Source organism: Epinephelus fuscoguttatus, linkage group LG18 (genome assembly GCF_011397635.1).
Source record: "Epinephelus fuscoguttatus linkage group LG18, E.fuscoguttatus.final_Chr_v1".
Lineage (NCBI taxonomy): Eukaryota > Metazoa > Chordata > Actinopteri > Perciformes > Serranidae > Epinephelus > Epinephelus fuscoguttatus.
Genome location: NC_064769.1, coordinates 22,252,900 through 22,397,078, shown reverse-complemented (window position 1 = coordinate 22,397,078; position 144,179 = coordinate 22,252,900). Strand labels below are relative to the sequence as shown.

Sequence of the window (144,179 nt, the reverse complement as noted above, 5' to 3'; positions counted from 1 at the left end):
AAAGAAAGGCACCTAAAGAAAATGTAGAAATGCATTTGTATTAAACAGTATTTCCAGAGAGAAGTGCTCAAATTAATTTCAGTGCTGACAATTAGATGAAATGCATCTGGCATTTTCATATTGCCTTCAGTGGCTTTTAGAGAAACCTAAACCATTCACATTGCCTGGAATATATGAAAAATGTTTTACGAATATGTAGAATTCTCTCTGCTGTGAAAGAAACATTATTATTATTATTAAAAGACAAAACTGACAATAAATCACCTCTGTCTTCTGTTATACAGGTTCGAACACCACCGCCGCAGACAGCATCAGCCCCTGTCGTGAAGGCTTGACGGAGTGCCTGTTTGAAAGAGTGGTCAGCCTGGACTACATGGTCTATTTCAATTTCTTCGGCTGTGTGTTGGTGCCCCTGTTGGCCATGCTGGTCATCTATGCCCACATCTTCATGGCTGCTCGGCGCCAGCTCCGAATGATAGGGCTTAAAGTTGCGCACTTACCTGCTCCTGGAGCGATAACCACATCGTCAAGCTCATCTCGTTCCACCCTGCAGAAGGAAGTCCATGCTGCCAAATCGCTGGCCATCATCGTTGGGTTGTTTGCTCTGTGTTGGCTTCCACTGCACATCATCAACTGCTTCAACCACCTGTGTCAGGATTGTGAGCGCGCACATATCTGGGTGATGAACATCGCCATCATCCTCTCCCATGCCAACTCTGTCGTGAATCCCTTCATCTATGCTTACCGCATTCGGGAGTTCAGACAGACCTTTCGGAGGATCCTGTACCAGCACATCCTCGGGCAGAGGAATGGACATGGGTTTGGTGATGGCAGAGGTGTTAGGAGCAGCAGTATCATGCGGACTTCCTCCCGTGCCAGTAGAGAGGGTTCGTCATGTGGCACAGTAGTGATTAGTTACGTCCTGAACCCCAGTCCTGACCGAACTCCACCGAAAGCTGCTCACGAAGCCTCTTGCTGTTGGACATCAAACTTAGATGCAGCACCAAGCAGCTACATACCCAACGGACGCCAAATAAAGGGCAACACCCTTTCAGCAAAGCAGCAGCAGCCGTGCGTCATGGGATTTGCTCAGGATGGAGCCCAGTTGGTCACATACCCTGGGGGGGCAACAGATGTTTTGGAGGTGAAAGACAGTGAAAGTTGCATTACTTTTGTGAATGTTCACGCTCTCTCCCTAAAACAGACGGACTGTGTCCACTCAACAGAGCTTACAGAAGTCTCATGACAAAGATATTAAGGTGTTTAGAAAGATATTCAGGTATTTAAAGTATATTTCTATTGCCATAAAACAAATGACAATGTGTGAACATGACAATATGAACACGGGTTAATGAAACCTCAGCAAATCAATAGCTATCTGAAGTCACTTAAACTGGTTGCCAGGGAACATCTTGGCCTGATTTATCACTTTTTCTCATCAACCATGTCTGAGTTGGATCGCATCTACAAGCATACAACATGTGGATGTTAAAAATGGGCTCATGCTTACACTTTTTTGACATACAATGACATCTTTTTCAGTGTGTTCTGTCTCCCAGATAAATGTTCTTTTTTTAGTTTGCATGCCTTTTAAATTATGTGCATTTTAATGTGCAGGAAACAATGCTTTATCAACTGTACTGTATTGTGCAATGCACAATAAACATTTAAATTCTTGAACTGCTTTTTTATAACGTTGCATCAGGTCACCTTTTGTAGCCCAATGGCCATCTGCACTGTTTTTATTTACTGGAGAAATAAAAGTCTTAAATACTTATTGGTTTGCTGTTTTCTTTAGATTACCCAGAAAACCACGTAAAATCCTTAAGTCTACCTTGAGTGTAACTTTTAGAACTTGTTATGTGTCTCTGCTATGCAGTCCCTTGAACTGAAAAGCGGTGTGTGCAGATGTATTTGTCCTTTGTCAACATGCTGGGAACACCATCCCCACAGTGAAGCATGGTGGTCGCAGCGTCATGCTGTGGGGATGTTTTTCATTGGCAGGGACAGGGAAACTGGTCAGAATTGAAGGAAAGGTGGATGGCACAGAGAAATCCTTGAGGGAAACCTGTTTGAGTCTTCCAGAGATTTGAGACTGGGACAGAGGTTCACCTTCAGGATAAGGACCCTAAACACACTGGTAAAGCAACACTCCAGTGGTTTAAGGAGAAACCAGACCTCAATCCAATTGAGATTCTGTGGTACGACTTAATGATTGCTGCACACAAGTGGAATCCATCCAACTTGAAGGAGCTAGCGCAGTTTCGCCATGAGGAATCGACAAACATTCCAGTGGCTAGATGTGCCAAGCTCATAGAGACATACCCGAAGAGACTTGTAGCTGTAATTGCTGCAAAAGGTGGCTGTACGAAGAATTGACTTTGGCGTGGGTGAATAATTACGCATGCTCATGTTTTCTGTTCTTTGTTGTATTTCTTGTTTGTTTCAAAAAAATTTTTTTTTTTTGCATCTTCAAAGTGGTAGTTATGTTGTGTAGATCAAATGATACAACCCCCCCAAATTCCTTTTAAAATCCAGGTTGTAAGGCAACAAAATAGAGAGAATGCCAAGGGGGGTAAATACTTTTGCAAGCCAGTGTATTTCTATATAGAAAATACATTGCCTTGTAAAATTCTTGAGAAACTTTTGACCTTTAAGCATATCGAAAACCCCAACCTCACTCTGATAACATGTTCGGGTAATATAGGACAGCTGGTAAGGTAAAGTGGGACAGTCATGTTTGTTTTTTAAATGGTTAAATCCATTTACTAGTTCATTCATTAATTCATTAAATCATTAATGCTACCTGACTTTTTATCTAGAAAGATCACCCCATTTTTTTGCCATGCTTTCTCTTATGCTGCCTGTTTCCTTGGTGTCATATTGTCAATATACAAAATGGACACTCCTGTGCATGGGTGTAACAGTGATGACTAATTCTGGACTCACTGCACTAATATCTTTTAAGTGACAAAAATCCTAAAAATGTTTTTAATTAATAGGGAGCCCTAAAAACATAATGGTTTTATGTTAGAAAAATGTTCAATTTTTGCTTAATTTTTTGTCCCATTTTACCTGAATGCATTAAGAACTCACTCAAAACCCTTCCCTGTAAAACAGTAATTCCAAACTGGTCCAGCTACAGGATCCAGATTTCTCCTTAGTCAGTAGTTTAAGGTCCATGCATTTTAATATATTCAGCATCCTACTTGCATTTGGCCATGTCGTTGAGCCAGTTTGCTGTCTCTGTCAAGCAGCTGTCCATTAGTCACTCACTCTACAGCAGGAAACAGCACTTCCAGCTCTATGCTGGAAAATCACTATATTTCAAAATAAAGTGTCTTTTTACAAACTTGACACATACGCAGGTCACTTGTGATCCATTCAGAATGGACCCACTTTTGGACCCACCACATGGGAACCACTGCTGCAACAGTTAACAAAATTCAACATCCTCAAACCACTTTTGTTGTAATGGTATAACTACCCTTATTGTTGTGGGCTCTTTTTACCAAAAAGAGGAACAACATGTCACGTAGCTTATCATGCAATTACTGGGACCAGTGATTCTGTGAATATTTGTTCTGCTCATTCTAGTTATCTCAGACCGCCAAAATGATTGTTTCATGTAAATGACATTTCTAGATAAAAAGCAACATGTTTGGTGACTGGCTGTGGATATTTAAAGAGCCCAGGATGTAAAATCTTATTTGTCTCATTTTACCTGATGTCACAAATTGCCTGACTTCACCCGATACATACCACAGACTCCATACTGTTACAGATGAAGCACCCATGGACTGAAGTGTATCCTACAAGGAGTTGTGACTAATGGCCTGAATGAACCATAAAACATTTAGGGGAAATCAGTGACACTGAAGCACCATCTCTTGTGTAAAGATCAGTTAAAAAGTCATTTCTCAAAGTGCAGGATAGCTACAGAACATTAGATGTTGCTAGTTTGATGAGTGATTTGATAACTGCCAGGCAACACGTGTCCGTTGCTGGCTCAACAGCTATGTGACATATGCGTCAAAGGCACCCAATGTATACAGGTCAGTTACCAACCATCCAAAACAAAGAGCTTGTTTAATCTATCCAAATATCACTCCATATGTCTGTAGTGCGGCTACTTTCAGAGTCGAGCCTGTACAAATAGACACCATGAAAAACACAGGTACACTCACGTAGAGTACATACACATGGTCACAGACTACTCAGCAAGAGGTGTTTACAGAGTAGCCTGGCTGCTGACGCCAGTCAATGAGGCTAATGCAATGGAAATCAAATGAAGGTTCATTGGATGATGTCTTTTATTATGCCATTATGCTTTCTCGTTCCTCATTAAAAAGCCTTCTTACTGTGGGGAAGGCCTGCATTAAGCAACATTTACGTGCCTTAAAGCAATGCCACAGACATGTCTCCAGGAGTAAACATACATGGGTATGTACTTGGTGCATGTACTGTGTGTTTATTCAAAAATAATGCATATCGGTTGTTATACTTTGTGGTCATGCCCAGGGATATTAAAATGAATAAAGCCATTTCATTTTAATGCTTTGTTTTTTTTGCACCACGTTGACAAGCATGAGATAAGGGTTATAAAAATTATGTGATTAGGGGTGATTCATGTCTGAGTCATTTCAGCACAATAAATAAAAAAAATCCCAAATAAACAACAGACTGCTGAAGGTACGGACAATAACAGCCACCTAATCTACCTCACAGACCCCATCATCTGTCTTAAAAACCACACACAAGGCTCCGGCAGGGTATATGATGGTATGATGCCCCGACAGGAAACAATCCAGTGGTTGTCTTTATAGTGTGCTATTCAGTGATAAAATACTATATAGGAAGCATGACATTGGCATGCAAAATATATATGAGTCATCTGAGAAAGTACAAGCAAATTAGCAGAATAATTTAATAACACGTTTGTTTGTAGGCGATGTTTATTCTAGGATTCTATTTCTGTTCTCTCTCAGGCTGATGTGATGAAGACATGGACCCACATGATACAGGAAACATCTGGTGTATAGGCTTCGCTTCAGTGAGACACCACTCTGGGGACAAACGAAAAAGCAAATTTCCATTTGTACCTGTTTAAATTTCTAAAAGTCTAAATGTACAGCATGCGTGATGTTAGTGTATGTGTGCGGGAGGTTGTTGGTTTACATAGAATCTATATATCTATATCTCTGCTTCTAAACATGCTATTTTTGTGGAATTTATGTCTAAACGTTGGTTTTCCAGGATGTTCTTTCACATACAACCATCAGATATGAACTGTTCTCAGTGTATATGTGCACTTTGGCAGGTACAGACCCAAAAGGACCTTTTTTGAATCCAAACAAAGGTTAGGTTAGGTTATAAACCATATTATCACTGAATTTTCTGCACACACCAATTTCTATTTCCATGACAACCACGATGCGTATCCGCACTCACAGTGAGACCTTAAATGACACCAGCTGTGCTGGCATATTCATGCACATATCTCTGCACTCTGCACAGGCTATGGAGCAGTCAGGTTCTTTACAACATTGCCTGGGGCCAGTCCATCTAAGACTCTTAAGATGCCTACAGGGTGTCTCTTTTTGGCACATCATCAAGAGGCACAGCATTCCATATTGCTTCTAAATTTAAATGAAATGCTTTAAGTAAATGAAAAAAAGATAATGATAATATGAGTAAAATGCTCAAAGTTGCTTATAGAAGCAGTCAGCCCACACACACTCCATATCTCCACGTCAACCCTTCATCTCCCCCGTGCTACAATTCCCTACATAGGTGTCAAACCTACAACGAAAGATGATGACATTGTAGATACTAAACATATATATATAATATGTCTATACACAAGAATGTATACACATAATAGAAGTAGACGCAGCTATAGGAGCAGTGTGGCACAAACTGTAAGTGGAAAATGTGGTTAAAAAATTGGTTTTGGGTAGTAGTACCCCAAAATACAGGTATAATACATTCAAATTTCCTTTGAAGATGTGTTTTATTTAAAAGACTTACCACCAAAGCTTAGGAAAAGACACCAAATAACTTGGATAGGCACACACAGACCATCCAATATTAACACCATTTTACACAGACCATGACTGTAAGACACTGACACTTTGCTTTTGACCTTGAAAAAAAAAGTTCCACTAAATCCATGAAATTATACTTTTAATATATGATGCTGGAGGGTGCTAGGACCAGTAAAAAGTATCCTGGGTGTCCCTCTATTGAGTTAAGCCTGACTGAACTACATGTAAATCTATACAAAAACTTGCTGTGTGGTGACAGAGATGACCGAGGGTCAGGAAAACAGAGCGTCAGTCAAATTTTCATTGCCGTCATACACAAAATAAACAAACAAGCAGGTACACCACAAATGGGACAATGCAAAAAATACATACAAGACTCTAAAAAGTGTTGGTACAGACATAAAGACAGTATAACAGGACAATAAAAATAAGCAACAGATTTTAGTCAGAGGATGGGAAAAACGTTTCATAATGAGCAGTAAGTTTTGATACTTTTACTGTTTTCAATTAAATGTAAGGATTTCATAGTGTAATCAAATTCTAAGAGGCAGGATTTAAAATTGGGGCAAGATTTGGCAAATTTTTGTTTGTGAATGTAAAATTTAGCATGAAGGATTACAAAATTTAATAAAAACTCAAAATCTTTGTTATTTTTGTTATTGTAGTAGCAGATGATATCTCTTAATGTAAAGGAGTATTTGATATTGGCAGAGTTGAAAAAATGGAGATTAAGAGCTGACCAGAAAGCTTTTGTGATTCTACAATCAAAAAATAAATGTCAAATAGTTTCAACACATTGGTTACAAAAAGAACATAAATCATCTATTTCGGTAAATTTGGCGATAAAACAATTAACGGGGTAAATTTTATGTAAAATTTTAATGTGAATTTCTTTGATTTTGTTAGAGATGCAATATTTGTGGGGTAAAAGCCAGGTCCACAATCTGAGAACTCCAAAAGAACTTCCGTCTAGCTACAGCATTGTTCTTTCTCTGAAATATTTGACGAATATGCTTATTATTACACTTTTTGTCCTTCAGTTCTAGTCCATCCAACATCAAACAATAACCCCATAAACAAATCAGGGGTTTTCTCCTGGAGACGATATATTAGCTCAAAACACCAAATCCCACAATGCAACGCAAAGCACCACCGGAAGTAATTCTTTGAACCACTGTGGCATTGTGGGTAGGCGGAAAAGGCTCCAAAAGGTACGCGAAGAAAGCGACAAGCGCACGTTGCTTAGTCGGTAAGAAGAAACAACAAACGCTACCAGTTTCCAAGAAAAGATAAAGGTAACCGTCTTATTATGTTTTTAAAAATCGCGCTATCACGTAGTTTAGTCAACAGTGGTGTTTGTCTGCGTTGTTTCTAATAGTCCATTCATTCGGTGCTAACATGGTTCCGCCTGTTTGCAGAACCCAAAGTTTCTTCAGTAAAGAATCAAATGTTAATGTTAAATTGAGTTACGTATTTAAGTTGCATGAGGCTTTAGTTTGTAGTAATTCCTTTAAAATAATCTATGGAGGTCTGAACATTTATTAGATAACGATACCTTAAGAGTTTTGTAGTTGTAATTCATAGAAGTCTACCGTTAGCTAATGTAGCTAATATAGCTAGCGGCTAAGTTGATCTGCTTTAACAGAAAACCTGGTCATATTTACCAGGTCTGAGTTATAGTATTGAAGCATTGCATCCTACCAAAGGTATATAATTAATATGTAATAGTTTATTGTAATATCCCAAGCCATAGTTACGATTTACACTGATTAACGTTATGTGTACAGCCTCAGAGCTAAAGCAACATAGAGATGGCTAATGCAACTAACAGATTCACATAACACATTGATATTGACTCACCCGATTTGTGGTTTGTTTTCAGTTTGAATGAAATAAAACAGAAGTAATTTAATTGTCTTGAAGTAGAGGTAGATTGTAGGAAGATGTTGGTGACAGTGACTGCATTTTGTAACATTTCCTGCAATCCTTGTTTTTCAGGAACACAGCTGAAACATGTCCATCGGCGTCCCAATCAAAGTCCTGCACGAGGCAGAGGGACACATTGTGACCTGTGAGACCAACACTGGAGAGGTGTACAGGGGCAAGCTGATCGAGGCCGAGGACAACATGAACTGCCAGGTTTGTCCTTAATAATATATGGGCCGTCTGGTGACTCAGTGGATAGAGCAGGCGTCCCATACACAAAGTCATGTTGTTGCTGCAGCGGCCGCGGACTCCCTCCATCTCTCTCCCATCTTCACACTTAATCTATCATAATTATTGAAGGCTAAAAGCCAAAAAAACTTTAAAAAAGTTTTAACAATAATGTAGGATGAATAATAATCAGAAATGAAGGTCATCCTTACACCCTGACACCACACAGAGCGATGACCAGGGTTGGATATGAACTTTTGTGACTTGTGGCCACTGTGGCTGGTGGATTCCAAAATTTACCTTCCACTCTATAGATCACCTGCATTTTTTTTGGCTAGTTAGTGATGAAAATCTATCAGCCATTTACGTATTTTACCTGCATTTGGCTGGTAGCTCGTGCCAGTTTCAAACCCTGGTTATGACTCTTTTTGTCTTTTCACTGTCCCTTGAGTTTTGGCAACTGCATAGTTCAGACAACCTTGACTAGCTCGTGTGCTTGATTACCTGAACACACACAACTCATTTTGTGTTGCGAGTCCTCAAGTTTTGACTAATCCCATCATATGTGTTAAGTAAATGCCCATAAATGTGATGAGTAACAATATAGAAAGTCAAGTCACTTTTTATTTATATAGCACATTTCATGCTACAAGCACAAACTCAATGTGCTTAAGATGCATCATTCATGACAAACATAAGATATCATATGACAATGTATTACACAAATAAAAACAAGCAGGACATGATAAAAACAAACACAATAAGAGGGTACTATTATTATCATTACTCTTAAAAAGGGGGGCGATAACAGAAATAATACAAATTCCTAAAACAAATAAAAATACACTTAAAAACCGAACTAAAAGCTTTTGAAAAAAAGATATGTTTTTAGTTTACTTTTAAAAGAGTAAGAAAATACTCCTTAAGTGTGAGATTTAAGGAGAATTGACGGATTACCCTCTTCTTGTGTAACTTTTTTTAAGCTGATGCTGTTGTGTTGACAGTGTTTCCTACAAATCTACATTTGATTTTTTTTTTTTTAATTGGTTTCTCCTTGATACAAACTGTTCATTTGGATCAAAATAAATTATTCAACCTCCCACTATATTTTTTAGGTGCATGCATGCTGTTATATTTAAATGATCGTACATCTTTGTGTGGAGTAAGTGTTATTTCTGTGTGTTCCTCATCTGCTAACTTCCAAGATGACTCAGTTTGAAGCTACTTGTTAAATTTGTGAAGTTTGGTGACAATGATTGGGCCCATGCAACTAGACACAATAGACTGTGACTTCTAGTTAAACCAAGTTTTGCAATCTCCTCCATCTGGTGGTGTCTCATTTAACACAACAGTTATCAGCCCTGGTTCTCAAGTACTAGAGACCTGGCTCCTCATCCTGCTAGCTAGTCAACTGGAAAAAAAAAATCCTGGAAACCGAGTTGTAAATAATTGGTCCCTTATTAGATGGTAAGAAATGAAAGCAGTAGAGATGTTGTGTTGAAAGACCAAGATTCAGAACCACTGATTAACAGACCTATTGTTGCAGTGTGTAAACAGGTGGGCTTGCACTGTGATTTAAGCTGTAGTTTAGAATTGAAGTTCACTTTGGGGTGCATTTCCACTTTTAGCTCAAGAATTTCATTTTACATTTGCTGTAACATGAAAAAGATTTTTTTTCAACCTCGTGAGTCAACTTGACGAGTAGCTAAAATTCCACATCTCCTGTCCCCACAGATGTCCAACATAACAGTGACTTATCGTGATGGTCGGGTGGCACAGTTGGAGCAGGTCTATATCCGTGGCAGCAAGATTCGTTTCCTGATCTTACCGGACATGTTAAAGAACGCTCCCATGTTAAAGAGTATGAAGAACAAGAACCAGGGATCTGGCGCAGGAAGGGGCAAGGCCGCTATTCTCAAAGCACAAGGTGGGTGCAGAGTTTTTGGACCAGTATCTCGTCGGCCATTTCCATATGTTTACAGTAAATGTGACATAACTTCTCACATAAAAAAGACTTTCTCAGCTTCAGTTTTACAAAGGTAGCATTTAATACAGGGATATTTTCACTGCATAGTTTTGCATGTATGCTCATATTATCCACATTTAGCACATTTTCATTTTCTTCATATGTGGCAAACTTGTTGAACCAATAGATGCTTCTGTATCATTTTGTTAAAACTGTTCTTTTTCCCTGCTTTCATCTGCAGTGGCTGCGAGGGGTCGGGGCCGTGGTGGAATGGGAAGAGGCAACATCTTCCAGAAGAGGCGATAATTGCTCCAGCTGTGTCCAGATTGTTGCATTGTATAGTCTTTTGTTTCTTTTTTAATTTTGTTGTCTTTGGATTGGATCTCTTTGGTATATTTTGCAATCCTGTGCTTTGCAATTTAGCAACTTACTTTCATTTTTTATGGAAATAAACATATTTCAATTTGATGTGTCCTGTCCTCGTGAATTCAACTTAGATATTACTGGTGACAACCTTTTTTTTTTTTTTTGGGTCCTCTTTGAAGGCTACAAATGCTTGATTTTTGAATGTCTACTCTTCATTTGATCACCTTAGTTCTCAGCATCCTACATGCCTCAGTTGGATTTTGCATCACAGATATTTTGCAACAAATATTAGTCAAAGTTAAGAAATGTAATGTTTAGTATTTGGTGGGTGGCAAGATACATCAGTTACACCTCACATGTCTTGAGGTCAAATTTGACTATTGTCTAAAAATGTTTAAAAGAATGTCCTGGCCTCAGTCTTTGCTCAGGTTTGTGAAATTGTAAACCAATGAAGGCACGTTTGTCCGACTGTCTGACAGAGAACTTGATGGGTAGGTGGGCAGTCAAAGGGACAGCTCACCCCAAAATCAAGACAAGATATTTTTCCTTTCTCGTGTAGTGCTGTTCATCAGTCTAGACTGTTTTGGTGCGAATTGCAGAGTGTTGGAGGTATCGGGCTTCTCTGGAATATAATGGAATTAGATGGCTCTCGGCTTGTGGTTTTCTGTCTCTATCCAGTAATCAGGACTCAAATACTCAAGATGACTTACAGGTCTTGTGAGCGCTTTCATGTAGGAACTATTTGCTTTCTACCAAACTACACACACCAACATTGGCTCAAGGAAGTTAGGACGGGCCCCAGTGCACACTATGATGACAGCCCCTAGTGCAGGCTATTGTGTGTGTGTGTGTGTGTGTGTGTGTGTGTGTGTGTGTGTGTGTTGTCTCGACACAAATAGAGACTTTACATTGGACATCAACATACATAATACCCACAATCACTGCATATCTGCCAAAAAAAATCAAAGAAAGTAAGAAATGAATTGTTATATTGAATAGTTTTTATAGTTAATTTATAGATTTTATAGGTAGCTATACAGACTATTTAAAAATATAAAAACAAAAACCCTGATGTGGATGGCTTTGCCTTTTTGAGGGCATGGTTTTTGAATTACTATTATTCTTTTTATAATCATTACTCTTCAAACACAGGTATATTTCCAAGGTAGAAATCTGAATCACTTGCAAGGGCCCCCTCTCTACGGGCCCCTCCACCCCAGGGGCTTCAGTGCAATCCTACTGCCTGCAATGTCTATATTTACACCCCTGCCCACCAAACACATCACCATGCTGTCACACCACAAACTAAGTGCTATTTGGTTCCATTATATTTGAGAGATTGCTCCCACACTCAACAACTCACACCAAAACAATCTAGATTATCTAGGTTATCAATCTATTTTATTTATTTTGCACGTGTGTGTGACTAATTTATTTTTCTTCCATTTTTCTCATATTAATTCTCAGCCTTATGTTGCTGTGCAGGAAGGTTAAAAACCCGAAAGAAAAAAAAATGATTATGAACCATGAAATAAGAAATGGAATTAATGGAATTCATTTTTCTGTGACACCAAAATTACGATAACATACTTAAAAATTCAAACCTGTGCCATTACATAACTTGGTGTTATCCATTGCTATTTATCATTGTATGTCAATACAAGTTCTCACTTAATAATTTCACAGTGAGCAAGATCTATGAAATTATATCATGACAGTAAAAAGAATTTAAAAAATCTATCTAAACTGATAAATAGCACTATGTACAAGAGTAGAAGTATCTAAGCTTGATTTTGTGGTGAGCTGTCCCTTTAAAAAGCTAATCACTTGGTCACTGTAATGCTTGATAGGATATGTATTTACCGTGGAGTCTATACTATTTGTAGACCTGAATATTATGCTATTTAACCCATTTTTTAATTGTATTTTTGTTAGGATTAAATTAATATTAAAAACAGTGTAAAAACCATACTGCACAAAGCTGCTGAGCTCCAGGGTGCAACTCTCCCTCTCACCACAGGGGGGAGCCAGTCGGCCACAAAGTGCCTGGAGCAGAAATCCTCCAAGAGCCAAGTGTTTCATTTCGAGGTCGTGAGTGACACAAAAAGGGGAACAAACGGCAGCCCGCACCTCCTCCGCTCCTTGTGAGGCATGTTGCTGTAATTATTTCCTTGAAGCCACCACACTGCCCGTGTCCCCAACACTTCCTCTGTGTGAAACACGGGACCTGTGAGCTCAGCTGGATTGGTCCATCACAACATCGGCTATCAGTCTGTCTCCGCTCCTCTAACGGCTAGCTTAGCCGTCGTAGTACGGACGCTACTTTCACCGCAGCCGAAGAAGAAGCAGGAACCTCTTAATTCTGACTTAAAGGCCGAAATAACACGTTAAGGTAAGGGTTATTTTTTTAGAGATAGTGTTTGGTTTTGTCTGCCTTCTGTTGCGGTGTCACCGGACGTTACTCAGCCGCACTAGCATCCTTGACTCCTGCCCAACAACATCTGTATCTTGACAGATGAGGCAGCTGCTAACGTTAGCCGAGCTGTTGGGCTCTGGAGCTTAGAGCTCAGTTAGCTTGGTGGGACCTCTGTCGACGCTAACACTCGTTTCCCCCTGTGAAAATAAATAATAATAACGTGTTTACTCGTGTGAATGTTTACAGTGAATGTGACAGCTCTCAGTTGTGTGTGACAGATAGCCATTACTGCACTAGGGGAGCTAAATGGTTGTTGTTTGTATTTCTGAAACTGCAGAAGAATACGAGGTGATGAATATTGGTTTAAAGGTTTAATTGCATCGACGTTTAGTTCTCACCGATGCTCAAAGTAAGTTAATGCTGCTGTTGCTTGTACTGAAGCAGTTTTGCTTTCATTGCCACTATGTTTGGCTTTTTAAATTCCCAAAGTTGCATTTACATGTCCTCTTTGAATCTTATATTGGCCTGCAGGTCCTCTAATGCCACATCTCTTCCCTGATTCCCTTCTCTTTGCGTTTGGGGTGCTGTAAGACCACTCTTCAATTCATTACATGTGTTCAAACTGACTTCCTGATTAAGATTAATGCCCTTTTCTAAGGATACAGTGGCTTGGTTAATGATGACAGGCTGAAACACACTTAAAATGCACCATCTATTTCTGCTGCCGATTAAATGGGCTGTAAATCCTATTTTCTTGAGTTGGGAGAAATGAAAGCAGGTATGTCTTTTGTTGACAGATTTGGCTGCATTTTCCTATTCCGTAGATGTTCACTATTCTGTAAAAACCTACTGGAAAACGAGTGTTTAGATATTTAACTAAAGAAATGATCAGCTAGAGGTGAAATGACATGTCAGTTAATTGTTAAAGTCAAGCAAATTTGTCAAGCACATTTGAGGGATTACTGCTCAGTGTCTCTGTTGAACATCATTTTTATATATATTTAGGTTTTAGATTGTTAGTCAGACAAAGTAATACATTTCAAGACGTCACCTTGGGTTGATTCAGTCAATAACTCTGCAGTAGTATTTCACAACAATGACTAACCGTGGTGTATTTTGGAGTTACATATGGTGACTGCCAATTAGACATTTCAGATTGTTAGTGACATTCAGCTGTGGTCGTGTGATATTAACACTACTATGGTTAAGTTGGCCGAGGCCGCTCATCCCTCCATTTACAGGGGCTTATCTCTTGCACGGCTCCGCGGATCACTGACAGGGTTGTCCTGTTGATCTTTTAATGAAGCTGGGGATCCTCCTCTGCTCCAGATGGCCCTGTGTTGTACTTGTACGTCTGTGGGGCTGTGTATGTGTTGTTATTAATGTTGTACATGGCTCGGACCCCCAGCGAGCTCTGATAAGTCCTCTCTCCCCCTCCCCTTCCCTGTCCAGATAGTGAAGGTCAGGGTCATGTGACTTTAGTTACGATAAGAGGCACAGGACGGCATCTGGAGCGAGGAGGCATCTGTTGGTGTTTCACAAGGATCAAATTTAACTGCCTGGTCTTTGCGTAGTGTCTGCGATAACCAGGGAGCAGGGAAGTTTAGGGCTTTAGCTTGTAGTTTAGTTATCTATGATACAGAGCATCCTCGTCCAAGAACTACGGGGGCTTCGCTGTTTCGGCCCACCAAGGTCGGAGGCTTTCTTTTTTGTCCATGAATATCTAGCAAGGAGGAATCTGATATTTCACAGTTTTGCTGAAAGTTTGCTAATTTTTGGTGAGAGGTGGGTGACACAACTAAAACAGATTGGACTTGTGAGTTAGTTGTGTCACAGCAGCTCTCTCAGCTCCAAGGTAAAAGATTCTTATGACTTCGAGACTAACACAAGTTTGTACATTCAGAAACTCGCCTCCCAAATAGCGGCTGTTGATACAGAAACATCCTCAAAAACTGTGGCATTCAGCTCCCTTGATGCTACTGTAAATCCCGCCGGCCAGACAACGACTGCAGACATTACACCACTAAAAACAAAATGAACAACTATCTGACTGATATTCAGCTCTATTTCCCAAACCCTGCTGGGCTGAGAATGAGATCTGCAGAGGTATTGTGTGTCTTGCTTTAAGTGATGATATCACATAAAGACCTTTTCCCATCACCAATTCAGAAACGGCACAAAAACCTCTTGATGTGAATGGAAACAGTCCTTGATGTGAGTCTCACCATTTATCTGAGATCAAAGTAGGTCAGGCTCAGTAAGTTAGCTCCTCTCCTCTGGATATAAAAAGCCTACTGTAGCTGGTGCATTGCGAGTATCATCCAGGGTTATAGCTCTATATTTTTCTCCTGTCCGCTGAGGCCGACTGCACTTATCGGGGCATATTGTGTTGCTTTGGTGGCAGTGATACTGTGTGTTAAAAGTCAAAGTGGATTTCAAGAGCCTCTATTTTTAGCTGAATGAAATGAAGATCATTTTACCTGACCGGTAAATGCCACAAGAATATCTGCTTTTACGAACAGTTGGGGAAAACGTAGAGGTCATACAGGGCAAATATGTCAGTTAGACTGCTTTAAAGGGACAGTTCACCCTAAAATCAAACATACATATTTTTCCTCTTACCTGTAGTGCTAGTTATCAGTCCTGATTGTTTTGGTGTGAGTTTTCAAGTGTTGAAGTGTTGAGGTATCAGCTGTAGAGATGTCTGCCTTCTCCTGAAGGTAATGGAACAAGATGGCGCTCGGCATGTGGTGCTCAAAGCACCAAAAAAATACATCTGATAAACTGAACAGCAATGTCTCTTCCCAGAAATCATGACCCAGTTACTCAAGATAATCTACAGATCTTGTTTTAAGCAGTTTCACGTTAGAACTATTTTCTTTCTGCCAAACTACACCCACTAACTACGCCACCACGCAGAAGGATGCGCGCATCCACACATGGATGACAGGCTTGTTTTCGTAACAGCACCAGACAAAGCCTAAACATTAGCGTCCTCCTCAGCTGAGCTGTAACATTAGCTAGCTCAGTGGTGCTACGCGAGCTAGCAGTAGATACACACTTCCTTCTGCGCAGTGATGCGGTTGGATTTGTCAACCCTGTTTACCATTTGGCAAATTATGAATCATTTAAAGGGACAGTTCACCCCCAAATTAGAAATATATATTTTCTCTCTTACCTGTAGTGCTATTTATGAATCTTGATTGTTTTGGTGTGAGTTGCCGAGTGTATTGGCCGTAGAATTGTCTGCCTCTCTTCAATATAATATGGCATCTGCTTATGGTGCTCAAAGTGCCTGAAAAATACATGTGAAAAACTCAGCAGCAATGTCTCTTTGCAGAAATCGTGACCTGGTTAGTCAAGATAATCCACAGACCTTGTTGTGAGCAGTTTCATTTAGGAGCTACTTTCCCTCTCCTGAACTACACATGCGAAATGTATCACTGAGCAGAAGGAAGTGTGCATCTACTCATGGATGAGAGACTCGTGCTTGTGACAGCGTGAGATGTAAACGTAAGTGGCGTCCTTCTTGGCTGAGCTGTAACATGAGCTAGCTCAGTGGTGCTACGTGAGCTAGCAGTAGATGCACACTTTCTTCTGCGCAGTGATACAGTTAGCGGGTGAAGTTCGGCAGAAAGACAATAGCTCCTGAATAAAAATGCTCACATCAAGCTCTGTGGATTATCTTGAGTAACTGGGTCCTGATAATTGAGTTTTTCAAATATCCTTTTTATTGTGATCCAAACACCACGAGCTGAGTGCCATCGAGCTCCATTATATTCAAGAAAAGGCAGACATCTCTTAGGTTGATATCTCCAACACTCTGCAACTCACACCAAAACAATCTCAGTTAATAAATAGCACAACAGGATAGAGGGAAAGTTGAAATGACAACAGCTGGATAGTATTTAGTGTTTTTGAAGAAAATGTGACATTTCAGGATTGACCAAGCATCCATGATAGTGTAATGGAAATTTTACAGTATGTGGAGAGGGCCTGAGGTTACCAGAAGTACGTAAGTTCCTGCCCGTGAAACAGTGATGCTCAATATCAGTCTCTGTGTAACAGTGTGGTGATTCTTTCTTTTTGTGAGTTTACATTGCTATATATAGGCTGGCAATGGAGGTAGAGAGGCCACCTGGAGTGGGTGTCTCTTCCCACACATGGTCCTCATTCTGAACTTGGCTGGAGCTCCCACTGTCATGTTTTTCTTATGGCTTCCCTTTGTTTTCTTGTATCTATGAGATTTACTCAGCTCCCACACACTGACAGCAGCGCAATCCTGTCAGAACCATGACGGAAAATCAAGGATCTCTCTCTTTCTGTTTTTTTCCTCCCTGCTTTCCGTCTCTCTCCATCCCTCTCACAGATAATGAGCAGATAAGTAAGCTGAGTGGACTCTGAGATGGAAACGGCCCTCTTGAAATTATGCAAAAAAGGCTTTGGTTAGACGCGGTACATGTAATAATTAACCATGTTGTATAACTGACATCAAAAGCAGACGGTACTGTTACTTTTATAGACGCGTCAAATCTGTCCACTTAGAGCTGAAGTTTGTGATACGAGATGTGTTTGCGTGCATTAATTAGCACTTAACAGAATGTGTGGAAGAAGTCCAGACTCCACGGGCGCTTCATACGGAAAGAGCTGTGTCTACTTATGTTTCACAGCTAGTGAACAGCATCTCTGATTTGTTTCTTCCCACACCCGTTCATTACACCCACAACCTGGTTCATGCTGGCCCGTCAAACGCTGTGCTCCAGCTGTGTGCTAAGGTAATTATGTGCATATACATTTTCTCATACTTTGTTTGTCACAGGATTTATAACAACCCAGAATTATACTGTTTTTTGTTTTTTTTTTAACCTGAACTCCCACTTCACTGCTGCTTTAGGTCAGCTGCTGCATGGCCGCAGTTGTAAAACAGAAATTCACTGGGCAAGGGGAATATACTTCAGGTCGAACAGGCTTTTATTTATCAATGTTTGTTCTTTTCTACTTGAATAAGATACACAGTTTGTTTAGGACTCTCCCAGCAAAGTCCAATTTTGGTTGGAAAGTTGCTGTTTTATGTGTTGAGTGAAACAGCACTAAAGCTGCATGCTGGTTTTAGTTAAATTTGTTTTTCGTCCCTCTCCCTATAAACCCTGGTTCTGCAGCTTGCAAAATTATGGCAAACACTCAAAGCTAAATGAGAGAGCTTATCTCAAGGTGACAGTGCGATATACTCTGTCGGTAGAACGTGTAAACAGGAAACTGAAGCTCTTTTTAAACACAGCGTTGATGCTAGTGGCAGCTTGTATGTCATTAATTGATATTTGTTGTATTTGCAAACACAGTAGTTAGCATGTGTACATTTGTTACCTTGCAACTTCATCAGGATGATCAAAATAATAGTTTGATATGGGTTAGTAAACTGTGTGTACTATTAACTTTGAATTGGGAAGGTATGGAAACCAGTATTTCTCAACTTGAAATGGGTTTCCAGTCAGAGCCTCCTTAAACATTGTAGGGAATGTACACAAAGCCAATAAAGCATGAATCATGTGGTCTACTGCAGGCTTGGACGGAATAGGGCTTATTGATACTGAATATTTGAATCAGTTTCCATACTAATTTTCTGCAGGTGCACCTGTACCAGCCACGTTTTCTTGCTCTAGCTTATTGTTAATGTTTACTAGTTATTCTGTTGTTCTCTGCTGCTAACCAAGAAAAAAAAGTAATTATTGTCATATTATAGTGTTGTTATATTTGTCTTTTATTAGAAATTTTTAATTGTATGCCCTCAATGTCATTTTCCCTGTGGTATCAAAAATAGTATCGAGTATCAATATTTTTCGAGTTGTTGTATTGAATGTCAGAAACTCCAGTATTCTGACAGCACTATTCCAGAGGACAAATGTCATCCTGTATTCTCCAAGGTCCAGTTTTGCCTTCTGGCTCAGATTTCCTCTGGTTAAGAGCAACAGATACAAGCACTCCTTCATTCCTACTGCCATTTCTCTTTTGAATGCAGGGCAGTGAAGAGTCTGTGGCTACTATTTTGGCCGGTTGCTATGATCATGTGATGAATGATGGTGATGATGTTAATATTGGTGCTTGTTGTTGATGACCACTGATGTTCCACATCCCTATATTTGGCCCCCCCCCTCCCCCCGACTGTTGAGTATTTATAGGCTTATGCGTTCTCCCGTGTCTTTTTTTTATGCATGTTTTGTACTTGTTGTGCAACTAATTGCCCTATAGGGACAAACAAAGTTGAAGTTGAAGTTGAAGTGTCGTGACTGCTCGAAAGCATACATTTGGAGACCTCTTCCTCAGGAGGAGGGGGAATATACAAAAAATTGTGACGCACCCTTAACCAGAGGGGATACTCTGTGGTTGGGTAAATTGGCCACGGATGGCTGCCACCTTGTCAGGAAGGAAGGATGTGGAGTCTTCAGCTGTGATGACGGATACGGGGAGTTTTCATATTACTGTTACTACTAGAAGAAGTGTTGTACTCTTATTCAGGGTAGCAATTTAAGAAGGACACCATCCAAATGAAGCAGATTATATTCTTTCTGTCTGTTCATCAGTTTGGTCTGTCCCAGTACTTTGTACCCTTTAAGGGCTCCACCTGGTGTCTGAAAGGCCAGCAATTTCTTATTCTTCAATTTCCTCTTGTGTCTTAGGCACCAGTTCCCTCTGAGGCTGTCATCTGATGGAGCAGTGCTTATCAGTCTTTGTGAAGAGACACCATGTTTCCTTGTCACGTAACTCCCTGGCCCTCCGCTGAACCGCCGGCCTCCTGCGGTCATGCGCCGCCAGCACAGCCCTCACAGCCCTCACAGCCCCTGCCTGATCTGCTGTGCAGCTGTCCCGCTCCACCTTTGAACACCCACTCTGAGACGCCCTCGCCAGACCCCATGGAGTCCCTCATCGTGGTCACGGAGTACGAACCCAGCAGACCACCCGGAGAGGCTGGGGAGGAGGAGGTAAGATGAAACACACCCAGGTGACGCTGCATGTACCAGAGATGGATCCTAATCGGACGTTTGGGTTTCTACTGAATTAAAAGATTGTTTGACACATGATGATATATTTCCATTTTAGATTTATCAAATCACACTTTACAGTTATGATTTTGAGACCACGTAGGAAGTAAGTGTTCTCGATTTAACATGATATCCCCTGCAATGTCTCATACTGTATAAAGTTGATACAAGAACCTGCTACATATTGACTGTCATATAATACCCATACATAGACAACCTTACATATTTGGATATGCATTAAAGAGAATGAATAAAATTTAGTGTATCAAATTTTAGGTAGAAGAAATGGACAGTTCTGAGACGCCCGAGCCAGCTTCCTGTGTGGCGCCATCTTTCCGGACTTCCTCCTGCGACCTGCTGTCGCACACAGTCAGCCGCTCAGAGGCTCTGCTACCTGAAAGCCAAGAGCAAAGGGGAAGATTAAACCTGTCAGACCGGAAGCTGTCTCTGCAGGAGCGCTCACAAACTGCAACATCACCCTGCAACTCACCTGGACTCAACGGGCGCTATATTTACCCGTCGCTACCCTACTCTCCCATCACATCGCCCCACTCCTCTCCACGCTTGCCCCGCCGGCCCACTGTGGAGTCCCACAGTGTGTCCATCACAGACCTCCAGGTACGGTCAGGCCTACTGTGAAATTGATATTGCTGCTTAAAATGCCTTCCAGCCTGGAGCAATTAACGATACCGCTAACTCAAGATAAAGCTGTAATTATAATAAAACCAAGTCAATCAAGAAATCCCAGGACGTTAGCTAATATGTGGCCACAGCCAGCGTAATGATAATTGTGATTATATAACTTATGCTTTATGCACCATCTGACCAGTGTGTTCCCTTAAGGACTGTGCAATGCATGAAGAGTGACACACGAATGAACAAACTAGCTGTTGTACACACAGAGCCAGGCTCCTCTCAAACATCTGTTAGTTATCAAAATGTCAGCATCATATTTGTCTGAAAGTAAGCAGAACTACATGTACATTTGTCTTAAAAGGAGCAGCACACTGGTAAAGACTGCAAAGGTAAGGTCTCACTTGTCTAGATAATAATAATAGATGTAGATAATAGCTGTGATCCCTGTTACACGTAGATGCAGAACCTGTAAATGTCATGTACTGTAGGTAGAATCTCACGTAGGTGCTGCAGAGGTTGTCCTGTCCTTTTCTTTGCTCTCACATAATGACACGTAGAAAATACACATGAAGGTTAAATTAAGCTGCGTTTCCACCAAAAACTTAAGGTATAGTACCTTAAAAAAGTAAAAGTAACCCTACAGACATGTACCTCGATCCTAAATCTGTTACGTGTTCCCACCACTGACAGTACTCTTAAATGTGGGTAGGGTTGTTGTCACTCACTGCTCCGTCCAGCGCTCACTGTATTTCCTCTTCACTGGTGATACACAAGAACGTCTGCACCTTTTTTTTATCATCCACACAACGGGGTTGCAAGCCAACATTTATAGAACAAAAAAGAACAGGCTCTAGTCTCTCTTTTTTTAAACAAGGTATTTTTATTGGTAATTCAATAAACATGTACAGAGTATTAATAAACAAACACAGAACTAGTGAGGACAAAAAGACAACCCCAACCACCCATCAACCCAGGAACAAACAGAGAAAGCCAGACCAGTCAAAGACATGTATATTAAAGCAACACTTACCTTTCTGGAAATGTTATGCTTTTCTTTGTTTAGGTTAAAATACTATTAATAAGCTGATGGTACACTAAAATGTAAGTGAATTCCACCAGAGATACAAACTCATAATTGTACCATTCTCATATGGTTCTAAGAAAACTCCAACCTGCAACAATTGGCCGAGCTTCCCGACGTGGAGGCCTCCGACTGACGTAGCTGCTCGAGGAACATCACTGACTCCGGTTGAGTTTTAAAACTTCGGGGTTGCGTTTGACTGTCTTGGTTGTAACGTTACACTCGCTCTCCTCTTCCGTGTATCTAACGTTACCTTGCCAACGCCTACGTCTATCGTAGACATAATGAGGACGTAATGGAGGAGGGGGGAGTAGCCCTTTGGAGGGAGGTGGATTTGCAGGAGGAGAGGGATGGGACTTTGGAGGGAGGCGGGAGTTGTGGATGTTCAAATTTTTTCTAAGTGCTGTGTGACATGCAAGAACGGTAAGAGTAGCTTTCAAATAAAAAAATGAAAGAGGAAAAGATGACTACAAATTAGTTACCTTGTATGACTTAAGTAGGGGAGTACAGCATGTTTCATTACAATTTTTCAGCTTCTGTATTTGCCACGGAAGTTAGAAATGGTTGCCAGGTGGCAAAGAAGTGATCAGTTGATCTGGATTTTCTCCAGTTGTAAATAATACATAACATCCTTGATCCAATGTCTATATGTTGGAAATGAAGAGTCCACTTGGGCTGTACCTGTGAGAGTCTCTCTTTATGGGGTATTTAAAAATAGCAGGATTGTGCATTGAGTCCTTGTCAGGCAAGAGCAGGGGTGTAGTGCTGCCGGAGCGCACTGGAACGACTCTCTGCCATGTTTTTTTCTCCGAGTGAGGAAATAGATTTTGCGGTTTTCACAAACATCTTAAAGATCCAATCATCTCTAAAGCATATATCATTTTAGAGAGACAGTAAAAACAAATCAAATGGTCGAAGTTGTCACATTGACATTTAAGGTGTGTCGATTGATTCACGTCGTCAGTTCATGCTTTGAGTTGCATGCAAGAAAACATTCCACTTTAAAAGTTGCCGGTAGCTGCCAGCAGTAGCCTTTGAACTAAACATCATTTTTTCATTTTCATTTTTACTTAACTAATGTATATATATGAACAGTGATCACATAACCTTCAGAACCAACCACAGCTCAGCCCTAAGCAAGAGTGACTGTCCTCTATTGACTAATCAATGGACTGCAGTGTTTCTAGCTCCACATTTAATTATCGGATCAGTGTGCTACCTCAACAGAGGGGTGATGAAAAATGGGGACGATTCCATTGATACCATCCACAACCTTTTACAATGGAAATGGAAAAATAACCGTTTAAATGCGTACCGAACTGAACTGAACCGGACTGCCTGGTGGAAACGAGGCTTCTGGGGACATATTTTGAGTTATCCTCATATAATGGAGACTCTCTTGTGAATGATATCACTGAAAGTAAAGCATCACGTAGGTCATTGAATTCCTCTGAGTTCTATATTCATATCTTACCATCTTTCTTTGCTCTTCGGTCTTTTAATCAACTAGCGAAGAGACTAATAATCAGATGAATATTATTTTATAATAATAATATGATTTTATATTTTTATTGAAGAGCTGCTTAGTCAGTGCATCCATGAATCACTGCTTTTCACCTGAGTAGAATACACCTGTATTAGACTGCCTAGTTTCCTCTAAAGACTTCAAAGTACACCACAAAATTGTGACAGCTGAGCAACACATCCCACCTCTCAAATCTCAAACGCGGATTTGTAGAGGTTTCAATTCGAATGAATGGTAGAAAAATGACAAACTGAACTGGGACAGTGATTGCAGAGAGTCACACTGACACGCTGACAAGCACAGAGAATGTGTCTCCAGTTGGAAGACATCAGACACCCATGGGAACACTGATATGCAAAACACTGCACGCATGAGTTTCTGTTGAGAAGCGCAAGAAAGGAAAATAATTTGAAAGGAAATTTAACGGACAGGATTTTTATATGGCGTTTTTAGAAAAGCAGATTTTGTAAGAATGGTCGTGATGTATTCAACTGCTGAAATAGCTGATGGGATTTCATTTGAAGTCATTTCTCTTTTCTCTTACCTCTCTCTCTCTCTGTCTCCTTCTCTTAAAGGACTGTGTTCAGCTCAACCAGTACAAGCTGAAAGACGAGATTGGAAAGGTACCATCAGAGACAACTCACTGATTGCTCTCTTTCACTGACTCTCCCATTTCCTTCTCCCTTCCGCCTACTGCATGTCTGTCAAGTAGCACACATCATCAAGGACATGCAGTAACAGCCTCTGCTATCCTCTCTCCTGGCTGTCCTCATTTCCCAAACTCTGTGTAAACTCCCGGGCCATGGGAGAGTTGGAAGATGGGTGAGAGGCTGGTATAAATAGCGCTCTCTTAAGGGTTGTGCAAGGCTCAGTGGATAGAAGTGTGTGTATGTGTGTGTGTGTAGGCACGTTTTAGATTGTGGGTTTAATAAGACAGATTGTGCATGGCTGCTGTGAGTTTCTGCATGAAGGTAGACATGTTAATGTGTGTGGTTTTGTGTTCAGCTGAGACAATTAGAGCCTTTCAGGACTGTTGGAGAGGTTCCTGTTATCAGATCATCTCTGGGACTGTAGGACGAGCTCTGTGCTGCCTCTCCAATCTGCTCCCCCAGCAGGAACTGATCCTGCTCTTCCTCCCTCTTTTCCCTCTCTCTCTCTCTTTCTGTTTGTTTTTGGGCATGAATTTGTGTGCACAGGCTACTAATTGGGCCTATTTTTCATCCTGAATTTCCTGTGTGTGGGCAGGCGAGCTTGATATTGTAAACCAGATCCAGTTTCCTTAATTAGCCTGAAATCAAAAATAAAAGAGAGAGGGAGAGATGATTTGAATTTCTCTGTTCTCACTTTGAAGCAGCTGGTACTCTTTCAGTGTACACTGTCAGCCCACACACACCCCTTGTGTGTGTGTGTGTGTGTGTGTGTGTGTGTGTGTGTGTGTGAGTATTTGTATTTATTTAGATTGCTTTGCACAATGTGTGATTTTTTTTTTTTCCCCCACATGAAGAATGACAGCTGCTCAATCTCACTTCTCTTTTCCGGACCAGGGCTCCTATGGTGTTGTCAAGTTGGCTTACAATGAGGATGACAACACATACTATGTGAGTTTGTCATGCACACAGATGTGATTTATTCCCCCCAACTGCCGTCTCCATTTCTCTCACTTCCCTCTCATTCCTTATCACTTGTCACTCCCAGACATGCAGATAAAACCAATAACAATCAAACCCCCTCTTGTCACATTAACTGGTGTGATTTCATGTGAGTCTTCCACATAAGAGAGCGTCTCCAGTTAATTGTGCCTCGCTGAGCTCTGTAATAACACATCAGCTTGAGATTTTCTGTATGCTTTTCATGATTATTGCTACACTTCTCATTAAGCTGCATGATGTTGACAGGCGATGACATGGGGATTATTTTAATATTCCTCCCAAGTGACAAAGCCCACATGCTGCATTCAGTGATTATATCATTGCCATTATAACTGAGGGCACCGAGGCTCTTAAAAAAAAAAGTCTAATTTCCCAGAGAACAGGGAAAGTATCCAGCGAACAATGGAGCTGTCACACATTGCGCTCTTTGTTCAACACTGCCTTGATGGTTGTCAGCTACGGTAATTGTTCACGACTCATGTGCAGAGACAACTAAAGTTAAGACAGAGCAGTGAAATAACAGGGTGTTAGCAGGTGTTTAAAACGTCTCGAAAAGTGTTAAATACAAATGTATAAATAGCTAGCCATGTTAAAAAGTCTCAAATTTGAATTTGTGAGATTTTAGTTGCTGCAAACATTTTTTTTAATCTCAGAGAGCTGTAAGAATTGTGAATGAAACCTCATACAGTGAACCAAGACGCTTATTATTTATTAAACTAAAGACAACTAATCTGAAGTACTGAACTTTAGACCAGCACAAATTATGTACAGAGCAAAAACCAATTATTACCTGAAAGTATCCAGAAGTTGTTTCAAAAGAGTGAAAGTCAACATGCTGAGAGAGATGTCTTTATGTTCAAAAAACCACTGGTGAGGACCGATGCCAAACTCAGATGTATCTCAGTTAAAGGAGTGAGTTTATGGAAGAGTTGTAGTGAGGAACTGAAAACGTGTAGAACATTAAGTAGGTTTAAACAAAAAAATAAAGGTACTGATCAAATATGAGAATGGATGATCAGACTGTAATCATGACGTAGAAGAGCAGGGTACAGGAACTTAAAGTGTGTATGTTTTTTGTGTGTGTGTGTTGTATTTTGTCTTTGTTGCTATTTTGCCTGTTTTGGTTTATTTTATTGTTGACTGCTACATATGGTGTGCTGTTAAAATAATAGGTGTTATAAGCTGTAGCTTCAGCCTACACCTTTTTTGGACTGCAGAAATTACATTATTGTAATGTTTTGTCGTGTACTATTTAAGTTTCTGTCATTTTCTTTTTTTTTTTTTTAAAGATAATTTTTGGGCATATTTTGCCTTTAATGGACAGAACAGGTAAGTGTGAAGGGGGGAGAGAGAGAGAGAGAGAGGGGGGATGACATGCAGCAAAGGGCCACAGGCTGGAGTCGAACCCGGGCCGCTGCGGCAACAGCCTTGTACATGGGGCGTCTGCTCTACCACTAAGCCACCGATGCCCCAGTTTCTGTCATTTTCTGTGAGGCTGTGACTTTATTTACATGAATTTGTAGATTAATACATTTGCAGATGGAAATAAATTCTAAAAAAAAGGAAATAATTAATGTATCCCTCTATTAATTTATTTTTGTCAAAATGAGTCAAGGGCTTCAACTACAATTATTATTATCATTACTGAGTTATCTATTGACTATACACAATTAATCAATTAAAGGTTTAGTCTCCAAAAGGTAAAAAGAACTGAGTAAAAATTAGATTTTCATTGTCTTTAAATTGCTTCTTTTGTCCAACCAACAGTCCAAAGACCTGAAGACACTTCATTTACTATCATGAATGACAAAGAAAAGCAGCAATTCTCACATTTATGAAGCTAAAACCAGCAAATGTTTGACATTTTTGTTTGAAAAATGACTGAAGCAATTAATCAATTATCAAAATAGTTGGCGATTAATTTACCTTCGGTCAACTAAGTGGTTAATCAACAAATCGTTGCAGCACTATTTCTGATGTTACAAATCTTAAAGCCTACCTGTTGGCAAAATGTAGATTAACCTTACTTGAATAATAAATATAATAATAATAATAATAATAATAATAAATATATATATATATTTTGTAACTTTTTTCCACAGTTATTTTAAGAATATATATTTATTGATTTATTTATTTTGCCAAGTTTCTCATCACATTTTTTCCATGTTTTTGAAAGATATCAATGTGCTCAGGGTTCAAAGGTTTAAAAAACATTACATTCAAGTATCTGATACTCGTAGACACCTTGAATAAATGATCTGGGCAGTCAAAAATATGTTGTGGAATTAGATTTCTGATGGCATCTTTTATTTTCTGTCAGTCCCTGTTTTTCCACCTCTCTAATAATTTTAAAAAGAAAAACTGTGGAAAAATGCAGTTTTATTTAGCAACTACAGTCGCTTCAATTACAAGTGTCACAGTCCTGTCACAGACCAGGCAGTGTGGCAGAAATGCTAGTATCTTTAGCCCTGAAATGTATTTGACATGTATGTGTTGTGTATGTCAGGGTTAATTTTGCTTGTGTGTTTAATCTCTGATTTAAAAAATAAAACATATCAAGTCCATCAGTTTTATTTATGTAGGACAAAATTGCAAATTTGTCACAAAGTACTGTCTGTACAAAGTATTGTCTCAATTATATTTTATGACTTACAGCTAAACATTATTATCAGTGGGATTAGTTGACATTTTCTCATTCAAGATAAGGAATGGTGAGGTAATGTACATTACACGCATGTTTGCAGTCATCCTGCACCACAGTTCTTCCTTTGTAAAGTCTAGCTTTTATAATCTTTTGTGCTGACGATGCTGTCAGGGTCAGCAGTCACATATACAAGGTTGTTCAAGGAGAGGAGATACATTTATAGGCGCTGGGATGTTCATCTGTAGGTGTGTGAATGTGTGCACTGTCAGACCTGCATCGCCTCACTCTGCTTTGTCTCACTCTTCTTTTCTGTCTACCTTTCTCTTCATCTTTCCCCTGGATCTCTTGCCCACTTGGCTCTCCCACCCCCTCTGCCTTTTTCTCTCATCCTCCCCCCTTGTCCAAATCCATCTCCCGTTCTCTGCTGTAGGCGATGAAGGTGTTGTCCAAGAAGAGGCTGATGAGACAGGCGGGTTTCCCACGTAAGTCTGGAGCCAGGGGCAGATGGTTGAAACAGCAGAGAGCACAATGTTTTATAATGCTTCAGTAGTACATGAGCACTGCATACCAACACTGAAACCAACTTTGTCTTTTGTGCTCTCTTGTCCTTCTGTCATCTGTCACCCATGCCCACCCACATTGTCCCTCTCTCCTCTGTCTGTCAGGGAGACCTCCCCCTCGTGGAGCCAGAGCAGCCCCTGAGGGTCCCCCCCAGCCCAAAGGACCCCTGGAGCGGGTCTATCAAGAGATTGCCATCCTGAAAAAGCTAGACCATTCTAATGTGGTGAAACTGGTCGAGGTAAGTGCTGTTATAAAATGACTTTGACTCAATAATTTGCTAAACCTGTCAATATGTTCACACAGAAGTATATGAGATGGATCATCTTTGAAAAAATCATTTTCCTCTCTGCCTCCTCTTGGTGCTGTAATGGCATTACGTCACATGAACGAAAACAACTAAACAGGGCCAAGGAGCCCCTTAAGCCCAGTTCAGACCAAAGATTCGCGATGACATGAAACCGTTTTAGATGTCACAGAGAAAAGTTGCAGCGGTGTGAACTGGCCAGCTGAGCTCGACCCAAGCCAGCTGATGGCGTCACCTGCAACTCTGCTGGTCAAATCACTGGCAGCTGGTTTTAGAACATAAAGCTCGTCACCTGTTTCAGCAGCCAGCTGGCTTGAAGTGAAGTCAGCTGGTCAAGTCAAAATGACCACAGATGGCGTGTTCGCTTGCTGTAGCAGGTGCTCTGTCACCAACAAGCCCTCTGTTTCCGTCCTCACAGTGTGCCGGTGTCATATAGTAGGTTGCTGCTGCTCGCTGTATGTGCTTATGCCGCCTCACATACATACCCTCTCATTATGAATACAGTCCATCTGATGCTGGTTTTGTTTCTGTTTTGCACCGTTTCATCACTACTACAAATGCAGCTGTAGCCAGTCTTTCACTATCACTATCCTCATTCATATTTTAAGAAGCTACAAATTATATTCAGCCACAAAATAAGGCTGAAAAGCTGGAAATCAGAACAGAAGTACAGAGAGTTGTTGCATAGAGATGATACACTGTCTTATCTAGTTGCATTGGTGTGAACTGGCAGGTTTTTAGAACGTTGCAGAAAGGTGCATTGCCTGTTTCAACTCGTCTCGTTGCAAACCTTTGGTCCGAACTGGGCATAACGTAGCTGTCAATCATGTCACTCACACCTCATGAACCATGGTCAAACTGTCAAACTACGCAGCGCCGATTAAGTTGATGTTCTTTTAAGGTATTGCCTATTTTTCACCTTAAATGTTTCCAGAAACATATTTTAGTGTACTGTTTAGCTGTTAAATGAGACAGTTTGCTCTGGTCATATTTCAACAGACTATCTGTCTCATGTAAGTTTGACACTAATTATTTTTATGAAAGTTATCAATGGTATCTTTAAGATACAAAAAAAAATACATCTAAAAACGATATTCGAGTGAGAAACACAATGAGGCCTACTTGTAATCAAACCATTTATAGTAAATCAGTCAGAGTCATTTGTCTGCACCTCTTCTCTCTCTCTCTGGGGTGGCAGTAGCTCAGTCCATAGGGACTTGGGTTGTGAACCGGAGGGTCGCCTGTGCGAGTCCCCGTCTGGACCAAAATATGGAGCGTGGACTGGTGGCTGGAGAGATGCCAGTTCACCTCCTGGGCGCTGCCGAGGTGTCCTTGAGCAAGGCACCGAACCCCCCAACTGCTCGGGGCGCCTCACCAAGGGCAGCCCCCTCACTCTGACTTTGTGCATGTATAGGTCCTGTTTGTGCATGTGGGTGTCTTTCGGACCTGTGTGTTAATGACAAGCAAGAGTGAAAACATTGAATTTCCCCTCAGGGGGATTAATAAAGTAAATAAACTTAAACTTAAACTTAAAGAGCAACAAAGGTATAACGCCACCTCGCTAATGGAACATTTTAGTAAAAAGCCTCAGAGTGTCACAGGAGGAAGAAAAAATAAGGATCAAAACAACAACCTCCATTATTTCAAATTGCATTGTTGAATATCACTTATTTTAGCACATTATAACAACGGGTAAGCAAAATAAAGGTAGAAAGTAGCAATGACTGAAACCTCCCAGCTTTTTAAAGGGGCTTAAATGCAGCAAAACTGTGCATGTGTATTTTTAACTGCATACAAAAGATGATCTATTGTGTGTGTGTTTGTGTGTGTTTGCACTCATTTCCATCTCTCTGTGATTTGGTGCCAGGTTTTGGATGACCCCAGCGAGGACCATCTGTACATGGGTACGTTGTGGCCAGACAGTCAGCCACCAGAACAACACATACACACACAAACACACACACACACATATTAAAGTCATACAGTGATGCATAAAGGAAGCATAAAAGAATGTTATTTGAGATTCATCTTAAAAGAACTTGTTTTTTAGTTTGTTTGCATCTTTGTAACTGAAACATTTTCATCTCTAACCTCATCTGTGTTTCTGTCACAGTGTTCGAGCTGGTCAAGCAAGGGTAAGCTAAAGCCTCTTTCATGGTAATGATTGTGTCGCTGGAATGAGCCCAATCTCATTAGTAATGATTGCTAATTGTGTTTGTGTGTTTATGCATTCAGGGCTGTGATGGAGGTGCCGACAGATAAACCTTTCAGCGAGGACCAGTCACGCTTTTACTTCCGAGATCTGCTCAGGGGAATCGAGTACTGTGAGTCTTCCAAACCTCTTTTTTTCCACTCAGTCTGTGGTAATGCCTTTTAGAGCATTAAGAATGGAAGTGATAAGGGTTGTGTATCTGTCCCATTCAGATGGTTTGTTACACATCCAGATATACTTTGATATCAAGCTGATATACATCAATACTGATCCAGCTGCTGTTTAATATAGATTCTTCTTCTTGACTTGCAGGAAACTTAATACTTTAAGACTAATACTCCAAGTTGTCAAAATTAGATTTTGAAAATGTCTTGCGCTATGCCTGGTACATTATTATTATCAGACAGACACTAATTTTTTTTACCAGTACAAATAATTAACTCCTCGAAATCAAACAGACTGTCGTGGTGAAGAGGGAGCTGAGCCAGAAGGCAAAGCTTTCGACTTGTCCATCTATGTCCCAACCCTCACCTTTGGTCATGAGTTCTGGGTAGTGACAAAGAATGAGATCACGGATACAAGCTGCCGAAATGAGTTTCCTCTGTGGGGGGTCTTGGCTCAGCCTTAGAGATAGGGTAAGGAGCTCGGACATCCGGAGTAGAGCTGCTGCTCCGAAAGATGTCAGATGAGGTGGTTCGGGCATCTGATCAGGATGCCTCCTGGGCGCCTCCCACTGGAGGTGTTTTGGACACGTCCCACTAGTAGGAGGCCCCAGGGTAGACCCAGAACACGCTGGAGGGATTACATATCTCATCTGGCCTGGGAACACCTTGGGGTCTGCTAGGAGGAGCTTGAAAGCATTGCTGGGGAGAGGGACGTCAGGGGTGCTTTGCTCGGCCGGCTGCTCCGCAACCTGGCCCTGGATAAGTGGATGAAAATGGATGGTTGGATGGATTTTTGAAAACAGATATTGCTCCCCTCTGTTCGGGAAATTCTATCCAAACAACCATCATTTGACAAAATATTTCCATCCACAAAAGAACACAAAACACAACTAAATGGTCCACCGTAGTCTCCCCTTCTACCTTCCCCTTTACCCTTTTCAAAACACCTACTGGAGGCCTCATCTGTGTTGATTCCACTTTCATTTAAGGACAAAGGAGCTCACTCAAATATATGACTGATGCTCTGGACATGCAAAATTTTCCTTCGAATCTAAAGCCATTATTTCTGGAGGACTTTAAACTGCCGAAGCTGTGGTGGACCAAATAACAGTGGGCATAGCAGACGGCTCCGTTCGTCCGTGAAGTGATGAAGTAGAATACTAACTTAAACTATAAAGCAGACACTAGATCAAGCAGCACTAACAAACCAGTACTCCACCTTGTTGTTGTTTTTGTTCTGTTTTCCCTATAGATATAAAGTTAATTATATACAGAGTTGTTAATATCTAAATTAGAAATCTAATCGTGGCATCAAGATGAAGCTCTTTTATATCTACATCTGCCCTCATGCTACAGTTCCTCCATGCCATTTACACAAGCCCTTCGCCTGTGCTGTTCTTGAGTCTAGCCACCCACAAGGCTCATTTCACATCACCTCGGTGGTTGTTAATGTATTTCAGCACAGGAGAAGAGGTTTCTCAAGAAGTGTCGTCTAGGAGACTAGTGCTGAGCAAAGGAGAGGGAGGGCTCTGCACCAGAGACACTGAGACTGTCAAGACCTTAATTCTCTCTCATTATAAGTTATCGTAACTGAACAAGGCTCGGTGGGTAGGTTAGAAAAAATTTTTTTGATGGCTGTTATGGCTGAAGTGTTTATCTACCCTCCTGCCTCAGTGCACTGCCAGAGTGTCGGAGATGCCTCCACATGGCTCTAAGCCATCTTTAATTTATTCCATCAAGCCAACATCTGATTTGATTACAATTTGAAATTAAAATACTGAGACGGTGAAAGTGTTATTTTAAGACCCCTCCGACCTGGATGCTCTGTAAGAGAATGTTCATCATCTCTTGACGTAGGCAGAATTTATCAGATGGGATCTTGTTGCTGTAATACATTTGTTAAATTAATTTCTCTATTAACAGTACATTACCAGAGGATCATCCACAGAGACGTTAAACCGTCCAACCTGCTGGTGGGAGAAGATGGACACATCAAGATCGCAGACTTCGGAGTCAGTAACCAGTTTGAGGGGGCCGATGCCCTCCTGACCAGCACGGTGGGAACACCTGCTTTCCTGGCACCTGAAGCGCTCTCGGAGACCAGAAAGAACTTCTCTGGGAAGGTGAAGTAACAGCTGGCTAACTAGTGCCCTCTGGTGGTGATGTACAGAAATGCATGAACCCTTGTGTTTTGGATTCTAATTTAATAGTATTCAGATAGAGTTTACTGTCCTAGTAGTCATAATTTTCTGGGAACTGAATACTTTTTGGTTGGATTTCAACTGAAGGAACAATTTCTGAACATCTTTGTTATATCTCTCTATCATGCAGGCGTTGGATGTTTGGGCCATGGGAGTGACACTTTACTGCTTCGTCTTTGGAGTGGTGAGTGTGTTCTGTGACAAAAATAGATACAGCGTAAATACTGTCGAGTTTTTTTTCGAAATGCCAATCTGCTGGTTTCCCATTGAAATCAAGACCTTTCTTTGATTCACAGTGTCCATTCATGGACGAGCGCATCCTTAGTCTTCATCAGAAAATCAAGACACAGCCTGTGGAGTTACCTGACCGGTCAGTTCTGCTCTGTTAAAAGGCTATCACTGCCCAGTTGTGGTTCATATGATTAAACAGCTGTTCTACGTCATCTTTTACTTTGTAAAATGTGATTTAAAATGTAACTCTAAACTGTAGCTGTCTCAACAGTGCTGACATCTCAGACGATCTCAAAGATTTGTTGCTGAAAATGCTGGACAAGAATCCAGAAACCAGGATATCAATCCCACAGATTAAGGTAAACACTCTTTCAGTGAAGATGCTGGTTTTATACTTTGCATTTTAGCACATTTGATATTATGTGGTAGAGCATTTATTTTCCACCTGAACCCTAACGCCGGGTTCACACTGGACACGGCAGTGCCCTGATTTGTTAAGTGTCGTGTAGCCACGCGTCAGCAGCTCACACCAGTAGCTGGTCGATTCTGCTCTCTGCTCTGTTTAAATCACATGTAGAGCTCTGTCTCCGTCTGCTTGTGTATATGTGTGTGTCTGTGTGCGAGTGTGTGTGGCTATGCTCGTCTCTCTCACTCTGTTTCAACCCAACTGACAAATATGTGGAAGTGTGTAATGCATATTCATTTATCATAGATCATTTATATCATATTTGATATATACTTTATATCATTTACAATACATTTTCAGTGTGTTTTCTTGCCAGATTGGCTAGTGGCTCACAGAAAAAATAGACCAGGTGCCGAAACTATCACTGCAGATTGTGAGCCGGACTTGGTGCCGTGCTGCGTCCAGTGTGAACAGCCCAATCGCTTAACATAGGCGCAGAAAGCAAGCAGGCAGCACTCCACAGAAAATCGGCATGCTTCACAGTCCTTCTGCATACAGTGTGAACCCGGTGCGACACAACTTGCCAACTTCAGGGTAGCTAGCCTGTTATTTCTCAAAGTTCTGTTGGGCTTGAATCGGGCTGAGTTGGCACCAGTTTCCCAGTGTTGACTGTATGGGGTGTGCATCCATCAAAATGAATGGCAATCTCAAGATTTAGAATTAGATTTAAAGTGACGAAACATTAGAATTAAGGAGCGCTCACATACTGTCCACAAACTCGAGTGCACTGCACAAGAAACACGTGAAACTGGCAGCCGTCATGTGTAAAATGGCAGGAGTTGCATTGAACTGGAGGGAAAACGAGAGAAGGTGAGGGTGAGAAAGGGGCTGCAAGGCGACTTAAGTTGGCAGTGCTTGCCTCTGCCTCCCCAGCAGTGGGAGAGTGCATGACATGAAGCGGAGAGTGCTAATCATCATCTGCACATCACATCGCCGTGGACCGCTGTGCACAACATGCACACTGGAAGACGGAGACACACCAAGGGGCGCAGCCTGCTCTGTCAAACCTGTCGTGCGCAAGACAGAGCTGAAGACAGACTCTTGAAATAACAGAAGGAGGAGGAGAAGGAGAGGTGGTGCAAGGACACATATCAGCCCTTAGCTTGTAATAAATGTTTATATATATAACCTATATTTTTTTACAGTGGAAATTCGGGTTTTTATTCAGGCTCAGGCCCAAAATGGCTGCCATCGTTCAGGTGCAAGTCAGGCTTGGACAGAAACTATGCAGGTTCATGTAGGGTCTGGCCTTATTTTATGGGCTCAATCAAAGCTCTCTTAAATAGAGTGCCACACACAACCAGACTCAGAACCTCAAAAAGAGATGAATTGTCTGTGTAAATGGGTTTAAATGAGGTGAGACGCCAGTGCATCTTACAGGAAGTCATTCTTTGATCTGCACATGAAGCTGTTCCACTAGTGATTGCGGTGCAGTAAAAACCCTTTGTGGTTGGTGGAAAAAAACAATTGTTAAAATGCTGTTTGTCAGCTTCAGATTTGGATGATGTTCTGTACCAGTCTGTCTAAACACAACATTCACAGAAGTCAGTCAGTAATGTGCGTGTCAACAGATTGTAACCTGTGTCCTGCATACTATAACATGATCCACTCCACGTGTTTGCATCCAGGTGCACCCATGGGTAACAAGGCATGGTACTGAGCCTCTTCCTCCAGAGGATGACAACTGTTGCATGCTGATTGAGGTGACGGAGGAGGAGGTGGAGAACTCTGTGAAGCACATCCCCAGCCTGGCTACAGTGGTGAGTTTATGAACTTGTTTTTGTCTCAGAAAAACTCAACTTAATGAATAGCACAGTCATGTCAGGTCTAATTTGTTTTTGAGGCTGGTGTCATTAAATCAAACATCATTAATGGGTACAATTTGTTTTCAGCGTAGCTACCCCGAGAGACGCATGCAAACTGCCACATGTCACCTATTAAAACATAACTGAGGATGAGCGCCACTCAGGAGCAAAATAATTGCTAATTCTTTGTACATTTGCATTTGTGTGAAGTATATTATTATTTTTTGAACCATGTTTCAGTCACATCACACCACCCCCACTGCATCAGCACCACCTACTTGATTGCCCTTTCATACCGCCCCTCTTGTGCCAAACAGACGTATGACTCACTTGGTCCTCTCAGTTTATTGTCATTTGTTACGTTGGTTCATACCACATGTTGTGAAAGACATGAACACTTGGGATGAATTTGAAGCATTCCAGAGCTTTTTTGTCTGAGCTTCTTTAACGAGCAATTAAATGCTTACGTTAAAAGGACGAACACGACATTAGTCATGAGTGCCGCCACCTGAACAAAATTAAAATGTAGAAATTCATCACATCTGTTGTTGTGCTGCAGTTCACTGTCACGTCACAACTATCTCTGCTGTGCAGGTGCATTATACACCAATGCACGTCCTATGATTTCAAGATGAGTGCTGTCTGTTACAGAGCATATAGCATCTAAGTAGTTTCGCACACTCTGGCTCCATATATTTCCTACTTTCAAGTCCACTGCCAGTGATCACCACGTCACCGCAACCCCTGGTGTACCTTACCTTTCTGTATTAGACTGCAGTTTACACACAATGATTTAGAAGATCTGTTGGTTATGTATGATGTTTATAACGTGTGTTGATGTTACCATAACCCCACAACCCCAAAACAACTGTTTTACAACAGGACATTTTTTAGAATTAAAGTTGTTTATAATGAAAGTGAATCTTCTCTTTTTCTCTACATTTCTGAGCATAATGTTTGGATCTGTGTATTAGGGGTGTGACTCAACAGAGGCCCCACGATGTGGTATTATCACTAGATGTAGTCACGAAACAAGATTGTGATGTTAAACATTTTTTCAAACACTTTTTTTTCAACTGCAGATTATGTTGTCAAAATTGTCAACATCTGTTTTTAACTCATAAGTTCAAGTTGTTAGTCTGTTCATCTCAGCAAAATATATTTAATAGACTGGAAAAGCATTAATTTTTTCTTTTTAGTAGGCTACCGCTAGTTTAATTTGTATTTACAATATTAATAATTAATACATCAAAAAAAGGGTGCTTGGTGTTAAGGGTGTGCCATATCATCTCGTTCATGATAATACTGGTATAATTCTTAATATCATATGAAAAATTCATATCCGGATACTCGCAGTATTTGGACTTGTTGTCATATTGATGTCATATCATTACCCACGGTGACAACAAGCATGGCTGAAAGCGAAATTATTACCGACTCCACGGTGGTTCCAAAAAGAGGAGCAGCTTCAGCAGTGTGGAATAAACTGTGGCGTCCTGAATGTTTTATGAACAGCCCCGGACTTCTCAGACTCTTTTAGTGAGTTACTGCTCAGAGGGAACTCATTCAGCGGCTCCTCTGGCAGCAGCACAGCATCTCTCCCTCTCCTCTCTCGCTGTATGCACACAGGAGTTTTTTTTTACTAATTTGTCATATCATCAGGAATATCTTTATTGCAAAAATACCCTGAAATATTGTGATATTATTTTAGGGCTATATCGCTTTTTTCCATCAGTATCATTTGTGTATCAATGTTCTTTATTACATTTCAGATCCTGGTGCGAACTATGCTGAGGAAGCGCTCCTTTGGAAACCCCTTCGATTGGGCCCGTAAAGAAGACCGCAGCAATTTGTGTGCTCCAGGGCAAATGCTCACGTAAGGATTGTTTACACACACACACACACACACACACACACACACACACACACACACACACTACAGACTGTAAACTCTGTCTCAAGCAAAGGTTTTGCGGTAGTTTTTAGAATCATAAGTGCTCGTAGCAGTGAGCTGTCTCTACCATATTCTCACTCAGAGCTGCTGGGTCCTCTTATACTCTTATAGTATAGCCAGCTAATGTTTGTCAAGTATCCTGTTATTATGTCTCTTCTCCCTCACCTGCCCTGCAGGAAAGGCAGAGCAGGCAATGTGAGATACTGCTACATTCATTGTAACCAGAGAAGGTAAATAACTTTAGGACAACTCCTGCCTGCTGTAGTGCTGTTTAAGTGCTATATAGTGTACTTGAAGACCCCTGGCATGATATAAGCAGCTGTAATTCTTTCTCAATATGGCTTTAATGGTCAAATACTCTTGTGCACTGAGTTTTTAAACTAGCCTGTGCTAGTTTAGGGGTGTTTGGACAAGCCATGTTTGGGAATGTTGTGCTGTGCTGTCGAGTCTGTAGTACCTTCAAGATGATTTTGGTGAAGCATGTGGTGTGTAGTGTAGAAAATCCCACTTCACCATATAACAAATGATAGCGATAACTGTTATGTGAAAAAGGCCAAGTGACCAGAGCTGTGGATAAATACAATATTAAAGGAATGGAAAAAAGGTTATTAAAGGAATACATCAACCCCCAAATGACAATTTGTATATCAGTTACTCACCCTGTGTTACGCTTTATCATTAAGTAATCTTTGTTTTTCTCACGTCTGTGGTGAACAAAGAAAATTCTTGATGAACTGAAGTCATAGGGGGCCACGTTTAACAAGAGCAAAACTAAAAACATCTGTTTCCAGCTGTCACACAACTTGAGCAGTGTAATCCACGTCTCATTTATCCAGTTGTACGCTCAGTACTTTCCAAACAGACAGCCGATGGGCAATTGAACAGAAAGTGAAGCCTCTCTTCAAAGCCAGACTCCGTTGACAAAAACAGTAATTTTACCTCACTGAACACAGGAGCTGCTGGTCTGCCATTGCCTCGATTGGCAGTTTTTTGTTCAGTTTTTTTTGTGTGTGTGTTATTGTTAAAACTTAGGTGAAACCAAGTTAACTTTTTAAATACCAAAGTCACACAATAACACAAATAAAAAAACTAACCAATCAAGGCAGTGGTAGACCAGCAGCTCCTGTGTTCAGCGAGGTAAAATTAATGGTTTTGTCAATGGAGTCTGGCTTTGAAGTAAGGTTTCACTTTACGTTCAGTTGCCCGTTGGCTGTCTGTTTGGGAAGTATTGAGCATATGGCTGGATAAATAAGACTTGAATTACACTGCATGAGTTGTGTGACAGTTTTTAAACAAATATTTTACTATAATTTCGCTGTAAATAAATGCTGGCGCCTATGACTTAAGTTTGTCAAAAGTTTTGGATTCATCATTCACCGGAGGCATGTGAGAAAAACAAAGTTTCTTCACAAATTATCCAAACGCCGGAGTAATTGATATACAGGATTAATCATTCTGATATACAGCATTAATTATTCCTTTAACAGCAGCACAATCTATTTTAATCCATTTTTAGTTGACACTGTGTCACAGAGGTGTTGATACAGCTTTGCAGTAATACTTTAGGCTGCAGTTGGTATTGTATTGATTGACATTGTATAATAAAGTGTCAATGTGTAATGCAGCTAAATGTAATAGTTCCACACTTACAAAACTTCAGAATTTACCAAAATACAGTTGAATCAATGCCTGTCTGACACATAAGCAATCGTAGTGCTTTTAAGTAGCATTCACTCATTCAAGCTTTTACTTATTCCTTTGCACGAATCACTCTCCACACTAATCAAAGGACCTGTTAATTAATAGCTCTTTGTGTTTCTCCTCAACATTAATGATGTTTCCCTTTATTTATTTTCTTGTCTCTACCCTTGTGGATGTAAACTTGCTTAACAGCGTTTCCTTAGCGCTCACTGCCTGGCGTTATGTAACAATTAAATGGTTGGTTTCAGTTCCTAAACATAGCTTAGCAGCATCTTATTCCTTTCTCCGCTCAGTGATATAGGTTTGACAGCAGGCCCACAGCAGCAGTATCTAACGCTGTGTTTCTGCTGTGTTACTCAGGAAACAGGAGAGCGGTGATGGCATGAGGAGTATGGAACTGCCCTACGTGGGAGAGGACGAGGCTCTTTCCTGATGCAGAGGGTTCATTATGCATGCTGGTATCTGCCTGCTTGCAACCACACAGCACAACACCCCTTTACTCACAGTTTTATACTGGCAGCCTACACCTGTGTACATTTCCCGGGAGTGTGGACGAGTGTGGTGGACGCTGGGAAAAAGAGAAATGAAGGATCTAAGAACAACAGTTTTAAATCTTATTTTGTCCTCTCCTCTTAAAAGGCTCAGTTTGGGGTTGTGGGACTGTCCCGTGGGAACCCTCCATGAGAGGATCCTCCTGAACCTCGTGCCTGTCGTCAGCCATTATTGCCCAACCCACTTTCCCCCTCTTATCCTGCATGCATTTATAGTCCTAGCATGCTTTTGTCTCAGGCTTCAACTGTACAGTTTTGTGTTTTATCGTAGTCTAGCCACTTGTGTTTCTCCTTGTCTTTACTTGACAATTCTTTCAGGTACACAGGGCGTGTGAACAGGTGACGGACGGCGACGGTTTGCGGGGACATTTCTCTCTCTTTAGTAGAACAGGCTTCTTGACAATGATTGTCTGGTTCACTCTGCTTCAGAGTAGCAGTGCCCAGTTTTGTAACATATTTCAGAGTGAAGAATCTGTACAGTTTTCCCAAAAATGTAAAAAGGGAGTGAAAAAATGTTTACTTCATTGAATGCATGTGTTTACGTTCCCAATGCAAACACTCTATAAGCTATCTATGAATATTTGCACGCTCATAGACCCACTTGTTTGACGCGATTTTATGTTTTAGTCTTATCTTGAGCCATCTTTACGAAGGCTCCCATTTATTACAATCAATAGAGAGCTTTAAAAACAGTTGATATAGTGCTTTGTGAACAATCAGATTCATCCTTACAGCGTACAAGATTAAATAGGAAAATAATTATTTTCTTCTTTTGCAAAGCTAGTGCTTTTTAGTGAGTCTTTTTTTAAGTGATATAATTTAAGGTGTTTGTTATAAATTTTTAAAATTAAGAGCTACAACAATGAGTAATGAAGATCTACCAAATGCATATGAGAAAAACAGAATGTGTTGGTGCAAAAATTATTCTGTAGCCATTGTCTGCAATGGTTCAGATAGAGGTTTTTTTTTATTGTTTTAATTACAAACCAGTTTTCTCCAATTGTTTGAACACACAAGGTTGAGTATGTGATACTTAGGAACAGGGCCGGCCCTACACATTAAGCTGTATGAGCAGCTGCTTAGGGCCCCCTGGTCTCTGTGGGCCCCCCTAGATTTGTTTTAATCAATAAGAGAGCATAACAACATAAAAAATTCAACTTCCTAAACATTTCATGCCATATTTATATATTTAAAAACTGAAAAACAATACGTTCAGAGACGGGCAAAAGGGACAATTTAGGTAGGCTAAAGGCCTTTGCACACTGACTCCTCATTTCCATTTACATATATGTATAGAGACAAGGCAAGCGGAAGTCCATTCATTCCTATGGGAATCTCCGTGATATCCGATGTACCTGCGAAACTCCTCCCCTCCGTAATATTTCGGACTGGACTTTGCTGCGAGTACGTTAAAAAAATTTAACTTTTGCGCTAGATTATGGAGAGACAGTATGACACTGTGCTAGCTTAGCTAACAGTTCACATGAACTCAAGTGAGTTCATGTGATTAAAAAGAACTTGTTTATCTAGTTTTAACCCATTGTGAATGTGTAACTTGACTCGTTCAGCCGTTCACATGCCTTTTTGATTAAATATTTCCTGTCACCCATCTGGCAGGTCCTGTTTTTGTCCTGGTAATATCCCAAGCGTGACTACTGGATGGTGAAAAAATGGACAAAATTAGCCTCTCTCATGGCTACAGGTAGTTTCTATTAGAGTTGCACCGATACCAGTATCGGAGATGCCTCCAATACTGCCTAAGATGCGGTATCGGGTATCGGTGAGTACAGCCTATGACCAATCCGATACCATGTAATGCCTCACTTCATTACGCATACACACGCTACAGGCAAACGAAACAGAAACAGCAGAGTTTAAAAAGCATTCTACTGTAACCTTTAAAAAAGTTTTATGGCATTCATTCTACTATTATGTATTTATTTCTTAATATTTTACATAGAGTTTTAGGAGTTGATACATAGAACAATTCATATCCCATCCATTTTTATTTTACACGCTGGTATCGGATCGGTACTCGGTGTAGGCAGATACCTAAGGTTCAGGGATCGGAATCGGTATCGGGAAGGAAAAAGTGGTATCGCTACATCTCTAGTTTGTATCAGGTTTCTATCCTTTTGCATTGAACACTAGAGGCATTAACTGTATATTTACAGATCTACGGACACCAGTTACATATGTTAGTGGAAACGAGGCGTAAGTTCGTCTGAAATTGTCACACGTCTAAAAATAAGACTTCACATTGCGTCACTCACATTTGCACACTCCGAAACTTTAGATTTAGGTTAGATTTTCCACGTCTTCTGCATCTGTCAGATCCTTAGAGATGTTTAACCAAGACTCAGTGATGAAAATGTGGCGGAGGGACACAACATCGACAAGACAGAGGAACTGGGCGCGCAGAATTACTTCATAACTCAGACAGCTCACTAGTCGGATAGTTATATTCAGGACAGGGAGGACAGCTCTGCCCATAAATGCAGTGGCGATGCCAAATGAAAGACAGGGAGGGAGTGATGACAGTCAGATAGGTAACTCTAGTGGAGAGGTAGATTGCGGTATCAGTGTGCAAGGTTTCTGTGAGGAACGATTTTTTTCAGATGACGGATTACAAAACACATCAGGAAAAAAAACAGACTCAGTGTGTAAAGGACTTAAGTATGTCATTTACTGTCCCCCACAAATCAGGCACTCTGGATTCTATGGTAAAGAAAAAAAATCACATGTTGTGGTTATATTTAATATGATAAATTGAACTAAATGAATGAACAAGACAAAATGTAACTTCACACAATATTCACAAGCTATTCTTAAAGTTTGCCAGCACTGCAGCCAGTGATTTAAGTTGAATAAATAACATTTGGAGTTAAGTTTTAGAGGACCATTCATAGGGTTTAGGGGTAATAAACAAATAGTGTATTTACTGTAGTCTATTTAAAGACAGTGATGCTGCTTATAGGTCTCACTTTAGTCTTTACATGCTTATTTGTATATTATTTATGCTTAAACAAATATTTGCAAGACACAAGTTGGCTCAGTGCCGTGTGAAGTGGCAACACATTACAACGAGGGGGACCCCCTGACCAAAATCCTGCTTGGGGCCCTCATAAGTCTAGGGCCGGCCCTGCTTAGGAAGAGAGTTTCACATGTTTCAACTGTGTCATGTTTTTGTGTCATTTCTCACAGAGGATGTTTGTATGAAAACAGAAAAATAATGACTATTGAACCTCAAGTTAAAATAGTGAATGTTTTATTTGTTTTGTATCGTAAGAGCTACTGGTGTTATTTTCAAACCGCACATTTTCAAGACACCAAAAACTTTAATTCTGTCTGACTTTGTAAAGTAACCTTTAAACTATTTGTTCTCCATTCATTGAACTTTCAGAGCTGGCTACTGAAGTACGTTTAGAGATGGAAGCATAGTGCAGCTGCAGACCTTTTGTACAAATCTATGCATGACGTATCTGTAGAGGTGTCATCTTCGGTCGGGGGAGTAGGCCACAAATATTTCAAATATTTCATTACGTATAAGAGTACTTTTCTATGTATTGATTTGTTTCACTTTAGATAATCCTGAAGCAGTGAATTAGCATTTCCCCCCACTTTTATTCCTTTTGTTGACCTTTCATTTCTTAAATATGTTTGTGTAAGTTTAGATAAAGTCATTTGATTTGTCTCCAACATAGAATATTGACACACTTAATTCTAACATTTAATGCTTCCACAGACTAATTACATCAGCACTTATGTGTTGATGAGAAAAGGGACTTTGGATTTTTTTTTTTTTTTTTTTTGTACTTACTACTTGCATGTCACTCTGAACTGTCTGTTTTCTAAGACTAGTACTATGCATATGATGTGTCTTTCTCTATATGGTGCAGTGGTACGCCCTGGCAGATTGTCACGTATGGCGGCTGGATGAGGAGGGCTGGATGTGGTTGACTGACTCTAATTAATTTTTGCTTACCCAATGTGTTTTCCAGAAAGATGTAATTAGGTTGTGCTCCTTCCTGAGGAGCACTGTGAATAGATCAGATTAGACATCCATAAAATTATTGTACTGTACATTTGAAGGGGAAACTCGACCGTGATCTTTTAATGCCCTGCAGAAAAGCCTCAATTTGCGTTAAACTGTGAAACATTAACCTTATTTAAACACACTTTTCCAGTGTTTATTAGATACTTTACATTCTGACATCCTGTAAGTTGCTATCATTATCTAAACCAGAAAGGTACTTCCCCTTTAGTGTGAATATTTTGCCCTCCATGACCAACGAGAATGAGCTGAAAGTGTTTGACTGCAGGGTGACAGTGCAAGCCACAGAACAGCTGTAAGATAAATATTTTATACATACAATATTTAAACTTGTAGTTTGTTTGGATACAGTCTTTGCCCGTTCTTGTCAGAGCGGCCAGTCTTTAGGTGATTATTAACCTTTATCGTTGACATGATTTTGCATTCTGTAGTGTAAATTGATTTCACTGAGAGCTTTGGGGGCTCTTTTCCCTCAGTGCATGCCAACATACTGAACACATACCACTGTATAATCATAGCATGAGAGGTCCTTGACAACAAAATGAGACCTTTAATGTCATTATTCTATACACACTGTATCTTGCTCATCTTTGAATAAAATATTAATGCCTTTCTGTAATGTTGTTGGTCTGAATGTTGTTAAGCTTTGTGTTGACAGTTGCAGGAGTACACCACTAGTCTGTGCTGTGCACCGTAACATTTCAGGAGCTACCCCCCCACCCCCCGAGAGCCTCAGCATCACACTTTGTTCCTTTCTGGTGTGTGGTGACAGCAGATTTTCTACATCCGCCATATTCTTCCAAATGTTTTAAATTTAGTGTATTTAAACATCCTCTGCTGTGCAGATTAATTGGGACATTTTATTTACAGGAGTTCCTAGTTAGTTTGTATATATTTATATTGTGTTTATGACTCATTATTTAGTCAAACAGTCCCCCCCAGGGCTGGCTCCAGAAGGGGATATTGGTGTCTCTATACCGGGGAAGGCACACACCAAATGTGCCGTTTTATCATGGTCCTTTTGAACTGCTCTTAGTCTGGCCCCTCCCCTGGGACCACTTTGCCTTGAGAGACCCTACCAGGGGCTATTAGTCCTGGACAACACAATTCCCAGGATCACAGGGACACGCCAACCTCTCCACCATGGTGGTGATTCTTGAAGGGGAGGTCTCAAATTGTCCATCCATCAATCAATCAATTTTATTTATAAAGCACAATATCACAAATCACAATTTGCCTCACAGGGCTTTACAGCATACAACATCCCTCTGTCCTTAGGACCCTCACAGCGGATAAGGAAAATCTCCCCAAAAAAACCTTTAACGGGGAAAAAACGGTAGAAACCTCAGGAAGAGCAACTGAGGAGGGATCCCTCTTCCAGGACGGACAGACGTGCAATAGATGTCGTACAGAACAGGTCAGCATAATAAATTAACAGTAATCTGTATGACACAGTGAGAGAGAGAGAGAGAGAGAGATGCAGGACAGACGGTAATGACAGTAGCTTACAACAACATTAATGAAAGTAATAATATTATAGTTCTGGCTACTGTGGTACAATACGTTGAAAGTATATATTAGTATCTGGCAGTATACATGTGTGATAATAATCATGTGTATAATAACAGTAGAAGTATGACTAATGACCAATGATGGCAGCAGCAGCAGGAGGCATCTGGCAGGACCACGGCCAATACATTTACGTTTTCTTTCATAGTGCTTCAATGTGAAAAGTGAATGATTTCATGTTCTTCAAGGACAGTTCACCCCAGAATCAAAAATACATGTTTTCTAATTACTTTTTATTGGAGTGATTGGCCTTCTCTTGAATGTAATCGAACTAGAGGCCACTTGGCTTGTGGGGTTTAAAGTGCAGAAAAATAAATAAATTGGAAAAACTCAACACCATGTCTCTTTCCAGAAATCATGACCTGGTTGCTAAAGATAATCTACAGACCTTGTTGTGAGCAGTTTCATTTAGGAACTATTTTTTTTCTAGTAATCTACACCCTCGCACAGAGTGAAGCATGCATCTACTGCTAGCTCACCCAGCACGACTGAGCTAGCCAACATTACAGCTCAGCTCAATAGGACGCGATCAGTGTTTATATCTCACGCTGCCACAAGCAGGAGCCTCTCATCCATGAGTAGATGCACACTTCCTTCTGACCAGTGACACAGTTGGCAGGTGTAGTTCAGGAGAAAGAAAGTAGATCCTACATAAAACTGCTCACAACAAGGTCTGTAGATTATCTTAAATAACTGGGTCACGATTTATGGGAAGAGACATTGTTGTTGAGTTATTCAAATGTATTTTTTTGGGCACTTTGAGCACCACGAGCAGAGCGCCATCTAGTTCCATTACATTGGAGAGAAGGCAGACATCTCTACAGCTGATATCTACAACACTCATCAACTCACACGAAAACAATCTAGATTGATAAATAGCACTACAGGTAAGAGGAAAAATATACAGTATATTTCTGATTTGGGGGTGAACTGTCCCTTTAACATATTTATAATGTGTTAAATGGTAACAAGAGTTGACAAATCCATAATAATGAAAACCTCCTATCAACTAGGTGATGCTTAAGTCATAGTTTTTCATGAGATTTTTCATAACTTACAGATACTCAGTGATATTTGCATTCAAGCTCCTCATCATGATGTTGATTTAATTAGTCCCTACATGCCTTAATTTCACTCTGCACTAGTCAGTTGTTGGTGTTATCAACATAAAATAATTTGACCTTCAGTCTCCACACTTCAGTGGAGTTTTCACACATCTTGGGAAACAAAGTGTGACGCTGACCTCTTGTGCTAATTTCATGGCATTACAGTTCATCTGCTCATGAAAATATTGTTCCTTTATAAATTAATTTTTTTTTGTCTTGGATTCAAGACTCAGACCCACCAAAAATTAAATGTTATACCAGAAAATACAGGGCAAAATTATTTCTGTGCATGGCAACGTTTGGAAAGCATCTTAAATGATACAAAAATCCAATCAGAGGCTGCTGTTTGATGCACACGGTAAGTCAGCGAGTTATAAATCTCATTATAAGTGTGAGGAGCTGCACAACAAATACTGAGCATCAGCCATACACACAGCCGTAAACATCAAAACATCAGCATAAAAAAATCCAAAGGGAAAGATTGAACGTCTCGGGGGCCGAAGCCCATCGCAAACAAAGCTCGCTGCACAACAATGTAACGTTCGTCACAGTGTAAATGCAGTGGAGAGGCCATTTTGGGTCTTGAACTGTGCTGTTATGCCCCCTGCTGGGGTACATGAGGGAGTCTAAAGCTCCACATCAGCAAATGAGAAGTGCTGATTGTGTCAGAATCTGAGCCTTCACTCCTCATGCTCAGTTAATTGTTTACCTGCTGCAGGCTGCCAGAGGTAAAGAGGAAAAAAGAACAAAAATGCACTCAAACAATACAACAAAAGGCTTGCTCAGCGTTCTGTGAAAAACTGCACGCTTAGCCCTACTTCTGCTGCTGAGATGTTTTAGTTCAGTGGTACTCATTTCTTCCATTACCCCCTCCTCTTCCTTTCTTCAGTGCATTGTATCTGTACTCTGTCCAATTAAAGCCGGCTGCAATCTCTGGCTCCCCCCAAAAAAGAAAGATCATAACATCAAAAGTTTAAGAAGTTAAAATAAGTAGAATGAGGAGTAAAAGAACCTTTCAATTAGCAGCAGAGTGAAACTGAATTAACTTCCTGTGAGTGCTGCACTCGCAAAGATTAAAGAACGATGTGAACAAAAAGCCTTTAAAGTGAGAGAGTGCTCAAATGAGGCACTTGACATCAGTCACAAAAATTAAAGATACGTTTATGCACAAAGAATCTGCGAGTAGCTGCTGAATAGAAATTAACAGTGTGAAGCACCATCTCTTAGTCAGACTTATTTCACTTCCCAATTTAATAATAAAGTAATTCTTAATGTAGCGTTTCTATAGCCAAACAAGATGTAGAGATCAACACGTGCCCTGTTTTTTTGTGTCTGCACTAGCGATAGCCATAGCCGGAGGCATTCTGTTTTCAGGTTGTCCATCTGTCTGTCCGTCCCATTCTCTTAAGAACAACTTGAGGGTTTTTCTTCAATTTTGGCAAAAACGTCTGCTTGGACTCAATGATGAACTGATTAGATTTTGGTCGCCATGGGTTTAAAGGTCAAGCTCACTGTGGCCTTGTTTGTCTAATTCTTGTGAACATTACCTCAACAATGCTTTGAGGGAATTGCTTCAAATTTGGCACAAACATCCACTTACACTCAGTGCCGAACTCATTAGAATTTGGGTGTCAAAGGTAAAAGGGATGGGGTTGGGAGAGAGTTGCCTCAAGCAACAGAGTTCAAGTATCTCAGGGTCTTGTTCGTTAGTGAGGGTAGAATGGAGTGTGAGATGGATCAGCAGTTTGGTACGGCGTCTGCAGTGATATGGGTGCTGCGCCAGACCACTGTGGTGAGGAGGGAGCTGAGGTGGAAGGCACAGCTTTTGATTTACTGGTCCATCTACGTCCCAACCCTCACCTATGGTCGGGAGCTCTGGGTAGTGACCGAAAGAATGAGATCGCGGATACAAGTGGCCGTGGAGTGGCTGGGATCAGCCTTAGAGATAGGGTGAGGAGCTCGGGGGAGTTCAGAGTAGAGCCGCTTTGCCGTCGCGTCAAAAGGGCCAGTTGAGGTAGTTCAGGCATCTGATCAGGATGGTTCCCGGGTGCCTCCCATTAGAGATGTTACACGCCAACACATTCACACTCTGACCTTGTCACATATTGACGTTTGGTCATGGACTTTCCACGTACACATACAACGTGAAAGGTACCCTGGGTGCGTTGGCTTGTTGACTTTCTGTCTGTTACACACACTGTCTTCTTTCAAGATACACTTCCATTTCACAGGAAATTTACCATTTACATACAGTCTCTTTCAAAATAAATGCACTACGTCGGTACAACACTGTGAATTGATTGAATTTTTATTCCTTCAACAACAAAGACACATGGTTGGGTTCAGATAAAAAGAACAAGGTTTGGCTTTAGAGTGTTACGGGACACGAATGCCATTCTCATGCATGAAAATTTGTTGGACCCATCCAGCACCCCTCCCGCTGCCCCAGTCGAACTTTCGGCACCTTAACTTCCATCCTTGTCCTGCGGTGTTTCCCCCGACTCCACTGGGCACTGTTAAACTACAACGGCAAAGGATGCCCTTTTTCGTTGGTTCCTGATGCCGCAAGTCACTGCCCAAGCACCAGATTTCGATAACTTCAGAGTGAGACCAGGCTCTACAGGCACATCCCACTGGTAGGAGGTCCCGGGGTAGACCCAGGACACGTTGGAGGGATTACATATCTCATCTGGCCTGGAGGAGCTGGAATGCGTTGCTGGGGAGAGGGATGTCTGGTGTGCTTTGCTTGGCCTGCTGCCCCCGCGACCTGACCCTGGATAAAATGGATGGATGGATGGCAAAAGTCACTGTGACCTCACAAAACACGTTTTTGGCCATAACTCAAGAATTCATTCGTTAATTATGACAACATTTCACACAAATGTCTATCAGGATATAATGATGAAGTGATGACATTTTAGATCCAAAAGGTCAAAGGTCAACCTTACTGTGAAGGGGAGATATTTTATCGGACACTGAATTGGTGACAGGAGCTGACATACAGTGCATTACATGCCTCATTTAGATCAGTATATACGCCAAATGTTATCTCAGTGACATTATTAAAAGGATGGAAAATGAATACTGGACAAACACAATTACGCTTTTCCAAAAAGTGAAAACAGAAGTGGAGGAATGTCTCACACACAGCTCAGTCTCAAATTACATACAGCAGGAGTTCACACTCATTATCCTTACTGAACATATTGTTAGCAGATGGCTTATTCTTCAGCCAATGTGCCTTAATCTGAGCCATATTTGAAATGCTAATCCATTTAAACATGAGGATGTGATATGGTACACAATCTTGATTATTCTGCAGCATCAGGGAAAAAGCCCCAGTGCTTAATTTGTGTACAGTGCCCTTTAATTCTGGCCAAATGTCAAATAATCCATATTTGAATTCAGACCATGTGCAGTTTTCTACATGGAATACAAAGATGGTGCACACTAAGATTGTTGCCTTTGGTATTCTGAAAAGATTAATACATTTTTAAGGAGACTGTAATTAAATGAAGCCTGCAGGGTATTTCACATAAACAACTTAACTTCACAGGCAATTAGTGCAAATAAATATGTACATTTTCTCAAGTGCAGTACATTTTTGAGGTACTGGTACTTCAAATTTATGCTATTTCACTTGTACTAACTCCACCTTAGATTGATAAGGTTCATACTGTCTTCTTATTTAGAATATTTTAAGGTTTTCTTATATTCAGACAGAACAGGATGTAAGGAGATGTGCAGGTAAAACACATCTCCTTACATCCTGTTCTGTATGAATATAAGAAAACCTTAAAATAACTCCACCTTGACCGACAATGTTGAAGTTACATGTTGAAGTAATCAGTAATGATGATCATAAACCATATCAAAAAATAACACTAATATTCTTCATAACGAGTACTTTTTCTTGTTTTAATGAACGCAGGATTTCTACTTTTTACTCCAGCAGCTACTTTATTTAAGTACGTCCCACAATTTTGAGATACTTGCTCTATACTTGAGTATTTCCATTTTCTACTAGGCCTACATTTTACTTCTGCACCACTACATTTACTGTATTTAGTTGAATTTAGTTTAGTTGAATTTAGTTGCACATGCATGTAAAGAAAATACAGGAAAAAGAAATTAAAAGTTAAAACATTGTGCAGGAGAGGTTAGAAGCCAAAAATGGCCAATGAAGATACCTCCCCTAAATTACAGCAATCATACATAAAAAGAAAAGGGTCAGGTCTCTGCACATTAGAGTCCTTTTCAGATGTTTTTTGAATAAAATAATAAAGACGATAAAAAGATGGGAGAAGGTTGTTCCAAAGAGATGATCCTCTGTATTTCACTGAATATTGATTAAAAGAAGTCTGACAATATGTAAGATAAAGGTCCTTTATCTTATATATCTTCCTTTATTAAAGGTCCTTTAATAACTTACAAATTACTTTGCATGTTCAGATTAATCATGCAAAACACACTCAACAAATAAATGATCATGTGACATTTTTAAAATAAGCTTAAGATAAGGGGGAATTAAAGAGCTACTTGGCAGATAAAGTAGTTAAAATGAGCCGCACCATAACATTAAAGTGATGTACACATTAATTCATAAATAAGATGAATCTAAATATATATATAACACATTATTCTGAAATGGGCCAAATGAGTACGCTTGATTATGAAGTTTCTACCTTTGTTTCCAACTTTATTTAGAATAATTCAGCATTTCACATCCTTGTAAGGATACTGATTATTGCATTCTTCCAAAGAATATAAACAAAATCAAAACAAGGCTATTAACAATAAATTAAATATTGAAAGAATGGGTTAATGCAGTGGTGAAACAGCATCTTATGAGTGAACGCTCAGTGGAATAAACGGATCAGCAGAAACAAGTATCTCCTTGGGACCGGTTATGGACTCAAAATGGAGGATAAACCTGCATAGTTATAAATCTGCTGTGTGACTATGTGACCCTGTAGAGTGATGTGTGAGGACATACGTGTGACATGTTTTTGTCTGTGAGTTTGTTTGCTTCTCTCTCCTCCTAAACGTATTTGTTAATTTTCCTTTATGTACTGGAGTCCATATTATAAAAAATGTGTGCCTTGTAATCTTGTAAAATAATATTTGCATGCCTTTCAAACCAATAAAAACAATAATGGGTGTGCTTGTTGAAAATAAATGTATTTAAGGAGATATATTTTAAGGGCCCTTCACCACTTCTCACAACCAAATGGTAGCAGAGCCAATTCAATTAATAAAGATTTGTTCTACTTTTACTTGAACTCATGACTTTAATTTCTAACAGAGGCCTTTTACACTGTCATGTTGATACTTTAACTGAAGTTAATAATCTGAATACTTCTTTCATCACTGGTGGCGATTCATTCACACTCCATATCCTCCTGGCTGCACTGTGCCACAAATCAAACGCACCCTTCGCAATTAAGCTTCAGCGTGTCAGCTGTTGCTGTAACTTTGCCCTGCAGGGAACAACACTGCTCACACGGCTACTTTATATGAAGTATAAACACCCATTAGCCACATTGTGTCACTCCAGGACGTCTTTAAGGATAAATAATATATTCCTCGCTGCTGCTGCTGTCTCACTGTGGATCAATTATCGGACACCTCAAGCTGCACGTGCAGCTCACAGCCCTGCTGAGGACAGCTGGAGACCTGCACACCTTCCTCAGAGCCAACTGACCTACTACCTTCACCAAGCTAAGTACCTGCTGCTTTCTCTAACATGTGAGGTGATGTAATGGCTCTCATCAGCTGTTTGTGTGTCTGCGCTGTCAGATCTGTGTCAGTGCTGGTTGGTCATGTCTGCACGTGCCGCTGTCACCTACCTCTGTAGTAGTTAGTGATCATTCATGTGCTGCAGTGGCTGAGCTCATGTTTGGCGTGGCTGCTTTCATGCTGCTGATTTACATTGTAAAAGATAATTAATATTCATGTTTGAGTTTCATTATTTTGTGGAGTGTTGCTGAGTGTTGTGTGCTGAGTTGGTCTCATGGCAACCTTGGGCTTTGATTTGAAGGATGTAGTGGGCCGCTCATGCCTGATGGGAAGCTCAGCAATGGTCACTGTCACACACACAGGCTGTAAGTGGTCACTTCACTCTGTCTTCATACTTTACTGCTCTTCATCTCATGATATCTAAAAAGCTGATGTGCTGTTTTGTGCTTGTTGCTGCTGCCACACTGAGCTGCACTCATTGCCTGATGCCGTGCACTGATGGTCACCTGTTGCTCATCACACTCATAAGAGATTGTCTGCTCCAACAAGCTGTGATTTTGTGTGTTTGTAAGTTAATTATCTGCTGCTAGGCTGACATGTCTGAGCCTGCTGCTGCATTTTAGGTGGAGTTTAAGATTCATGCATCTATAGTATTGAACATGCTTTGGTTTTGAGTCAGGAATCAGACATCAGACATACTTTATTGATCCTGAAGGGAACTTTAGATTCGTTACAGTTGCTCTGATGTAAAGAAAAGAGAGTTATAAGATTTTAGAATAAGAGTGTGAAATAAAAGTGTGTAAATATAAAGCAATAAAATTAAATAAGTAGAAATAAAATGTGTGTTATGCTATCATGTTTAACACTAGTAATTGATATATGAAAATTAAAATATTAAAATAAAATATTGTTGCTGTGCTGAGGCTGTAAGTGTGAACATTTAACTACAATATGTACATCAGCAGAATAAACAACAATAGAGCTAGAGTAGACATAAGAACTATGTACAGTTATGTGCATTGTATGTTGAATTAAAACATAAATTCAAGAGGTGAAAAATATTCCACAGTTGAATAATTGCACAGTATATTGCAGCAGTTGAATTCTTGCACCCAGCAGATGATTATGAATTATAAATGCAGAGCAGCTGACACTCTGAGGGAGGAGCTGTACAGGTTGATGGTAACCGGCAGGAATGACCTCCTGTGGCGCTCTGTGGTGAGTCTGGCACTGAATGTGTTCCTGTGTCTGACCGGCACATTGTGGAGTGGGAGTGAGTTGGAGATATTGTCTGAGATGACACGCATCTTAAACAGCGTCCCCACCAGAGAGTCCAGCTCCACCCCTACAATGAGCGCGTTTACATGCACATTAATAAACGGATCATTATCTGATTTCTGGAGTTACCTGATTATTCAAGTGGTCATGTAAACAGCATAATCCAATAGGCTTTATCAGATAAAAGCCATTATCTGATTATGAGAAATCAGATAAACACACTTAGCTTTTCCCCCAATAGTCAGATTATTCGGTGCATGTATACCCTTTAATCTGGTTTCTTTCGGGTTTTGCTGTTTTATACTCCCACTCCACTACATTTTAGAGGGAAATATTGTACTTTCTACCCCACTACATTAACCTGACAGCTTTTGTTTCCTTTCAGATAAAGATTTTACGTAAAATAATATATTTTTATATTCTCAGTGTTTAAATTGTCACTTTTATTTTATCTTACTTATATGTCATGCACTTTGTGTGACAAGTTTATATACAACACACTTGTATATTGCACTTTGCAGTACTTTTACTACGAATCTACCCAAAGTATGTAAAATTGGCTCCACACTGATTAACTACACATTAGAATGCTCTCACATGTATTTGTTAATGATAAAAACAAACAGTACTGTATAAGCTGTCAGCATGATGAGTGCTTTATTTTGCAAATATATGACTTGTGTACTTTTCAAGGTTTTTCAAGGATATGAGTACCTACTGTAACAGGAAGTTTGAGTTTTATGTCATGTACTTGGGGAGAAATCCAACTGAAGGACTGAATCATGTAAACCAGGTTTTTCTGATTATCAGATTATTGAAGTGCACGTAAACGCGTCAAATCAGATTATTACCATTACCTGATTATTCCCAGTTATCTGATTATTGTGCGCATGTAACCGTGCTCAACGTTACTGGCCTTGTGAATCAGTTTATTGAGTCTGTTGCAGTCGGTATGCATCTTTGTAGTTGCGAAGTGTCTCTTTGAGGTTGTTCTTTGTCGTTTTGGCCATTTTGTGTCTCTGTGTGGTTCTTCTGCCCCTCTTTGTTTTTATTTTGTGTCTCTTTACACTTCATTTGAATCTCTTTGGGGTAATTTTTTTGGTCATTTTGTGTCTCTGTGTGGTAATTATTTGTCTTTTTTTTGGTCATTTTGTGTCTCTTTGGGGTAATTTTTTGTCTTTTTTGGTCATTTGTGATTCTTTGAGGTACTACTTTGTCTTTTTGAGGTCATTTTTTGTTTCTTTGAGGTAGTTTTTTTTTTTTTTTTGTCTTTTTGGTCATTTTGTGTCTCTGTGGTTGTTCCGCCCCTTTTAGTTGTCATTGTGTGTCTATTTACATTTCCTCTGCATCTCTTTTCCCAGTCGGCACATATTTATTTGAGGGACATTTTGCAGGTGAAGGCCAGGGGGCCCCCTGACACTTTGGGCCCCTGGACCTGTGTCCATTAGGCCATTCAGTATTCATCCATCCATGAGCTATATGGACTTTTCTAAAACCCAGCTGAAATAATAGAAAAAAATCGGTGGTATTACTTAGTATTTGGAGAAAAAAACATGATAGTAACCAAGGGCAACCATAACAAATGTTGAGGATGACTAATTTTCACCCCTGCCACCCCAAGAGAGGAAAAAGCCCACTATTTTTAATTTACACAACATAGGCAGGGTAGGAATTTGGCAGAGTCCAGCTCCACCCCCATGATGTTACTGGCCCTACAAATCAGTTTATTGAGTCTGTTGGCGTCTGCTGCCCTCAACCTGCTGCCCCAGCACACAGCAGCAAACAGGATAGCACTGGCCACCACAGACTCATGAAACATCCTCAGCAGTGTCCGGCAGATGTTAAAGGATCTCAGCCTCCTCAGAAAATAGAGGCGGCTCTGGCCCTTCTTGTAGAGAGCATCAGTGTTCTTGGATGTCCACACTGACCCCATCGATGGCGCCTTTGCCCTCCTCAGATCCACAACCAGCTCCTTTGTCTTTGTCACATGAAGCTGTAGATGGTTCTGCTCTCACCATGTGATGCATCAGAATGGCCACAGAGCAGCTGCCAGCCCACATATCGTAGAGCTCACATGAAAGCTGGTGTCAGACTTTGCATCGCTTCAGTCTCTTCTGTGCTGAGCTTAACGTGTGCTTGTCAGACAAGGTTAAAGCCGAGGTACAACATATCAGCTGTATTATATGAACCCTCAGCTATAAAATATGCCTTCCCCCCCTTCCTGCTTCCCAGTAACCCCCCACTAGGAGTCCTGATTGCCCCAAATGCTGTAACATCTTTAGTCGATCGTCTGCTTTATGGAGATGATGAGAAACAATGAAGTGCTGTTTATGGCCCTCTTGAATGAGAGTATTGCTTCAGTAAATGCTCTTTTTATTTAGTTTCAAACTGCTTATTTACATTTTTTGTCTGCATGGCTTTGATTCAGAGATAAAATATGATGACCTACCTTATCGTTTTATCTTGAAAATGAAAATAGACTTTTTTTTGCTTTATCATTATGAAGTAAATTTTGAGTGCACATCATAATGGCTGTAGAATAATGACACCATCAGTATTCAGACTGGTTCCCTATAAGCCTCGCCTTCACTATGCAATTCTCTCTGCCACTGGGTACAATCTCCTAGGAAATGAGGGCTCAATTTATGGCACAAAGGGAGTGCGTCATCATTGCGCAACCAAAACAAACAGAGGATAGCATCATTTTTTCCCCAGTAGCCTGGTAATGCAGTAGGGTTGGAAAGTTTGCACCTTAAAGTAGGTGTGGGGGAAAAAAAAAAAAGATACAGCATAGCATTACAATATTTTTGTGTGGCAAATTCGTATTGTCACACAGACATGAAGTATTGATTTTTATTTTTTTATTACTCCGGCTTCCTCCCACAGTCCAAAGACATGCAGGTTAATTGGTGACTCTAAAATGTCCGTAGGTGTGAATGTAAGTGTGAATGGTTGTCTGTCTCTATGTGTCATCGCTGTGATAGTCTGGCGACCTGTCCAGGGTGTACCCTGCCTCTCGACCAGTGTCAGCTGGGATAGGCTCCCGCCACCCTACGACCCTCAACAGGATAAGCGGTTGTGGAAATTAATGAATATTTTATTGCAATACTCAGTGGCATATCACAACACATCTAAAATTGCAATAATACTGTATAGCGACCTATGTATCGTGATAATATCGTATCGTGGGGCCTCTTGTGATTCACACCCCAACCATAAAGTGTCTTGTCTGCCTTTATTATCAAGACTGAGAGTCACGCAAGCAGCACTGTGCAGCTGTAATTAGGCACAGAGGTGCTTTAAGCTAAATGCTAATAGGTATATTGTTAATCATCCACTCAATAATATTAGTTAAGTGTGTTGACATGCTGATGTTTGCTAATTGGCATTACACAAAAAGTATGGCTAAGGCATGACCATTCATTCATTCATTTTCCAGAACCACTTATCCTGTGGAGGTCACAGGGGGCTGGAGCCTATCCCAGCTGACGTTGGGTGAGAGGCGGGGTACACCCTGGACAGGTCTCCAGACTATCACAGGGCTGACACATAGAGACAGACAACCATTCACGCTCACATTCACACCTACAGACAATTTAGAGTCACCAATTAACCTGCATGTCTTTGGACTGTGGGAGGAAGCTGGAGTACCTGGAGAAAACCCACGCTGACACGGGGAGAACATGCAAACTCCGTTTTTTTACTTTTACTTTGATAAAAAATACTTCTACCGAAGTAAAGCATCTGAATCCTTCCTCCACCTCTGGTTAGTGCAGATACAAAGTCCAGTTTTATATGACCTGAAAACACACCTAGCACCAGATGTGCCCTCGCAGCATATTCATAAATATTAAACTGGGCATGGCCTCTTCATGCACTCTGCAGTTTATAGCCTCAGGAGGTGCAATGCAGAGATGCTTCTTGACCTTGGAGGGCTCAGGAGAGGGGCTTAAGATAACGGCGTCTTTGAGTAGTCCTCCTACTGTGGGACCGCTCGACTTCTGTAAGCTCTCTGTGTTAACACAAAGTTTTACTCTCGTCTCTTTACACACGATAATGCATTTTCACTCACAACTTTTTTAACTCTGTCGTGTTTGTGTCTGCCACACAGGAGAGACGTGAAAGAAAAGTTTGTGAAATTTGTTACTGGCATAGGGGAACTATGTAGACTTAAACCTTCTACTGTAGACAATTAGGACATACTGTGGACTGTGCTGAATGGATCGCAGCTGAATATTAAAACTGTGATGTTTGCAAACTCTTTTGCATATCAAGCTTGATGCTAATTCTAATGCGAGCGGAGAAAAGAAAAAGAGTCAGAGGTGGAAAAGCCGTGTGCACAAGGCAGAGTGCGTGAAAGGCAAGTGCATGGAGATTAGGGATCGAGGCGTTCCTGGGACAGGGAGATAAGGTCCCTAAAAACTCCTCTCTGTGTATCAGGACTGCCGTATCTGCCGTTTTTGCATACTAAGTTGCACCTAAGACAAAATAATTAAAAATACATGTTGTTTTTGTCTGCGTCTCTCTCTCTGTCTCCCTGTGCCTCTGATTCATTTCTGGCAGCGAGGCTGAACTGAAAGTTTTATTACGCACAGAAAGAAATCTGTGTTAAACCACCTTTTTACCACATGATAGGCTTTCTCCTCTCTGGTCTTCTGTATCCAGTGGCCTTCAGTCTGCTGCAGCTTTGAATGGATCAGTCTACAGCAGAGAAAGTGTATAGTGGTTTCCAAGCTTTTTATTTGACCTGTGCATTGACCTCTTATTGACCACAGTCCAATTTAAGTTGAAGTCTTAACACACAAAGGCATTCAGTCAGATGTTCTTGTATAGTCCTGCTTTGGTGTACAAATTTCTCTACAACTTAAAATGGAGGCTGTAGTGCAGAATAATGAACACATGCCTCTATGTGGGGAGTTTTTGGTTTCATCAGGTTGTTACAGCCAACGTGACTTCAATGAACTGTAGTATTTGAATGGGTAGGGGTCAGAGCCTTGTTCGGTTATGTAACCAAGAGGAGGGATGATAATTGAGTTTTATTAGTGTTCTTTTGGATAATTGGAGAAGTGAAAGTTGGTGAAATAGCTGAACAATTTTTTCCTCTGCAGTCCTAGAAAACTGCTGTATCTCTGTCTCTAATGTCTTTATGCTAAAATAGTTTGGATCTTTTGAAGTAGGGTTGTATGAGGTACTTATCCATAGTCAGTGTATTAGTCGGCACGCCCCCAGTTTGGAGAAGCAGGCAGGAGCACCGACACAGAAGCAAAGCAGTGCATTGATGTGGAGGGGTCAGCAACAAAATGTATTTTAGCCACCTAAAAACATCAATATCACTTTAAGTGTATGCTGTATTTTGAATATTTTCACAGCTTTACCTTGCTGTCAAGCAGCTATTTCGGATTGGGAACTGAATTAGTTTGAATGAAGGTATTAGCACATACAACTGTCTCAAATATCACTTGAGTCTTTGAACAGAAAATCCTGCACGTTGCTCTTGCTCAGCTTCACAATTTATTAGTAACACTAATGTTTCAGTCCTTCTGAACCTTCGTCAAGAGTGTTCAGCACTGTTTTTTTCCAACATTGAGCTTAACTAGAAACTGCTCCACCCATTTCACAGGTGTGGGAGGATTAATCAGCTGTGGATGTGTCTCTCAATAATTGACACCAGCCTTTGCCCCATATGTCACATATCCCACAATGAAAGAACAAGGGAACAAGAGAAAAATAGGAAAACCTAGAAAACCCAAGCTCCTTAGATAATAACGGCTATTTACAAGATTATTTACAAAACATGCTGATGTTATGAATGAACACACCAGCCTTGCTGCTTTTATAAATCATTAAAAAAGTTCAACATTGTATACTCTTGTGCCGTGTATCATAAATTGGCCAAGCAGGACCTTGACCGGTCCTAAATCTGTTCGGGAACCGCCCATTGTTCCGACATCCCATTGTTCCGACCATATTAAACCCATTGTTCCAAAGTCTGTTCCGAAATCATCATGATGCCCTGTGGTTAAGGTCTGGTTAGGTTTAGGCACAAAAACCACTTGGTTAGGGTCAGGAAAAGATCACGAAAAAGAAAGTGACAAACACATAAGCTGTGAACCTGCTTCGCCTCAAGCCTTTCCCAGCTGACCCAGAGCTGGTCGCGGCGCACCATCAAGGTAGAAATACACCAGCCAGGAGCCGTTCAGCACCGTGGACCGTCAGACTAATGGGCTGTCGGACCAATGACATGGACCCATCTGTTCAAGGTGGACCACTGTCTCCTTGGGAGGTTGGTGCCAGAGACTGGTTCAGTCGGGTCTGACACTAGATGTTTGTTTGGGATGTCTTTGGATTCCCATTCAGCCACACAGGCAGACAGGGCATCAAAGTCAGTGGGTGGGGGGGTCCTTCCAAATTGGACATCTAGATCGGAGACGAGCAAGTGGTGGGTTGAAGATGTCAGTGTGGATTGGTAAATGGAGGGAGTCTCTGACCTTTTGGAGCATCCTATAGGTGATGCTCCAAATCCATTATAGCATGACATGCCATGGTATCACATCATTTAATCCTTTGGGAGATGGTGTTTGCAGATTAAATATCAAGTACACTTCTCCTCTGCTAAGTATTTCTTCAATGTTGCCCCCTTTCTCTGGCAGAGTAACTTTTCAATGCCCTGGAACCTAAATTATGAGATATTATGTTGTGTATCTCATTGAAATCTGCAGCTAATCTCTATCATTCTCCTTATGGAGCTCTTGTGTTCACTTATTCTCTGTCTCAGTGCATGTGATGTTTTACCATATTGCGTAAGGAGCTTGATCTCACACCTGTGCATAGCTGTGAAATAGGTTTCTTTTCATAATAATAATAATGATAATACATTTTATTTATAGAGCGCTTTTCAAAGTACTCAAAGACGCTTTATATTGGTTAAAAATGATCACAAAATGGACTAAAATACACACAACATCTTTCACACTTTAAAAGCCGTTTTGAAAAAATTTGTTTTGAGTAGTGATTTGAAGCGGGACAGGTCACTGCAGTCTCGAATGTGTTTGGCTCTTTTGCCATAGGTTCGGTGCTTGGTCCTGAGTGGTGGAGTCAGGATGTTAGCAGCAGAGGAGTGAAGACTGCGGGAAGGAGCATGGCAGTGGAGCAGGTCAGTGAGGTAGGAGGTGGTCTGGTTATGGAGGGCTGTATGAGTGAGGAGGAGGACTTTGAATTGGATGTGTTGTGGGACAGGAAGCCAGTGGAGGTTTTGAATGACAGGGGTGATGTGATTGCGGCATCGGGAATGGGTGAGCAGACGGGCAGCAGAGTTCTGGATGTATAAGCTCAATGTTGGAAATAATGGTGTTGAACATTGAACGTAAGTGTAACTAATAAATTGTGAAGCTGAGTAAGAGCAGTGTGCGGGATTGGGAACTGAAGCCATTATGTTGCTCTCCTCAAAGCCAGACTCCATTGAGAAAAACAAGAATTTAACATTGCTGAACACAGGAGCTGCTGGTCTACCTCTACCTCGATCAGTTAGTTTGTTTATCATATTGTGAGGCTTTGGCATTTAAAGGGTTAGTTTGGATTCTCAGAAGTCCCACAATAACACAAATAAACTAAGTGATCGAGGCAGCGGTAGATCAGCAGCTCCTGTGTTCAACGAGCTAAAATGACTGTTTTTCTAAAAGGAGTCTGGTGGCTTTGACAAGAGTGTAGATGAGGAACTGAAGTTGTTAATGGCTTCCCTGTTGTAAAGGCTGGCTATTCTCAATATGGAGTACACCCCCATCCACAGCAGTACATTGCTTAGCGTCCTTGGTGGTACACCTGTCTGCTTCTCTAAACTGGAGGCATGCCAACTGACATCAACTGTAGGTAATATGCTGAATATGGATAAATTCTTCATATGAACCCACTTCAGAAGATCCAACCTATCCTGCAAGTCTGTTTTGCACACATTTTAATCAAACAAAAGGCCACATTAGCTTCGTTTTTGTTTTATTTTCCCAATATTTGAAATGAAATGAAAAGGCAAATAATACAACACAGATTGAGAGAGACAAATAGACACGTTTGCATCTTTAATTAGATTTCCAGTGATTTTTTTGTCTTTCTTTTTTTTTGCTGAAGAAGAAAACAAGAAAGCTCTCTCAAACTCCTGAGTCAGAGTGCTCTTCACATCACGTATAGCCCAATAAATTCAAACAGAAGACTAATAACCAGTAATTTCTTTACAGACTGGATATGACATTTATTCTGTTTTCTATGGCGTAAGAAAAACATTTACTGAATTGACTGAATCCAACACATTGCTGTTTTGCTTAAAATTAACCAGTGTCTCAGTTTCTAAAATGAAATTTATACCACGGTGTAAAGATCAGAAAAAAACAAAAAATTCCATTACACCCAGCAGCTGTTGAGGGCAACATCTTTGAGAAGTCGGCAGCTTAATGCTTCTGCTGGAATTAAAATGGCTCCATGATACGACAGGTTGTCTCTAAGTGTTGAATTTTAAATCTGGAGTGAAAACATGTACTGCGTGACTCAGGCTGAGAGAGCACTTGTCAGTGCCAGACAAACTGTAGGCCAGCACTGCAATGTCAGAGAGAGGGCAAAAGCAAATAAAAACCAGAGCTCTGCTAGTAGAGAGTTAGAGAGCACTCCAGTGAGACTGGTTGACTTTAACACAAAATAAAGCCTGCACATAATGCTCCAAATATTAACACATTCACACAAATAATGACAAATGGCAAAGTATTTACCATATAGAAGTAGAGTATCTTCACCTGTGTGTGTTTGTATATGTGCGTGTGTGTGTGTGTGTGTGTGTGTGTTATGCGGGGCTGGAGCCACTGAAATCTATTCATCATTTCCCTCATGCACTCTGTAAACTTCCCGCACACCGCTCACTTATGCGAACACTCAGCGACTGGTTTGGAGTCAAAGTGTTGCTCTACAGCGATGTTTCGCTGACATTCAGGGGCTTCCATCATTGTGGGACACCGCTGTGACTGGCCAAGGAGCGAGTCGTGGCGTGACTTGGCAATATCTTTTTGGATTGCGGCCATATTCATAGAATTATGGCTGACATGCTGGAGCATTTTGTTTAAAAAGGGACACACACAAAAGCGGAGATTGCAGCACTGTAGAGGCACAAAAACTCAATACTGTAGCCTCAGTTTATTTCTTAGGGTGACGCATTCAAATAGTTTCTGCCTTCATCAGGACCTTGGCGGAAACACACTTGGAGTAATTATTTGATCTGTGTTGTCAGGTTTATGTATTTCAGTCAGGCTATATTGAAAACGTCCATCCAATTGAGTCAAGCTGTTCTAACATAAATAAAAAAACATACCATCTATGTCATTAAATCAAATAAATCTGAGATAAGTAGACCATAAGAATTTAATTTACTGTAATAAATTTGATTTAATTACTGTTAAAAAAATCAGTGTATTTTGAACAAGTTGGTGAACATCCACATAGAATTTATTAACTTAATTACATAAACTTCACTAAAGTAAATAAGGTAAATGCTATCATCACAATTCTGTCGTCTCATCTCAGTTTTATTTGATTTGATAACATAAATGGTGCTTTTTTTTGCATATGTTAGAATTACTTGGGTCAGTTGGATGGACATTTTATATGTAGCTTAAATTCGGAAACTTGACAATAGATGAAATAATTTCCTTAAGTGCACGTCAACCTGAGAAATTGAACGGTAAACTGACACTAGAGTTCTGAAATTTTTCTGCTTCTATTTGGTCACCATTTTGTCAAATACTACCAATATTCAAAGTTTCAATGATACCCGATGGGACCACCTGAACCTGACTCTACGAGTGATGGGAAGAGAAGTCAGACTATTGCACGCAGTGTTTCTGTAACTTATTAATAACTCGGAAAGCCTGGGTTGGGCCGCATCACTACATGCAAAGCTTCAAAGCTTCAGTAGTAAGTACCCACGAATATTCAAAGCTTCAACAGGACGTGACAGGACCCTGGGTGATGGGGATCATATGCGCTAGGAAACCACCCAAACTCGAGACAAGTTTAGTAGGACGTGGTGCTTTCAGTAACTTATTAGTAACTCAGACAGCCACGTGTCGAGCCACATCACTAGATGCAAGAAAAGCACTTCACTACAGTTGCCAGTTGTGGATAATGATCTGTGTTTTGTTTCACCTGCTTTTTTTCCCCTCGTCTGACAGCCAATTTAATGCTTGAAGCAGGGGTCAATGACGATGCTGAGGACACGGGCTTCATTTGTGTCAGACACTTGCCACTTCCTTTCACTTCCCTTCACCAGTTTACTGGTGAAAAAAACAAACAAAACATTTGAATACTGATCTGGACATCATTTACCATAGCAATGACTGAAGCTTTGAAGCTTGAAGCATTTGGGTCAGCCCTGTTGAATGCCGCTTTAAATAAAAGAAAATAAAGGGAGTTATTATTTAAGGTGGTTTAGTATTGCACTTCCATAAGCAGGGGGATTGTGAGAGAATTTAGTCCCTTGAAGTCGAGCCCCAAAATACACCTATCATACACTTGCCATAACTCGATAGATTGCAGTGTAAAGCCAAAGCTGAGATAACCCTGATGACATCACCAGGGTCATTTTCTCACACTTTAGAAATCCATCTCCACAGCAGACATCATAAAAATGGTTCCACAGGCTGTGTAGTATTCCAGATTTGATTATTTCATTTGCAAAATCTGTGGAATGCTCCTTTAAGTTATTGACTCTTCAAACTTCTTTTCGTCCCAGCCCTAGTGGTTTGTTTGTTTGTGTCTGTGTGAGCACTTGCGCATAATTTCAGATTGCTGTCCAGCTGTCGGCTCTCCATATTTGATTTAATTTAATCTGCGTAAGACAGCTCAGGCCGCTCGGTTGGTTGGACGCAGACACACACACTCACCGCGTATTTCTGGCCTTTTAACTAGCTGACACCTGGCAGGGGCGGCAGAAGGCTGTTAATATCTTAAACCTCTGGCAGATCTGTTTAATTCAGAGAGCTCGAGTCCTCAGACTGGATCACAGCCCAGTGAAGTGAGAGGTGGCGGAAGCTTGTTTGGCTGCCATTAGGGTGAAGCCAAGGGTGTTTGGCAGATAGCGAGGGCAGCTGGCGCCGTTGACAGGGGCCGACTAAGTGGCCTGAACCTTCTGCGAAAGAGCAGGAAGGATCAATAGGGCAACTCCTACACTACAGTGGTAGGAGCACTTGGATGGCTGTTTCATCCCTCTTGACATCATAAATCATACTCGACTGTCTTTGCGTACGTGTGTATGGGACACAAAGAGAGAAAGATGGAAGGTGGAGGTGATGAACAACTACGTTTGCTTCAACAGAGGAGCAGAAAGAGAAAATACACACAACACATCTGCCTGTTTTCTTTTTTTTTTGACATGGGAAACACGCGCGCACACTCGCACACAAAATCAGCACTTTTTTTTTTGTTATTTTTTTTTACCAAAACATGAAGCTCAATTCCTCAAACCGAAGATACATTTCTAGAGAGATAATACATTCGTTCCAAGCGATGGCGATGAAGATTACAATATCTTGATAGAATAGACAAACAGATTAATTACTTCATGGCTAAAACCTGAGTTATTCCAAAGTATTTCCATATGAAACTGCACAACAATGCACATCAAAAATAAATGATGCATCATTATTTTCATATAGAGTATTATTTGCATGACTAAAGCTATGCTAATATATTAATGTGATATATACACACATCGACATATGGATTATTCATGTATATGTATGTGTCCGGGGTCGTCTGAGAGGTTCGGTCAAAACACAGAACCACATAATGGCAGGATGAGTTTCTGTGATTTTTCTGAAGCACATCAGCCTCAGAAAAATGTGTCTTTGCAACAGAGGTGTGACTAAAATGATATTTCGTTTTTTACACTTTTGAATTTTTTATTTTCCTTTCAAACTCAGGAGGCAAAGGGAGTTGATGACTAAGACATGAACAGTCCAGACGTCTCTGCTATTTCCTCATTTTCTTTTATGCGTGTTTTCTCGGCCCTTGTTAGTCCCTGATCCTTTCTCTGAAAACGGGGAGGAGCTGAGGCACGGAGTAATTTAGTTTGTCTTCAGCCTCCTTGTCCTGCCTGTCATCCCTCCTCCTCCTCTTCTCTCAGTCCTCTCCAGGATGAAAGGAGGCGTGACTGTTTATATTGAGTTGACGGGTCGAGCGCTATAGTTGAGCAAGGTTCAGTCATTGGATCAGTTGTTAACAATTGTTCCTCGTGGCACTGGGAGGGGGGGCTCTGCGGGGCCCGTCATCCGAGTTTCTTCGTCACAAAAACTCTTCATAGTCCAAGAGTTTGGAGTGCTGGCGCGTCTTCCAGAGTCGGTAGAGGCGGAAGTCGAAGTACATCTCAATCATCTCTTTGCCTTGATTGGTAAATGAGACAGGAAACGTTTGAGTCATTAAGGAAGCAGGATATACTGTAGTATGCACCAAAACTACAATCTTTCCCTAACCTTAACCAACAGCTGTGAGTGCCTGAACATATATGACTCATACTTTTGATGCTATGAGCAGATATTTGCAAATACATTAACATTTTGTAACTTTCCAGATTATGTTGAAAAAACAGTTAAAAGGAAACCGCAGTTTTTTTCAGTCTGGACCCAATTATCCTACAATTTTGTGTCTAGAGCCCCATTTCCACCAGACTCTTTCAGTATGGTACCTTTGGAACCAAAAGTAACACTTTAGACATGGTACCTGAAAAAAAAAATCACGATTATTTTGGTCAAAATTGAAATCACAATTATGCAAATGATTATGTGGTGGACATGACTTATTTACACGATGGCATGTCATTTCTGTCTCCACATGGTCGCGCGTTTACAATTCTCTTCTGCTCTCTGTATCGCGCACGGTGGAGTTCGGCCCTGATGTGCACAGATGCGCGGCTTCCAGGTGCGTTTGATTTACAACACAAGACAACGAGAGTAGACAAGAAGCGCATAATTGTTTTATGGCAATTATTTTGTTTTCATAATCGTTGAAAGCCCAAATCGCAATCTAGATTAAAATTCGATTAATCGAGCAGCCCTACCTAGACCCTAGCGTTCCCATCGCCAAACAGTACCCTTAAATGTGGGCAGGGTTGTTGTCATTCACTGCTCTGTCAAACACTAACTGTATCTCCTCATAGGTGGAACGTCTGCACCTTATTTACCGTCTGCAGAACGAGGCTGCACGCCGACATGGCTGCAGCAATAGCAAGTTTGTGCATGTAGTCCTTATCAAGCAAGCGCAGCCGGCCGGAGCCCACAGAATTGACGCTCTGCAATGCTTTTTTCCTCTAAGTGAGGTTTAGAATATATACAGTTCACATAATCTGGTCATTAAATGTTTGAAGATCCACTCATTTCTGAAACACTGTCATCTAAGAGAGACAAAAGAAACCCAACTAAAGTAATGGTCAAAGTTGTCATATCGAAATTTAAGGCGTGTTGATGGATTCATGTCATCAACTTGTGCATTGAGTAGCATTACAAGTTAACGTTCCACCTTAAAAGTCTCCGGCAGTCGACCCACTGAATTAAGTTATTTTTTCTCAGACTCCAGCTGCTGCAAGAGGCAGCAAAACGTCCTTTCATTTTATAGTTACAGTTTACTAATGTAAAATTCTCCACAGTATGAACAGTGGTTACTAAACCAGCCACAACTCAGCCCTGAGCAGAGTGACTGTCCTCTATTGACCAATCAGACTGCAGTGTTCACAGCTCCACCTTTTAGTACCAGTTCTGTGTGCTAGGTACCCCAACAGAGGGGGCACCAAAAATGGGGACGGTACAGAACAGTTCCATTGGTACCATCCACAACTTTTCACAGTGGAAACAGAAAAAATGCGTACAAAAATGAACTGTACTGTACCATACTGCTCGGTAGAAATGGGGCTTAAGTGAATAATTGGGACATCATCTTTTGGAAATTGGTCGGGTATTGAGCGACGCCACTGCAGACAGCATCGGTGACGCTCAATACTGGCTACTGACAGGCTCAGATTTGATTGTAAGTGTCTGACAACATCAACAACAATTGCGAGATTTCAGAACAATCAAGCTAAAGGCAAAGAAAAACGTTTTATTTCTCTGTGTGAATCACTATGCACGTGTGTGTCCGTGTGATCTGCATGTTCGGGTGTGTTTGTTCCGACCCACCCTGCGCAGACAGCTCCAGCGGCGACTCAAACTCGACAGAATAAGGCCTCATCAGATTCTTCAGTTTCTGGAACAGCTGTTGGGCCGAGATAAGAAAGCAAACACCAATTAATCCTACTGCACTTGGATACACTCGCAGCAGGGGAGTCTGCATCTTTAGACACCACAACACACACATAAAGACACACACACACACACACACACAACAACGGCAATGAATCCAGCTTATTACTGACAAAAAGACGTATGCGCATTCTTCCTGAGCAGTGAACAAAGAGGACAGGAAATGAGGTGAGCGTACAAGTTGCAAAGGTGCTTGTCTTCATATAACCTCTCTGCTCTTTCATGAAACGAGCTTGTCAAAGGTTTAGTAGTCATTCCCATGTTCAGGAAATTAAGAGAGAGAAGATTAAAATCAGCAAACTTATCTGAAAATGAGAGATTTGAGATGCCCGCTGATAGCTTGTATTTTTAGTCTCGCAAGTGTTTTTTTTCTCCTCATACCACATTTGAGATTTTGCGCTGAATGATTAGCCCATTAGAAAATTAATGGATGACACACACACAGTCATCCATCCACCAAAAATGTGAAGCATTTGGTTTCAGCTTCTGAAATGTGAGAATTTTCAGATTTGTCTCAGCATTTTGTCACTGTAGATGGAAGTCTTTGTGGTTTTGGACCCAAAAAAAGCACTTTTAAGACACCGCTTTAGATTTTTGATGGTGATTTTTAGACTTAACCATTGTTTGATCAATCAAAAGAACAGAATGACGGATTTATCAGTGGTAAAAATAATCATTAATTGCAGCCCTAATTACGTAATGACAGCTTAATTGGAGCAGTACAGAGATTTTAGGTTTTTCCGTCATCCCTCCCGCAGCGTCTTGTGTCACTGACGCGACGCCGTGCACATTAAAAATTGAAGCCCCCTAATTTCTTGCTCCAATTTAGTCACGGGGGGGATTTTGATACCCCTCTGTCAGAGATATCAAAGGCCAAACGCGCCTTTGTTTTTCACTTTATGATGATAAAATGGAGGTGGCGAAGAAAAAGCAGCTTTCATTCCTTGTGTTTGCAGTCCTTTGAAAAAGATAAAAGAAGATGGCTACGTGCCAGATGTGGAGGAGAGAGGCTGGTTGGGGAGACAACGTGGCTCGTCTGTGGTGCAGAGAGAGCTGGAGGCAAATAACAAATTTCAAATAATGTGTTGCAAGATAGTTTTCTCTCTGTCCTGTGCGGCGTCTTACGAACTCAGTGGCTGTCGCTGCCGAGGCTGACGCAGATTTTGTGCTGACCAAAACGTGCTTGAAAATATCTGGCTGGAAACTGGGTCACTGCTGCTCTGACCTCCTCACCTGCTGTTCTCCATCCCCAGCCTTTGTTTTCATTCCTGCATCCCCCAACTGTGCTTCAGAGCAACTATTATGTCTAAGTGCTGTGGTCTTTGTGATTGAAGTGCAGCCTGCTCCACATTTCGCACAGCAGCGTTATAACTTGGTTTATCCAGTTATCACAGAGCAGTTTTTTCAGCCAAGTAATTTGGCCTTGTCACCTATCTTTTCTGTCACATTCACTTTCATGTATATGCAGCTCCTGGAAAATTCAAAACTGAGAGAAACGCGGCGGATTTTCTGTCCTTATATGACATGACTTTCATATCTATAAAACAACCCCAGAACAAGACAACACAGAGAGAACATTATCATTTCAAAATCTGCTTTTGTTGTGCTTAACAAGCCAGACCCCTTTGATATTTGCTGAGTGATTTTATGACTCATGAATTAAGCATTGTGTTTTTACTTTCAAATGGAGAGGGGGTGGTTTAATTTACCTCTCTGATGAAGTCACTCGATCATGACTGCAGGCTGCATGTCAATATTTATGAGCCTAAATTTAAGATATATAAGATTGACGCTCCCCCAAGCACAACCTCACATATTCATATACAGCGTGTGAACGTGCATCAGAGAGTGAGTGTGAAGCTGCAGTTTGTGACCTGAGTCACTTTGTATGTATGGCATGATTTCAGATCTGCAGTCAGGAAGCTTTAGCTCAGCGTGTTGCTTTGATATTTGAAATGACTTCCTGGATGTTATTAATTTAAGTCCTGTCGGCTACTGTTGTGTGTTTGTAAGTTTTTTTGTTTTATGCCGTCTGGAGGAGTGCAGTATTTGGCAGCTTTTAAAGTTACTGTTTAAAAATTGATTGAACGGGGACCCAGGCTGACTCCATTTAAACTTTGGCAAACAGAGGCTGGCTTGGAGTGAAATGCTCTGTTTATGATGGACTGTCTCTGTGTGGAGGTTATGTTTTTATGAAGACAGTAAACAACAACAACAACAAAAATCAACAGTTAAAGGTCCAGTGTGTAAGATTTAGGAGCATCTACTGGCAGAAATGATATCTAAAACTCATTTTCATTAGTTTATAATCACCTGAGACTAAGAATTGTTGGGTTTTTGTTACCTTTAAAATGAGCCATCTATATCTACATACGGACCATGTCGTCCTACAGTAGCCCATAAAATTTAACACTGGCTCTAAATAGGGCCATTAGCATTTTTGCATTAGCCGGTGTAGTTGTAGGTGTGGCTGCAGCTGGAGCAACTATGTGAGTGACCTGCTCACCAGCTACATGATTCGCTGTCCATACCCACACAATCAGCCCCCTTCGCTTCGTCTGGAAGTGGAAGCCCCAAAGAAAATGTGAAGAGAGGCGGTTAAGGTTAGAAGTAGGGCACATCTCCTGTCTACATGTATTATGAATAAAGTAAATTTATAAAGTGGATTATTGCCACGCTTGGCCTCATATTTTTTCACTGTAACAGCATGATGTAGCAGGGTTCAAAGTGTCATGTTGTTGGGTTTGTTTTTTGCTGATGGTGGGAGTTTCCTATAGGCTTTAAACAGAATATGGCTGCAGCTTTACATGTCTCTAATAGGAGAAGATTCACCACTAGATGCCATTAAAACCTACACACTGGAGCCTTAAAGGAAAATGCACTTTATGGTCAAAAGTGTGCAGACACATACTTAAGTGTATTTTTATGGGGTGTTTTTTCATAGTTTGAGACCTGCAGTGTTGGTGTGGGCGTGTTGATTCAGGCACAAGTAAGTGAATTGGGGTCCAGAAAGTCACATTTGAGTCGTAGATCCATTGGTTTGAAGGCTTATCAGCTGCTTAAAAACTGGACAGCAGTTTAAATATACCAGGATTTTACATCTCTGGAAAGTTATCACAGTGGCAATCATCTCAATCCAATCTGAACTGCTCCCATGTTGTCTGAACATGGCCTCACACTGTACACCTGGATACGCTGATTGTAGTTAAACCATTTGAGGCAAGTGATTATCTTCAAAAAATTAAAACTAAGTAATCTGAGTCATAAGTGCTATATCGTAGGCAACTGGACTTGCTTGCGTTTCTTGAAGACGTTTCACCTCTCATGATAAGTAATTTGAGTGAAACTGACTTAAATGGTAATAAGCTTGGCAGCAGGGCTGGGCGGTATGGCCTAAAATCAATATCACGGTATTATTTTGGGAGGGATGCGGTGACGGTATGATATCGCGGTATCGTCTTCTCTCTCTTTTTTTTTTTTTTTACACCTTAAATAAAACAATTTAAAAAGCCATACAAGTCTAGGATGGAAGCTATTTATCGTCAGAAGTAAAAGGGTTGCTAATCCATGTATTATTGTGTATAAAATATTATATAGCATGTATAAATGTTATAGGGAAGAGGGAGGGCCGGTGGCTCCCGGGCCCCCTTCTCCTGCGGGCCTGGGTTTGGGGCGGTTGGCCAGGGCATCTCATCATGTAGCGAGGGAGGTGCATGAGGCAGGCCGGCCGGCCCTACTTGGCAGTGACAATGTGCATTAGAGTCTGTTCAACTCAAAGATGCCAGTGAACATAATGCTGCCCTCATACTGCACAATTTACTAAGTAGGGTGGGACGGTATGAAAAATCATAATCCGGTTTGATATTAAGCCAAACACCAGACTGGACTGGTATACAGAATTATACCAGGTGTCACCAGTCACGAGTGGAGTATAACAATGCCGTGTCCCAAAAGCAAATGAGTGTCAGACTATCGCGTTGCATCACGTATCTCTGTCCACATTGAATCCAATAAATACGCACTTCTGTTAGGTCTACAACATGTAAACAAACCACATCAATATTAGCTGTTTGTTTGACGTCAGACTGAAGACGTAACCCCTTCAAAGATGAGTGAGTAGCACACTTGCTATCTTCCTGTTTTGTTACATTACTTTTTTCAACGGAAAACACATGATTTATATTGTGATATTTAATGGATATAACAATATAGCCAACAGCAAGTAGCCTAGTTTGTTATTAATGAGGGTCATTTAGCTCACCAGAAACTTACAGCTCCCTGGTGGTCTTTCTCCAGCCAGCCTCTATCTTATTAAGGTTTTTGTAGTGAAATATAAAGGTATCCTGTAGATAATTCCTCATCTTAACTTCATGAATCAGCAAAGCAAGCAACAGATATAAATAGGAACGCGCCATCCGATAAGAGTTGAGCTCACAGTAGCAGTGCTGTACCCAGGCAGATGTGGAGGACTCAGCCTATATGGGGAGCACACTCTACTGCGTGAGCTAGAGGTTGCCCAGTGCTGTGTTGCTTGCGGTTATTTAGGGCATACATGTTGGCTTAAAATCCAAAATGTTACCATATTGGTGAATTTTTTGTTTACTTGCCATGTCTCCTCTCGTCACCAAAACACATGAACTTCAGTGTTGTCCACACCGGCCTTGGCTCACAGCCGGTCAGACACTAGTGGTTCCATTAGTCTGTTAGTCCATTGTCACATTGTTCATGCAATACATGTTGGATTTAGTGCCGTGATGCCATCAGCGCACGTTGCCCATTTAGATGCCTTTTAACCCTATGGGCCCTAGGCGTTTTTGGGGTATTTTTACTCGCTTTACTTTTAAGCTCATATCACAGTCATTGTAAAGGCTACATACACATGCTATATCTTGTTTTTTTTCAGGACAATCTGGGCTAACCAGATTTGCCATCATTCCATGTCCTTCTATGTGCCTGTATTTTATATAAAATTTTATATCAATGAAAAAAACAAATCCGTGTTACAAAATTCTTACATTTTTACATGTATCTCAGCATAGCAAGTTGGAAAATGACATATTCTGCCATATATGAAAAAGGGAGACTCTCTGGAATCTGGCAATATAAAAACCATGATGGTGGGACATTCTGTCACTTCACAGTTGTCCAAAACATGTGGTTTGTGCCAGGTGGACATAATTGCCAGTATTTTTTCATTATTGCAAGAAATTCCATTGACAAGTCAAAAATGTGTTTTATCTGAAAGAAACATGCAATATTTACATTTAAGATAATAGGAAATTAGTCAACCAATTGCAATGATGTCCTCCAAGGTAATATTTGCCACTTTGTTTGCAGTAAACAAAGTTTGTTGCTGTTTTTCAGTTTCAGTTATATATTGGGGGGGTGGTGGGGGGCATTTTGGGCATTGGTGGGGGGACACATGTCCCCCTCAATGTATACGGTGACTACGGCCCTGTCATGCATGCATAATTAGGCTGCAGTTGTCTGGGTGCGCAAAGGTGAAGTGGCTGGTCTTGTCATACAAAGTTTGATGGAGTGTCAACTGGACAATATGGAGATATTTGCATCTTGAAAGCTGGACTACAAATGTGGATAGACAGGGAGAAACACACGCAAGCCTAAGACGTGGTAAGATACGATATTCCTCACTATATGAAGTGACTGATAACAAGATCTGTATAATGGATTGTAAAGAAATTTGTCAGGTTTTTATTTTGTAGACAATTGATCTGGATTTATAGCGTGATGGGTTGACAGCACAGTGATGTGTGTGGTCCTGTGCTTTCATGTGATATGCGTGGCATTTCTGTGCGAGCCTGCATTCGCGAGTAATCCATCCAAGAGTAATGTGTGTGCAAAGCTGTATGAAAGCTCTGTTATACATCATTTTAGTGTAACTTTATCATTTTTTTTCGCTGTGAAAACATTGGACTACGGTCGTGGAGAAAATCAATAGAGAAGAACAGGTGTGAATTTGGACGCACTATGCATCGTTCAGGCCCATAGTGTTAATTTGTCAGAACGTGTTGTTATGACAAATGCTGGTTCAGCCAGTTAGCATAAAATCAAACCGGTTTCAAGCTCATACTACGGACTGGACGGCAAAACTTGAAACTGACCCAGCTCTAAGATTGATAACATAATTCAATCAAACTTATTGTTTTAAATAATATTTATATATTTAAAGGTTCAGTGTGTAAGATTTAGGGGGATTTAGTGGCATCTAGTGGTGAGGATTACACATTACAACCAGTTGTAACTTGTCCCAGTTAAAATTTATCCAGTGTTCATTGCTCAGCAGGTTTTTAGTGGGAGCTGAATTATCCAGAGAGCCCTGACCTCAGCTACATCAAACCCCTTTGGGATGAACTGTAATGCTGTAATGACTATTATTTACATCAGTGGCCGACCTCACTAATGCTCCTGTGGTTGAATGCAAAGCCTCGCAGCCAGGTTCCAAAATCTCGTGTAAAGACTTTCCAGAAGAGTGGAGGCTGTTGTTGCAGCATATAATATACTGTGTGTGCTGTTCAAGTGTCCAAATACTTTTGGCCATGCAGTGTATTTGCCAGTGGAGGGTAGGTTTGATGAAAAGCATTCATAGAAAGGTCGCAGCCGGCAAAATTTCTACATCCTAAAAAGTGTACACAAGGAAAATCTCATTAATTGTATTTTCTGACTGAAGTCTACAGTCGACGAGTCACCAGTGTGAAAATATCACTTTGGGATCTCGGGACTAAGCCTTGAAAAAAGAGAGGCACACCATTTTTGTTGTTTTGGACTCAAGCTTTGTTGAAACAACTGTGTCTGTGTTTGTCTGTAGGGGTGGAGATATCACTGATGTGCAGTCTGTTCTGCAGACTGCCAGCCTGTCCATCAACCCCAGAGAGATCCACTTTATATAACAAAGCATTTTGGCAGACGTGACTGGAACAGACAGTTAGGTCAGACAAACACCGCTGGCTATGTTGTGCATCAGTCTGTGTGTGTGTGTGTATGCGAGTGTGTCGGCGAGCTTGTTTGTGCCTGTGAGTGTGCTTTGATTTTTTTTTTTTTTGTATGTGGTTATGTCTTATTGTTTGTTTCATGTCAGGTAGAGAGAGGTGCAGTATCACTCAGCGTGTGTGCTCTTCAGCTGTATCTAGTAGCATCACACGAGAGTGAGATAATAGTCACACATGTGGAGGATGAGAGCGGGAGAGAGGGAGAAACTGAGACAGTCAGGAGGATAATATGGTGATTATCAGACTAACAGACTCAGTGAGCATAAATATGAAAGCAGACGGCAACAAACGGAGAAATGAGCGGGGAGGACACAGAGAGAATTGGGCAGGAGGGAGCGAGAAGTGTTCGCTTTAATAATAAGAGACAGAACAATACATCTATTTATCTTGGGCATCTTGAGTTATTGACTCAGCTTGTGTGGCACATAAATATTAGGTTTTGAGCATTTAAATCAGCAGAGACCTTGTTATGAATGAATTGGCGTGCGTCTGAATCGCAGCGTGCGATGGTCTCAGGAATTGATTCATAGTTCTGCATCAGATTTCAACACTCCGTACTCAGTGTACATTATCTGCCTGTGTACTCCACAGTAATTGTGTTGTAGAGCGACTAAGCCTCGTCTCACCACTAACTATGTCATTACTGTCGTGCAATCATCAATGGCCTAAGTAATCGAGTTTAGAGTACGCTCTTTCATGCACTGAGGTAACAGTGACGAAAGTTTGCAGTGGAGCTGTGTGTGCTGTGTGTGTTACTGAAGAGGAGAAGATTAACGGGCCTGTCTTCAACTTCCTCAGCGAAAACACAAGCATCCAAAGCTGAGCATTTATTGTCCTTGTGGCCTCCATTGAGGATGCACCGATCTGACTTTTTCAGCCCTGATACCACAGCCCATACGCCAGGCATTATACGTTTCTGTAAATCACGTATACGTTGCATTTGCACGTTACATATGATACATATCAATGTTTCTAAAGTTTGTTTGTTTGTTTGTTTATTGAGATCTTGGGACATTATTGAACTGTCTTCTTGGGGTCTACACAGTTGCATAGTGACAATACAAAACATACATTCACACTACACAACACAAGGCACGAAATAACACATCATAATGCACATCCATTGTAAAAGAAACACTAACATTTGACACAGTTTACACAGAAAGACACTAGGTAAATTGACTTCAACTGAATCCATCATAATCTAATAGATAAATATCAGATACAGTTCAATAGAATGCCCATGAAACATTTACACACCAAAGAATACTATTAATTAGTAAAGTTCATTTTTAAGTAGTGCTCTGCAGCAATTTTTCTTTAGCAATTTTTAAAAACCACATATATTATTTTGTTGTGTAATATGTGTAATTCCATTCTTGATCGCTCGATATATTACTGTTCGTCGGACTGATGTGGTTTTGAATTTTGGTGCGTGCCTTGTTAAGTAACTGTGTGTATCTGAACTAAAGGACAGTTTTCTGTAAAAATAGTGATGTAATATATGAGCTGACTTTGTCATTGGAAGGTGGAGAGGATGGTGGATGGTGGCGCCTAGGTGAGAGGGCTCCCAGGCTCTAGACCTTTTTTTCGGGACCAATATATGACAAAACTGAGAGGAGAGAGGGAGTGACATGCAGCAAAGGGCCACAGGCTGGAGTCGAACCCGGACCGCTGCGGCAACAGCCTTGTACATGGGGCGCCTGCTCTACCACTAATCCACGGATGCCCCGGAAATGAGACATTTTGACTAGAAAAAAGACAAATATTCTAGGTAAGATTTTGAGTTTTGGCAGTGTGTACTTCATGATGTGTTCAAATGTAACTACAAGAAAAGGAAATTTGGGTTTTTGTGAGAAAAACAGGCAGTTGGGAGGTGAAATTTGTTTTCTTGACAATATGAAGCAATTTCATTTGTTGATGAATGCAACTGAGTTTGTGTTCTGAGGCTTCTTGCCTTTATTTGTTTATTTTTGAGCTATAACATTTCAGAATTGTGTCAGAATGACAATAAAGCTACTTTCCTTTCCTGTATTCCCTGAGAAGTACTTTTACTTAATATTTTGACTAAGCTACTTTTACTGGTATTGGCGTAATATTTGACAAGGAGTATCTGTACTTTTACTCAAATAGTGAAGTTGTGTACTCTGTCCACCTCTGCCAGTTGGTGATGATAATACCACGAAAAGGTGTTGTTTTTTTACACAGACATCGCTCCTTTTCCTGCTGCGATTGTGCCCCAAAAGCAGGTATTTTAAGCCAAAGCTTAATCTTTTCCCAATCATAACTAAGTGGTTTTTGTGCCTATACCTGACCACATGTTAACCGTAGGGCTGTGCAATATGAAGATATTATATCGTTATTGAGATATGAGACGTATCATCTTAGATGTTGGATATCGTCGTATCGTGATATGGCATAAATGTTGTTTTGTCCCCCTTGTTTTAAAGGCTGAAATATTTAAATTTATCAACTTACCAGACCTTTTTATTTGTTTGAACGCTCGCTTTAACCCACTTAGTCGTCCCTACAACTTCGTCGCATCAGAGAGGGTATTTGGTCAGAAACATTATGTTGGCTTTTGTCTCCCAGTCTGAGCGTTAAGGAAGTGCTTTTGAGGACATTTTAAAATATCATGATATATATCGTGTATCAAGATATAGCCTAAAAATATCATGATATAATTTTCGTTGAAACAACAACACGTTTCATTATATCCACTACATAATAATGAGCATACCCTGGTGACTGGAGCAAAAGCAGGCAACAGCTGACACATTAATCTTGAGATAATCGTACCTTCTGTGAAATACTGTTTGCTTGAGTGACACCAACTGTTGGCATCTTTTCTGTTCTGAATTAAATATGCACATTTTTAATATGTACTCTGGCGTGAAACTTTAGTGGTGTTAAAGATGAGCTTTTCATAATTTCCATTGTTCGTGTGTGTGTGTGTGTGTGTGTGTGTGTGCTTGCACTGTACCTTCTCTCCATTGGGGTTGCCCAGGACGTAGCATCCCATTATGTGGATGAGGTTGGGCTCTGGGTTGATTTTACTCATGAAGCGACTAAGCCTCCTCCAGAATCTGAACACAGACAAAGGCTACAGTTACACAGGCTGGATTTTTTCCTTCTGAATGTTCAGTTCCCATGAAATTAAATACACAAAATGTAACTTTTATAAGGATAAGCCTGCGCCAAGCACTCGTCACGCTTTATTGGTTAACTGCTTTTGCACTGAAGCAACTGTAATAAGAATATCCTTATGAAACAGGAGGTAAGCTGTGGGTTTTTAAATCTCTGAAACAAGAAAACATCACCTATGCAAAGATGCCCCTCTCTTAGTTGTAGATGTGCTCATAAATGACAAACAAACATAGAGCAAATGTTGAATCGTCTCAGTGGAACATCTTTGATTGAAATTAAGTCGGAGAGCACTCACAAACGGTATTCATACTCTGAGAATAGAGTAAAGAGCATTTATGTGACAAATTTGTGCCAGGATCTTTGAATCTCTAAAATGAAATAAAGGTTTCTTTGGGAGTAAGCCAGCTTCTTTTGGTTGAGATTTGCACAGGAGGGATTCTTTTTCTGATTACTGGTGGAATAAAAGGCTCAATAAAAGTGCAGCTACGGTATTTTAATGATGAAATACTTCCCCAGTGCTTGTCTTTTCTTAGCTGGCTAATGGCTCTCAGTCATGGTAAAGCATCATCACATGTCAATGCTTTATAAGACATGGGAAATGTGAATTGTTAACAGGAGGCCATAGAGAAATGAACTAATATTCATCAGGAGATGGAAGCAGTGATAACTTACTGGCTCATGTCCTCCTCCTTTTCCACCTTAGCGAAAGTTGCCACTTTATTCTTCAGTAAATACAGATGACCGGGGCCTCCCTAAGAAAAACACAGAGGAGTTGAACACATTACTACCATCACTTCTGCTAATTTGCTTCTCTTTAATTAAGATCTCGAGAGATTAGATCCCAAAGGGAGGTACTCAAAACACTCTAGCTGGTTACTCGGGGAGTTCCATATGCAGTGCATGAACACATAAACCTTTATGTATATCCCAGTTTTAGAGGAAATACAGTATCACATATATTCTATCTCCTTGTTCCTCACCTGACAAAAGATGAGCATCCTCCAGAACTTGCTTCCTCTCCTGTAAGCTGTGAGCTTCTTCTCTATTTCCTCTGTGACAGAGGGAGAAAAAAAGGGTTGGATTGATGTGAACGACAGGGACTGAGAGAGGAGAGAATACGAAAAGAGACACGTAACAATGTAGTGAGAGAGGGAGAACTGTGAACAACGAACACAAAAGAAATCTCCGGGGGGGTGAGTTCAAGTACAGGTTTAATAATAGACAGCAGAGAAACTAATGGAAGACGTTGTTTAAATTGGATTCAACTGTGTGTACTTAAAGCAGCAGGAAATGTCACTGCAAAAATAAAACCGGTCAATGAACAACGGTAAAATGGAAACCTGAAATCTATACATGTGAATTATTCATCGACGTCCTCTCACTAACTGTGAGAGCTGTATTCAATGCAGAGTTCATTATCATCTTGGGAGGCTCCAGGGACCATTTACAGCAAGTGCTTCTCTGATGAGCAAGACTATCATTTTCTGAATGCAGAAACCAGTTTTAAAAATAGTATTTAAGCAATTACACAGAATTCTAATTGGTTGCAAATGAGCAGAGCTGATAAGCTATGTGTAAGCTTGTTTTAAGAGACTTGATTGCAGGTAAGGTTTAGCCTGGAGCTTTTTACCTGACCTTTACTTCCCACAGTTTGAGCCAGAGTTCAGACTCGAGCCTCGGGCAGACTGAGGCACAGTCCAGGCTCAAGACTAAAGGTGACTGATTTTCTAGACAGGATGTCATATAAATGTTTCTATCTATATATAAATGTATCTGTGGCTCTATATTTTATAGTAATTATGTCTCTGTACTTGTTTAAGTAGTGTTTAACTTGTTTAACTTCCATTAGCTGGACGCTAGTATTACATATTACCTCTTGCCACAAAATCATTTGCAAATATCCTGATCATATTTTATATTTGTATCCTCTGTTCTTACATATTTTTGGAATATTCTTCTTTCTATAGTATTTTATTCACTGTAGTCAATTATGTGAATTAAATTTTAATCAAATATATACCGCAAAGCTTCAATTGAATGCCCAGTCCCTTTTACTAGCCCGGCATGGCTACACATTTTGACAAACGCCTGGTCTGGTTGCCAAGCAGTTCACATTTTTAATAGAAGTTCTTTGAATGTATAAAACTGGGTTATTGGCTTTTGTCCCCCTTGGTGTTGGGACATGCAGGATGGATGGTGGCTCATGGATATCTGGAAGATTTCTCCCTCCCAGGAAGTGCCCTGGATTTCCAGGGGTCAAAGCTGGGGATCATGGGGACCTTTGTGGTCTTGAGGGACGGTCACGGAAAAGGAGGGCCCGTTGTCAGTGGCACTGCAGTATAGCCTTGCTTGTTCTTATTTTCTGTTTTCTCAGTATTGGGCATTACATCTTTGCCTATGACGCCCCTGCCTGTTGTTGTTGGTTTTGTCTGTTGCTGATTTTGTCTGCTTTTTTGTTTCCATAAAAAACGAATGAAAACTGAGTACAAAAGCAAAAACAAACAAACAAACAAACAAACAAAAAAAAACAGGTTGTGGGCTACTTTAAAATTATGTGTCCAGTTTTCGATTGCCCTTTAAGTTATTCATATTCCTTTAACCCGTAAGGGTCCTCAGATAGAAGTAATCAATGGGGTTTTCATGAAAATGAATCCAAGCTGTGAGTATTGCGAGTATCCTCGAGTGTCGTAACTCTCCAATGAATGATTTATGATTAATATGAAATCTGAAGCCTAACCTTTACACAAGTAATATTCATACTGGTTTAAATAAATAATTTGATTGTATTTCCTGATTTTTGCTGAGCAACAGTTTTGTGTGAAAGGAATTAAAGGCCTGTCCCAAATATAGGACTGTTCATTTCAGTGATTTAGGCAAATAATAGCCTGGGCTATTAATTGAAGTTTTATGGTAACTACCCAGCTGGCACCGGGCGTCAATATGATGTAGTTAAGACCTTGGAGTCTTATGTTGGACAGAGGGCAAATTTTGGTTGAAGTAACAGTCGAGTTAAAGATATTTCAAATGTCTTACAACAGTACAATTTTACGTTGTGTTGATGTTCACATGACAGTTTGCAGACATTGGGTTTTGCTCTTCATACCCTACGACTAAATGAAGTTATTCTACACAAGATGATGCTGACACGAGACATTTGGACTTAACTTAAAAACCAAAAAATTATCAACGTCATCAGTCTGCAGTATTCTACATAAAATTAATGTTGTCATTAGATGTTATCTTGGCACTGAATTTTGGTCACCCAATAGCACAACCTAAATTCAACCAATGTCTAACAACACTGGTGGCCAGCTGAGTACAAAACATGTGAAAAAGACAGATACTAACGCAAACAAGAATGTTTACTCACCCAAAATATCATCAAAAGTTGCATGTTCATGGTCCTACGGAAAAGACGTTTGCATAAAACATAGTCATTTAAAACTGCAACACTTTATTGACACTGTACACCCTCTAAAGAAACATCTTGTGTGCCTGGTATGATTATGTATTGTAACGCACACATGTCAATGTTCGAGTGTGCTGGACTCACATAGAGGATGGGGATGATGGAGGGGTCATCCCTGCGGATTATAGTGGGAACGTACTCTGCCTTCGGGACCTTAGATGAGATCAGCTAAAGGTGAAGGAGAAACAGGAGAAGAAGGAGAAGGAGAAGAAAGATGGAGGATGGAGAAAATGGAGCAAAGTGGGGGCAGAAGGAAGAGATGGTCAGAGGAAATGAGAGGAGAGAGGAAAAGAGCAAACTCCATTACACTCTCATGCCTGCAGGGAATGTACAGCTCTATATAATATTCAAAGCGAGATGGTAGAGAATACATTAGGTACATTTAAGATACTGCACCTGCATATAAATGTACCTCAAAATAAGCTAATTTTAACCTAGATCTGCCATCAGTGTGTAATCCTAACGTAGCCATTTCCTAAAACCACAATTTTTACTGAACCTCATTTACTCGGGATCATTTTTAGCTGCAACAACCCAAGAGCTTACTTTTTTTTAAGGGACACTATGCCAATTTCACAAGTTCAGTTCGCTCATTATGGGGAGCAGTATTCAGCCTGTGACAACAGTTGTATATCTGTGGTGGCTTTCTAAAGTCTCCAAACTCCTGCTCGGGTTTCAGGACTACAGTCATTTAGCAGAAAGCCTGCATCACAAATAGGACTGTGTATCATTTGAAAAATAACAATACCAATACCCTTAGAGTCATATAATGTTACCAATAGAGTACCTCATTAGATTGTTCTTTTTCTACTTCATCCGTCATCAGATGAATAGCAGCATCCAGTTGCACAAAATCCCACCAGACACCACAGTAGTGTCGCATATCTGTCTTTTGAAACTTTGGTGGCATCTTGGCACACTGAGCTGCCAACTCCATTGAATACACCATGCTCAACTCCACCACACCACAGGCTTTATGGGTTGCAGCTGCTGCGGTTATGGGCCAGACACACATTGCAAAGGTCATTTGTGGTGACTGGCTGCCTGCAAAACCTACAAATAGACTCCTTTTTTTCTAGTTCTGGGTGTAAAAAGGATTGAATGTAGGTGTCATTTGACTGGAGAAGTTTCCATACTACTTGGTACTGGGATATTTTGGTTGATACCTTAAAAGTATCAAATTGTGATACCCAACTCTAAATACAATTTGGTGGGTGTGGAGGTAGTATATTATGTGAGATTTTTGAGTATGCCTAAAACCTTAGTATGAAACCAATAGTACGTGAACTCCATACTATTTGCGGTGACATAATACAGTATGCAAACACTGGACACTATGCAGGTATAAATATCCTGAAATGCAATGCGGTTGATGAGAACATTTACAACAGATTTGGTGGACAGTGACCAAGTCAGATTTCTAATGCCAGTAACCCTTCAATTTAAGTGTAGGTATAATATTTCACTTTAATTGGCGTAATATTTTTTTGAAATTATTTTCAAATGGCCATTTGAGTGCGGTTGGCACTGGTTATCATGGTGATGCTCCTCCACCTATTAAGGAGGCTCTCTGGAAGTTATATAATTGTAGCTCTGTGCGTCTAGACTCGCAAAGATGACACATACTACTATTAATTTACACTGAAGTAGGTTGAACCGTAGTACACATATTGCGTATGTAGTGCATGTGTGATTTCAGATGCAGCGATTAACATTCAACAGGCAGGAAGGGTTTAACAAAAGATGCTAGTGAGCAGGGCTGACCCCAATGCTTCAGAGCTTCAGTTGTTGCCATGGTAATCGATGTCTGAATCACTATTCAGATACTTTATTTTTTGATTGTTTTTTTTTTTTACATATAAACTGGTGGAGGAAACTGAAATGAGGCTACAAGTGTCAGACATGGAGGAGGCCAGTGTCCTCATTGCAGTCACTGACCCCTGCTTCAAGCTAATTAATTGGATGTCTTACAGGGAACAGATGAGACGACGTGCAGACAGTTAACCGCGGCTGGCAACTGTAGTGAAGTGCTTGCTTTGCATCTAGTGATGTGGCCTAACATGCGACTGTCAGAGTTATTAATGACTCACTGAAAGCGCTACGTCTTACTAAAGTTGTGTCGATTTCGGGTGATTTATTAGCGTATATGAATGTGATCCGTCCACTGCAGTCCTGAAGCTTCGAATGGTTGTGGACAATTATCATTGAAGCTTTGAAGCTCCAAAAATTGAGCAGTTCAGGCAGGACATGATGTCAAGCTCAGCTCACATCCCAGCTACATCCGCTGATCTCAAACAGCCCAATCAACTGATGGAGCAGCTGATTGATGGAAGGGAGTCAGCTGATAGATCACATGATTCCTTTCTATGCAACCAACTGGCAAATCTCATTCAGGGTGCCCTATTTAAACTGCTCTGGCCTGCCTACTATTGCTACTTCCTCTGCAAGCTGCTTTGCAACCTGCCTCCACCCCAGCTCCTCCTTTTCATGCTGTGTCTGAGTTATCAACATCATTTCTGTTTGTCATTGATGCTACTCTGCTCTGTTCCCGGGGGGTCTTTGCTGCTCTCTCTGTCTTAGGCTTTCCAAGTAGGCGCATGGAAGGGCAGGGATGTTTGCTCACTCTGCCTCAGGCTTTCTTTGTTTGCCCGTGGAAGGGAAGAGAGGTGTGCTCTCTCTGCCTTATGGCCTTCCTTGTCAGCAAATGGAAGGGCAGGGAGGTTTGCTCTCAGGCTTTGCTTGTTTGTGCATGGCAGGCAGAGAGGTGCACTCTCTCTGCCTTAAGGCTTTCCTTGTAGATGCGTGGAATGGCAGAGGGGTGCGCCCTCTCTGCCTTAGGCTTTTTGAGTAGGTCTCGGAAAGGCAGAGAGGCCCTAGAACAGAGCCATACCGCCAATTATAATGCTGCAAATGAAAGTTTTCTTTGACTAAAGTGGTCCTGACTGATATGGTTTGTGGGACAACTCTACTGGTGAGTTGCACTGTGGGAAGTGTTTTGGAGTCATGATCTGTACTTGCAGTCAAACTAAAAGTCAAGATATCTTGACCATTCTTTTTAAATTTGTTTCCTTATAAATCTGCCTACTTTAAGTTAGATACTGAATTGGTTAACTGATTGCTTACCATGATCTTGGGAGGTACAAAGTCGTCCGCTTCACAGGCAAGCCTCTCCATCTCCCTCTCCTCCTCCCAGTCCATACTGTCATCAAGGCCTCCTTCATCCAAGGTATTACAGGAGGTCTGCAGGTCTCCGCCTAGAAGAAAATATAACACACCTGTGAGCAGAAAGACTCGAGATAATAGGGTGTAGGCAGAAGTGCTGGGTGGGAGGCAAGAAAGGTGACACAGAAAGAGAAAATCTGGGAGTGAAGGAAGGACATGTCCAGGAAGTGGAGAGAGGTGAGTGCGTAGGAGAGGAAACATGATGGAGTTGTTAATAATGGTGATGACATAAGAAAATGACAGATGGAAGAGAAAAAAGAAGAGACAGCTGGCTGACGGAGAAAAAAGAGTGAGTGATAGTGAGTGTGGCAGCAGGATGTCTGGCATCAGCTAACAAGGAGAGCTGTGAAAACCAAACTGGGATCAGAGGGCGACTATTCTAAGAAGGGAAGGTGTTGCATACCATCGAATCGTGCTTCTTTGACACGTTATCATAATGTATATTACACACTATGTTAATGTTTAAAATAAACGATTGACTGAATAGTACTGTGATGAGTTACATCACTCAAAATATTTAAATATAACTGTATCATGAGCAGAATGAATAAAGGTCAAAGAACTCATTAGGAACACAGTGTAATAAAGCATAATATTGGTAATCTGAATGTTTGAGAAGAAAGGGTCAGTGGGTATTTTCGGGTGACCGACATGATTCCACATCTGCTCTAAAGACTTCTAAATAATGATGAGGCAGATGCACTCATTAGCACGATAGCTTGTCATTCAAGTAAACTAACACCTTGAGGGGGATTCATTACTGTGGTGTCAAACTCCTACATCTAATACAACCAACAATGATCAGCATGAGGAGCGAGGACAACTTATTAACAGCAGAGTTTTTCATTTGTCACAGCAAGAAAACAGGTGTAACTGATGACATTGTCAAAGCTCACTGACCTGGTTTACACTTACATGGAGTGCGGTGATCGTTAACTTTATTAATTACACCATTGCTTTTATACAGAAGCCCCGAGAGGCAAGTGAGGGTGAAAATATGGTGATCCATCTTCTAAGTCTGAACTAAATGCTTTTCTCTCCTGTGATTATGACTCAAGAACAGATTAAAACAAAGGTTTTTCCAGGATAATCTTGCTTAAAAAATTATCTGTCAAACATTTAAACAAAGGTACATGAAAAGAAGACATAACAGTATTGTTACATAACTTACTAACACATTATACAAGGGCTGGGGGATATGGCCTATACATTTATCCTAATATATTTAGGCTATCTAGCGACACACACTATATATTTTGATATCTTGAAATTTCCTCTAAACTACTGTAGACGATTAAACGCGTAACTACAGTTACAATAGCATTTAATACAGTAGCTACTGTACAAGAATGTTTCTTTAACCTTTATCTTAGATTTTCAATATAAAAAACACTCAGTATATCATTGTAATAATTTACTAATATCACAAATATCCTCACAGGTGGAAAAACAAAAAACAAGTCCTAGGACTTCAACATTACTAGTATAATGAAATACATATACACAGCAATAGAGGACACACTGCTACTCAGTTAGACCATTAAGATTCACCACTGTTGAGATACTCCAGTACAGGACTCCAAATTCATTCATTCATTCATTCATCTTCTAACCGCTTCATCCTCTTGAGGGTCGCGGGGGGGCTGGAGCCTATCCCAGCTACATCGGGCGAGAGGCAGGGTACACCCTGGACAGGTCGCCAGACTATCGCAGGGCTGACACATAGAGACAAACAACCATTCACGCTCACATTCACACCTATGGACAATTTAGAGTTATCAATTAACCTAGTCCCCAATCTGCATGTCTTTGGACTGTGGGAGGAAGCCGGAGTGCCCGGAGAGAACCCACGCTGACACGGGGAGAACATGCAAACTCCGCACAGAAGGGCTCCCACGCCCGGGATCGAACTGGCAACCCTCTTGCTGTGAGGCGAGAGTGCTAACCACCACACCACCGTGCCGCCCAGGACTCCAAATTCTGACAAATATTTGAATCTTATTCTTATTAAAGAATCTTAGCCTTTCTTAGTACAATACATTCACCAGCTCTCTTATCCACAATCAAATGTTGGTGCAGAGTCTGAATTCCACATAAGTAGCATAAGCTTCCTTCCCGCAACCATACCAAATAAACTGGCCTGAGTTTCATACTTGTCTGCCAAAGGTAACACACTCGTGGCATTTAGGACAGCAAAGGGTGGGTTAGGTTCCCAGTTCTTCTCAAAGGCATTAAAGAGACATTCAAATACACAAATAATGTCCAACATGTCCAAAGAGAATGTGTTAATGTCCCATCGCCTCTTTACACCTACTAGGGGGGAAACATCAGGGTAAATCTTTTGCAATCTGTCTTTGGAGTAGTATAGCCAATGCACTGTTTGACATTGTATCAGATTGTGTCTAGAGTTAATTGAACATTTGTGCACATTATATAATAAATAGTGTTATAATGACATAAATCAAAGTGAAACCATTGGTGCTTTCACTCTAAAGCACTCAGCTCATCTCGGCCCAGAAGTGTTGATGTCTTTGCTTTGCACTTCAGAATTCCGTTCGATGAACGCTAACATCTGTCAAAGCTTCCTGTTGACAGATATTAGCAGTTACAAAGCAGAGAGTTACACCATTACCGCACAGCTGTTGAGCATGAGGACCTATTAACTGCTAACAGCTCTCTAGTTCATATATAATATAATAAGTTGCACTGGTGTTTTGTTGTCACAAAATTTGAATAAATAGTAGAAGTCCGGAGCCCTGCAGATACAGCAACACACACCTCACCTGCTCACACTGTCGCTCTGGAGAGAGTAATCTGGATAGTCGTGGGTGTGGGCTTAGGTGTGGGTGTGGCGTATCATGCTTGTGAGTCTTATTCTGTTTTTGTGTCTGTGAGAGGGAGTGAGCAAAAGAAATGCCAAAGCAAGTCTCATGCCGTTGTCTTAAAAACAATGTGACAGTTTATACTCCATATTCACAATATAGTCAATGCATATATAACACATGGAACATCCAGTATATTCAAGTATAATCGGTATATGTCACTCTGTCACACCCCTAACGTGTTCCTTGTGTATAAAACTTACCTGGAAGAAAACATGAATGCTTTTAGCCCTGATCGAACAGTGGTAATGGTACACGTCAGCCTCTTGTGGCCAAAATAAGTATCACAACAACAAAAACTTCGAGAACTTATCCTGAAAAAACTTCTTTTTTTTTTTTAACTTGCAAAAGTCTTTTCCCCCACCTGTTTCATGGATTCATTTTAAGGCACTTAAAAAGATTATCCTGGCAAAATCTTTTTTCCATCTGTCTTAAGTCATAAACACAGGAGATAAAATAATCAGACTTAGACAATGGATCAGTAGAATGCTTTTCTCATTTGCCTGTTAGAGCTTCTGTATTTTCTTGCTATGACAAGTCAGAAGTCTGCAGTAAAAATATTTTCGAAAAACCAAAATGACTACAGAACCACTGAAGAACTAATTCATATTAAATCACCATAAGTTACACAATAAAAAGCAGAAAGCAGCACCTGACTGATACAATCTCTTGTTTAATACTGTCGGACAATTTTTGCGTCCGATAGCATGTTGCGCCCTCTCCATCTGAGACATTGTTCCTAATGCTTTAACTGCTGTAAATGGGCAGTGTGGACTCTAGCAGAGGGACATGAAAAGTAAGCTCCTCAAGCTTGCCGTTTATGGAGATAAAATATATATTTTGTTATTTTCTTTTTGCTATTTTATAGACATTTTCTTGGCTTTGTTTGATGTCTTTACCACTTAACTGACAGACCTAACGAGAGGCAGGTGTTTGTTAGCTCTGAGCTGTCAGTGTTTCTTTGATCTGTGGCCAGGTGATGTGGCGCAGTTTTTAATCCCTCAATTGATAATCACTTCACGTGTTCTTGTCAAAATTCCTCAAGTGTATATTATTCATATTTTCATCAGACACTAAACTTAAAATGATTATTGGCTGATACATCAATGGAGGATTGTTTTTAGAACTCCTGATATCTGCTTTGGTATCGGCCGCAAAAATCCAGTATTAGTCAACTTGTTGTTCAGAGATTTTGTAAAGAAAAACTGTAGGTATCCAGGGTGAAATAGCAGTTTGAAAAGAGAGAACAAGAAAAGAGAGCATGAAAAAGGAGAAAATGACAAGCAAGATTGAAGATTAATGTTGCTCCTCCAGAGAACAATACCTTTCCCTCAGGAAAGAGGAAGAATGAAGCATCAACCACACCATTAGACTGTCATCAACAGTTCATTTATCTTTCATCACACTCTGAAACACTGAAGATGGAGGTGGAGAAAAAACACAAAACCACAGATACTCAGACATAGACAAACAGCACATGCAAACAGTGTGTGTTGATACTCGTATTCAAAGCCTTCAAGAAACACTTAAGACACACGCTCCTCGCATTAACATTTGTACCAGCTGACACACATTCGGACTGAGACGCACACTCCAATTTGGAAGACATACTCACAGAAAGAGAGAGCATCACAAAGTTGAAGAAAGACCCACGGTCATAGGGAGACAGATGGACAGGGTCAGAGTCAACAGCAGAGACAGTCAGTTTGTACGTGTGATGGTGTGTTTAAGTGCCAAGTGTCTTTGGATTTTTTTTGTGTGCTTGGTGTTCTTGATCTGCCAAAATCAGGAATTGGCTGTAAAACAGTGATGACAAAATGTCACCTTAGAGATCTACACTACAGTACATACAGTACAATATACTGTTATATCACGAGTCCTATTTGGCATGTGTCTGTGTGAAAAAGTGGCTTCAACTTTCAAGTAACTAAATCAGCAGAGAACACTGATGGAAATTCGAGTCACTTTAGGCTCCCTTCCAGTTGGCCGATTATGAAATGAGTTAAGAAGTTAATTTAGCAATATCATAATTGAAAAACATTTATTTACTCTGTTTTACATTTTCCTAAAAGAACAGTTTGTTGGGGGATATATTGGCAGAAAAGGAACATAATATAATGATTATGTTTTCTTTAGTGTAAAATCACCTGAAATAAGAATCGTCTGGGTTTTGTTACCTTAGAGTAACACGTCCATGCAGGGAGCAGGTCATGTTGCATTGGCATGCTTCTACAAACTGGCTCAAGACAGGGCCATTTGATTTTCTTGTTTCCGCCAATAGTGTTGGGAAAAACACAGATTTTTATTTTATTTTATGTGAAGCTACTTTATTCAGTGTTTTTAACAGTTTAAATCACCAGGTGTGTTTGTTTTGGAGAGGAAGAGACCTGTGCAGATAATTCAACTCATGGTAAAAACCTCCTGAATGTCTGGATCAAAAATTAAGTAAGCACACATTAGGGCTGGGCGATATGACCAAAATCTCATATCCTGATATAGCCCTAGAGCACACAATAGCAGGTGCTGGGCTAGCGGTCAGTCTGCAAAGAGCCAAACAGCATTGGAGAAACATGATTTGTTACATAAAACTGCTTTATTTATTTATTTATTTATTTTTTTTGTGGTTTTAATAACTGGGTTTATTTGTTTTGGAGAGGAAGAGGCCCCTGTGGATTATTCAGCTCCCGCTAAAAACCTCCTGAACAATAAACACTGAAGGAATTCTAACCTGGAAAAGTTTCAGCTGATTGCAATCTGCAGTCCTCACCACTAGATGCCACTAAATCCCCCCCCCAAATCTTACACACTGTCCCTTTAAAACTTTATATGTAAAAATCAATCTTAATATCCAGATAAGCTCCAGCATTTCAAATCAGCTGAGGGAGGAAAGAAGAAAGAGGAAAAAAATGGAAGTGGTAACTAATAACAGCTGTCAGATAAAGAGACAAAGCACTCTCCCACTCATACATTGCCAAATAATCGTAGGAAATAACTGGTAAACACGTAAAGTGCAAGTACCTCAAATTTGTACTTAGTTGTACAAAGTACACAGTGACTGTACTATACTTTGCATTATTTCTGACTGGTTGACCTTCATTTTCGACTACAGATTATTTGGCCTCATTCCATCGGTACAGTAAGTCGGCTCGTATATCAAAGTGCTTATTACCAGACCCTTTTTTATGGCTGACAAATGCCGCTAAGTGGCTTTCAACTCTGTATGAGCCGCCTGTGTATGGAAATTAATTAGTGACCAAAGCACTGAGTGAGCACAAAGCAAATTTAAGCTGTAATCAATCTGCCAGTCAAGATGTGAGGGCACAGCGGGTCAAACGGGTTATTTATAACTGCACACTTAGTCCATTGTTCTCACAAGTCCTGCTGCAGCTGTTTTAGATGATTGTAAACACTCGAGAACAAGAGGACACAAACAGTTTTTGATTAACGTCTTTAAAAGGACATGTTTGTATCTGGCAGTTGTTGTGATATTTGATTAATTTTGTCTGTAGACAAATGAGAATTTAGTGCTCTTGGAAGTGGTTTTACATTTACATAAATAGGACCACGTTGATTTTTACTTTTTCCTCTCTCTGTTAATGCTGGGAATACAAACTGATTATTAACCATGTAATTGACATTACACATGACTTTACAGAACTTGTTAAAGGTGTATTATGTTACTGTGTGTGTAACAATGCTCTCTCATTGCTAAATGACAGAACAGGTTGATTTCTACTGATTTCCAAATTGACTTATATGACCTTCGGTTACAGTTAAAATCATGCTAGTATACTGACTACATTGCTATTAAAAGAAGTCAACAGTAACTTCAAGATGTGAACATGATCTCAGAGTCAAAGTCCTGTGTTTGTTTGACCCCTCCCGCCCACCCATCTGGTTCTTCTTTGATATTTGTACAACATTACGCAGACTTTGTCGCTTTTTATGCTAAGTCACATAACTTCCTCTTCTTGCACCGGTAATAACTGACCCTTTGCTTAGTCCCACCCCTCAAAAGCAGACTGGCCAATCATAGCGTAGCTTAAGATCCAACACCACAGCTGTGCTCCATTGACTCAAATGCAGTCGTTTCAGATTTCCTTCATTTTCAGGCAGGTTTTGTGGATTTGGAACTAAATGTTGTGTCTGGGACATGTCGTGTATTAATGATACTCGTTACCTGGAGAGGTTGGAAAAACATAGACGTTTCTTCCCTGTTCCAAAACCAAAATCAAACCCTGAAAAGTGTAGGGTTAGCTAGCTAGCTACTGAAGATATAGCCTACTGAATGCTGCTTTTGCTTTTTAATAATTATAACAGTGAGAAAAAGCCCCGACCCTACTGTACAGGAACCAGTGAAGGGAAGCATGGAAACTTTGCTGATTTCCAACCAGCTGTGTGTCATTGAATTGTGTGCAGATGAATATTGTTTGGCTTCCCCCAGAGCTCCTCGCTTGTCTGCTGGCAAAGCCAAACACTGTTCATCTGCACACACTGTGATGCCACACAGCTGGTTCAATATCAGCAAAGTTTCCCTTTATATTCATTGTCTTCTGTGTTGATCAGCAGTGACGTGGTGGTTCACTTTTACACTGTGATCTGTAGCCTATAGTTCGGCTTTAGCTTCTAACTATCTTTGTCTTTTTAACCTGTTGTTGCTGCTAAGTGAGTCTGACATCCTGGATATATCCTTCAAAGGCATATAGTGGACACTTCTGTCTGCTTCTCTTTGAAATCCCTTTTTCATCTTTCAAAAACTTTGATAATATTTCTCCAGGGAGTGCAGTTAGTTACAGTGTGGGCTCCATGTTAGCTCAGACAGGTTGACGGACCATCACAAAGGGGTGGTTCTTAGTAAAGGGTCAATTACTATGGCCACTAGAGGGCGCCTGCCTTACAATAAATGTTAGCACAGGTTGTAATTAGCTGCACGTGATAATTTTTTCAGTGCAAGGGGTCTGGTTTGTAAACAAGCTTGCGAGCTAAAGTTAAAGTAAAAGCCAATCCTAGATTCTCTCTCATCTGGCATTTCGCGTTGCTATATTTGCATTATATTGGCACTGTATCTCATAGATGCATGATGGGTACTGTGTGGCATGTGCTCGCTACCTTTTCATAAAGGCCCGACCTCACCTGTGTGCTCAAACAAGGAAGTTCTGGCAGAGGGCAGAGTCTCTGCAGATAATTAAGTCTATACATTGTTTTGTTTTTTATGAAAATTCTGCATAGTTAATCTTTATTGTGATTTGGTTACTTCAGAGTTAAAGCCTCCTTCCATATTTTTTTAATTACCACTTAATTAGTTGTAAGAAACTGTGTGTCAGCGTCTGTGTGTGCACATGTGTGGGTGTGTGTAGATGCACATGCGTGAGTCTGTGTTAACTCACTGTCTCTAGGTTCATGAGGAGGGTCTGTCTTGACAGGGGTGGGGTCACTCCAGGAACGGTTGAAACTCTTCGATCTACGCTCAGCGAATGCTAGTGCAGGTGGGGAGAGATAGTCACACAAACACACCACACACACTAACGAGCTCGCAAACTGGACGTCTCGTCTACACACTCACCACCTAAAACACATAAATGAAAAGACTAATGCAGCTCACAAATATAGTGTACACACAATGCCATCCCTCCTCTGCACATACACACAAACAAATGCCTGCACGTACAAACCGTCAAACACACCCTGACACACACATACAGTACGCCAACAATCATCCATCTTTAACATTATAAAGAAGCCTGCTGCTCATCATCAGTACGGATTTAAAAGGACTGTCCTTGTTTCACAGATTTATTGAGCCTTGATAAAATCTGCTCTGCTTTGAAGAGTAATCACTGTGCTCTTACAATATTTTTAGACTTCTTGAAAGTGTTTGACACGGTTAATCAACAGTGTCCCTCAAGGCGCCATATTTTTGGTCCTCTGTGGTTTCTAGGCTGATGGATCCTCGCTAACGCTTCTGTTCATTTTCCTGTGACTCCAACTTGTTCTTTTCAAGTACAAATGTCTTTTCATTAGCTGAATCGTTCATAAGGTTAGCTTTTTAATGATTTCATGTTTTTACTCATGATCAAAAGGACATTTTTTTTAAAAAAATATAGACATTACAAGAATTGCTTTATAACTTGCAATCATATCAAAACATTTTCTCCTATTTCATGATCTCAACATCAAAGGAACTCTATGAACCTCTTTTTGATTTTCATAATCGTGACTGGATTGATCTAATGGGGTCTAAGGTGTGATTGGGCAGGATCGTTATGCATCATTTGTTTCATTTGACTTAAAGGAATAATTCACTCCGCAAATGACCATTCAGCTACTCACCCTGTGTTACAGTGAATTTGTGAAGAAGTTTTTTCTTGCATGCCTCCTGTGAAAGAAGAATCCAAAAACAGAAAAAATGATTGACGAATTGAAGTCATAGGTGATCCCAGTACTCAGTACAGCTCAGTACTTCCAAAACAGACCACCCTTTCTGATGGAGGACTAGCCTGTAAGTGAGACTTACTCATCCTCTCTTTAACATCAGACTCCATTGACCAAAACAGTAATTTTACCTCACTGAACACAGGAGCTGCTGATCTACCACTGCCTCGATTGATCAATTGCTTGTGTTATTATGTGACTTTGGTGATTCCGAACACAACAACATAAACAAACTACCAATCGAGGCAGTGGTAGACCAGCAGCTCCTGTCTTCAGTGAGGTAAAATTGCTGTTTTTGTCAATGAAGTCTGGCTTTGAAGAGAACATAGATAAGTTTCACTTTCAGTTCAGTTTCCCATCAGAAAGGGCCGTCTGTTTTGGAAGTACTGAGCATAGGACTGGATAAATGAGACTTGGATTATACTGCAAGAGTTGTGTGAGAGTTTGTAACGTAAAGTTTTGATACAGTTTTCCTGTTGTTAAAAGCACTCACCTATTACCTAAAGTCATCAAGAAAAAAAATACGTTTTTGGATTTTTTGTTCACCGGAGGCATGTGAGAATGTGTTCAGTGAGGTAAAATTACTGTTTTGGTCAATGGACACTGGCTTTAAAGAGAGGATGGATAAGCCCCTTAGCAGTACTGAGTACTCGGAATGTCGACTCCAATTTATCATTGTTTTCTGTTTTTGGATTCTTCGTTCACCAGACGTGAGAAAAACAAAGCTTTCTTCACACATTCAACCTAACACAGAGTGAGTAACTGGTATACAAATGCTCATTTGGGTGGTGAAATATTCCTTTAATCAACACCGCAGCCTCTGGACCAGATTCTGTGACACTGAGGAGAATTTCTGCTCACCCAAAGCTATGCAGAGATGTGAGGGGGGAAAAACTGTCTGAAGAAGAAATTGGCTCCAGGAGAACTACTTCCTCCTCACAGCAGGGAGAGTCTGAGGTGTTGAACAACTTTACTGACATTACTGTGAGCAGCATCAAGATTTTGGGGCTTAGAAAAAAATGTCCACAGGGCAAATATATGATGAGGTACAAAATTTGGGGGATTGGTCTCTGCAATGATAGGTGATGCATTTGTGGGGTTTTAATTGGGTTCAGGCTCATCAGCCGTAATAGCTTTTCTTCTTTTATTCTGACTTAATCGTACTGGACCAGACAGTAATGGCAAAAATTGCTGCTGGGTGATTTTCACAGCACTTCTGCAAACAAATTCATGTTTCTGTTAGAAATAATTATTCTTAATTGGTCATCAAATTTTGCTCTTCAGATGAAGAATGAGTCTTAAGTGTTAAATATGAAATGAAAAATGACATCTTTTTTGAAGTATCCTAAAAAGCTGTGACATTTGGTGCCAAATTTTGCACAGACGGTATAATTACAACACTTTTCACCTCTCCAACTTACTTGACACATTGAGTTTAATTTGTTCTGTCCTGTTTCTGTTCTAATTTTCAGTATCAAAACACTGGACAAACTAATACATTACAAACCAGTCACATAACAAAATTACACTCACATTGCCACTGAAGCCACATCTAATCCAGACTAAGTAATCTGTACATTTTGGTGTTCTATCAATGTCTTATAGATTTGTAGCAACACTCACACACATAGACACACAACCCTTCCGTCCCTTTGTGTTTTGCATTATTAAAAATATGTCATTTAGCATCTTTGCCGCCAAACTTTGCAACCAACCAACCAAAACAACAACCTCCAAACATTTAAAGCGATGCAACAGGAAAGACCACCCACAACTCACACACTCATATACACACACATGCACAGACTCATCGCTTGTTATCAACACACACACACACATACACACACACTATTGAACACATAATCCTCAATGTGAAGCAATAGAGCGTTACAGAATCTCCGTGAAGCAGCAGCGTTTGGTGCCTCGCACATGCAAAAAACACACCAGAAAAACAGAAAAATAACACAGATGATGGCGGGTTGAACAACATCACAGTCAATTTGAGTAAACGTATCAACCACACACACACATCTCTGACTCACTCTGTGCTTTCATCCTCCTGCTGCCCACCATCCGAAGATGCTTCCGGAAGTTCCTGTGGGTAGAGGAATCAAAGCCGAGGAGGGATAACAGAGGACAGAGGAAGAACCAAAATGTAAAGAGGAGAAGGAGGAAAGAGGGAGGGGTGGGCGGGAAATAACAAAAGCAAGGAAAGACAAATAGGAGAGTTTAGTGTCAAGCGTCTATTTCTACTATTTAAAAAAGAGATAATTATAGGTAAATATACTAATTTCCCTGTCAACGTGAATGGAAAATACTTGTCACAGGAGCAGTGTGGGTGTAATGTACCGCATTGGCAAAGTACCTCTTTTCATTCTTTATAGTGTAGGTTTATGAGACGCAGGAGATTCATTCATGTAGCAACAGCCAAAAGGGAAGCCCTTCTTTAGTATTTTGTAGGTTTGATGCATCTGCTCTTGGCAGAACGGCGTCAGAGGCAATGATGGTGCATCAGAGGGAGGTTATTCGGTGCATACTGGTGTGTGTTCCCTTACTTTGTTTCAGGCGGAGGAGATGCTGCTTTGTTGATCCATGTTGTGTCTGCATGTGTTCAACACCGGTGGGTTTTGGCCAAGACGTTCATGTCTGATCTGTTTTATTTGTATTTGGGGCTAAAGCCTGACATGTACTAGATTTCTGAGGCTGGTAGGATGACGGTATTTGAGACTTGAAAAGAAAATCTGGCTGATATTGTCATCATTTTCCTAGTAACTGCACAGCATTAACGTTTTTGAAAAGGATTGCTCAAATTTGGTTACGAAAGAATAGTGTCTGGATCGGCTGAGCGTTACACAATTACAATGTTCAGAAGATCCTGTAGAACCAGCTACATGTTCACTGGATGCCATTGACTTTAAGTTTCAAATCTAAAAATGTGTAAATGAAATTTTGTCTTGTTTCAACATATGTTAACTTAGAAAACTCTTCTGCTCTGTGCTATGATCAGATGCTCCAACAACAACTTTAATTGTGGACAACATAAAGTAACATCTACAAACCTAGTTACACCACATTCTTCCTGGCCAATGCTCTACTTTTACATTAGCTTGTGTTTCAGATTTTTATTAGATTATATATTTTTTAAGCTCTTTTATATCCACACTGTGGAGCTCAGAAGGAAGCAGAAAAAGCTTGTGTCATCACCAATTTCACACTAGTACTTTAAGACTTAACCACATTCACATGGGTCACTTTCATCTGTTGAAGGGTTGACCGTGAATAACCCAAACATACTCCAACCGTACTTTTGAGACTGTCCTCCTCCAAGATATGACCACATAGGTTGCTTCTATAAGAGGCAATTACGACCTATGTGTACGTTTATTGTTAGGCGGCGACCTCTGGTGGCTGTGGTAATTATGAGGTGAGCAAAAGAGAATGTTAGGGAATGTAGTAGAAAGAGCGACAAAGTACACTAAGGGTGGATGGGTCAAACAAGCACATGACTTTCAGCCAGGAGACCATTGTTAGTGTCCTTGGTGAAACCAAAAGTCAATGTTGGGTTATTTTAACGAGAACAGAAAGAGTTTTGAAGTCTAAACCTAACCACATAGTTTTATTGCCAACTGAGATCATTACACAACATTAACCATGAGTTTAAACCTGCAACCATCGACGGTCATATTCAAGCTTTTCTGTTATCCACCAGTTGTGGCGTTAATATAGGAATGGCTCCTGTGGGTCGTATTAGAGGTACAAATGCCTAATGGCATGGGTGCTTAAAGTTTTGATGACTAAGTGCCAATTCAGGAAACTAACATATATTGAGGGCTGCACGGGATTAGCTGTGAGTTCATTCATTCATCTTCCATAACAGCTTATCCTGTTGAGGGTCGTAGGGGCAATACGGGCAATTTAGAGTCACCAATTAATCTGCATGTCTTCGGACTGTGGGAGGAAGCTGGAGTACCTGGAGCAAACCCACCCTGACATGGAACGAACATGTAAACGCCACACACCTGGGTTTGAGCCTCCCACCCTGGGTTCGAACTAGGAACCCTCTTGCTGTGAAGCGACAGTGCTAATCACTGCACCACCGTGAGTTGTCCACTGAAATCGCCGATTCTAGCTAACGGCACTAGCATTGATGAAAGAAAGTATTTTTTTGCTACACCTTTGAGGTGCTCTTATGCAGTTTAATGCAGCTGCCTTGTAGTTTATTAAATATAAGCTATTGACAGTGAAAGCGTTGAAATGGACCGCGGGTGATTTAAGTATGATGCAAGCATTTCATGTCATGTTTGGGGGCCACACAAAATATTTCTGAGGGCCCCCATTGGTAGGTTGGAGGACTTATCAGTGGAAATAATGTTACAATAATGGTGGCGTAGCTTAAGAGCACAGCACATAAATGAGTCGGCGGATACACAATGCCTCCATATTGGCCGGCTAATCATCACTCAGGCTCCATTAGAGTCTGTTACTGGTTACAGGATCAAACACATCAAATTTAACATCTTTGGGCTAAAAGAGCCTGGATGCACAAAGGAGGCTTTTCTTATCCTCATTATTCAAATGTGGTTATAAAGAATCGAGACTACTGTATCTCATTGCGGCTAATCATGGGCTAATGATGCTCTACAATGAAAGAATATTCTTCAGAGGAGTCACAGGTGCAGAACTGTGGCGTCAGTCTGACAGAGTAAGACTGTAATTGTGACAGACTATTTAAAGATTAAGTTTATACTTGCCAAAGAGTAAAACAGCATTATATATATAATTTAAGGTTTGATCCCCATGTTTCGGAAACATGGTTGTCATCACACTCGGTCTGTTCCCTAATTCCTTGTTGCTTTACACTGTCTAATGACAGAATATGTCAAACTATCAAACACAAACATGTTGAGATTGTCTCAATTTGAAAGGCTTTGTTACTTAATTTCAACAAGTGTTTTCATGCCTCCTCCCAACAATACAACGGTCTGTCGACGCTATATATTTGTAGTGAATAAGTAATTAAATACGGTGACTTTGCATTAGCATGTTCCACTTGAAATCCATTTAGCGTCTTTAATAACAACAAAGCAGCAGGGTTTGTATAGTCTTCTCTGCAACTCTCCGCCTGATGCTGACATGATGTTCTATGCAAGAGCCCCAGATAAACATCCTTTTATCTTTCTGCCTCCCTCCCATGTCGCATCTACACACAGTTTCAGAGCACCGAGCTACCAGTCGACACTCATGATTAATGATCTCAGCATGTGGTGTGTGTGTGTGTGTGTGTGTGTGTGTGTGTGTGTGTGTGTGTGTGTGTGTGTGTGTTTGTGGGTTCATGTTTATCTGGTGGTGGAGAAGCACATAAAAATAGAAGCAGCATAAAAGGCAAAAGAAATAGAATTTGGAGTCTTTATCCTTGGTTCAACTCCATAAAAATGTCAGCAAAACAACAGTTAACTTGCAACATCAAACACTAAATTTCAAGCTCAAACACAGTCTAAAAAAGAGCACATATAACATGGTACTAATTACAGATAAGCCACATTGCCGTTACTTACTTTGCGCTTTCATAAAGAGATCTTAAACACACTAATACGGAGCTAGACAGACATGGTTTCACCCTGAATGTCCTGTGCTTAAACCTAAGCTGCCCACAAAGGAGAGATGTGGACACAGCTAATGCGATTTAAAAAGAAAGGGAAGAAATGTGAGAGAAACCATGGCCACCTCCGCTTCCAACTGAAGACAATCTGACAGGTCCTCCTTCCCTTCGTCTTCTTCAGCTCTTTTTGTAACTCTCTATAACCCTCAACAACTTGTTTCTACCCATTTCCCGATATATCTTCCATATGTTTGCCATTATTTTCAGATTTTACCTATTTTGAAATTTGGCTGATTTCTCCTGTTCCATCTGCTAATTACTGCTTTGGCCCTACCCATTAGGACAGTGGTCCGCAACTGGTGTGTCGTTGTCCAAAAGCTGGTCACGTATCACCTGAATGGGCCGGAAGTTCCTAAAAACACACTTTATTTTTAAGTAATTTACGGCATTTTGTAGAGTGAGTGACTAACGGACAGCTACTTGACAGAGACAGAAAACTAGCTCGAACACATGGCCAAGGGCAAGTATGACGCTGAATGTATTAAACTGTGTGGACCTTAAACTAATGACTAAGGAGGAATCTGGATCCTGTTACTGGACCAGTTGGGAACCACTGAATCAGGAAAGAGCAAGTACACCAATATCGGATCTGTATCTGTTCAACCAACTAAAGCTGGGTACACACATAAAGATAATTGGGCTGATTTTGTCCCGATTTTCCCCCTTCCCGACCAAGGATGGCAAACGCCCAATTATCTTATGTCTCATAAGATTATCCTATAAGATTATCCTGTGGTGTGAGGTGTGTTAAGAGTCAGTTTGTCCCGATAATTTGCTTGGAAAAGGGTCGGGGCGACAATCGTAAATATTAAACTTGGTTCAATATTTACGATAAGAAATCCTCATGTGTATCGACGACTTCCGAGTCCTGACTCCGTGAATTGTGACATGGAATGGAATGTAGCCAATCAAGAAGCGAGCTGACTGAGGAACAAGGAAGCAGACATAGTAAATAAAGAAGTAAGCATGGCCGACCCAAAGCACAAAGTCAGGTGGACGTCGGAAATGGAAGGACCAGCTCGTGTTTATATAATGTCTCCGCCAAGTCGTATCACAACAAGAATGATAAGGACAAGAGTTGGCAAGAAATTGCCAGTGCCATGGAGTTATCAGTTAAGCTAATAGCTAGCTAGCTAACAGCTGAATATTTATGTGTGTGGTGTGCTGTGTTGAGAATATCGGAGCACACCACACACAGTACGATCAAAACTGTTCAATCCATGATTTTTTATCTTCATCTGCGGGGTTTTGCACGGATAAAAAATCTCTTAAGATTTATAAAATCCTTATGTGTGTACCTGGCTTTAATCAGTCTGTATCCGTGTCTGTACTCGGAGCGGGCGGGGTTTAAACATGGAGTTAGACTGGAAATTGGTAGACCCTAGCCATAAGTTGTTATTTAAACCTACAAGTTGATATGGGTTGATTAGAAGTTGCTATATTTAATACTTAAAGGAAAACTACTGACAGAACAATCTCAAAATTGAGCTGTCGATCATTTTTGATCACAAAAGACTGAACACAGCTCCCCAAATGAGGATTTTCTTTCAGTACAAGTATGGACATTGACATTTTAATCAGATCTCCTAAAAGGTACATTTTTCATAACAGATACTTGTTCGTTTCACTCGAGTTATTAGCTTAACCCTGTACCAATATTTTACAACTTGAAGTAAGTCAACTATTATTAATATCAAACAATAGGGATTCATGTTTTAGATCTAATATGTGCAGACTGCCTCTTTATATTTTCTATTTAAACAGGAATGATGATCACACCTGCTTTATTTCACACATCGTCTTGGTTCCTTTGCTTTCTTACAGTGATTCATTTCTCTTTTCTGTCCTCTCACTCCTCATAAGCATACTTCCTGTCTCTTTCTTCTTCTCTTTCTTTTAATGAAGTGTGAATTTTCTCTCAGTCTTCTGTGTTTCTTTGATAATGTCTTTTATTTCTTGCCCGGGGTTTGGTCTAAGTATTAGCATAATACATTAAAAGTGAAAGTACTCCATATGCAGGATGTGACCCATTTCTGAATAAAATGTGTTATATTATTGGATTATGATTATTGTAAGCATTGCTGTACAGCAGGTAAAGATGGGGCTAATTTTAACCACTACTAACTCATTTACTGCTGGTAACATATTCTATATTAATACATCAGAATATACCTGTTAAGTATGTTTTGGAAGAATCTAGATTTATGAAGTAACTAGTAAGAAAGCTCTCAAATAAATGTAGTGAATTAAAGTACAGTACAGTAGTATGAAAATACAGTATTTGCCTCTGATAAATAGGGGAGTTGAAGTATAACAACCCAGTCACCAGGAAAAATGTTGGCATTGTACGTTTCTGTAAACCATGGATCTGTTACATTTGCACGTTATTACTGTGTGTGGGGTAAACATTGAACCTTTTTGTTTCAGCAATGCTGTGCCTAATGTGTGGTTACATTTAGGCACAAAACTGCTTAGTTATGGTTCGGCAAAGATCATGTTTTGGCTTAAAATACCTGGTTCTGGGGGCACAATCCTGGCAGGAAAAGCAGGGATGTCTCTGTAACCTTTTCTGCTACTACCTCTGCCAGCTGGTCGCTACAAAACACCCACATTTGAAGCCTAAAAAGCCCCTAGGAAAACACACACAGGTTGCTACATAATGCCCGAACTTGAAGCCTAAACAGCCACTAGAAAAATAGATAGGTTGCTACAAAACACCTACATTTGGAGCCTAAAAAGCTGCTGGGAAAACACAGGTTGCTACAAAACATCCACATTTGGAGCCCTAAAAAAAGCTGACTGAATCACACTGATGACTCGCTAAAACACAACTGGTTTTGTTTGTTGATCTTGAACAGTGGTCTGGAGCTTAATACCTATGAACTGTGCAAATTGTATGTATTCATGGTTTGCAGAAAGGTGCAATGCCAACATTTTCCTCTGGTGACTGGGCTGAGTATAAATCCAGGGTGTGTACAGATCCTTACAAATTCTTTAAATGTCTTAAATCAAGTTTTCTTAATTTAAGGCCTTAAAAAGTCTTAAATTCAGATTTGATGGGTCTTCAATATTTTCGACTTCAGAAAATCTAAAGAATCAGATTCATTATTTAGAGATGGTAATAATGCATGATGAAAAGGAGAGTGGACACCTCACATCAAAATCTACTGTGAGATTACAGGGAGTGATTAAGAGCAACGCTGAAATGGCTCTTTTACTTTTTCTTTGTGCACTGCTGTTGTTTATAACTGTGGTTAATATTGTCTACTATGTGGGAATGAGGATCACGTGACAGACGAACTGCCTGCAAACTGCTGGTGTGCGAAAATAATAATTTCTGCTCTGCTTTGCAGCTCAGGCCGTATCCACACTAAGGCAGAGAGATTTAAAAAAAAAATGCTGTTTATGTGTCAAAGGTTATTTCATTCACATTGATGTTTTTATTGCTTTCTTAACGCTGCCATCCAGATTGAAATAAAAAAAATATACAGAAATGCTTCAATTTTGAGTCAGCAGCTCTGAGCCATATCTTGAAAGGAGCTTTCTGCTGTTTTCAAAGTGTCGGCTGAAGAACAGAGTGTCAGGACACATACTGTGTTATCAATAAATGGCAGGTGTCGTGAGTAATTTATATCTGTCCACACTGGAACACAAGAGCAGCATTTTCTAATTATTTTTTTCCAGTGGAAAAACTGGTTTTCCTGCTTGATCTGTCTTCAGTGGTCAAACATCCGGCTGAGTGAGAGTTAAAATACAAGAATGGAAATAGATAAGCATTCACTTTAAAAACCTGGCTGCCTCAGGGTGGACGTGGCCTTAGTGTGACTCTGTGATAAGATATAATCCTCTTTTAAGTGATGGTTTCAGGTGGATGCATGATTATTTTTTCAGTGGATTTAAGGGCAAGGAAGGCAAAGTGTGTCTCATGTTTAAATCACTCACTCTGATGAAATAACGCACCACGTTAATGCGCTGACACCGCAGATGGATGACACCGAGATGTCAAAGGAATTGAGATGTACTGCTTGGTGTCACATTCACCATCTGCCCCTGTGTGACGGAGCATCTGGGCCCGAGTGGGACGGTCTCCGAACTTGCTACTGATGTCATTACAGAATCTCACTCTGATTTTCCAGTGGATTTGAAAAATTATATTTATTTTTTGTAACTTTAAGGGGAATACAAATTCTTGTTTGTTAAGGGTAGTGCAGGAATATTTGTGGCTGAATGCTGCAGTGACATATTGTGAGTTTGAAAGCTGGTGTCCACTGAATGGAAGACAGCCCAACAAAACCATTCTTAGGTGCGTGTTTGCTACTAATGCAGTTAATCTAGGTATGGCTGAACAGAATCCACAATAGACTTATCAGAGAGTTTTTTTTTAACCACTTATACAATATGCACCTGTTTTGATCTTTTTGGTTTTGTCTAAGAATAAAAATCCAATTCACTGTGGGTGGCAGTAAATATCCAGCCTAGAAATTGGGGCACTGTAGCAGGGCAACCAGTAAGCAGATCCTTTTCAAAGCTGCTGACGTCCTCACCTTCAAATGCCACGTTGTGACTCTTTGGCTTAGTCAGATTAGACGCGGCTGTAAATAAGCGACAACGGAGCTACAGCCAGAAACAAGCGCAAACAGCACGACAGCAAAGCACACCCTGGCAGGGGCCGCTTCGTACCTCTGGATGACTTCTGCCGAATCCTGCTCCCTCTCTCTCCTTTTTCTCTGCACAAATCCCCGGAAAGCCCTGCCGGGACGTGGCACAGTATTAAAGGGATGAGAGAGCTAGAATGCTGGTGTAGCGAGGGGTAGGACAGTGCAGGGGGGGCTGATGCCAGGGCTTTCAGCTGCAGGGTTTATTTGGCTGTGAAGGGGAGGCTGTTGTAGGTAGGCAGCAGCTAGCTTTGAGTATAAAGACCAAAAAGTCGAGTCACATCACCAGCTCGAGTCTTATTTTCTATTCACCCTTGCAACAAATGTGGCAGTCTGCATGTAATCCGTCTTCCAATAGGGACACTGATCTTGTGACCCTCTGTGTCTCTTCAGTAGTTTCACTTCATATAGTTCTTCGTTTGTTTTGAGGGGGATTTTATGACTCTTCATACTTCCCCAGAACCAGTCATGAATACTTGTTATATATTCGTAGGTGCGATTTAAATTAATGTTGAAATTTGATTGTAATTCTGCACCTGGAGGCCTCTGGGTTCAAGTAGCAGCCCTGTTTGAAAAAGTGCACCTTCTCCAAAGCTGTGGCTTTAATACTTCATATCCACAGCCTTGTGTTAATTTTTCATGGATACATTTTGAATGTTATAGCTTTGACCCACCAACAAAAGGTCGTCAGCGAAGACGGCCAAATTGCTGTGGAAGCCTGCCGCTCATTTACATCATTGTCAAACTTTTGAAAATGTTCTGGCTAGCAGAAAGTGACACCACTTTATGTGTCAAAGTACAAACGTGGTGTGAAATGCATCACTGTCGATGTGTGATAGTGTTTTCAACAGACTTGACTGTTGTTAACCAGGAATGGTGCGACTCAACAGTCCTGTGAAGCTGATTAACATTTGTCCAAAGCAGAGACGGAGATGTAGACAGAGCATCTCCAACCATGCTTAATATAATTGACTGACTCTGGGTAAGTAGTGGAGGGTATATTGTAAATTCCCCAAAGAACAATGTGTAATTATAAAGGCATAGGCTGGCATTATTCTTTATTTTTATTACTGTCAACACATCCCATAAAAGAACCAAAACCAACAATGAATTAGCTCTTCTCTCAGTTTCATGAAATTTCATGTTGAGGTTCTTCTTAATTGCAATTCGTGATATTATCTTCATGATCATCAATGAATGAATGAATCACTTTACCTCACATTATCAGGAAACATAATGAAGAATATTTTTATTGCATTAAAGACTGGACACATCTTTCTAAATGAACATCCTATTAAGTGAAAACAAACAATCAAACAGTCTTAAATAAGATTTGAATTTTTGTGGGGATAAAATGGGCAAGTGAAGCCTTCAGCCATTCAAGCGGTCTAGAGGCACTTTCAGACACAACACAATTTGAGCTGTGTTTACTGCTGGGTTCAGCACAGGTGGCTGTGCATCACTTGAAAAACTGTAGTGACCATTGGAAATAATAGGTTTCAGAGTGCAGTGTTGGTATTGTTGCATTGTGCCTGAAAGAGCCTTTGGATATTTGAATGACTGGAAAGATGCGGGGCTCCCCTTTGTTTCAAAATGAAAATAAATCAGTAAATTACCATAGCGAGCTGGACAGCTTTTTCAAGTCACAATATTCACGATTATCCCAATAATAAAAAATCACCACAATTAACCTTTTATGAGTGTTGGTTTGTTTTGTTTTTTTGTTGTTTTTTTTTCACAATCCATGATAAAATCATCTACTATCCATACTCTCAATACTTTAACTTCCCTGCCAGTGGTCTTTGGTCTTTGGTCTGTCTTACTGTAAGTCCACACTGAAATATCTCAACAACTTCTAGTTGGATTGCCATTATCTTTGGTACAGGGATTCATAGTCCCCACAAGATAAAGCCTAATGACTTTCTCTCTCTTGTGCCATCATCAAGTCTGTGGTGTGACCAAATACTTTCCAAACTAATGAGACACTAAGATAATAAACAAGGTAAGCATTGAACTTCCTAAAGATCAGAATGTAAGCATTGTCATAATGCTGCTATCCTGACATTAACATTTAACTCAGAACACTGCTGTGCCTACGTATACCAGAGAGTATTAAGACTTTAATCCATGAAGGTTTTATATTTGTAAAAAGTAACCAGATTTTAATGTGCGTGATACCATCCCGATAAAAAGTCCATGGACCGAGCAGAAACATCTGGCTGGAGCCAGTAGAAGAAACTGATGCTCATGTACAATGGGTCACACCACACGAAGGTAAACCCAGAGGCAAGAACACCTTTTTGACTGCATGCTCTTGGAATAAGGGCTCCAACTAACAGTTATTTTCATTGTTGATTGGTCTGTTGACTATTTCCTCAATAAATCTTGTTGTTTGGTCTATAAAATGTCTGAAAAGGTGTCTCCAAAACCTGAGATGACATCACATGACATAAAGAAACCAGAAAATATCCACATTTAAGAAGATGGAATCAGAAAATGTGGACTTTTTTGAAGTCGATTATCAAAGTATTTGGCTTAATTTAATAGTTGTAAACTAATCAATTAAATGTTGCAGCTCAGTTGGCAAGCAATTTTCATTCAGGTGAATTGGTGCCATTTTGGAGTCTATAATCCAGATCCTACATCCATGGTATAGCCTCATATAATCACTAGCATGTCTGTAGACTTTGAGTTTTGTTGCATAAAAATAAAGTTCTATGGTACAGAGAAAAATGCCTTGGCTACACTGCCAGCACTTGGTTTTGGTCTTTTTATGGGATTTGTTGACAGTAAGAAACACATAGAACGTTACCAGCTTTATCCTTTCACTGTTGTAACAGCTTTGACTAAACCGTTAACATTTACTTCAAGCTAGCAGCCAGAGGTTAGCTCGGACGACAAACAGAGAACTTGAAAACGTTTAAGAGCAGCTTGGGTTAGTCAGGTTTAGTTAGGCAGGGTGTGGTTGGAGCAGGGGTTGTGCAGTATGAAATGTCAAGACTTGGCTTGGTTAAGGCTGAATACACTGTTACTTATCAATGTTAACATTTATCTGATGGCTTACTTCTCAGCTCACCTACACACTCAGAAATCCTTTGACAGAAGTTAGCAATTTGCATGCAACAAATGTCACACTGGGTATTTACCTACCGAGGTTTTATGTGAGCTGAAAACTGACTTATAACTGACTTCTGCTTAAACTCCAACTGAGAAAACAGTTTTACCAGAAGGCACTAGAGATCACATGTTAGCACTATAAATACTTGTTCTTAACAAATCTCTCAAGAGCCAATTGCCACAGTCAGTTCCAAACACGCCTAAAGTCAGCCAGCAAAGATTCAGTGATAATTGGCGGCGGCTGTCGAGCAGGATTAGAGCGCTAACATGACTGCCACAAAAATCTTAAATGGCCAAACTCTATCTATCGCTGTGTCCTAAGTGAGAGCAGGTGTGTGTGCCAAACTGACAGAACTGCTGGGTGGATGTGAGCTGACAGGGTTCAGGTCAGCCAACACACGGACAGACATTTTTCTGACTTGAGCTTGGCGGATTTACTCAACTGCAGTGGATTACACCGGACTTTATCCCTGCTGTTGCATGAAAATCCTCTACCTCAGTTTTTTCCCCCTTTTGGATTGTTTTACTTGAATTAAAAACATGATTTGTGCTGACTAGGCTTCTACCTGACAATTCATAACTGTCAATAAGAGGCTGATTGATGAGAAATATAATAATATAAAAGGTCCACCCACCCACAAACACACACACACACACACACATACACATACACACAAACCTCTTTACTGTATACTCCCTGGCTCTGTCTAATTGCCAGTTTGTTTTCAGCTGAAACTCAATCACTCAGCCCGAGGATGAAGGTTAAATGGTAGACACTGAAGTTAAGGAACAGCAGTTACAAGAGGTAAGCGAGCTAAGGAAAAAAAAAAGGAAGCAAGCAGGGAGGTATACTCACGATATCCTGTTTGAGTGTCCCAGGATTAATTAGCATGCAAGAAGAGAGGAGAGGGAGAGAAAAAACACAGTTTAAGCACCAGTGAGCAGCGAGTCAAAAAAGCAAAGAGGAAGAACTGGGAGAGGCATAATGAGACAAAGACAAAAAGTGTGTGTCATAGTTGACCTCCATGAATCAAAGGTAAAGTTGCAGCGCCACGTAATTGCTGCCGGTTTGAGCTTATTTAATGGGCTAAATGAAAAACAGCTTTTATATACTGACTGAGTCTGCCTTTGTGGTCTGAACTTGGTCTAACAAGCGTCTAACACAAGATGAAACATGAGAGGCAACAGGAAAGTGCAAAGGATGCCTTTAAAAAGAGATTTTGAAAAAAGACGGTGATAGTCAGGGAGAAACAGATTGCTGGAAGCTGTTGGAGATTCAACGTTATGATGTGAAGTGGTTGTGACAGTTCAGATCTTTTACAGCTGCAGGTGATCTTATGACAGAAACTCAGGTCGCTATCACACAGATGCTCACAAGCATTTTTGTATGGACGCACACACTCATTCACACACACACACGTGCCTTGTTTTTTTTCTTTTTTACTGTTGGTTTTGCATGTTTTGGCCCATAAACTTTAAAATGCATATACCGTAAAACTTCGATTATTAGCCCCAGGCTATTACTCACTTAAATCACTGAAATCAACAGGCCTGTATTTTGGACAGGCATCTATATGGGACAGGCCTTTAATGCCTTTCACACAAAACTGTCACTCAGCAAAGATGGAAAATACAATCAAGTTGTATATTTGAATCAGTCAGTCATTCATTTGATCTAGCTCCGACAGACAGTTTATCAGAGAGAGAGAAAGTTTCGGCACTCGAGGATTACGGCACCTACCATACCGACCCATCACCGCTTAATCCTGTTAAAACAATACTCACAACTTGGAATAAGTTTTAGAAAAAACCCTTTTGATTATTTTGATCTGAGGTCCTGTAGAGACTACATGAATATGAATAACTTACAGGGTAATCAAAGAATGGACACATAATTTGAGGCAGCCAACAACCCACTTTTACACAACCGAAGAACTATGAAAAAAATGAACTGCTTGGCAACCAGACCAGGCGTCTAATTGAGACAGACATTTATTTGTCAACATGTGGCGCCACACCGGGCAAGTAAAAGGGACTGGGCACTTAATTGGGACAGGGCTTTTAATTGAAGTTTTACAGTACATTAACATTGCTGCCAATTAAGTGTGAATATTACAATCCTAGCTGCGTGACTTTGGGGAAGACATTGCTTGCCTGTTGGTCAGCCCACCACTTTGGTCCAGACTGATATATCTCAATACTTTTTGGACGGATAAGTGCTAAAAACTTTGGCGATCCTGTGACTTTTCTAGGGCTGGGAACTGGTACTCAATACCTTTTAAGGTATCGACCAAAATAATCCAGTATTAAGTAGTACGGAATCTTGTCCTGTCAAACAATACCAGCTTTTATTCCCTCTTTGTATCCAGATCTGGGAAAAACTGACTATTTGTATGGTTTTGCTTACAGTCAATCACCGCAGCCATTGTTGGATTTAATGCGATGTGTGATTGGCCCACTACCAGGCGATTACAATTGATACAGTCTTTGGTGGTATGAGTGGTCGAGTGCAGTTTATTTGACAGAGTTAGCATGTCAGCGTGCCGAGATGCTACTCTGAAAGCATGGCTATGCTACACGACTACGACATTTGGTGGCATTTTACAGTACAAAAGTACAAAAATAAAGGTATCAAATGAAGTAGCCTACTCTATTGGTATCGGTAACACTTTAAGGGCACTGGTTCTGGCACTGGGAAGGTAATTTTTTAAACAATACCCAGCCCTAAAATTTTGAGCTAATGCCACCATTAGGTCAAAATGTCATTCGGTGCATCCAATTCTTCCATTGCTTTCATTAATAATCAAATACTTGCACTAATGACATTCCCACCTGATGGTGAACATGGTGAACATTATGCTTACATGTTGGCATTGTCATTGTCAGCATTTAAGTACAGACACACAGTCGCTCTAGTAAGGCTGCAGAATCTTAGTTTTCTAATTTATTAGATTGAAGGGAACCATTGGTTTCTTTTTGGCATGCTATGAAACATTAGCTTACAGATACTTGAAACTTGTTGATGTTGACAAATTATAGCTTTTATTTTAATCATATAATGATAAACGGTGCTCTTAGAAAGTTAAATCTAAAAAATCTACTTGGACATTGTGGAAGTGATAATGAGATTTTGGTCACGTTTTGCTGTTCAGTGCCCAACTATCAAGATGTCAAATGGTCCTCAAGGTGAGCTTTCAGAACAATCCCTGCTTACAAAGGCTTTATCACGCATCAATTATTCAACTTTGACAAAAAACATTGACAAAATATTCACTATGATGGATTGTCCTCCTTGAGCAAGCTTTAAAGGTCTGCAAGCTGTTTTTATAGCTTACTGGAATGAAAATCAATGGCAGCCTGGAAGGTAAGAAATCAATCTAAAAACCTATAGCAAGCTTTGGAAAATGGTTTGTGATAATGCTAAAACATGCAAAAAACACCAGCACGGTCCGTTAATTCTGGTCGCCACACATCAGCCTGACCTTTGATACACCGTAGATGTGACTGTGTGTGTTTGTGCACATGTGAGATTTATATGTGTGCTTTAAGGTTGGACACTCACGCCTGCATGGTTGTTGTGGCAGTTTGAAAGCTGAACATATTTTCCTTGGGGAACCAGTTAGTGTCTTCTGCAATTAAAGAGAAAAATGATCATTTCAGGGTTAAGTGGAAAACAAAGCAGAAAAATTTGTGTGCAATATTGGCAAACGCTGTGATAAATATATTAGAAATATGGAAGCACAAAACCAGCGACAGCACCAGCACTTCACAGTCCACCACTCCACAAATGGAGAGAGGGAGACACACAGAAGGAGACAGCAGAGGAGAGAGACGGGGGAGACGAAGAGTCAGAAATACAGACCACCACGTCACATCCAACAACAAAACCCTCCAGCCCCACAAGAGTGAGAAGAAATAGATTTGAATTGTAATTCTATCTCATTTTTAAGGGATGTGTCACTTTAATGCATTTAAACCTAGGTCTGAGCTCTGTGTGTGATTGACTTCATTACACGCAGTAAAATAACTTTAAGGTTCTGTATGTAACTTTAAGAAAGTTATTAGTGACACCTCTCTGAGGCTGTTAAGTGTTCTGCATTCAGCATCCTGTTGCTCATGCTTGGTAGCCGTGAGCGAGCACCTTCCCAGCCAACATTTGTATGTGGGGCCCATGTGGATAGTTAATGGGCTGAAAAATGGGTCCCAAATGACACTGTCCATGGGTTCCGTATCAGCCCCATGCCAGTTGCCCACATGGGTGAGCTGGTGCTAGTGCTACCTGGGTACCAAGAGGGCATGGGTCCAAAATGGTTATCTTATGTGGGGCCCACTTGGATAACCCACCCATGTGGGCAACTGGCATTTGGCTAATATGGAACCCATGGACAATCCCATTGGGGGCCCATTTTTCAGCCCATTCACGACCCTCACATAAATGTTGGCAGGGTGGGCATCAATTAAACCAGTGACAAACACAAATCAGACCATCTTCATATTAAGCAAGCTGGAAAATACATGTAAGTGATATTTAGTAAAATGTTACTATTACCAGTGTTCCTATTTCATTTGGACCATTGGCTCCATGATACTAGTAGCGTACCGTTAGCATATTACATTATCAGCTAAGTTACAGCTAGCTTACATTAGCTCAGGTGACAGCTCATTGGCTGCTACTGCATCGCACTTGGCAAGTAAAAAGAGCTTTGTATCGTTATATCTTTTATCCAGTTGTTGGCTAAATCAATATCGACTGTAATATTACGTAAGTTAGTATCATGTATCACGTTAGCTGGGGAAGTAATATCGCAACCTAGCTAATAACAAATCCACTCAGGTAGGCTAGTATTTTCCTGGTGATGTCATTAGCAAGCAAGCAAGCTGAATATGAGTTGCTACAGCCAGGCCGCCACTGCATAATGTATAAAATGGAAACATAGCATGTGTGAACTTGGTGTTGTGTTGGGTGTCAGTCATTTGTGGACATTAGCAGACTCCATTTGTTATCTAAAGTTAGCAATTGTTGCACACTGTTAGCGCTGTAGCGGAGCAGAAGTGAGGTGAGACACCTGGAAATGTGCATAATGTCACATCCTTTTAAGTGTAAAGGCCCAAGTCCTTTACATAGAAGTTTGTCCACAGGATAAAGGCAACTGAGAAAGCCAGTGAGTTACAGTTTTTAAGTTACATTACAACTTGTTATACCCTTGGCATTAAAAAAGGCTTAATACTGGTAAAAAGTTTCATACAGAACCTTTAAAATTACAAATTAACTGCAAAGTTTCTTCCATACTAAATGCTCCCTAAGGGTATTTGTTACTTGTTTTTAAGTGATCCTTAAACTTCCATAAAACCTAGAATTATTACTTTATATAATTAAACTGTAAAAAAAAACACTAGACTAATGGAGAAGTATAGAATTTAAACAGATCTTTATGTTTGACAAGTGGATTCAGGTAAGTGATTAAAATAAGTCAAATGCTATTTCATCTCCTGGTCCAATACCAAACCCACCAGTCCCATCCACAGGGTCTTGTGAAAAACCCTGCCCCCTCCCGCCCTTGTTTGGAAATTCAGCGCCTCTCCCTCTGTGTCCTCCGCCCTCTCACCTCTCTCCAGCCCAGTCACCCGGTCCACACTCCACATCCGCTCTAGGCGTCGGTGCTGCTTGCCTGCCTCTCGGGAAGCGCTCTCCAGATCCAGGGAGCCCTGGCTCCGTGAGGGGGCACCGCTGCATGACTCACAGGCCAGCCCGCTGCACTCCGCCTCCCCTTTTCCACCCTCGCCCCAGCTGCGGATGTTGTGGGCGCTGACGGAGGTCTGCAGCGGGGGTTGAGACAGGTGATGGTGGTGGTGGTGTGATCCATGATGGGAGTGGGATCCAGCGACGTTTAAAGCCTGCTGCTGCTGCTGCTGCTGCTGGTTGCTACTGCTGCTTCCACTTGCCCCGCTACTTCCTGCACTACTGGAGGGCGCATGGTGGTGGTTCCCGTGGTGAGGGTCGTGATGGTTTCTGTGATGGTGGCTGGTGCAACGGCCGCTGCTGGCCTGGTGGTATTGTGTTGGAGAAGATGAGGTGGAGGAAGGGGAAGTGGAGGACTGGATCAAGCCACCTCTGGATCCAACCCCGCCACTCCCCGTCTTTTCCTTTAGGACGTCCAGTTCTAGGCTCTCCTTGCTGCCCCGGCCGCTGCTCATCAGCATACCGCGCTGGGTGGTGATGGTGTACACGCGGGCAGGCTGCAGGGTGCACTCGATGGACTTCTGCTGGTCTTCCTCCGCTGAGAAGCTGCGCTCAAGGGAGAGTCGTGACGCTTTGGTAGAGATGGTGATGGAGGGGGGAGGTGGCTGGAGTAAGCCCAGCGGGGGTTTCACCAGGCTGGGCTCCCGTTTGTCCTCACAGCCCTTGGTAGTGTTGGAGCAGGGGTGAAGGTGATTATTGTTGTTGGGACCAATCGTGTCACTTGGGGACTCCGGGTCGGGACCCACCAAGGTTTCACACAGAAGATGAGCTAGAACGAAGGCAAAAAAGACAAATGTGAGTGTTAAAGAATAAGAAATACACCAAGGTGCTAAAGAGCAAGGAGAAGAGAGAAAGAGGGGAAAAGAAGAGGACAAGCTGAGGATGACACAGAGGAAAATATCACCATCTTCCTTCGGTTATCAGCTACACTAATGATCACAGCCTGGCATTTCAAAAGAGGATGAGGTGAAGCAGGTGGAGGAAGGATTAAAGACCACAAAGGAACAGGCGGAGCAGGAAACAGGGATGGACAAATGGCAGGATGGCTTAGACGCTGACCTGATCCGTTTCGGTTTTCAGGGTGTGTGTGGGACAGGTACTCTCCAAATGCTCTCGCTGCTCTGTGGGGACACACACACATGACACACATAAAGACATTAATTCATGGGTGGAAAGGAGGGGTGAGTTGAAAGGAGAGGAAATGGAAGGGTAGAGAGGAGAGAAGGGTAAGGGAATTGTAAATTATAAACCTAATTGCCTTCTTTGTAGGCTTGTGCCACCCACAGATTAAAGATGCAGCTGTTTTATCTCCACACTTCAGGCAGCCTCAGACTGAAAGAGAGACAGAGTATGAGACAGCCGGCGGAGATAGAGTGAAGGATTGTTCGACTTCATTTCTCAGTATGACCTTAGTTTGCGTTGGTGGGATGTAATTGCAGCTGGCAGACCATAAGTGTGTTTGTTTCCTTGTTTCATACACACACTGAATGTATGTGTGGATGTATACTGTATCCCCGTGTCAAGAAAAATACTTAACCTTGACAACAACCGAAGAAGATTGCTGAGACGTGCTTAAAATAGATGCTATGAGCTCCACAACCGCAGCTCTGCAACTGGTACTTAGCTCCTCTTTTTCCTATTGGTCTTTCTCTTACTCACACACGGAAATAGACAAAGAAATACGTTGCAGACGTCCATTCAGCCACATATAGTGAAAACTCAATATCACAGAGGGCTTCAGCTTTTAATAAAATAGCCCCAGGTCCCACAATTGAATGACACTGACCTCCTAATGTTCCTCTAGTCGGCGTGTGACAGGAGAGGAAAATGAGCAAAGAGAGACAGGCCAAAAGAAAGACGAATAACTCTGAAGATGTGCTTTCAATGTCAATCTGGATACTGACTGAGAGGAAATGTACCGCAGCAATAACTATTAGCAATAACGATTCATGACAGTAATTAAGAATGAGTGGAGGGAGCAGAGGAAAGGAGGAAATGTGAGTAACTCTAATACTGTATGTTATTAGCATTAAGTTATTCCTGTCTAGAGGTGTAAATCAGAAGTTTCATCACAGTATGATATCATAAGCCCCCTTTACACGCCTGTTCATGGCTGAATGTCGCGCCATTATTATGCTTTGCTATTCTCTATAAAAGGTACAATCGCAGAATGGGGGGACAGAGTGTTCTTGCCTTTGGCAGCGGAGGTAATAATGTGTGTGAAAGAGACAGCCGGCAGGATGGGACAGGCTTGACGTTTTGTTATGTGTGCAAACCAACCCTGGGGGATTTAAAAAGCAGCTAATAGCAGTTAGCAGCAAACTCAAAGAAGAACAGCAGACAAAAATGTCTGCAAATTGGTAAAACAATGAGATGCGGGAGTCCCTTATCCTCCAAGCAGAGGTCAAGATCAACCGCTATATAACAGGGATAGTAAATGATTGTTATTATTAACATGTTATGCCACTGTTATTGGTGCTGACACATATGTTATATCTCACATTGAATGGTGCATGCTGTTTTGTTACATGTCACAACTGTCATGCCTCTTTTGCTTGTGGGATGCCAGCATGCTACACACTGGGTAGGCTTGACTCTGCCGGGGTTTAGTTCTGTGTAAAAATACAAAGGCAGCATTAAGACAGGAAGCAATAGCAGCTCTATAGCGTGAATATTGTTTTTTTGACAAACAATATGATATTTGCTGATATCGCAAAGTCTTCCACAATAGGATTTTGAGTCAATTTAATTCGGGGGCCAGCGATCAATTTGAGATAATATCAGTAAACATCTTCATTGTCTTTTTTCTGGCTGCTTGCCATTGCCTGTCTGTCACTAGGATGCTAGCACTGTTTGAGTGTTTAGGAAGGAGGTGTGCTTGGATGGGAATGGTGCCACAGAGGTGCCATGTCAATTTCAAAGGACATATTTTAAAGATGACGATATGTATTGATGTTTTGCACTTTGCATCAGTTATATTGGATTGTTGATCATTGAATCGATGCCTTGATCCAGATCCATGTATCATTAGACCCCTGTTCCTATTGCAAGGATCATGATGAAATTGGTCCCTTGTAACCAAATTTTTCTCTACAGTGCTGTGGCAGCTTTAGAGAAAGGTCTGGAAGCACACATCATCATCATCAGCTATAGGGGGAAAATGCTCTGGCTTGTTTGTATTTCTTTAAACCAATCACAATCGTCTTGGTTGGCACTAAACCCAGGATGCAGCGAAAGTGCCTTTGCAAATTAGTGTTGGTGGCCAACGTGTTCTGGTGGAACATTGGCACGTGTAGAGGCGAGGACTGTCATTAAAATGGCTTTACAAAAAAAAAAAAAAGAACAGTAACAGATGTATATCGGCTGTGTGATTCAACTTTCAGAGATAAAAAAAGACAAACATAATTTGATAACCAGTTCCCTAGAGGTGAAGCATGACTATACTTACAGCTCAGCGGACTTGTTCATACCACGGACGATTTGCCAGCTGTATGTGATTCCTGCACAACATTACTACAATATCAGAGAAGCTTGTGTGAAGTGGAACAGATTGGTGAAGTCTATGTTACTGGCACACGCCGCTGCCAGGGTAAAAAGATGTGGCAAATCAACTCTGACTGGTCGTGTCAGAAAAAGGATGAACATAGGGTATGAGAGTCCTGGGAGACAGGGTCTGGGCTTTTCTGAGATGTGCTCACAAATTGTTTATTTGTTGTAGATCTTCACAACAGTTCACCAAAACAACAAATACCACCTACAGCAATAAAATACATATTAAGACATCTAACATTTAACAAATTTAAGCATTCAGTACTTTAACTTAATTTTACTAGAATACTTATTTAACAGCTCACAATTTGTTTATGAGAATACACACTGTATGCAAACTGACTTTTAACACTCAAACTTCAATTAGTTTATTACTAATAATAATCTACTACAAGCAGACTATGAGTTATGAGTCAGCATATTTGTTTCCTTTTTCAAAACCTGCTGTAAAAGCATTATGCGCCACTTAAATTTTTGTCGATGTGATACAATAAAATCACCTGACGTGTCCACAGCTGCAGTTACGGTATCAAGGGTCAACTGATTGTTTACATCCTTCAGTACATGCAGGGAAGTTGCCTGTTTGCCTAACGCAGCTAATGTTGGAGGTGACTGTGCAGAAGTATCCGCTGAATACAGGGGAATCTGTGGGTGCATGAACGCCTCCTTCCTGGCAGCTCTGTCAATTATTTAAGCCTGTCCAACACAGCAGGCACACACACGTACGCTAACACACGGTAGGAGCAGGAGTGCACTGAAAACAGACTCTTCTTTTTTTCTCAAACATTTCTCTGATGCACCATCTTTCATTCTCTCTTAAATCGGGCTTCTTATTTAAACTCAGCCCTGCCCAGAAAGATTAAACTATACCTATAATACATTTTAACAATAACACAGTTACATGGTACATGTCTGATCCGAGGAGGTCCTATAATGGAAGTATGGCTTTATTATTCAAGTTAATAACCCTTCAGACATTGGAACATTATTTATTGTGACTCGACAAGGAAGTAGAAATTGTAGCTGTTATGTTCGGAAACTCTGAGGTCCTCTATCAATATTAATCCTCTCTGAACACATACATTAGTAATAAGAGAGCATAATGTAAGTAAGCACAGTCACCTCCTTCTGTATCAATATGTAGGTTGTAGTAGAGACTTTTTGTGAGAGCTCAACTGCACCAGAGTTCAGGTTAGTGTGGACCTCCATTAGAAAGACAAAAATCACAAGCAGCTAGAAGAGTGCTCTTATTAGAGTGCAGATGTCTGCCAGATGTGTCTGGGGTCATGTGGGTGGGGTGCAGCTTACATTATCAAGGTGTAACCAGAGTAGACAGGCTATAAGGAGACAAACCTCTGACACAGTGTCTTAAGAAGCTCCTCTCTACCTCCCACAACAAAGAGGAGTTGAGTCTTACTCACTCACAGACTCCCTTATTGTCAAGATGGCGGCAAAGATACCAAAAAATGGGGATTTGTTCATCTTGTATTGTGCATAACTTTGGTACATATGGAATTAATCTCCATTTTCTCCAATTCAAAATGGCGCCAGACTTTTATAAGGATGTCAGTTTTTGAGGCATGAAATGGGTCAAAATACGGCCTGCTAAAGAATCAGCACATCCATTAGAGGTCCTTGAAAACACTGTCACAAATGTGCACAAAACACACACACGACCGAAGGAGTAATTCCCTCCAGGCTTACACCCTGCCGAGATAATAATTACATGTTCGCCTGTATCAGCATTGGGTGAGATACTGAATGTGACATTTTAGCTCCAGGCTCACACATTGGATGAGTCCACCAGAAGGCCCTTGTAGGGCAAAAATGACCAGTGGCTCTTATTGCCCCTCCAATCATTAAGTGCCATACAGTGCACATAGACAAATAGCAGCTTCTTGCTGTATTTTGCCTGCAGACCCAGAACACAACCAGGACTCTCATGTTGGAATAATACCTAGCTGCTGTGGGCCAGTTGGTTTGTGGTAATTTGATTCAACACAAATGTATTCAAGAATATTCACCATGTAAGCACAATATAAAGGTTTTGAAAAATCAGATCTGACTCTACGAGACAGGGCGTCAAGACAAGGAAATACTACAGAAGTCAGCCTACAGTTGTAAGTCTGGAGATTTGTGTGTGTGCATTTCATTTATACAGCCCAAAATTACAAAATACAATTTGCCTCAGAGGGTTTTTCAACTTAGGACATCCTTCTGTACTTGGACCCTCACAGCTGATAAGGAACCTTTATTGGAGAAAACCTGGTAGAAACCTCTGAAAGAGCAACTGCGAAGGGATCTCTCTCCCAGGACAGGCAGACAGACATCCATGTCCATGCACTTTGGCATGTGCATGTGTGTAAGTCTTTGTATATATGTTCAAGGGCAACAGAGAAAATAAGCTGAGAGTATGTTTGTGTGTGTGCGTGTGCATGCGGTGATGTAAGAAGCAACCAGTCCCGTTAAGGACAGTTGTGATAAATGTAGTCTATGCTCTAATCAGCAGGTGTTCCTCTGAAGCTCTGAGACATTTTCATTTTGCCCTCCTGTTTTATTATTCAACAGGCCGAGCACTCTGATTAGAATCAGCAAACAATGGTGCAAGAGACTCGCAGCATCCATTATACATGAGAGGAAACTGAGTCGGAAACGGATAGAGCAAAACGCCCCTCAATCCATCCATTTAACAAACCCTCTCTCTGTGTTGTCTCATATCGCTGCCGTGCAGCCGGTCCATATATGATGTGTGAGCACAGCACCTCAGGGACACAGGTGCATGAGGCGGCGGGGGAGAGATACTATTCGCACATGTGAAAAATGAAGGAGGAGAAGTTAGAGACGGGGAAGAAGAGAAAGAGCCTGACAGGCAGATATGAAATTCGTCCTGCATGCTCTCAGACATGTGACGGGGGTTTGGGGAGAGAAACGAGTTAGGGAGGGGAGTTCCTGAGGAGGAGAGCCAGGATTACAGCAAAGAGGAAGAGGGGAGTACAGAGAAAAAATGGGGGCATATTAAAAATGCAAGGTGGCGTAAACTTGAGGAAACAGAGGCAGACAGAAAGCACAGTCAGGACAATGAGGAGGAAGGCGATTAATCTAACAACGGACTCTGTTTCCTCCTCGTGACAACGGTGTCTTTGAAAATCAAATCAACTCTCAAAAACTTAGTGTCAATGAACCTCTGGAGGGGCTTCTACAGGCTGTTTAAGTACAATATATATGCTGTCAGTGAAACGTGTCAAACAGGAGTGACAAGGATGGCACGGGTTCAAGTTCAGTGTCCTGGATTCAGATCAGATCAGATTAGATATTCTGACAGTGATGGAGGAGACTGGCTGTGTGAGAGTGAAATCTGTAACCTCAAAGATAAAGTAGAATCCTCTTCCCTCAATAAATGTACTGCTTTCACACTGCCAGCCTTGAAGTTTCCAAGAATATCACTACAGTATGAACAACGTGATCGCTATCATTTTCTAGAAACTGTTCCATGGTGGCACGTTCATGGAGTTCATAGAAACGGGAGTTTTTTAACGGGAGAATTTTTATACCTGTACTCTGCCGTGCCTTGTGCCTGTATTATTTTTTACAACAGGGTGTTGACCACCATTTTCGGTACACATTTAATGCAACTTTTTATAGTCCATAAAATGTCTACATCGTGCTAGCTTTTACAGTAATGCAAGAAATTTACATTATCCATTTCCTCCGTGCTTGCATCGTTGTTTGTCTTACGTGAAGGTTAGATATCCTGGCAACATCAGTGGTGAGTGCAATGCTTTTCAGCTGCCAACTCAGATGTCACAGCGTCCTCACCAACAATCAGGGGTTTTGGAAATGGTTCTGCTCTCACCTACCTAACAAGTCCCCAAATTTAATGACAAAATACCATGTTTGTAATCGCCCTCCACAGTGACTCATATAAGCATTTTGTCATCTGGTTGCCCTATCTGCCAATGTGACAGCACTGTGGTTAAGGTTTGGTCCGGTTTAGGCACAAAAACAACTTGGTCAGGGAAAGATTATGGTTTTGGTAAAAAGAAGTACTTCGTAGCTTGGGTTAAAATGACTGCTTTGCAAAGGTTTAGGGGACCTTCGTCCTTATAGTTACAATGATAACTATATGGTTATGGTCAGTCAGGAAACATGGTTGTGGGTAAAAGGAATCTTTCATGCTTTTCTTCATTTTCTGTCATATATAATGTTACAGTGTAAATTGTTCATATTATACGTGGCCAAAGTTGCAAATAATACGTGAAAGTAATCAGGCTTCAGACTTGTGTAAATACTGTTTCCAAATTTGTTTTCCTTTTTTCCTTCTCGAGACAAGCTGACATCACCTTGTGACTCTGATCCAGGTACACGACTGCAAGTGTATGTGGCTACATGCTAACGTCAGGGAAACATGTTATCTTGGTTGTGGAAGTTGTTAATTTCTCTGTGATCACAGATCATATTCCTACTCGAATATGTTTGGTTGGGTTCAGAGGCTTTTATTGGTGATTCTTAATGGTTGAAAAGGTCGCTATGCACAATCATTCCCCGACCGCAAGTTGACTGCTACATGTAGCTACATACTGAGACCAGGGAAACATGTAATCTTGGTTGCTGATGTTGTAAATTCCTCCCTGATTTTGGATAATACTCCTGCTGGAACATGTTCAATTGCATTTAGAGGCTGTTAGTGGTGATTTTCATTTGAGAAACTGCAACTATAGGCAGTTATTTCCTGGCTGCAAGTGCACTGCTACATGTAGCTACATGCTAATGCCAGGGAAACATGTCATTTTGCTGATGTTGTTAATTTCTCCCTGTTCTCAGGTCATATTCCTGCTGGAACATTTTTTAACCTTTTATTGGTGATTTTTAATTGTCAAAAGTGCTGCTATACAGAGTCATTCCCTGGCTGCAAGTGCACGGCTACATGTAGCTACATGCTAAAGTCAGGGACTTCTGTAATCTTGGTTGCTGATGATTTTAATTTCTCCCAGATTTTGAATCATATACCTGCAGTTATGGTCATTTTTGGTGGTTGCAAGGTGCATAGACACTGATATGGAAAACATGGAGATGCTGACCATTCAGAGCAGAATGGGCTTTTTTGGGAGGGAGGCTTAAAGAGACAGGTGCTAAAATGAAGTGTCTCAAATAGAGGTGTGCCAGCAGAGACAGTATTAGGAAAATTAACCACTTTCTAGCAGAAACCCAAAATATAAGTATGAACCCCTTTGAAGGAAATCCACAGACTGTCAGTGGGAAACTAAAACTGAACAACACTCTCTTGTGTTAAACTCTGACATTGTTGACCCTCGCATCCACCCTGACCCCCTCCATATGTAAAAATTGCTGCTAAAAACATAATGTCATCTGACTTGTGATGGACAACAGTCATAATTATTACAGCTGCTAGTAAGCTTTGCCACTTCAACGTAGACATATGTCTTTGCTAAAATGACTGATAACGCTCATCTTTCTTTGGAGCACAGCCTCCAGCTTTATGGAACGAGGATGCTAATGGTCCGATGTCTTGGACAGAACTCCTCTCCACGAGTGGCTGTAATTCTGTTATGTAAACTACTGTGGGTGCAACCTGAAGCTCCCGCTGAGTGAGCGAGCGAGAGCGAACATGAGCATATTTCGCCTCTTGTCTGGGTCTACAGTTCAGCACATACTGTAGTGTACTTCGCATTCCACGAGCTGAATGAGTCAGACACAATTACACACACTCCACTCCTCTTTAAACACTTTCTGCCACAAACTCCACTAACCACTTCGCAGATGCATAAAGGGATCCTTAGCAACAGGAAGATACACATCAGCACTTCATCTCTTTTATTGGAGTTAGACGGAACAATGCATAACTACGTACTTGACAGATAGGAACATTATGAAACTGTAAACATGCCATTTTTCAGTGTCTTCATGTTTAAACTTAGGATGTGGATGATGAAACATTACTTGTTCCAGTGTAGCTTTAAACACTTCTTTTTGACTTTTTGTCCTGTTTCTAAGGTGCTCTTACATTAATGTTTTTAGTGCTCTGACAGGTATAAAATGCCCACCCACATTTGGATATGCGCCAGGCAAGAAAACATCATAAAAGTCCTATGTGGAGACAAAAGTATATGTAATATGTGGATTGTGGGCAAAATCAGTGCAATTAACTGTGAAATATAGCCCAGTTTCAATAAGATAATTACATTATAGAGATTATATGGAACAGAGAAAAATATCATAACCCTTTTATGTGACAAATAGGTAAGAAAGCAGCGCTTTTTTTGCACCATCATTAAATGTAAGATGTAATTTCTATCAACAAATTATCTCCATGGCTACGAAATGGATTTTGAGGACTCACAGGTTACACTGAGGTTAAAGAAATGACATACAGGTACTTTCAAAGAGCCACGAATTACAATGCTGCCGCATTCAGTATTGACCCATACCTAATCATCTCATGTCTTTCTCCTATGAATTCTGATGCCATTTAACACCGTGACCATATATCTTTAGAGGACAAGCAGCTCGAGGCTGAAAGCAGGCCATCACTCCCCTGGCAGTGCTCCCACTGGTCTGAATATCATCAGGGCTGATGTCTCCCCGGGCGTCTCTCCACTGTAAACAATGGGCTGCCAAGCAAAGAGATTCCTCACTCTTAATGCTCCTTAATCGAATCCTCCTCTTAGATGGTCTAATTGAATTGGGTTTCCACGCACGCACACATGGAGGAACATACACACACATATATGCACAGCGGGGGTGATGAGAACCTGTTGAGAGGCTTGTTGCGTGTGCTGAGGGCCAAAGGGACTTGGGAATGTTAATTGCAAGTCCTGAAGTGTGGTGCATTATGGGACATGCCGGAAAGAAGCAGCTGATTGGGGAGCTGATTAAAATGTCAGTATACTAGTGGCTCAACCCAGCCACATACAGTGCTGAGTGATGCAACCGTATCACACATACACCAACACACACGCACACACAGAACTCTTCTGTTTTTCTGCAGTAGCCTACGCATATTTAACATTCTTATTTAAATCGATAACAGGCATAACAATGCAAAAATCCCATTGGACTTTTGTCAAGGGAACCAGGGTGATGCTTAATTACAGGCTGGCCAACAAATACTAATGTCTAACTAATAATGTCATCCCTGCATCACTCTTTATACATACATATGTACACATAGACTGATGGACAGATGGACGTATGGATGAGTGGCAAACCGGAGGCATAATTCCTCTGACCCCAACTGTCACTGGCGCGGACACATAAAAAAAGGAAGTATGAAATATTATTAAGAAATATAACAAAATTTGTAAAAATAAAAAGGAAAATTACAATGAAATTAAAAGAAAAATGTCATAATATCAAAGTATTGTTCAGGGTACAGTTTGCACTTGGAAATGGACGTAACAATTGTACCTCATGGTCCACTTTCTCGTCTTTTCTATCTTTTTCTATATCGCGTGGTCTTCACTGTTAATTAAGCTTGCTCAGTTGTCACGTAACTGTAGAGGAAGTGCTCAGAAAAGTGGAAAGTTAGAACATCTGCCTTTCAACTTGGGCTTAGACTGTTTTCTCATAGAATACTTGAAAAAAGTGTAGAATAAAAGTGTGCGATAACAGACAGACACGGATAAACAATCACACAACACTGCTGGAGCCCTAATCATCCCCCAGACTGTAATCAATAAAATCTGCCTCTGTCAGCATATTCATGGCAAATAGAGACTTAGACTGTCTGATTAAACAGAGGAGGGGGGTGATAGATGTCACAGAAATACTTTGCTCAAATAAGGATGCACGGAGCCATACTTCTAAAAATCAGAAATACAGAGTGTATGTATTTTTACACAAGAGCTAAAAAGGAAATAAGAAAGCACAGTGAGGCACGATTTTAGCACAGACATGACCAGATTTCAGAACTTCAGAGGAAATATGTTCTTCCTTTGTTGAGCTTGAGTGAATCTGAGTAACTGCTATTTAAAAAACAATTGCATAACAACCCTCGACCCCCTGGAACAGAGTTACTGCAGGTCTACAACAAAGACAGTCGCACCTGTCGACCGCCCTGCAAAAACTAAGATGCAATATTTCATTTGCATCTGTCGGTAAAACAGTCCTTTCATCTTCCGTGCCATCTTTCACACCCCCACAGCTCTGTGAACGCTGTTGTCCGACGCCCTTCAGCCAAACCAAAGCACAGCCCATCCTCTCTGGCTGATGGGCAGATCAAAGCATTTGCTTTTTCACTCAATGTCTCAGAATTCTGGTGTGTAAATTGGAGGTAATCTCATCCTCTCCCCCCCCCACCCCTTTGCTCTTTGTCACTTGCTACTTCTTATGAGCTGCTAGAGGAGAGAGTGTGACCTGTTTCATAACCAGCAATCCATAAACATGCATAAAATGACACAGGCACAGAAGAATGCCGGGTACAAGAAGCCAGTGTCTCTTTAGTGTTTCCTGTCATTGTTTCTGTGTATTTTAAATGAATTTGGTTGGTCACTATTTTGGGTGTCTGCTAACAACTCCTAAAACCTCAGTGGCAAAATGGGTCACACGCACACACAATTTGTCAATGCTTGAGCGATTTCTGATCTGGCACAGCACACACAGGACAAAGACATATCACAAGTGATTTTAAGTCATGCTATTTGCATGGCTTTATTCAACCTGATCTCATCCCTGCTCCTTCTTTTTTATGCTTAGGCAGAAGCCAGCATAACCAGAGTCTTTTGCTTCGTATATTGACCACAGACTATAAGAATAATGGACATAGCTACCTTGACGTCACCCATTGGATTGTGGACTCCTGTTTTGAAGCCTTGCGTTTGTTCAGCATTATGACGGTCACTATTTTGGTATTTTGGAGCCAGAAGTGACCATATTTGGGCAAGAAGCTGGCACTGTGGTGGAGCGAGGGGTGGATCTGACTGAGAAGCAGAAGACACTATCGGTAGCCAGCCTGTCACTCAAAGCAGTCTGCCCTTAATTATGTGTAACTTTAAGCCTCATAAACATTTAAACTGGTGAGTTACATATAAATTCAACCCCCATACAGTTGTCATGAAGGGGAAAATTAGCCATAGGGACCAAAACGTATTTTGTTCCAGGCTATTAACATGTTTATTCCTACTGTAAAGTTGGGCATTTCAGCATGGGTGTGTATGGGGATTGACTGACTTCTGGAGTGAACCTCAAGTGGCTATTGAAAGAACTGCAAGCCCAGTCTCACTCCGAAGTTGTTGAAATCTAGCATTTGGGCAGTGACTTGTGGTGTCAGAAACCAACACCAAAAGGCGTCCTGTAACGCCAATATGATACACGGCCAGTTGCCATTATAGTTTAATAGTGTCAGGGGGAAAGGCGGAGGGACAAGGACAAAAGTTAAGGCTTCGAAAGTCCGACTGGGACGGGTGGTGGATAGGTCCAACAAACACTGACCTTCACCGGGGAGAGAGCTGTTCGCGTCCCATAAGATTCTAAAGCCAAACCCTCTTCTTTTTTTCTAAACCTAACCAAGTGCTTTTGTTGTCAAAGGAAAAGAAAACGTCAATTCGTGGTGTTGTACTGATGTAGAGCGTTTATTTTGAAAGACTGTATGTAAATGTCAAATGTCCTGTGAAAGCAGAAGTGTATTTGGAAAGAAGACAATGCATGTAACAGGCAGAACTTGACATGGTGTCCCAGAACGTCAACAATCAACGCACCCAGGGTAACTTGCACGTCGTATGTGGACGTGGAAAGTCCATGACCAAACGTCAGATTGCAGAACCTGAGCAGTAAGTTTTAGGTGACAAAACTATCTGGTTATGGTTAGGAAAAGTCACCCACATGACAAATAACTCAACATTGACTTTTAGTTTTACACAGGACACAAACACTGGTCTCTTGGGTTAAAGTCCTGTGCTTGTTGGACCCATTCACCTGCCCTCCCTTCTGCCCTATAGTGGACTTTCTCACTCTTTATACAGCATCCGTTGCAATGTTAGTCCGTCCCCCACTTTGGTCCAGACTGAAATGTCTCCATTGCTATGAGACAGATTGCCATGAACTTTGTTACAAACGTTAGTGGTCCTCAAAGGATAAATCCTAATGAACTTTGGTGAATGAAGATTGTGGTGGTTAAATTTTGGTAACTAGAAGTTAAGGAAAGATAATCTTTATGGTTAAGGATGAAAAAAACACTGTCTTCATGGTTGAAAGAAACCAAAATCATTTTTCTGCCTGTATTTGAGGTGGTAAATATTTATCACTCCATTTCCTGATTTCCTACTGAACGCTGAGCAAATTTGATCACATGACAAATGAATGTTGCCTGCTTTTTGTTGACTTTGGGAGAGGACAGACTTTATTTGCACAACAGCAAGAGGTTGCCAATCAGGAAAACATGCAATAAATATGAGCTGGTTTCAACCACTTGAATAAAATGACCACTGCTGTCTCCACAGTGTAAAAACACAGTCTGCGTCATGACCCCTGCAAACAGGTCAGCCTGTTCAATAAATGTTTCATGAGCTTCTGTCAGACTAAGGTTGATGCAAGAGAAACGGATCACAAAAGCTGTGAGGAATGATAAATGAGTTCATGTGCCATGTAGATTTATGAGGGTGCGTTTGTGTCTTACACCTGCAGAGTGGGGACATTTCTTTAAGGGACTGGGATTAGGATTCAGGTTTAGAGATAAGGTTAAAATTAGAATTTGGTTTAAATGAAGCAGGCCACAGTGTTAGGTAATTAAGATAACAGTAGGTAAAGGTTATGCGTTTATTGCTAATGATTATGGCTAGGTAACAGGGAGTGAATAACGTCAGCAGGGGCCTTCGTGATCCAAAAGAGTGTGAGGCTTTTATGTGTTTATTGGAGAGAGAAAAAAGAAGTTTGTATGTGGATTTATGTTTGGATCTGTTGGCAAAGGATGACTCATACACCTGCTGTCATTTGCCTGGAAGATTCTGAACGCACAGGAGAATGTGTGTGTCTTTGCGTGTACAGTATGCAAAAGAGAGAATTAAAATGATGAAAGAGACAACAGCATAATCATGAGGAGGTTGCACTGACAGTGAGTATATATGAGCACCTGAGACCAGCTACTCAACCAGCAGTGATGTGAAAGCTGAGGTGACACTTTATCATGTTGCTAAATGGACACTTGCTGCAGCTGCAATGGGAGAAAATGTTCCCACTGGTTAATAACTCATGACAACACCAGTTAGATTAAACCAGACATCATACGAAAGAAGATATTCATATATGTACTGAGTTACTACTGATGCAAACCAAACACTTCCACCTGCGGCAGCTTCACATTAAAAGCATTTAACTGCCAAAACATGAGTTGACTTTATTATGAAGCAGTCACAGGGAATGTTTCATCAAAAATGTACCCACAAACAAGACAATAGTCTTTTTCGGCATTTGTTCAGAGCGAATCAGTTTGAAATATCGTAGAGAGTAATGGAACAAAAGGGTACATCAATAGTGAGTTGTTAAGACTCATTTATACTTCCTTTATGTACAAAAACAGATACGTCCATTTCAAACGTTGTAACAATTACTGCCCACACACTTCCATCTGTCCTTTATGTTGGCATGGATACAACTACTAGAGGGCACTACCAAGCTGGCACTGCACGTCAGTATCACGTCAGAAAGACATTGGACTCTTACTTTGGACAGATGTTAAATTTTGGTTGGAATGAATTAGGTGGACAATATTTTTATTGTCATATGATGTTAGAATTTGACATTGTGTGGACATTAACATTGTGATGCAAAACTGGACACTACCCACTCCCACTCTGTCGTGAAGTGTAATTCCACTCGTAGTCACTTTCACCAAAAGCATTCTCCATCAAGGTGACAGTGGCAAACTTTGGGACAAGCTTCTTTCTCTGTGGCGGAACGAGAAACTGTCGTAACTTTAACTACAGTTAATCTCTATGTGCTGCGATTGTCTAGGTGTACCTGAGGTTTTGTATATTATGTTTTTATCAATAAAAGAAATAAAGAACTCAATTAATTGTACAAATTTGCAGGAAAGCCCAATCAGTCTTTTTTCAGCATTGGCAGTATAAAAGCAAAATCAGGGAGTGCGGCAAAATGTCACCTACCTACTTTTGTTTATACAGAATGTGCCTTTTTCGGGGCAATGGGGGGCGTGAGCAAGTAACAAAACGTGTAGCTCAGCGTGTGACGTAAACAGTGACGTGGGAGGGAAGCCGCAGCTGGTCAGTCCTTCAGCAATTCTCTCATAAGTTGCCCCGTCCTTCACTGTCCCCGTCATCTGACGGTTAATGGCCTCTTCATTTGTGAGGGCAAGGAGGGCGCGCAATGCCTTGTCTCCCCAGTTGCTCATCTTTACTGTGTCTGTCAGGTTTGCGTTTCCCTCTTGCTACTAGCTGCTCGCTAATTCCTGCTATCAGCTGTTTCCTGTTTATCCACCCCCAGTGGGTCGCACATGGGGTGTCATCCACAGCTCCATAGTGGAAGGCCGCCTCAGACTTTTTAAAGTAAAAGAGTTCTGGCAATATGACAACCCTATGAGGCGGAAAATTGGGCACCTCAGATCAACTCGCCAATCCGGCTCTGTGTGATTAAACACAGCTTGCCGGCAAAACAGCCCAACATTCGCGGAAAATCTGGCAGTGTAAAAGGGGCTTTAGTTTGAGCAGGTTACGTTTGTAAGGATAGTCGCTGAACTTTATTTGTACGGAGCGTCTACCATGACTACATCATGACTAGGTGTTGCACATGGTCAGTAAGGTGGCATCAATGCAGACTCACTGTTAGAGGGTTTTGTAACTCACTTCCACTCCTTACTAGTTGGTTTGGGATGGCACTCTGTGGCCGACCCACTGTGTAAATGCAGAAACTGAGTAAAAGTTGGTAGCTGTTACTCTACGCTAAGATGGCAGTGTGAGAAGTTTGGAAGACGTTGGATGTTGGCGACTAAACACAACTTAAAACCGACAAGATATCAATGTCATCTGTTGTGAGTATTCTACGATAAAAATTGATGTTGGCATCAAAGGTCTAGTGTGTAGGATGTAGTAATGAGGTTTCAAAACTTAAACTTCATGTGCCAAGAGTGTAGAAGAGCTACTATGGCCAACACGAGAATGTGAAAATGCCAATGACCCTATCTAGAATCAGTGCTTGGCTTATCTGTTCTGGCTTACTGTAGAAAAACACTGCAGACCCTGTGGTAGAGGACTCACTCCATATGTTGATATAAACAGCTCATTCAGTTGATAATACACAAATGAAAACATGGTTATGAATATTATTTACCATCTCTGCCAATAGATGCCCCAAAATCCTGCACACTGGGCCTTTCAACGCTGTCCTGACATTGAATTTTGGTCCCCCAACATCACAATCTAAATTCAACCATATGTCAGTGTTGAATGATGTTGGTGGCCAGCTGGGTAGAGGTAGAGGTCTCGCATTAACCTTCACTTCTCTTTCGCTACCGTCCAATTCCCATTTAGTTTCCATCTAGTCTCTTCCAGGCTGTTCTGTAGTAACTGATGTCCCTGTGCCCGGGCAAAGTCACATCATGTAGATGTTTAACATTTCTGACCAACTCAACGTCAGCATCAAAAAACTTGCTTGAACTATTTGCTACAATGCCCCCATGATTTCCAATGGCACCATTCCATTTCGTCTGTATCTGTAAGCTTTCAGGAAACGTGCAAATGGATGACATGAGCACTTAGTGTGGACAGAGGGCTCCATCCACATCCATATGCATATCTGATGTTGAGCATATATGTGCCTTTAAATGAAGAGCTGCAGGCCACAGGCTGAACAGCTTTCAACTTCTTGGCGATGTAACCAACTCCTCTACCCTTATTAATGTCATCAGGTTCCCTATTAGCATTGGGTTTAAACCAGAAATATTACCAAATAGGTGCTTTTGATTTTTGCTTCAATACCTAATCCTTTGCTGTCATCTTGTTGGTCAAATTGTGTGCAATCTGACTCCTGCTAATCTGGGGGCAAGTAATGTAATCAGTGTATGCTGAAACATTGTGTAACAGCGATAACACCAACTATAGCCGCAAGAAGCCCAGTTGCAGATGAAAACTGATGAGTCAAAACTCAGCTATAACCGTACTCCCTGTGTGTGTGTGTGTCATGTGTGTCAGCCATCACACAACTCCTCACAGCATGGAAGATGGAGGCATGCCATATGGTAGACTGCAGATACACACGGGCATATTAACCTGTCTGACCCGCTATAATCGAAAAGTGATTCCACAACAAACATAAAAAGTCTATTTTCCTCATGAGTTGCAACCAAATAGCAGCAAGCAGACCTTTTACTGCCTCGAGAAAAGAATTAGCTGCCTGGCCCCGTATCAACAAAAACAAGGAAGAGGGGAAAGTCTTAAATCCTGACAGTTAGTGTGCAGATAATTCCAGTTAACTCCAGATGTTTGGCTGTTTAGCATTCAGCTGCTAAATTGTTCTGTTGCCAGAGTGTGTTCTGGCGTGACCCTTGACACAAGATCAATGCAACATGTACTGAATATATGGAACAGATCATTCAAAATTAACATTGCAACTACGAGATATAATCCTTTAATATCTAACATTACAACATGAATGGCTGTATTTGATGTTGCAGACAGAGCTCTAGCATTTAAAATCTGCAGAGAAGATTCATTGTCCAGCCTGTCCTTCGGAGAGGAGATGTGATTATAATGTAGATGAAAAAAGAGAGGAGGGGTGTATGCACGCACGCCCGACTGTATGCATGTAGATATGTTTGTGTGCGAGGTGGAGACGGAGATGGAGAGGAGAAGCACTTTTTGAATGCTTGCTTCCACATTCATGAGGTCGAGTGCAGGTGGAAGGCTGATCAATATTGGATGTGATTCGGCTGCAAAGTTCATGCTGCCATTAACTCCGAAAAATTAAACTCTTAGTTGTGTGTTCTTCGAAGAAAGATGGGCGAGTGTGTGTGTGTATTCAGGGATCATCCTCAGTAGTTAGCAGTTGTGTCAGATGGGTAATCGTATTTGACGTGAAGAGACACACACAGAAACACACACACACTTACAGTAGGCTACCTGCCCAGGACACCCTCTGTAGTCACTTGCCATTGTGTATGAGCATCACATTCTCATCTCAAGGTGGCGCGCGCACACACACACACACACACACACACACATACACAAGACACACACGTCCACGCACACTGCACCGCATGCAAAGGAGGCTCATATACAGCCTGTGCAATGCAAAGACACATACACACCGAGACACTGATGACGTAATAGCACATCAGCCCACATCTGTGCACGCTCAAGTCCGCACAAGTCAAGGTCATTCATTGATTGAATTAGACTCGCGCAGCAGGGCCCGCTGTGGGGCCACTGGCGAGGCACCGAAAAGCTAAATTTGTATTCTGATCTCACTCGTGATCGCAGCTCGCTGTCCTCCCCTCTTCACGTGTGGACACATGAACACAGTCACACGTGCTCGTCGGCGAACCGCAGCTCCTGCTCAGCCTCAGACATGCAGCCAGCACAGCATGGATACAGCTATTACTTTTTGCTGCATGGTGTTAGAACAGCTGGATGCGGATTAAGCGTTAAAAAAAAATCCATACGGTGAACGAGTGAGTCGTTAACAGCTTTTAACGAGTTGGACACGTGCCAAACAGTCTGAGCCCCGCTGCTCTCCCCCCCCCCAAAAAATGCTGAATAAATTAACAGGCGCTCACCAGTGCTGCCCTCTGTGACCGCTCCGGTAACTGACCGTGATAGGTGATCACTGCAAACGACCGGATCGATTGCTGTGATTGATTAATTGGCGGCGGGATCATTTGCCCGCCGGGGTGTGAAGGCAGGAGCCTCATGGCTGCGCGCTGCGCTCGGGTCGATGCGGCCAGACAGGAAGCCGTTTTTGCGTAAATTACCATTTAAAATCAGATAGTGATGGCAGGGTATTTTTTCCACAGCAGATGATAGACTATTTTAGGTGAGAAAATGTCTGAGGGTAACTGTGAGTCACAGCAGCCCTCGCTTTGCCTCTGCATGACTTTCATTACACAATGATGCTTCATTCACAACATCAGTAAAAGCTCCGACGCGCGAGAGGCAGATACCCTCTCCCGGTTAATTTAGTCCAACTAAAACACACTCTCGTGCAATTACAGAGCAACCTTCCCTTTCGTTGGCTGCATGTGCACACCTTGGAAAGAACAACAGGCTAATTTAAGCACACATTTGCTCAGATGTACGCCCCGGGCTAGACGGGACAGTCAGCAGACGTGCAAAAAGCGCAAAGAGCCTCTCTGCGCATTACAAACCAGGGCTAGCTGCACCCGGGATAGCGCAGCGGTAATTCAGCTCACACACATCGGTAACTTCGCTCGGGTCGCACCTACCCGTCCAGTCTCCCCCCCGAGGGTGCTGCATGATGGGTTACACTCATGGGTGTCACTCACCTAACTTTTGCTGCCACAGAAGATATCGCATCGTTTCTTAAATTCTTCCTTTTGGACACGGCAGTTCCCATGCTGACATGGAAACGACGCAGGCAGGGAAACAGTTCATTCCAAAGAGTCGGAGGATGGAGGGGATGCGACAGTGAAAAACAGTATAAAAACCACACAGAAAAAGTTGAAGGGAAATCCGGGAGCAGATAAGTCACGTACGCGTCTGCGGAGCAAAAAAAGGTGCAAAAAAAAAAAAAACACGAGGGATGTCTCAGCCTCTCCTCCGTCTCTCCTCTCTGTCTATGTGTTCCTCCGGATATGAGCACGTACGTGGGGTTGCTGCACAGCTGTCAGCGTGTGGCTGAAAATACACAGACCTCTCTCTCTCTCTCTCTCTTCCTCTCTCTCTCATTGATCTGAAAATGCAATGGGAGGATGGCTGGGGTGGTGATATCACCATCATCATCATCACCACAAAGGGGAGGAGGGGGCGTGGAGGCACTGTGCAAGGGACACTGGTGCCATCCGTGTAGGAACCTCTGCCTTTCCTCTCATCCATTTTTGGAGCATTATCTGTGTACCCATATATAGTTATCGCCTCATGTTATGTAAACGGTCATTTTTGGTAAAAGGGTCCCCCCTCTCTGTCACAAACACACACACACGTGTCGAGATGGTTCCCATCCACAGCCAAGGACAGGGGGAGCAGTGAGGTTGAGGCGCTGCAGTGCTCTCCCCATGTGAGCATCACATCAAATGGCATGATAACAACAGCTTCAGACTGGGATGTGTTTTCTGCTGTTGAGTTATCAGTATTCAAAAGAGTGCGGGAGACTGACAGATCATAAAGGGCAGCTCCGACTATCTGTAGAGCAGAGTTACCTTCCAGCTACTGATTAGCACTCCTGTGAGAGACATGGATCAAACATTGCTCCCATTTTGTATTTATCTTCTCATGCAGTTGTGGTTGGAAGACTTGAAATGACTTCCAAAACAGCATCTGATGATCTCACTCGACTTCTATGAAAAAAAATACTTAATCAAAGGAATTGCAAATACCTCAGTTGTTATTCAAGAAGGTATCGCTCTGTCGCTATTTCATCTCTGTAAGAGTATCTCAGGGGTTTGTAACCTCTCCAATTAATTAGACAATACATCTCAGAGGCTGTGGGATTATCACTGGAATAGAAAAGAAGGAAAACACTTCAAAATATGTTTTTAAAAATGACTATTCCCCCTTTTTTTCTTGAGAAATAGTTTGACTTCTGCAGGCTTCTTAAATTATTTAAATTAAACAGTCTGTGATCAATACTTTGTTAGACTGAGAGCAAAGGTTTGAAATGGTAATGTCATTGAGGTCATCACTGATGCATCCAGGAACTTGGCTTTTCAGTAAGTCTTTAGGTGTTACCATAGGATCAACATAAAAGAACACAATGAATTAAAGGAGCAGTGTGTAGGATTTAGTGGCATCTAGCGGTGAGGAGTGCAGATTGAAACCAGGTGAAACTTTTCTCATGTGCCAAGCGTGAACTCCCAGTTAGGATTCCTTCAGTGTTCATTGTTCAGGAGATTTTAACCAGGAGCCGAATTATCCGCAGAGGTCTCTTCCTCTCCAAAACAAATGTAGTCCATGATTTAAATTGGTAAAAGCACTGAATAAAGCAGTCTCATGGGCAGACGCAAAAAAGCAAATGGCCCTATCTAGAGTCAGTGTTTGGTTTGTCAATTGTGTGCTACTGTAGAAACATGGTCTTTCAACATGGCGGACTCCTTGAATGGGGACCCACTCTTCATGTAGGTATAAACAGATAATTCTAAGGTACGAAAAAAACATGACAATTCTTACTTTCAGGTGATTATACCCCAAAGAAAACACACTTACTATATTATATTTGATTTCTGCCACTATATCTCCCTAAATCTTAAACTCTGGACCTTTTTAAATACCAAAACAAATACAGGAAATATTAAGTAAATTGAAAAAAATCATAAGGGTGAAAAGTCCTTAATTCTCTACCAAATGTCTGTTTAGCACTGCATCATTTGAAGGAAAAAGTGCCAATGACAGGAGTTTTCATAACTTCCTGGGAGCATCCTCAAGCCTTAGCTGAAGTATAGGCAGGGAGCTGGGTGTGGTGGAGACTTTATGATTTATACCTCATTTCCACTTACGTATGTCTACAGAGACGAGGCAACTGGAAAGCCATTTATTCCTCTGGGAATCTCCATGACAGTGACGGACTCAGGATGTTTGAAGGGCAGGGGCGAAAAGGAAAGAAGGGCACCTACTGCATGACATGGGGACAAGAGGGCAGCCAAGAGGACACATCCGCTCGTTTTCATCATTCAAGAGGGCAGCTGATAGGGCACCCTACTATCACAGGGCTGACACATAGAGACAGACAACCATTCACGCTCACATTCACACCTACGGACAATTTAGAGTTATCAATTAACCTAGTCCCCAATCTGCATGTCTTTGGACTGTGGGAGGAAGCCGGAGTGCCTGGAGAGAACCCACACTGACACGGGGAGAACATGCAAACTCCGCACAGAAGGGCTCCCACGCCCAGGATCGAACCGGCAACCCTCTTGCTGTGAGGCGAGAGTGCTAACCACCACACTACCGTGCCGCCCCCCGATAATGTTCCAAGCGCATATTTCAAACTACTGGATGGCAAAAACAGCCTCTCTCATGGTTACAGGTAGTTCCTATCAGGATTCTATCCATCCGCAAAGAATTGCACTTCCTTGCGTTGGACACTAGAGGCATCATCTATATATTCACTCACATACGTAAGTGGAAACCAGGTGTTAACAAGTGCTTCAAGATCTTGTAACAATCGAGCACAATATATACAGTTTTGTTGAGCACACTTCTATTTTGTGTCATGTAGAACAGACTGTGACACAGAAATGTGGAAACTGGGACCTAAATACCATCAGCAACAACACTGCAAGCCAGAAACCCATTCTGAGTACACAGTATATGTATGAAACTAGATTATATTAATCATATAGTATTTAATTAGAAACAAATACTGTATGCAAATGTTTTAATTCTTTAATGCTGTGCCATACAGCTTTGTTTTTCTTCCCTTTATTTAAATAAATCAATGTTGGCAAAAGTCCCAGCAGTATAGAAAACGTGTTAACTCACACTGTTCAGAGAGTTAATTAATTACTAGTCAGTGATAGAAGACAGTGAGTGTTGGTCGCTGCAGTGTACGCGCCCACACAGACATGCACATATGGGCACATGTACACATCATATAAACAGACAGAAGCACAGGTAGCAGACAAATCGCCCAGTAACGGTCGATTAGCCTTCAAACATCAAATCAGTCAATCTCTCAGTCCACAGGTCATTTCACCAGCAGCTCGAATGTGCAGGATGTCCTTGAGCTTTATATCTTTTAAAATGTGCTTCTCCTGCAGACACACACACACACACACACACACACACACACACAAAGACAAAAGGAATGAAAATCAATAAATAAAGCAAAGCACCGTTGGGCTGGTGTGAGCTGCTGTAGGCCATTAAGCAGTAAATAATTCCAGGCAGCTCTGACGAGACTGAGGGAACGTGTGTGGACGGACTGTAGATGAGCACCAGAGATGCAGGAGTGAATGAATGGAGCAAGTACAGGACATTGGAGCTCCCTGCACAAGCCATAAAAAAAAGGAGGGGAAGAAGATGATGGAAAGAAGAGGGATGAATGGAGGCATGAATGGACAGCAGGGATCCAAAAAAGGAAAGAGAGCAGAGCTGGGACAGTGTGCAGAGGAAGTACAGCAAAGAAAGAGACACAGGGATGAATGAAAGGAGCAAGTCATGTTTATCATTCTATAAAAGGAGTGCAGCTACGTGTGTGCCACCAGGAAACACGGTGGGGTACCGCTGTGCTACAATATGCTGCAAAGTGGTGAGGGAAGGAGCGACACAACGGATGAAAGGCAGCGAAAAGGGGAGGACAAGAGAGAAACATGCAGCCATAAATCCATATCTGCCCAACATATTAGTGTCTCCTCTGACCCTGACAAGAACTCACCATTTGATTGATTGCAAAGCAGATCAATGTGAGTCTGCAAGGGTTACAACAGCAGCCAGTCAAGTGGCCTGAGAGCCACTCTGAGGGGACTGAGTTTACACTCTGAATCAGAATTTTCTCAAATACTGGTTCAGTTTAGGAATGAAAATTCATCCTGTTCTAATGAACAATAAAACCACATTAACATACAGTATGTCATTTGATATGTGAGGTGTAATTTAACTGAATGTGCAGTTGACCCACCGATAAAAATTACCATTTTCCCCATATGCTAGGGTTTTTAGCCAAGGCACTACATTCACCTCTGGACTGTCATAACAGAAGACAAACTATTTGTATCTTCGATAACCTTACTTAAATAAATACCCGCAACAAACATAAATGCCAAATTTACATCATGTTTTTTACATTTTCTCCCCTGCGTCTTGAGAAAACAAGATCCTACACACTGCTTTTTCTCAGCATCCCAATTAATTTGCTATATTAATGTTTCGGTCCCTGTGGACTTCAGTCATTTTACGTATTTTACACAATTTTTAACAACGTTAATCTGAAACAGATAGTGCTCCGCCCATTTTGTGTGAACAGGTGTGGGAGAAATAATCTCCTGTGGATGTGTCTCTTGATAATTGACCTCTACATGTGTACCATCTGTCACATTATATTCCACATGCAAAGAAAAAAAAAATATGACCAATTAGACACTTCATTTTTCTTCTTTATACGTGGAATATAACATGACAGATGGTACACATGTCATTGTCAGTTATTTAGATACACACCCACCAGAGATTAATTAACCCCCACCTGTTCACACAAAATGGGCGGAGCACTATGTATTAAAGGTCAGTGTTGTATGCTGTACGGTCCAGAGGGACCAAAACATTAGTATAACAAATTCTGATGCTGAGCCAGAGCAGTGTGCAGGATCTTCTTTTCTCAAGTCTCAAGTGATTCTTTCCAATACATCTGCATCTATTTAAGTCATCTTGTTGCGCCCTCTTCTTCCTAAATAGTATAATGACACCTGACTGGAGAGTTAGCGCCACCTACTGCTTATCTGAATGAACTAACTCCTATATTAAACAACATTTAACATCTAACATTTATTCACCAGAATATATCTTAGCATTATACGGTTCTGCAAATCATGGATATGTTAAATCTGTACATTTCATATGTAGCAAATACATTGAAACTTCACATTTCTTTACATTTTAATTTAAATGTTATGTTCTGACAGCATTGTGGTTAATGTGTGGTTAGGGTTAGGCACAAAAACCACTTGGTTAGAGTTAGCAAAAAATCACGTTTTAGCTTACAGTACCCATTTTGGTCACCATAAATAGGGCTGAAAATGTCCCAACCTCTCCTTAAAAATACTATGAATCTAGCTGGGAATGCCCCAACATCTGGTTAAAAAATCTCCAGTTTGATTGACACAAACGTGGCTGGAAATGTCTCAACATCTGGTTGAAATATACATGGTCATCACAAACATAGCTAAAAATGCCCCAAAGTCTAATTAAAAAATATCCAGAATGATTGACAGAAACATAGCTAGCAATGTCCCAACCTCTCCTTAAAAGTACTATTAATATAGCTGGAAATGCCCCACTGTCTGGTTAAAAAATACACAGTTGGTCACCACAAATACAGCTTGGAATATCCCAATGTCTGTTAAAAAAATATCCAGTATGATCGGCACAAACATGGCTGGAAATGTCTCAGCGTCTTGCTTTAGATACCTGGTTTGGTCGCCACAAACAGGGCTGGAAATTTCCCGACATCTCATCAAAAATATCTAGTTTGGTCGATGCAAACAAGGGTGGAAATGTTCCGACGTCTTCTTTGAGCGTGTTAGCATGCTAGCATTAGCATACGCTCAGAGAACCACTGCTTCAACACTGCAGTCTCGCAGAGCAGCAGGCATAGCTGTCTCTTTTCAGGAACTGTCGTGACAAAATCCAGCTCTGCTTTGGCTTTATCAAACTTGTACAGTCCCCACACAAGTCACTGTCACATACTATCAGTCCTTTTATCTAACACTTAATCAGTCCCATCTGACAGTGAAAAACTGGATTGTACCTCTTGGGCAGTCCACATATTTAATCTGTTCACGTAAAGGCAAATGGAAACAAAAGCATGAAGCGTGCCCTATTTTTGGAGACTTTGAGGAATTTTTAGGATTGGATGGGGATGCCGGTGCTGAATGTGTGTGTAGATAGTATTGTGGGGGGTAGTAAAGCTTAAGAGTGGATTAAGACTCTTGGAAAGGCTTTAAGTGGGATGATATTAAACTTTGATACCGACCCAAGGGGATGTTAATAACGCTGAACTCTTTTAAAATTCTTGTTTCTTTAAATATACTGTTTAATTTAAGGCGGGTGATTTAGAGGGTCGAACACGCATTAAAGAATGATGCTTCCCAATGGTAATGAACTTTGATAGGGCATTATAATCTCATTTGCTATATTTGACCGCTTAATTAAGTCTCATGACCATTAGAGAGGGCGGTTGCACAAAGCTTCATTGTAGTTCATAACCTTTTTTGTTAACATTGTCTGTTACAAGACAGAATATGAAGACATTTAACTATTGATTGTTGCTAAATGTCACATCAGTATTTTTTCTAATAACATAGCTTGTCCATTCTGCTGAAAATGTCATTTAACTGGTAGTAGGATTGTTAAGCTTTCTGCGCCAATATTGTTTTTCTGGCTCTTGGATCTTCCTCCTGTCTTGTTTTACATTTATTACAAACACCAGACCTCAGTTTGGTTCACATATCTGATATCTAACAAAGGAGGTAAGTTTATCTTTTCATATTAGTGGGGTGTTCACTTCTATCATTAGTATACACCTTTTTTAGCCATGCTTGTGGTCAGTCCACCACTTTGGTTCGGACTGAAATATCTCAGAAACAATTGGGCGGATTGCCATGAGAGCTTTTATAGACATTCATGGTCTCCCGAGGATGAATCCTAATGGCTTTGACAACTCTCTGACTTTTCCATCATTGCTATTATGAGGTTATAGACTGGCTCCCTCATATATCTACAGCCCTATTTCCCCATATAATCCATCACACTCCTTTGGTTCCCTTGATGCCAGTCACTTAACCATTCCTCCATTTAATAAGAACTCTTCTGGTGGTCGAGCCTTTGCCCATTGAGCTCCACTTACATCGAATAATCCCACATTTGGGAGACCAGCTCTGTTAATAGTTTAAAATCCAAGCTAAAAAGGCATCTTTTTCTGTTAACTATGATCTCCTAATTTCATTGGCTGGTAGCTCAAATTACTGACTGTTGTTACCTCATTGACAAGAAGGCTAGATACCCAAACCTAATTACAGTTATGCTGTGTGATCTCCTGTTGTCATAGTAACATTATCACCTGTGAGTGTGTTTTTGCTAAACCTGTAGGCAATGAAAGACTTATATCGAATCAAAATCAAGAAATCAAAAATCAAAGAGTAGGGAGAAGTAAAACGGAAATGTCCCTACCCCTTACATTACATACATTACATACATTTCTTCCTTTAACACATATATTATTTCAACAAATCCCCAAATTTATTTACAACTATTATGCAACTATCCCCAGTGTATTTATCACCCAACTAAATAAACAAGTAATAAACCCAGTTTATTTACAGTCCAAGTACCACCCAGTGTTACAAAATAAATATACACTCCCCTAACACAGTTTTTCCCCATCTGTTATGTAAATTGTGTCAGATTTGACTGTTCAATACAAATATTCAACTATTTGTTGTTGGGTTTTTTTTCCCCCATGGAGGTAGCCCTCCAAACTAATACATGCTAATTATGCTAACGATGGATCGAAAATGTGCAGGAACATTTTTTGCTTACTCTAGATGTCGAACAAAAACCAGAGACTGAATTGTATTAAGTTGCTATGAGCTGAGAATGTACTTACTTGTAAGCAGAGCGCAGAAGATAACGTTATCTCAGAACCTGACTTCCTCTGGGGCAGCTGCCTCTGCTTCACTCAGACTCACTCTGGGTCTGGGTCCACAGCTGCCTGTACTGGAGAGCTGCATGAAAGCCAGGAGCATTCACTCTGCAGCTACATTTGAAGACCAAAACGTCCCTAGAAGTACACTGAACAATGACTGACAAAACAAAACAAACAAAAAAAGATCTCGACTTGAAGAATCTAAGTCAACTGAGGAGTCTCTAACTGATGATTCAAACTAATGATTCAGACTTAGTGGGCAGCCCCGATTTTTACATGTAATATTGTGTGTTTTCTTATCTGCTCCTGTCCCTTTTTGACTCGTAAAGTCAGAGACTCTCTGGGTGTTACATTTGGTGGTATGGTCCTGTTCTAGGGCCTCTCTGCTTTTCCTAGGCCTCCGCAAAACCTCTTCCATGGGCCTATCTGGAAAGCCTAAGGCAGAGAGAGCATACCTCTCTGCCCTTCCACATGCAAATTAGGAAAGCCTGAGGCAGAGAGAACAAACCTCTCTGCCCTTCCATGCACCTACATGGAAAGCCTAAGGCAGGGAGAGCAGCAGCAAAGACCCCCCCAGGAATAGAACAGAGCAGCATCAATGACAAACAGAAATGACATTGATAAGTCAGACACAACATCAAAAGGAGGAGCTGGGGTGGAGGTGGGTTGCAAAGCTGCTTGCAGAGGAGGCAGCAACAGTAGGCAGGCCAGAGCAGTTTAGATAGGGCGCCCTGAATGAGATTTACCAATTGGGTGCATAGAAAGGAATCACATGATCAATCAGCTGATCCATCAGTTGATTGGGCTGTTTGAGATCTGATGTAGCAAGGTATTCAAAGTCCTCAGAGAATGAATCCTAACAACTTTGGTAATCCTGTGACTTTTCATGCAACATTGCCCGCAGGTCAACATTTTTACTGATCCAGTAAATTAGCTCAACATCTGCTTTATGGATTGAAACAAAAGTCATGATCTCCAGATGATGTATCCTATTGACTTTGGTGAGTTTTCACTTTTTCACCCAGCACCATCATTAGGTTAAAGAAATTGTTCATCCAATACTTTGTTACATGTGTAAATATCTACAGAACTGATGACATTCCCATCACCTTTAGCTGCAATTTATGTTTAGTGCTAATGCGAGGTGTTGACTGGCCACTGGGACCAGGACCGGTCTTGTGAGAGCCATTCTTTTTATACCCTTGGTAACAACTTACTTGAAAAACTGGTCCTAGTCACACATGTATTCCTCCATTACATTCAACAAAACCATCTCTAGCTGTCCCTGTCAACTCCATCTGGGCTGTATGAATGCATTTACCATAGCTGTCATGGTTGCACTACAGTTGTGGCATCAGCCAATTTAACCACAGAGGTGCAGGAGATGGCTGGCTTGACCGCAGTTATTCTTAGAACCTGCCCTGCTGGCGACTAATTGGCTCCCTATGGGTGACCAGGCACTTGCGGGCACTGTGTTCACTAATGTTACCCCTGATGAGGCATGGGCGATAGCCAGCCCAGCAATAAAAATGATTTGTTAAATACTTACTCAGTGTGTTTTGTGTGAATATGCAGTGTGGATATACTGTAATGTGCTGCCATCTATGGAAAAAGTACTGGTTCTAGTTCTTTGTCTAAACACTGCTGACTGTTTTGCTAGATTTGAAATAATTATGAAAAACATGCTATTAAGTCAAATTAGTTGTCAGGTGATCGTTACATGACTTTGAATTTTGCTGTCTGTACACAGACACTGGAAGGAAAACCCTGGAAAATCAGTTTTGTTTTACATAATAGATTAATACAAACAATACAAATTAACATGTATATTTTGAATTAATAATTCATTAATGGATAAAATTATTGTGTTAGTACAAATTTGCCAGTTTGCCCCTGGCTACTTAGCATTACACCTAGGCCCTATTTCAGAAAGTGGAATTAGTGAAAACTCTAAGTATGGTGTGCCTGAGATGAGGGAAACTCTGAGTTTTCCGTTTCACAAAACCAGTTCAGCTCAACCCTGAGTCAGTTCCTATGGCAACATACTCCTTGAAGCTAACCTGCTGGCTGGAAGGTTTGCTTCATGTAAGCCTGAGGCTGATCATCTGCTGAGGGTGTAGCAGGAAAGAGAGACGTGGCGTGTCCTTTTTGTGAATAAAGTCATGGACGTTGAGGCACAATTTATTCAGGGGCTGATTAGACCCTGTTTGGATGTCTTATCGTTCCCGGAGGAGTGTCTATATGCAAGATACCGTTTCACCTCACAGTCTTTATCTTAACAATCTGTTCCACCAAGGTATGTCAAATATTACATATCGTGGATTTGTATTATCATTGGAGCAAATTTTACACCTTTTAATTCTGCTTTCTACCATTGAAAATCATGTCATCTGCACTCCACTGATGATGGCTTTTGGTGCTCACTGTGAATGCGCTTCCCTCAGACTGAACATACTTAGAGTTGATTGAGCTAATTCTGATCAGCTGTTCTGGAACCAAAAAACGTAGCATTTCCCAGCCTGAGATCAGAATTAGGCTCAGAGTTTGTTGAGCCTGCTTTCTGAAATAGAGCCCTGCTTAACATCACCGTGTTAGTATAGCCACTGTAAGCATGCTGACATGCTGACACCGCTGTGCCTCAGTACAGCCTCACACAGCTGCTGGCATGGCTGAAGACTCTTTGTCATGTTTAAAGAATAACTACTAAGCTGCTAAAGCACAGATACGGACATGTAAATAATAGCTCAGCTGGCACCTCCATTACCACTGTCACTGCTTTCATATATCAAGGAAAAACTCAGAAGCTGTTCTAACCCTTAAAGCAAATAGGCCACTGATTTGTGCATCAATCTGTCCTGCGGTGCTGTGTAGCACTTTTGTTTCACAATCTTTATATCTTACTCTGTAATAACATCAAGGACTTTTTCAGTAAACCTCTTGAGGTAGGCGAGCTGTCAGAAGATGAGGGAGAAGAAAGACAGTGATGGGAAGAAAGCAGAGAGGAACGCAGCTTGGAGGGCAAACGAGGGTTAAAAAAAGACAGAAGGAAATATTGTTCCAC

General features: G+C 41.0%; 4 protein-coding genes across 8 annotated transcripts in view; 3 read left to right on the top strand and 1 right to left on the bottom strand.

Moving 5' to 3' along the window:
- Nucleotides 1-1,764, top strand: part of adora2ab (adenosine A2a receptor b) — an 11,557-nt gene extending 9,793 nt beyond the window's left edge. The window contains exon 5 of the mRNA XM_049604715.1: nucleotides 285-1,764. Within this exon, the coding sequence (XP_049460672.1) occupies nucleotides 285-1,246 (962 nt within the window). The 3' untranslated portion in view covers nucleotides 1,247-1,764. The remainder of the gene's footprint in view (nucleotides 1-284) is intronic.
- Nucleotides 1,765-7,211: 5,447 nt separating this feature from the next.
- snrpd3l (small nuclear ribonucleoprotein D3 polypeptide, like) lies at nucleotides 7,212-10,635 on the top strand. Its single transcript, XM_049604720.1, has 4 exons — nucleotides 7,212-7,342; nucleotides 8,046-8,186; nucleotides 9,936-10,128; nucleotides 10,409-10,635. Exons 2-4 carry the CDS (start codon nucleotides 8,061-8,063, stop codon nucleotides 10,471-10,473), a joined length of 384 nt encoding a protein of 127 aa, XP_049460677.1. The 5' UTR covers nucleotides 7,212-7,342; nucleotides 8,046-8,060; the 3' UTR covers nucleotides 10,474-10,635.
- Nucleotides 10,636-12,591: 1,956 nt separating this feature from the next.
- LOC125906227 (calcium/calmodulin-dependent protein kinase kinase 2) lies at nucleotides 12,592-40,662 on the top strand. 2 transcript variants are annotated; one of them, XM_049604712.1, is made up of 18 exons: nucleotides 12,592-12,925; nucleotides 19,624-19,926; nucleotides 20,263-20,604; nucleotides 23,804-23,851; nucleotides 24,773-24,826; nucleotides 27,955-28,006; nucleotides 28,190-28,323; nucleotides 30,257-30,293; nucleotides 30,503-30,524; nucleotides 30,625-30,713; nucleotides 32,689-32,888; nucleotides 33,097-33,150; nucleotides 33,263-33,336; nucleotides 33,469-33,556; nucleotides 35,292-35,423; nucleotides 37,241-37,344; nucleotides 37,599-37,652; nucleotides 39,484-40,662. In XM_049604712.1, the coding sequence occupies exons 2-18, from the start codon at nucleotides 19,690-19,692 to the stop codon at nucleotides 39,554-39,556; spliced, it is 1,794 nt and encodes a 597-aa protein (XP_049460669.1). In that variant the 5' UTR covers nucleotides 12,592-12,925; nucleotides 19,624-19,689; the 3' UTR covers nucleotides 39,557-40,662. The 2 variants fall into 2 exon arrangements, with proteins under 2 accessions (XP_049460669.1, XP_049460670.1); XM_049604713.1 differs by lacking the exon at nucleotides 37,599-37,652.
- A 20,740-nt stretch (nucleotides 40,663-61,402) lies between these two features.
- Nucleotides 61,403-133,470, bottom strand: nsmfa (NMDA receptor synaptonuclear signaling and neuronal migration factor a). 4 transcript variants are annotated; one of them, XM_049604708.1, is made up of 14 exons: nucleotides 133,086-133,470; nucleotides 114,131-114,192; nucleotides 112,938-113,840; nucleotides 110,894-110,960; nucleotides 95,943-95,995; nucleotides 92,856-92,945; nucleotides 84,488-84,618; nucleotides 81,449-81,532; nucleotides 81,266-81,299; nucleotides 78,876-78,946; nucleotides 78,568-78,647; nucleotides 77,732-77,834; nucleotides 67,619-67,694; nucleotides 61,403-65,833 (listed from the first exon to the last, which is right to left on the bottom strand). In XM_049604708.1, the coding sequence occupies exons 1-14, from the start codon at nucleotides 133,154-133,156 to the stop codon at nucleotides 65,736-65,738; spliced, it is 1,923 nt and encodes a 640-aa protein (XP_049460665.1). In that variant the 5' UTR covers nucleotides 133,157-133,470; the 3' UTR covers nucleotides 61,403-65,735. The 4 variants fall into 4 exon arrangements, with proteins under 4 accessions (XP_049460665.1, XP_049460666.1, XP_049460668.1 ...); XM_049604709.1 differs by having other exon boundaries at nucleotides 113,001-113,840; XM_049604711.1 differs by lacking the exon at nucleotides 92,856-92,945 and having other exon boundaries at nucleotides 113,001-113,840.
- Nucleotides 133,471-144,179: the final 10,709 nt, after the last annotated feature.

Excerpts from the sequence above, each read along its gene's own strand:
- snrpd3l (XM_049604720.1), top strand. The coding sequence starts at position 8,061 with ATGTCCATCGGCGTCCCAATCAAAGTCCTGCACGAGGCAGAGGGACAC. Across the intron at positions 8,187-9,935 it reads AGGACAACATGAACTGCCAG|ATGTCCAACATAACAGTGAC; the intron begins GTTTGTCCTTAA and ends CTGTCCCCACAG. Across the intron at positions 10,129-10,408 it reads CGCTATTCTCAAAGCACAAG|TGGCTGCGAGGGGTCGGGGC; the intron begins GTGGGTGCAGAG and ends TTTCATCTGCAG.
- LOC125906227 (XM_049604712.1), top strand. The coding sequence starts at position 19,690 with ATGTTTCCTTGTCACGTAACTCCCTGGCCCTCCGCTGAACCGCCGGCC. Across the intron at positions 33,337-33,468 it reads CCTGTGGAGTTACCTGACCG|TGCTGACATCTCAGACGATC; the intron begins GTCAGTTCTGCT and ends CTGTCTCAACAG. Across the intron at positions 35,424-37,240 it reads TCCCCAGCCTGGCTACAGTG|ATCCTGGTGCGAACTATGCT; the intron begins GTGAGTTTATGA and ends ATTACATTTCAG.
- nsmfa (XM_049604708.1), bottom strand. The coding sequence starts at position 133,156 with ATGGGAACTGCCGTGTCCAAAAGGAAGAATTTAAGAAACGATGCGATA. Across the intron at positions 84,619-92,855 it reads TCCTCATGAACCTAGAGACA|GCGGAGACCTGCAGACCTCC; the intron begins GTGAGTTAACAC and ends ATTTTCTTCTAG. Across the intron at positions 77,835-78,567 it reads AAGGAGGAGGACATGAGCCA|ATTCTGGAGGAGGCTTAGTC; the intron begins GTAAGTTATCAC and ends GTCTGTGTTCAG.